The sequence below is a fragment of the Oncorhynchus nerka genome, linkage group LG23, assembly GCF_034236695.1.
Source record: "Oncorhynchus nerka isolate Pitt River linkage group LG23, Oner_Uvic_2.0, whole genome shotgun sequence".
NCBI lineage: Eukaryota > Metazoa > Chordata > Actinopteri > Salmoniformes > Salmonidae > Oncorhynchus > Oncorhynchus nerka.
The window spans coordinates 60459033-60583505 of record NC_088418.1 but is presented as its reverse complement, the minus strand read 5'-3'; the positions used below and the strand labels follow the sequence as shown (position 1 = coordinate 60583505).

The following is a 124473-nucleotide window of genomic DNA, read 5'->3' as shown; positions in this document are numbered from 1 at the left end:
TGTCCCTTGACCTACTCCCTGTGTGGCACTATACCAGGAGCTCCTCCTCCAGTACTACGCAAAACACAGAGGGCCTTCCCAGCCTTGACAAGTACCAAGGTGATCTGGCGGGTACTGTGTCTGTGCATGAGTTCACTGCTTTAAATGTGGGTCACCCACAATATGGGTCAGAGATTCCTCTATGCACACCCGGTGGCTATTTCAAGCATTGATTCAAACCCAATCCCATTAAGCTCTCCACCTGCTGCCCTAGCTGCAAGGCATAAGGGGGACCTGCCACTCCAAAAATAGCCTTGAGGCAGTTTCTGTTGTTTTGGCATCAGAGTACGCCACTGACTCATAGCTTTTCAATGTGTTTAGGGGCCACGCTCAGAATGACTCGCCATAAACCATATAAGACACAGGCGTCCTAGAGCTTCATTATGGGCTAACAAGGAGATTTAACTTCAAGGTTATTGACAAGCCAGGCTAAACACAGGGCTATGTGGCAGTGTAAACTGATACTACTCAATGAGCTGTATTTACATATTGTAACCATGGTGAAAGCAGAGTAATGAAAAGTAGTCAAAACAAGTGGGAGGAACTAATGCCACAACTTGAATGCTCATTAGTCAAATATACACTGAATATACAACAAATTAGAAACACCTGCTCTTTCCATGACATAGACTGACCAGGTGAATCCAGGTGAAAGCTATGATCCCTTATTAATGTCACTTATTACATCCACTTCAATCAGTGTAGATGAAGAGAAGGAGACAGGTTAAAGAAGGATTTCTAAGCATTGAGACATTGATTGTGTATGTGTGCCATTGTGAATGGGCAAGACAACATATTTAAGTACCTTTGAACAGGGTATGCTAGTAGGTGCGAGGCCTCTGGTTTGAGTGTCTCAAGAAGTGCAATGCTGCTGGGTTTTTTATGCTCAACAGTTTCCCGTGTGTATCAAGAATGGTCCACCACACAAAGGACATCCAACCAACTTGACTGTGGGAAGCATTGGAGTCAACATGGGCCAGCTTCCCTTTGGAACGCTTTTGACACCTTGTCCATGCCCCAACCAATTGAGACTGTTCTGAGGGCAAAACGGGGTGAAACTCACAGGAAGCTGCTGAGGGCAGGACAGCTCATAATAATGGCTGGAAGGGAGTAAATGGAATGGCATTAAACACATTAAAACCATGTGTTTGATATATTTGATACCGTTGGCTCAAGTCAATACCATGAGCCCGTCCTCCCCAATTAGGTGCCACCAACCCCGTGTGGTGCAACTCCAACTCAGGTTGGATTTCAACATGAGTCAGCTCCAGAGTTGCTACGCTAGTAAACTATTCTACATTTCAGCAAGAATCTACAAATCTTCTTTGCCTGGCCCTTCACTAATATGTTGTTCTTTTCAAATGGATGCCAGTTTATTTCACTAAGTAATACTCTAGTACAGCTTTAACCATAATCTTGCTTTGCCCGACTCACCTCTCAGGCCCAAAGCCAGCTTGGATGCGGGTGGCGCTGTATCGCTGGGCGGCCGTCTCATGCCCGTGCCCATGCCCATGGGGGCTGAGGCGGAAGAGGTGCTCCGCATCTTGTGGTGAGGGGTTGGAGCTGGGACAGGGTAGCTCTGTGTCCCCTACGATCCTCCGGTAGTCCATCTGGTGGCTGTCCCGCTCTCCATCCACCCCAAAGTGTTCGTAGCCGTACCCCTCCATGTTGGGTCCAATTGCCAAGCTCTCTTGCTCCAGTCTCTCACTCTGGTCGGTGACCTCACCGTCGCCCTCTGACCCTTCTGTCGGTGACGTCCCTCAAGTGGACTCAAGTCACGTAGGGACTGGGTGTTCCTGAACCGGGCTACCAGCTCAAAACAATTCCAACAGAACAGAACGAATTAGAACGATCTCAGCCAACCAACCAGACGAGTCAAAGGAGCTGAGGACCTGAGTTTGAAAAACAGAGCTACTTGTGAGAGACACAACACGTTCTCTGGTTCAACACATTCTTATCTTGGTCTCATAGCTCCAGTGTTGTCTTTACCGTCAACTTTGTTTTCGAATCCCAGGTCAGATACAAAAATACTCAGAGAGATATGAGAGAGAGAGAGAGAGAGAGAGAGAGAGAGAGAGACAGAAAGAAGGTAGTTATGTCCCTCCCTCCCCCGTCTCTGTGCAGGGTGCACCTGCAAACCAACCCACAAGTGTCCGCTAGGCGTGTCAGGAGAGGGTGTCACCGTGGTAATGCTCCTGCCGAGATGGCGTCGTCGTGGAAATGATGCCGGAGAGGCTTGTCGTCGTGGAGTCGTTGCCGTCCCAACGTTCCCCTTGCCCCTGTGAGAGGACTAATACTCACTGACCTGAAGGGAGATTGTGGTGGGAATGGGAGGAGTGAGATGGCAGAGAGAAATGTCCCAGACTAATAGAGGGAGGGAGAGGTGGATAGAAAGAAAGACAGAAAGATAATGCCTGCAGGGATAGAGGAGAAGCAGAATGGGATACTCAGTGTGTTTTTGTCCAGTCGAGTGCTGCTCTATGAATCTCTCTGCGTACAGCTTAACCCTGTTTTCTGTCAGTGGCACACGTCGCTTTCACAAAGAGGATTGGGGAATTAGAATAAAGTGGGCTGGAGATACACGCAGGAGGCAGAGAGGGCACTTAAACATACTCCAAACAGACTAGCACTGTTGCAAATGTGTGTGTGTGTGTGTGTGGCCGTGGGACAAACCCACAGTAATATAAAATAATTCCACAAACTGCTGGAGATAGTACCAAAGTATGGCCTTGAGGAGGATGCCTGGCTTGCCCTGGGCACAGACAGGTTCAGGGAGGTACAAACAGTGCTCACACTGCACCACAGGAGAGAGTGTAGCTAACACAAGGGTGACAGCTTCTTACATAGCCCCTGAAATACTCCTCAAATGTTCAGTACAATCTACAGTATATGCACAGTACAAACCATTCTGCTTCCAAAAACTGTGTGTGGATGTACCTTTAAATAGGACAGTCTGAGGCCTGTACTCTTAACATCTTCCAGACAGGGTTTTTCAAGCTTACAAAATAGAATGTTAAAGGCTCATTTGACATGGAGCATGGAGCTAGCTATAGCAACAACCAAGGTAGTGGGTTCAATTCCAGCATGGGCCCCACATACCGTGCATTCAGAAAATATTCAGACCCCTTGACCTTTTCCAAATTTTGTTACGTTACAGCCTTATTCTGAAATGGATTCACATTTTTTCCCCCTACACACAATACCCCATAATTGCAAAGCAAAAACAGCATTTTAGAAATGTTTGCTAATAAAAATGGAATTATCAGATTTACATAAGTATTCAGACCCTTTACTCAGTACTTTGTTGAAGCAAACTCCCTCCAGTCTTCTTGGGTATGACGCTACAAGCTTGGCACACCTGTATTTAGGGAGTTTCTCCCATTCTTCTCTGCAGATCCTCTCAAGATCTGTCAGGTTGGATGGGGAGCGTCGCTGCACAGCTTTTTTCAGGTCTCTCCAGAGATGTTACATCGGGTTCAAGTCCGGGCTCTGGTTGGGCCACTCAAGGACATTCAGAGACTTGTCCCGAAGCTACTCCTGTGTTGTCTTGGCTATGTGCTTAGGGTCATTGTCCTGTTGGAAGGTAAATCTTCGCCTCAGTCTGAGGTCCTGAGCGGTCTGGAGCAGGTTTTCATCAAGGATCTCTCTGTACTTTGCGTTCATTTTCCCCTCGATCCTGACTTGTCACCCAGTCCCTCCCGCTAAAAAACATCTGCACAGCATGATGCTGTCACCACCATGCTTCACCGTAGGGATGGTGCCAGGTTTCCTCCAGACGTAAAGCTTGGCATTCAGGCCAAAGAGTTCAATCTTGGTTTCATCACACCAATATCTCTACCTGTACATGACCATCTGATCATTTATCACCCCAGTGTTAATCTGCAAAATTGTATTATTCGCCTACCTCCTCATGCCTTTTGCACACATTGTATATAGACTGCCCATTTTTTTTTCTACTGTGTTATTGACTTGTTAATTGTTTACTCCATGTGTAACTCTGTGTTGTCTGTTCACACTGCTATGCTTTATCTTGGCCAGGTCGCAGTTGCAAATGAGAACTTGTTCTCAACTAGCCTACCTGGTTAAATAAAGGTGAAATAAAAATAAAATAAAAAATCAGACCAGAGAATCTTGTTTCTCATGGTCTGAGAGTCTTTTAGGTGCCTTTTGGCAAACTCCATGTTCCTTTTACTGAGGGGTGGCTTCCGTCTGGCCACTCTACCATAAAGGCCTGATTGGTGGAGTGCTGCAGAGATGGTTGTCTCTGGAAAGTTCTCCTATCTCCACAGAGGAACTCTGGAGCTCTGTCAGAGTGACCATTGGGTTCTTGGTCACTTCCCTGACAAAGGCGCTTCTCCGCCAATTGGTCAGTTTGGCCAGGTTGCCAGCTCTAGGAAGAGTCTTGGTGGTTCCAAACTTCTTCCATTTAAGAATGACGGAGGATCACTGTGTTCTTGGGGACCTTCAATGCTGCAGACATTTTTTGGTATCCTTCCCCAGATCTGTGCCTTGACACAATCCTGTCTCGGGGGCTCTGCGGACAATTCCTTCGATTTCATGGCTTGGTATTTGCTCTGACATGCACAGTCAACTGTGAGACCTTATATAGACAGGTTTGTGCCTTTCCAAATCATGTCCAATCAATTTAATTTACCACAGTTGGACCCCAATCAAGTTGTAGAAACATCTCAAGGATTATCAATGGAAAAAGGATGCACCTGAACTCAATATCGAGTCTTATAGCAAAGGGTATGAATAATTATGTAAATAAGATATTTCTGTTTTTTATTCTTTATAAATTTACAAACCTTTCTAAAACCTGTTTTCGCTTTGTCATTATGGGTATTGTGTGTAGATTGATGAGGGAAAAAATGATTTAATCCATTTAGAATAAGGCTGTAATGTAACTAAATGTGAAAAAATTCTAAGGGTCTTAATACTTTCTGAATGCACTGTATATGTCGACAGAAAGTTGCAATGGGGAAAACATCTCTTAAATGGGCTCTTCTCTTCATTTGTAAAAAACAATGTCAGAGGAAGAGGCTGAGAAAGAGAAAGGGAAAGAAATAGGTACCAGTGAGAAAGAGGTATCTCCCAATCACCCCTTTCTCCCACTCCAGACCTGGTGTCTGAAAGGGATCAGGAACAGGTGACTGAGTGTTTGTGACAGTTGCTCAGACTCGAGGACGGAAAATCCTCTTATGCTGCCTGTGGAGAGCATAGCAACGCCCCATCCTTGTCCGTGCAGTCAACCCCTCCATGGAACCCTCTTTTCACAGCTAGGTCAACACTGGAGCCGAAGCCTAACGCGAGATCAGCACGCTTGTTCCTGTAAACTTTCGTGGAAATCACACACTACTATCTATGTGATATGCGTCTCAATTCAAGTTCAGATGTGCTCCTCTGTGTTGTTTACCTTGAAAGCATATATACAAATGCACGCACACACGCACGTACGCACACACACACACACACACACACACACACACACACACACACAAACACACACTTGGGGCGGCAGAGTAGCCTAGTGGTTAGAGCGTTGGACTAGTAACCGGAAGGTTGCAAGTTCAAACCCCCGAGCTGACAAGGTACAAACCTGTCGTTCTGCCCCTGAACAGGCAGATAACCCACTGTTCCTAGGCCGTCATTGAAAATAAGAATTTGTTCTTAACTGACTTGCCTAGTTAAATAAAGGTCAAATAAACAAACACACACAAACACACACACACACATACACACAATGGCATAGGGAGTTGGGTCACTTTAGTCCATTATCTGTACTCCGTCTTTGTGACCCTTCCGCTCATGTATTCATGTGTGTGAACCCCCCCACACATTCACTGGATTACCATAAAGTTAATGGGTTTCATGTGCAGTATGTGGCAAGGTGGTGTTGGCCGTTCCCCTTTCCTGCAGTCAGTGATCAAAAGCACCCTTTTTGGTCTCATGTGTGGAATGTTTATTATTATTTATTTATTTTTACAACAAAAATCCAGTGTTTTCTATGTCAAACAGTTGTATTATATTTCAGTCTTCTAACGTAGACACTGGCAGTCGAGAACAGGTGCAGGTGGTAAGTTTAATATAACAAACATGGAACAATACAACACAGGAGTAGCATCTTGACATGAAACACAAGCAATACTGCCTGGTGAAAGAACCTAAGGGAGTGCCAGATAGAGCGGAGGTAATAAGTGAGGTAATGGAGTCCAGGTGTGCCTCATGATGAAGCACAGATGCGTGTAATGATGATTGCCAGGACCGGTGGGTAGTACACCGGGACTCCACACCAACCTTTGGGGACCACCCTTGAGGAGAGAGGAGCGGCGATGGAGCTAAAGAAGACCGGTGGGTAGTACACCGGGACTCCACACCAACCTTTGGGGACCACCCTTGAGGAGAGAGGAGCGGCGATGGAGCTAAAGAAGACCGGTGGGTAGTACACCGGGACTCCACACCAACCTACGGGGACCACCCTTGAGGAGAGAGGAGCGGCGATGGAGCTAAAGAAGACCGGTGGGTAGTACACCGGGACTCCACACCAACCTACGGGGACCACCCTTGAGGAGAGAGGAGCGGCGATGGAGCTAAAGAAGACCGGTGGGTAGTACACCGGGACTCCACACCAACCTACGGGGACCACCCTTGAGGAGAGAGGAGCGGCGATGGAGCTAAAGAAGACCGGTGGGTGGTACACATGGACTCCACACCAACCTTTGGGGATCACCCTTGAGGAGAGAGGAGCGGCGATGGAGCTAAAGCTCCTGAGGAAACGACGTTAGAACTTCGCTGTAACCCGTTTATGGTGGTTGGGACTGGCCATAACCTGACTGTATCTACCTTCTTGACGTCCGTCTTCACTCCTTGCGGGCTGATTTGGTAGTCTAGGAAGGAGACAGCCTCCTGATGAAACTAGTACTTCTCAGCCTTGACAAACAGGTGGTTAGCCAGGAGGCGTTCCAGGACTACTCGGACTTGAGCGATGTGATCCTCCAAAGTAGCCAGGATGCCGTTGATATACACGACCACCTGGCGTCTTAGCATATCCCGGGACACCTCGTTGACGAATGCCTGGAACACTGACGGAGCATTGGCTAATCCAAATGGCATCACCAAGTACTCGTAGTGACCAGACATTGTGCTAAAAGCTGTCTTCCATTCAGCCCCCTCCCGGATGCGGATGAGATTGTATGCACTCCGCAGGTCCAATTTGGTAAAGAACCGGGCCACACGGAGCTATTCGATGGCACCAATGGGAGAAGGTAACGGTACTTGGTGGTGATGTCATTGAGTCCTCTTGTAATCAATACACAGGGGTAACCCTCCAACCTTCTTGGCCATGAAGAAGAAGCCTGAAGAAGTGGACGTGTGGATGAAACCTTGTTGGAGCACCTCATGGATGTGCTCCTCCATGGCCTTGGTTTCTGCCACCGACAGAGGGTAGATGCGTCTGGGTGGGGGCGCAGAGCCTGCAAGCAGGTTGAGGGCAAAGTCCCAGGGGCGATGAGGAGGGAGACGGGTGGAGCAGATTTTGGAAAATACCTTCCCCAGGTCCTGGTATACCTTCGGGATGTTGGGCTGAAGGGCAACCACAGGACTCTCAACCGACGTGGATCCAAAGGGGATGGGAAAGCAGGCCCTTCGAACATTCGGGTGCCCAGTCCATGATTTTCATCCTCGACCATGAGATGGTGGGGTTATGGCTTTGAAGCCAAGGGAGGCCGAGGTGGATCTTGTGAGCTGGTGGTGAAGGGAATGTTCTCCTGATGGATGGACTCCACAGTGAAGGTGAGTGGTTCGGTGATGTGTGTGATGGTCCCGGGACCTAATGGCCGATTATCGACGGCTTGAACATGGAAAGGAGAGGAGAGCAGGTATGAGGTGATGTTTAAGAGAGGAGGCAAGAGTCTGGTCAGTAAAGTTCCCCGTGGCACCGGAATCCACTAATGCTGTAGAAACAGACGCTGGGAGTCGAGAACCAGGTGCAGGTGGTAAGTTTAATATAACAAATAACTATACAACATAGGAATAGTGTATTGACATGAAACACAGAAACAATACTGCATAGGGAAAAAAACCTAAGGGAGTGCCAGATAAAGGGGAGGTAATAAGTGAGGTAATGGAGTCCAGGTGTGCCTCATGATGAAGCACAGGTGTGCGTAATGATGGTTGCCAGGACCGGTGGGTAGTAAACCGGCGACGTCGAACGCCAGAGGGGATTAGCGGGAATAGGCGTGACGGTGATGTATATAAAGTGTAATATTGGGATGCAAACTCAAAATGTCAACTCTATATCTGACATGGTAAAGGTGTCTTCTTTTTTCTTAAGCCCATAACCATGTGTGTGAGGTGTATACTTTTGTTTCAAAGTGTATGTCACTGTGTGTGACCCTGATTTAGCCCACTGCAGTAAAAGGTTATTAACCTTCTGTCTTATGTAACCATACCAAACGTAACATATCATACTAATTTGAGTGCCCTTGATTTACATTTACTGTTACGTCCACTCTACACTAAGTATACCAAACATTAGGAACACCTTCCTAATATTGAGTTGCACCCCGCTTTTGTCCTCAGAACAGACTCAATTCATCGAGGCATGGACTCTACAAGGTGTCGAAAGCGTTCCACAGGGATGCTGGTCCATGTTGACCCCAATGCTTCCCACAGTTGTGGCAAGTTGGCTGGATGGGCCATTTGGGTGGTGGACCATTCTTGATACACACAGGAAACTGTTGAGTGTGAAAAACCCAGCAGCATTGCAGTTCTTGACACAAACCGGTGCACCTGGCAACTACTACTAAACCCCAATCAAAGGAACTTAAATATGTTGTCTTGCCCATTCACCCTCTGAATGGCACACATACACAATCAATGTCTCAATTTTCTCAAGGCTTAAAAATCCTTATTTGACCTGTCTTCTCCCGTTCATCTACACTGATTGAAGTAGTATAGTGACATCAATAAGGGATCATAGCTTTCCCCTGGATTCACCTGGTCAGTCTATGTCATGGAAAGAGCGAGTGTTCCTAATGTTTTGTATACTCAATGAATGAGACCAGTCTTTGTGTGGACACTCATTGAGCAGAACTAAGACAAACGTCGGTCACGAGACTCCTCAACCCAGCGATGACCGAGCCCGACAACAGAGCCCTGTGTGTGTGTGTGTAGACTGAGGACAGCCTCCATCAGATGACCTGAATACAGAGTCCCCCTGCCTAACTCATGTCACATTTAGCCACTTTGATAGAACAGTGCTCTCTCTTCACAGAACACTCCCTAGGCCAACACTAGGCTACTTTGTCAAATTCACTTTCTGCTCTTTTATTCTAGACATAATCCTATCTGTTGGCCTTCACATCTCTCAAAGCCTAAGTTACATATGCATGCAATACAAGAACTACAAGTAGATAAGCAAAACGACGTTGCGTAGCAAAAGTACGCAGATGTGCAGCCATGCAATTTTAAACTCAATGCAAGTACTGGTACGCTGGATCGCCATGAGATGCAAACATTTAGTCCAAACATTCACTGCTTGATCCTCATGTTTGCCAGCTTTGACCATGAATAGTCTAATGGAGGGCATTGAATATGGCCACAGAATATGGCCCACAATCTTGTGGCCATCAGCTCTCAACCAGAGGAGGCTGGTGGGAGGAGATATAGGAGGATGGGCTCATTGTAATGGCTGGAATGGAATAAATGGAACAGTACCAAAAACATCAAATATATGGAAACCACATGTTTGACTCCATTCCATTTATTCCATTCCAGCCCGTTCCTCTCACCAACCTCCCCTGCAATATAGCCTCGTTGAATACAGTATTTAAAATGTGCTGTTTTCGTTGAGTTACTGCTTTAATGTATATTGTGTTACAGTGGGTTATTTTGTACCGGACAGCCATTAGGTTATCTTTATTCCCCTGCTGGCATTAGGTTATCTTTATTCCCCTGCTGGCATTAGGTTATCGTTATTCCCCTGCTGGCATTAGGTTATCTTTATTCCCCTGCTGGCATTAGGTTATCTTTATTCCCCTGCTGGCATTAGGTTATCTTTATTCCCCTGCTGGCATTAGGTTATCTTTATTCCCCTGCTGGCATTAGGTTATCTTTATTCCCCTGCTGGCATTAGGTTATCGTTATTCCCCTGCTGGCATTAGGTTATCTTTATTCCCCTGCTGGCATTAGGTTATCGTTATTCCCCTGCTGGCATTAGGTTATCTTTATTCCCCTGCTGGCATTAGGTTATCTTTATTCCCCTGCTGGCATTAGGTTATCGTTATTCCCCTGCTGGCATTAGGTTATCTTTATTCCCCTGCTGGCATTAGGTTATCTTTATTCCCCTGCTGGCATTAGGTTATCGTTATTCCCCTGCTGGCATTAGCTGGAACAGAAATATAGTAATCTGAGTCAAATGACTTTGACACCCCTGTGCCAGTATTTATCAAGAGTCTCAGAGCTGGAGTGTGGATCTAGGAGCAGGTCCTCTACCCCTGTCCATGATAATCTGATCCATTGTAATCTGAAAGGTAAAAGTGATACTTGATCATCATTCCTACTCTGAGGCATTGTTAAATATACCTTTTTCATTCAGAAGGGTTGGGTTAAATGCAGAAGACACACTTCGGTTGAATGCGTTCAGTTGTACAGCTGACTAGGTATTCCCCTTTCCCCAATAGACTGAGACGCTTACAAAACGGGCCCAGGTTGCTGCCCTGGTGTTCTACTGTTAATCATCGCTATCTAGTGGTCATGGACCTTTAATGCAATATCCCTGTGATTTCACCCAAACATTCCTTCTGAGGACAAGCTACTAGACATTTGTCTGGGCATTCCCTAGTCAAATCAAATCAAATCAAATGTGATTAGTTACATGCGCCCCGAATACAACAGGTGTAAACTTTACAGTGAAATGCTTACTTACGAGCCCCTAACCAACAATGCAGTTTAAAGAAAAAAATATGAATAAGAATAAGAAATAAAATTAACAAGTAATTAAAGAGCAGCAGTAAAATAACAATAGCGAGACTATATACAGGGCCATCAGCTCTGTACAGAGCTCTGTACCTGTACAGAGTCAATGTGCGGGGGCACCAGTTAGTTGAGGTAATATGTACATGTAGGTAGATTTATTAAGTGACTATGCATAGATGATAACAACAGAGAGTAGCAGAAGTGAAAAAGAGGGGGGGACAATGCAAATAGTCTGAGAGGCCATTTGATTAGATGTTCAGGAGTCTTATGGCTTGGGGGTTGAAGCTGTTTAGAAGCCTCTTGGACCTAGACTTGGCGCCACCTCTTGCTGTGCGGTAGCAGAGAGAACAGTCTATGACTAGGGTGGCTAGAGTATTTGATCATTTTTAGGGCCTTCCTCTGATACCGCCTGGTATAGAGGTCCTGGATGGCAGGAAGCTTTGCCTCAGTGATTTACTGGGCCGTACGCACTACACTCAGTAGTGCCTTGCGGTCGGAGGCTGAGCAGTTGTCATAGCAGGCAGTGATGCAACCAGTCAGGATGCTCTCCATGGTGCAGCTGTAGAACCTTTAGAGGATCTGAGGACCCATGCCAAATATTTTCTGTCTCCTGAGGGGAAATAGGTTTTGTCATGCAATCTTCAAGACTGTCTTGGTGTGCTTGGACCATGTTAGTTTGTTGGTGATGTGGACGCCAAGGAACTTGAAGCTCTCAACCTGCTTTACTACAGCCCCGTCGTTGAGAATAGGGGCATGCTCGGTCCTCTTTTTCCTGTAGTCCACAATCATCTCCTTTGTCTTGATCACGTTGAGGTAGAGGTTGTTGTCCTGGCACCACACGGACTCTAACCTCCTCCCTATAGGCTGTTTCATCGTTGTGGGATGATCAGGCCTACCACTGTTGTGTCATCGGCAAACTTAATGCTGGTGTTGAAGTCGTGCCTGGCCGTGCAGTCATGAGTGAACAGGGAGTACAGGAGGGGACTGAGCACGCACCCCTGAGGGGCCCCTGTGTTGAGTATCAGCTTGGTGGATGTGTTGTTACCTACCCTTACCACCTGGGAGCGGCCTGTCAGGAAGTCCAGGATCCAGTTGCAGAGGGAGGTGTTAAGTCCCAGGGTCTTTAGCTTAGTGATGAGCTTTGAGGGCACTGTGGTGTTGAACGCTGACCTGTCAATGAATAGCATTCTCACATAGGTGTTCCTTTTGTCCAGGTGGGAAAGGGCAGTGTGGAGTGCAATAGAGATTGCATCATCTGTGGATCTGTTGGGGCGGTATGCAAATTGGAGTGGGTCTAGGGTTTCTGGGATAATAGTGTTGATGTGAGCCATGACCAACCTTTCAAAGCACTTCATGGCTACAGACGTGAGTGCTACGGGTCGATAGTAATTTAGGCAGGTCCTTGTTAGCTTCGAGAATATTAAATATGGTGTGACTCATCTTTGGAGAGCTATCCTATAGAAAATACTGTTAGGCCTACTAATACAGTTACTAGTTTTAGTGTGTAGGGTTCTATATTATGTCTGGTGGGGATTGCCCAGTGTGGAAAAAGTACCCAATTGTCATACTTGAATAAAAGTAAAGATACCTTCATAGGAAATGACTCAAGTAAAACTGAAAGTAACCCAGTAAAATACTACTTAAAAGTCTAAAGTCTAATTCCTTATATTAAGCAAACCAGACAGCACAAATTGTATTCATTTTTTTTACGGATAGACAGGGGCACTCCAGGGGCACGTCATTTCAAGGTCTAGTTTTTATTTACATTTGGTCGAGTTGTCAACTAACGTGAATTCAACTTGAAATCAACAAAAAATGTCACCATGTCATTGGACAGGTTGAAAAAAAGGGGAAACATATTTTATTTGGATTACTTTTTGCAAATCCAATCAGTTTTACACATTGATTCAACATCAGCTATTTAAATGTTTTGTTAAATTACATGGAAACAACATTGATTTTGCCCAGTGTGCGTGACCATAAACAAAACAATGTGACCAAAGTCATATAATTGATATGCTATTATTCAGAATATTATTTGTTTATTTAACCTTTATTTAACCAGTAAGTCCCATCCTTGGTTAACTTTTACCCAGAGTGCCTTTAGCAGCTCAGTGAATTTCCGTCCATTTGCTCCTGTCACGTTCTGACCTTTATTTCCTGTGTTTTGTAATTAGTTAGTATGGTCAGGGCGTGAGTTGGGTGGGCAGTCTATGTTTGTTTTTCTATGATTTGAGTATTTCTATGTTTCGGCCTAGTATGGTTCTCAATCAGAGGCAGGTGTCATTAGTTGTCTCTGATTGAGAATCATACTTAGGTAGCCTGGGTTTCACTGTGTGTTTGTGGGTGATTATTCCTGTCTCTGTGTTTGCACCAGATAGGACTGTTTTGAGTTTCACATTTCTTGTTTGTTGTAGTCAGTTGTTCATGTGTATCTTAACGTATTAAAAAAGAACCATGGACACTTACCACGCCGCATATTGGTCCTCTGATCCGTTTCGCCTCTCCTCTTCGGAAGAAGAGGAGGAAATTCATTACAGCTCCCTGTGTTCAATGTCAAGTCCTTGGAGAAACATGAGAGTGAATGACTGCAAATAGCAGGAGACAGGCCACAATAGGCCTACAACAATACTCATTGGTTGTTTGATTCACTGATTCTACAGAAAGCTGAAGCTTAAATTGTGAAATTTGCTGGGCGACACTAGTACCCAAATCATCAGCCTAATGTTGGAAGTCCCCTTTTCAGTGTACATCTGTCTGATTATATATGAAAGCCGAAAGGTTACTCAAGGGGTATGTTGGTGTATGTTAATAGCACTGTAAAAGAAAACCACAGAGTATGAAGCTGAACCTATTAATGTATGTGTAATCACTCTCTTTGACGCACACAGAAAATAGCCTAAAGCAAAATGTGTCTCAGAACTGTGGGTTAGAATGCATTGTGCAACAACTCCTAACTTCCCAGAGCTACTTATTGAGTGGATTGTCAAACAACTACAGTCTATGGTGGTTATATCCTTAACTGCAATGTCATTTTATTTCTTGGTGGAATGGGAATAGGCTAAATATAAAATATGTAGAGCACTTGTCTTATCACACAGGCAAGTAGTCAATTTAAGTCCAATCAGACTTCGGTAGCATTTTCTGCCATCTTTCGTGAGTTATCTGTGAAAGAGACTAAAATTAAATAATTTGCAGGCCTATGTATCAACAATTGGAAATTCCCATCGATTTGATGATGTCATTACACACATGCTTTGAAGCAAGAGAGCGCTGCGATGCATCATGACATTGCCGTCTGATATCAAGAGGAGAGTAACGTATTTACCTCGACTGTTTTAAAGAACTTGAGGAATATCTAAACGCCTGTGTCGTCATAACAAGGAAAGTCTGTCTTCCACGCCAACCTTGGATCGGGAGTTAAACTACTCTGCACAAATTGAAATCGACAGGCATATTGTAAGTACTCAAACAGTTTCTGGCAGCGTTTATTTTGGTCGTCTACTTTCCCACCACGCGGTTAATGTGTGGTTGCGTTTCCGGATATGTAATAGTAATTTAGTATATGTTTTGGAAAATACATGGAAAAGAGTAGAAACAAAATACATGTAATTAATATTATTTATATTTATGAAGGTGACGCTGCGGTTGTTCAACACAAGACCACGTCCATTTCACTGGAGAAGCTATGATGACAGACTTCTTGAATATGTTTTTTATTGGGACAGCGTTCACTGTCCTCGCCGCGCTGATGGGAATGGTGGATTCATTTGGTGGTCTCATGTATGTCCAAGACGCGGATCCTGCAGAGTATTTACAGTTGGACAGCAGTACCCATGACGTTGAATGAGTGGAAAACGGATTGGATTTGCAAAAAGTCATCAATGTAAGGGCACTCTGTCTCTTGTTTAACCTGAATCCAATGACATGGTGATATTTTTTGTTGAATTGTGCCATTCAGAACTAGACGCGTAACTGACGTCTGTGCGCAGTGGGGTTTGATTTATACAGGTCACACGGGTTTGATGAGTTTAACTTGTTTTTCCACATTTGAAGAACACCCTAGTTGATGTTTATAGTAGGCTATTGCTAAAGTACTAGGTCATATTGACAGCTATTATTATGTATTTCTATCCACTATATACTATACTAATACTTACTTGGTAGGACAGCAGGTAGAGCGTTGGGGCTGTAACTGAAAGATCGCAGGTTTGAATCCCCGAGCTGACTAAGGGGAAAAATCTGTCTGTGCCCTTGAGCAAGTTACTTAGTTTAGCAAACGCTAAATCGCTCTGGATGGGAGCGTCTGCTAAATGACAAAAATGTACTAATCTGTATACATGGTATTTGCCTATATCGTGTAGGCTATTTGTTGTATATTGAGAAGTTCACATCATGTGTAAAAGAAAAAGGGCTACATTATGCACTAATTGACTCTTAATCATGCACTGTAATATTGTGTCATAAAGAAAGTTGTAAAGAATAAACACTTTTATGGGCTATTGTCAATAAAATGAATAGACACTATTGCTTGTCTTTTGACCACTCCCCCTTTTTTTTGTATGAATGAATGAAGATGCAGGAGAAACCAAGCCGGATGCCATATCCTTACATAGCTTTGCTTTCAAATATACAGTAACATGAGTAACCTGCTTCATTGATCACACAGCATAAAATAGGGTATAGTATAGGCTACAGGTGTTTTCCATCACAGATCACACAGCAACCCAATATTACACTTTATATACATCACAGAAGACTGAAATATAACAAAACCAGTTGTTTAAAAAAAAACGAGGTTTATTAATGAAAAACATGAATAACATTGCACCCATGAGGGCAGTAGTCATTTGACTGCAGGACAGGGCTACCAACCTGAATTGTAGATTAATAATATTAGGCCTACATGTATTGTCCCCTCTGAGCTTAATCCACAGATCCCTTGGCCAAAATGTGTTTAATCTGTTGTTATCAGTAACATTCTTAAAATAATTACATGTAAATATATATATATATATATATATATATATACATTACCGTTCAAAAGTTTGGGGTCACTTAGAAATGTCCTTGTTTTTGAAAGAAAAGCACATGTTTTGTCCATTAAAATAACATAAAATTGATCTGAAATACAGTGTAGACATTGTTAATGTTGTAAATGACTATTGTAGCTGGAAACGGCAGATTTTTTTTATGGAATATCTACATAGGTGTACAGATAGATGCCCATTATCAGCAACCATCACTCCTGTGTTCCAATGACACATTGTGTTAGCTAATCCATGTTTATAATTTTAAAAGCCTAATTGATAATTAGAAAACCCTTTTTAAATTATGTTAGCACAGCTGAAAACTGTTGTTCTGATTAAAGAAGCAATAAAACTGGCCTTCTTTAGACTTTCTTCTGAAACTCGTCAGTCTATTCTTATTCTGAGAAATGAAGGCTATTCCATGAGAGAAATTGCCAAGAAACTGAAGATCTCGTACAACGCTGTGTACTACTCCCTTCACAGAACAGCGCAAACTGGCACTAACCAGAATAGAAAGAGGAGTGGGAGGCCCCGGTGCCCAACTGAGCAAGAGGACAAGTACATTAGTGTGTCTAGTTTGAGAAACAGACGCCTCACAAGTCCTCAACTGGCAGCTTCATTAAATAGTACCCGCAAAACCAGCCTCAACGTCAACAGTGAAGAGGCGACTCCGGGATGCTGGCCTTCTAAGCAGAGTTGCAAAGAAAAGGCCATATCTCAGACTGGCCAATAAAAATAAAAGATTAAGATGGGCAAAAGAACACAGACACTGGACAGAGGAAGATTGGAAAAAAGTGTTATGGACAGACGAATCAAGGTTTGAGGTGTTCGGATCACAAAGAAGAACATTTGTGAGATGCAGAAAAAATGAAAAGATACTGGAGGAGTGCTTGACTCCATCTGTCAAGCAAGGTGGAGGCAATGTGATGGTCTGGGGGTGCTTTGGTGGTGGTAAAGTGGGAGATTTGTACAGGGTAAAAGGGATCTTGAAGAAGGAAGGTTATCACTCCATTTTGCAATGCCATGCCATACCCTGTGGACGGTGCTTATTTGGAGCCAATTTCCTCCTACAACAGGACAATGACCCAAAGCACAGCTCCAAACTATGCAGTAACTATTTAGGGAAGAAGCAGTCAGCTGGTATTCTGTCTATAATGGAGTGGCCAGCACAGTCACCAGATCTCAACCCTATTGAGCTGTTGTGGGAGCAGCTTGACTGTAAGAAGTGACCATCAAGCCAACTCGAATGCCAAAGGTCTGCACATTACATTTACATTTAAGTCATTTAAGGTTGTAATTTCTGCAAATGAAGGATTCTTTGACGAAAGCAAAGTTTGAAGGACACAATTATTATTTCAATTTAAAATCATTATTTATTAACCTTGTCAACGTCTTGACTATATTTCCTATTCATTTTGCAACTCATTTCATGTATGTTTTCATGGAAAACAAGGACATTTCTAAGTGACTTTTGAACGGTAGTGTATATACAGTGGGGCAAAAAAGTATTTAGTCAGCCACCAATTGTGCATGTTCTCCCATTTAAAAAGATGAGAGAGGCCTGTAATTTTCACCATAGGTACACTTCAACTATGACAGACAAAATGAGAAAAAAAATCCAGAAAATCATATTGTAGGATTTTTAATGAATTTATTTGCAAATGATGGTGGAAAATAAGTATTTATAGTATTTTGAGATTTGGCCAGTGGTCCCCTGACCCCACATCGAGAAATCTTGCCCTATAACACCTTCCTGGTTGCGTCTACTGGGACTCAATGTTCAGTACACGTGTGGAGTCCGATATGATCTTTCTTGCCTGTCTAATGATGGTCTCCTCAAAAATGTTATTAAGCGCTGAGGGACTTATTGAATGTAAATGTTACTAAGTCTCATCTCTCTCTCTAGCAAAGTCAACTCATCAGAAACAACAGGTCTACATGAACTTGTAAAAAAAAGATCACAAAAGGAATTGGTACGAGTGGCTACAGTGTTCTCTTATAGGCCAACTGCGTCATCTCGCGGTGTTGGAACAGTTGTTTTACTGTGTGCTGGACAAGGGAGAAGCGCATAAATAGTTGCTGATGACATTACATCTATTAGGTAGGTTGCTTAGTTCTATGTAGTAATACTTTGCAGACTACTGTAGATATGTTGCTATGGTGGGAGATACTTTTCTCACACTTGTAATACATAAATTACTTGTTATGCTACAGGGAATTTAGCCTATAGCTACTATAGCGTTAACATTGAATCATAGGCTGCTATAGGCTTAGCTTACTATTAGTATTTGCAAAGGCGTTATAGTGGCTGATGTGAAGGAAGTTTTGTAGCCTATATATGTATGGACATCACTTGGATGCGGCATGGGGGCGAACAACCGTTGATATATCCACTGGCAGCAGAATTGAGGTAAATGACTCGTCAAACATGTGTCTCTCCGCCCCCATCCACTCAAGTGCGACACTTGTCATTTGTCGCCTGAAGCGACACGCAGCGCTAGTCTGTCATACGTGACCCGAACTGTGGGATTTAGGATTTTACAGTTATTTAGCCCACCACATCAAAATGACTTGGAGACTTTTGGTCCTCGGGGGGGCATGCTTGCTTCTTCTGGGTGTGAGGGGTCAGTGCAAAGAGCAACGAAACCGGAGAACGGTGTCTTTCCATCAGACTCAGCAAGATGGGGACCAACGCCAAGTCCTCTCACGGCCAGAAAGGGATGCCACAGCTTCTCCAAGACCCACTTTCACCGCTTGTAAACTCCCTCTCACACCATTAGAACACCGGGTGTTGGATCAAAATACACACGAGGTGAGAGCTATATCAGTGCTGTTTTTGACGTACTTTATCAATTACTATAGCATCAAAACCGCAGTTTTACTTTTGCAATTGCATACATGAATGCAAATGTATCATAATATGTCATCATGATGATTAATGCTTGCATTATTAATGATTTTGTGTAGGGCTACTTGGGGTTTTTGAGGGTAGGGCTACTTGGATTGTCACAAGGTTCATCAGCTCTGAAGGTGTGATGTTATGGGTGTATGTGAGGAAAAATATTAAGTTGAGTCTCACTCGCTCTCTTTCTCAATTCAATTTGCTTTACTGGCATGACGTGACAATGTGCCAAAGCTTTCTTTGGAGATTTACAATATTTACATAATTAATAATAATCGATATTGTCAACTGGACAACAGTAACAAAAATAACCAAGGGTAAAAATAACCATGCATTGAATAATAACAATAAGCATAGAGGACATGTGCAGGTTGGTTGGTCCGTCAGACACTGTCCCTCATCTTATGTCTCTCTCTCTCATTCTCTTTTCTCTCTCTCTCTCTCTCTCTCTCTCTCTCTCTCTCTCTCTCTCTCTCTCTCTCTCTCTGTCTCTGTCTCTTTCTCTCTCTCTCTCTCTCTCTCTCTCTCTCTCTCTCTCTCTCTTTCTCTCTCTCCCTCTCTCTCTCTCTCTCTCTCTCTCTCTCTCTCTCTCTCTCTCTCTCTCTCTCTCTCTCTCTCTCTTTTTCTCTCTCTCTGTCTCTGTGCTCTCTCTCTCTCTCTCTCTCTTTCTCTCTCTCTGTCTCTGTGCTCTCTCTCTCTCTCTCTCTCTCTCTCTCTCTCTCTCTCTGTCTCTGTCTCTGTGCTGTCTCTCTCTCTGTCTCTCTCTCTCTCACTCTCTCTGTCTCTGTCTCTCTCTCTCCCTCTCTCTCTCTCTCTTTCACTCTCTCTCTCTCTCTTTCACTCTCTCTGTCTCTCTCTCTCTTTCACTCTCTCTGTCTTTCTTTCTCTCTCTCCATTCAGACAGGGTTTCATGGTGACGATGGCTCCAGTTTTACTGTCACATGGGTTGGAGACGGGACAGGGGTACGTATGGTCGTCACTTAATGGATGATGGATGTAGCATCATTGTCATCATCACTCATTGGGTGCATCTGAAAGGGGTGCAGTTCAGTACGCTGGAGTAGCTTCCTCCCCTCGTTTCCTCATTGGGTGCATCTGAAAGGGGTGCAGCTCAGTACGCTGGAGTAGCTTCCTCCCCTCGTTTCCTCATTTGGTGCATATGAAAGGGGTGCAGCTCAGTACGCTGGAGTAGCTTCCTCCCCTCGTTTCCTCATTGGGTGCATCTGAAAGGGGTGCAGCTCAGTACGCTGGAGTAGCTTCCTCCCCTCGTTTCCTCATTGGGTGCATCTGAAAGGGGTGCAGCTCAGTACGCTGGAGTAGCTTCCTCCCCTCGTTTCCTCATTGGGTGCATCTGAAAGGGGTGCAGTTCAGTACGCTGGAGTAGCTTCCTCCCCTCGTTTCCTCTCTTTCACCTGCGGTAACCAGACAGTGAGGCAACGTGATAATTTGCTTTCACCTGTCCAGTTCTCTCACACCGATGCAGATGAAGGAAAGGAAAGGGGACGAGGAGAGAGGAAACCTTTTAAACCTTTGACAACAGTTTTTTAATTTGGTTGATTGAGTGATTGGTTCATTTATTGATTTGTTGATTGAGTGATTGATTGAGTGAGTTACTGAGTGAGAGATTGAGTGGTTGCTTGTAGTGACGGGTGGATAAATGGGAATTGCTAACTGCATAAACTGGTAATAGTACAGTCATGGTGAAGTTTAGCCAAGTGTTCATTTGTGTCCCACCAGGTAATCTTGGTGTTGTCTACAATCAGTGCTCCTCTAGATTCCTTCTTCGAGGGCGGTTCTTCACGATTGTACCGCAGGTTAGTGGATGGTGGCAATATGTCTGTCGGTCTGTTTGTGTCTCTAGATGAACCGAGCCAGTGTTCTGACATTTTGGCGCGTTATACTCCCCTCTCAGTGCAGACTATGGCAAGTCTTTCCATGATATTTCTCATCTCATCAATAACACCTTCATAAGGAAGGAATTTGGACTTCTGGCTGGACCAGGGAACTCTCAACAGGTAAGCTGCCTGATCACAAGTGTACATGCAGGAAAGCATTCTGGCTGATGACAGTCTGTGTGTGTGTCTGTGTGTATGTGTGTGTGTTTGTGACTGTCTGGCGTGCATGTGCAGACACGTCAGCCGTCTTGGTTCTTGCTGTCCAATCAGCTTGAGCCACCACAGCTCAGTTTCAACACTCTCCTCCACATGCCACTGTGGTCACGCTGCTTAGAACACTGGTGTGAAGACTAGACAGTGAGGACAACAAAACCACCAAACCCATTGCACCTAAACAACCACATCAGGGTGGTATCCATTAGGGCACAACGTAGCAAAACAATTTGCAACGGAAAATGTTCAGAAACAAAAGCAAGCGTTTCTTATTGGACAAATTCAGGTCTGTTGCGGTTTGTTTTTGTCTGTTTGGCATCTAATGAATACACCCCAGGATGAGGCCTCATAGTTTTATGTTGGGGGAGGTGATTTATATGAAGACAATAGAGGAGACAAGTGGAGGAAGCCAGTTTAGACTATTGAGATGCACGTTAAGGCAACCTTCCATCACGTATGGTGCTTGTTCTGATTGACAGGTGATTCTGACTGCAGACATACCGGTTTTGGACAACCCCGGTGGCGTCATCTTTACCTCAACTGACGCCGGAGTGTCGTTTAAGTCTGTCCAGCTGCCTTTTCACCCGGCCCAGCCAATCACCTTCCACTTCTTGAATCCCGAGTACTTAGTGGTCATCAGCATAGATGTGAGTAAATAAACAAACATGCTCTTTATCTCTTTGTGATCACACTCACCTCAAACATACGCACACATGATCACACACGGCACATACACACACAAATACACACACATACAGTACATACATACATACAGTACATACATACATACATACAGTACATAAAGGTGCCATTTGTAAAAAATCACTGGTAGAAAAAATTATAATAGTTAACCTAATTTCAGTGACAAAACAAGCAAGTATAGTGTAGAGAATCATCTAAACCGCTGTGAAATATATTTTCCATAACCAAAAAGATCGTATTTTCAGCTATTTGAAGCTGGTGTACAAAACCAAAAGTAAAAGATGCAAGAACTAAACTTAATAACAGAAGGCATAGTAATAGCACAGATAAAACAGATCTACCACTTCTTAGACTTCTATAACTCACATTTCTATGGGAATTTGGTCGGGTCGCCCAAAAAGTTACATATTCCAGCATTAAATACACATTCTCCTATGCTTTTCTCACTTGCAGGGCGGCCTGTGGCTTTCTCTGGACTTTGGGGCTGTGTGGAAAAAGGTTCACGAAGGAACACAATCTTTCACGTGGTGAGAACAAACGGGGCATACACACACACACACACACACACACACACACACACACACACACACCACAGAGCTCAGTTTGATCAGCCGTGCCCAGACAAAGAAAGGTGTGTCGTGTTCAATCTAAATACTGACTTCAATACATCAATGTAGTAAACACACAGAGCTCATAAAGCACACATGTCTACAGTCTGTTGTCTGTTGTTTGACTGAATTGGAATGTTTAGCCCAGGTCTGGTGGCAACTATAGTGTGTCTGGTAGGAGTGAGAAGCTCCTATTTGTTAAGTCCCTAAAGACATTTTCACTTAGTCATGCATTGATATCAATCAATGGGAGCCTCAGTGAAAATGACTTGAGTGTAAGTTATAGGATTTGCCCCTATGTAATAAAAAGTAACAACATGTAATAAATATGATTATTAACTGGGTCTCTCTCTCTCTCTCTCTCTCTCTCTCTCTCCTTATTTTGCCAGGGGCTCCGGCATCACTCTCTTCTTCAGCTTCAGTCCCAAAGGAACAGGTGAGAGCGGGGTCGTATTCATTAGTACACACCGTAGCAACAAGTTCGTTTTGTTCTGTTTGGGCGCTGGTCTAGTAATGTGTTGTGTCGTTAGTGGAGGCAGACAGAAGAGGAGAGCTGTTCCTAAAGAGGACAGAAGACCTGGGGAAGACGTTCACCACCGTGGCACACAGCATCTTCTCCTTCGGCTATGTAGGAGGCTTCCTCTTCACCTCAGTCATAGAGACACTGGTGAGACACACACACTGATGCAACCAAACACACACACACACACACACACACACACATGCAAGCAAGCGTACACATACATGCACACACACACACACACACACACACACACACACACACACACACACACACACACACACACACACACACACACACACGGGCATCAACATATAAGCTGACATACTGTACAATCATTTACACTCTGTGTTATTCTGTGTTATTTCCACTCACTCTGCCTTTTATTGGTCCAGTCAGTCAACAGTCCTACACCACATTGTGGTTCTTGCTTGGTTAGATCTGTGTTCTGACTAAGTGATTTTCTCCCAGGGAGCCTTGGTTAGATCTGTGTTGTGATTCTCTCCCAGGGAGCCTTGGTTAGATCTGTATTGTGACTAAGTGATTCTCTCCCAGGGAGCCTTGGTTAGATCTGTATTGTGACTAAGTGATTCTCTCCCAAGGAGCCTTGATTAGATCTGTGTTGTGATTCTCTCCCAGGGAGCCTTGGTTAGATCTGTATTGTGACTAAGTGATTCTCTCCCAAGGAGCCTTGATTAGATCTGTGTTGTGATTATCTCCCAGGGAGCCTTGATTAGATCTGTGTTGTGATTCTCTCCTAGGGAGCCTTGGTTAGATCTGTATTGTGACTAATTGATTCTCTCCCAAGGAGCCTTGATTAGATCTGTGTTGTGATTCTCTCCCAGGGAGCCTTGGTTAGATCTGTATTGTGACTAATTGATTCTCTCCCAAGGAGCCTTGACTAGATCTGTGTTGTGATTCTCTCCCAGGGAGCCTTGATTAGATCTGTGTTGTGATTCTCTCCCAGGGAGCCTTGGTTAGATCTGTATTGTGACTAATTGATTCTCTCCCAAGGAGCCTTGGTTAGATCTGTGTTGTGATTCTCTCCCAGGGATCCTTGGCTAGATCTGTGTTGTGACTTAGTGATTCTCTCCTAGGGAGCCTTGGTTAGATCTGTGTTGTGACTAAGTGATTCTCTCCCAGGGAGCCTTGATTAGATCTGTGTTGTGATTCTCTCCCAGGGATCCTTGGCTAGATCTGTTTTGTGACTAAGTGATTCTCTCCTAGGGAGCCTTGGTTAGATCTGTGTTGTGACTAAGTGATTCTCTCCCAGGGAGCCTTGGCTAGATCTGTGTTGTGACTAAGTGATTCTCTCCCAGGGAGCCTTGATTAGATCTGTGTTGTGATTCTCTCCCAGGGATCCTTGGCTAGATCTGTGTTGTGACTAAGTGATTCTCTCCCAGGGATCCTTGGCTAGATCTGTATTGTGACTAAGTGATTCTCTCCCAGGGAGCCTTGGTTAGATCTGTGTTGTGACTAATTGATTCTCTCCTAGGGAGCCCCACGTGTCATCTATGTGTCCTCAGACCAAGGGGACCAATTCAACAAGGCCCAGCTCCCCTCCGCCTCCACTGAGCAGGTAGGACAGGCTCTTGTCTGTCTGTCTGTCTGTCTGTCTGTCTGTCTGTCTGTCTGTCTGTCTGTCTGTCTGTCTGTCTGTCTGTCTGTCTGTCTGTCTGTCTGTCTGTCTGTCTGTCTGTCTGTCTGTCTGTCTGTCTGTCCATTATGTCCCTCTGTACCCCACTATTTCCCCTCATTCCTCACTTCATTCTATTGTCCCCTGTCTATGGCTATTATGGTAACCATATTACCACCACACCTGAATTCGGAGTTACGCCCCCCTATGTGTCTGTCTTCATTCACTTGTTTCCTACTTCTTAGCTGAAATGCCTGTGAGAAGGACCCGATCACGTGACGGGCATTGGATATTAAATATGTAGATATCTGAGAGAGCCATGTGAGTGAGAGGTGCTTCGGAGCATGGCAGCTGGGAGAAGGGAATTATAATTATTATATTCAGCCAAAGGGCACAGCGGCCACTTTGGCCACAAAGGCATGGATTTTTTAGGGGGCATTACGGGCACACAAAGGGGGTTGCCGCCGGGAAATTTGAGGCCTGGTTAGAAAACTATCAAGTGCTTGTCAAATTGTGAATGAGAGACTGATGAAGTGTGTGTAGCTTGAACAATAAACAAATAAGAGCTCATGCCTTTCATGCAACTATTTTTCAAATCAATATTAGAGTCGCATCATACAGCCTTAGAATGTATAAAAATCTGAACATATAGCCCAACGTTTGTGTCACAACTAAAGTTGCATGAATAACTCTAAATGAAGCATATAGGAGGACCAGTTTCTTTGTTAACCACTCAACACAGAATAGCCGCATGTGCGCGCTTCCTTTGAAATCGTTTGGAGAAAAGATCCTTTCTATTTTATGAATCTATGTTTGATTGTATTCTTCATACTATAAAATAATACAATTAATAACGTTCATTAACCGTGAGACTGGCAGTTATTTGCTTGACAATCTCCGTCTGAAAAAATGTCATGACCGCCACAATCCTACCCTTGTCCATCTCTCCTGTTCCTCTGTACTGTTGTCTTCCTGTCCCTGTCTTCTCCTGTCTCTCTGTTCCCCCTGTTCCTCTGTCTCTGTCCCTCTAACTGTCCCCCTGCCATAAATTCATTTTAAAATATCTCAAAATTCCAGATCAGGGTGACAGCATTTCGTCAAGTACACGGTAAAGAATCTGTCACAACAATTGACAAGACATAGTACAGATTAAAAACCACATTGTGACAAAGTAACTACAAGATATAATAACTGTCACCAAGGGTCTGGTCTAGAAGCTCTTGAAAGGGGAAGTAGGGCTTTGGAAGACGTTTACTCATATCAGGAGGAGACCGTTTGGCAACTTTCCATTACAACACATAACGTAACGACAGATGCACACACCTGGTCTTGCCACAGACAAAGACACACACACATACCATCCCCTGCTCTCCTCTCTCTCCCTCAACTCCCTCTCAAACTGTATCTTGCTGACGAGACAGAAACAAAGATATTCTCTCACGATGATTAAAGGCACACACACACACACACACACACACACACACACACACACACACACACACACACACACACACACACACACACACACACAACTAATTGGGGGAGGCATTACAATAACGCAAACGGTTCCACACATGTCTTAATGATTCATTTTCTCACCTGTATACATGTGTGTGTGTGTTTCCAGTTCTACTCGGTTCTGGATGGGGATGAGGACATGATTTTCATGCATGTGGACAATCCAGGAGGTACTGTAGGGGAAAGGAGTGAACTTCATCGCAACTCACTCAAACACACACATCTTACACACACTCTGTCACACGCACACACTCTAGTCTCTGTTTCTATCTCACATTCTCTCCCTCTCTCTTTCACACATTCTAACTCACACACTCACACATGCTTTTCAAGTACAGACAAAGGACATATGAGCCACATGGATCCCTCTTTAGATCAAACATTAAAGTTTACTAATGTATTTTGCTCAGCAGCGATCGTGTCTGAAACTGTACATCTATCTCATCTAGATCTATGGCTGTCTCAGTTCTACTAACCCTGATATGTCTGTCTCAGTTCTACTAACCCTGATATGTCTGTCTCAGTTCTACTAACTCTAACCCTGATATGTCTGTCTCAGTTCTACTAACCCTGATATGTCTGTCTCAGTTCTACTAACCCTGATATGTCTGTCTCAGTTCTACTAACTCTAACCCTGATATGTCTGTCTCAGTTCTACTAACCCTGATATGCCTGTCTCAGTTCTACTAACCCTGATATGTCTGTCTCAGTTCTACTAACCCTGATATGTCTGTCTCAGTTCTACTAACTCTAACCCTGATATGTCTGTCTCAGTTCTACTAACCCTGATATGTCTGTCTCAGTTCTACTAACCCTGATATGTCTGTCTCAGTTCTACTAACCCTGATATGTCTGTCTCAGTTCTACTAACCCTGATATGTCTGTCTCAGTTCTACTAACTCTAACCCTGATATGTCTGTCTCAGTTCTACTAACCCTGATATGTCTGTCTCAGTTCTACTAACCCTGATATGTCTGTCTCAGTTCTACTAACCCTGATATGTCTGTCTCAGTTCTACTAACCCTGATATATCTGTCTCAATTCTACTAACCCTGATATGTCTGTCTCAGTTCTACTAACTCAAATCCTGATATGTCTGTCTCAGTTCTACTAACCCTGATATGTCTGTCTCAGTTCTACTAACTCAAATCCTGATATGTCTGTCTCAGTTCTACTAACCCTGATATGTCTGTCTCAGTCCTAATAACTCTGACCCTGATATGTCTGTCTCAGTTCTACTAACTCTGACCCTGATATGTCTGTCTCAGTTCTACTAACCCTGATATGTCTGTCTCAGTCCTACTAACTCTAACCCTGATATGTCTGTCTCAGTTATACTAACCCTGATATGTCTATCTCAGTTCTACTAACTCTAACCCTGATATGTCTGTCTCAGTTCTACTAACTCTAACCCTGATATGTCTGTCTCAGTTCTACTAACTCTAACCCTGATATGTCTGTCTCAGTCCTACTAACTCTAACCCTGATATGTCTGTCTCAGTCCTACTAACTCTAACCCTGATATGTCTGTCTCAGTCCTACTAACCTTAACCCTGATATGTCTGTCTCAGTTCTACTAACCCTGATATGTCTGTCTCAGTGCCACTAACTCTAATCCTGATGTCTGTCTCAGTTCTACTAACTCTAACCCTGATATGTCTATCTCAGTTCTACTAACTCTAACCCTGATATGTCTGTCTCAGTTCTACTAACTCTAGCCCTGATATGTCTGTCTCAGTTCTACTAACTCTGACCCTGATATGTCTGTCTCAGTTCTACTAACTCTAACCCTGATATGTCTGTCTCAGTCCTACTAACTCTAACCCTGATATGTCTGTCTCAGTCCTACTAACTCTAACCCTGATATGTCTGTCTCAGTCCTACTAACCTTAACCCTGATATGTCTGTCTCAGTTCTACTAACCCTGATATGTCTGTCTCAGTGCCACTAACTCTAATCCTGATGTCTGTCTCAGTTCTACTAACTCTAACCCTGATATGTCTGTCTCAGTTCTACTAACTCTAACCCTGATATGTCTGTCTCAGTTCTACTCACCCTGATATGTCTGTCTCAGTTCTACTAACTCTAACCCTGATATGTCTGTCTCAGTTCTACTAACCCTGATATGTCTGTCTCAGTTCTACTAACCCTGATATGTCTGTCTCAGTTCTACTAACTCTAACCCTGATATGTCTGTCTCAGTCCTAGTAACTCTAATCCTGATATGTCTGTCTCAGTTCTACTAATCCTGATATGTCTGTCTCAGTTCTACTAACCCTGATATGTCTGTCTCAGTTCTACTAACTCTAACCCTGATATGTCTGTCTCAGTCCTACTAACTCTAACCCTGATATGTCTGTCTCAGTCCTAATAACTCGAACTCTGATATGTCTGTCTCAGTCCTACTAACTATAACCCTGATATGTCTGTCTCAGTCTGATATGTCTGTCTCAGTCTGATATGTCTGTCTCAGTCCTACTAACCCTGATATTTCTGTCTCAGTCCTACTAACTCTAATCCTGATATGTCTGTCTCAGTCCTACTAACTCAAACTCTGATATGTCTGTCTCAGTCCTACTAACTATAACCCTGATATGTCTGTCTCAGTCTGATATGTCTGTCTCAGTCTGATATGTCTGTCTCAGTTCTACTAACTCTGACCCTGATATGTCTGTCTCAGTTCTACTAACTCTAACCCTGATATGTCTGTCTCAGTCCTACTAACTCTAACCCTGATATGTCTGTCTCAGTCCTACTAACTCTAACCCTGATATGTCTGTCTCAGTCCAACTAACCTTAACCCTGATATGTCTGTCTCAGTTCTACTAACCCTGATATGTCTGTCTCAGTGCCACTAACTCTAATCCTGATGTCTGTCTCAGTTCTACTAACTCTAACCCTGATATGTCTGTCTCAGTTCTACTAACTCTAACCCTGATATGTCTGTCTCAGTTCTAACCCTGATATGTCTGTCTCAGTTCTACTAACTCTAACCCTGATATGTCTGTCTCAGTTCTACTAACCCTGATATGTCTGTCTCAGTTCTACTAACCCTGATATGTCTGTCTCAGTTCTACTAACTCTAACCCTGATATGTCTGTCTCAGTCCTAGTAACTCTAATCCTGATATGTCTGTCTCAGTTCTACTAATCCTGATATGTCTGTCTCAGTTCTACTAACCCTGATATGTCTGTCTCAGTTCTACTAACCCTGATATGTCTGTCTCAGTCCTACTAACTCTAACCCTGATATGTCTGTCTCAGTCCTAATAACTCGAACTCTGATATGTCTGTCTCAGTCCTACTAACTATAACCCTGATATGTCTGTCTCAGTCTGATATGTCTGTCTCAGTCTGATATGTCTGTCTCAGTCCTACTAACCCTGATATTTCTGTCTCAGTCCTACTAACTCTAATCCTGATATGTCTGTCTCAGTCCTACTAACTCTAATCCTGATATGTCTGTCTCATAATGACATCAGAGCTGGTCTATAATAAAGAAAGCATAATGATATTTGAGCTGGTCTATAATAAAGAATTGATTAAAACAAAGTTTGGTTGAATGAAGATCATTGTGAGTAATAGAATCAGTGCGTTTACAGCATCAGGCCTTAGAGGATTCGTCCCTCTCTTCTCTCTTTTTACATCCTCAACTCTATCCTCTTCCTCTGTACACTGCTTACATCCTCAACTCTATCCTCTTCCTCTGTACACTGCTTACATCCTCAACTCTATCCTCTTCCTCTGTACACTGATATGTTACATCCTCAACTCTATCCTCTTCCTCTACTAACACTGATACATCCTCAACTCTATCTCTTCTCAGTCACTACATCCTCAACTCTATCCTCTTCCTCTGTACACTGCTTACATCCTCAACTCTATCCTCTTCCTCTGTAGTCCTACTAACTCTAACCCTGATATGTCTGTCTCAGTCCTACTAACTCTAATCCTGATATGTCTGTCTCAGTCCTACGAACTCTAACCCTGATATGTCTGTCTCAGTCCTACTAACTCTAATCCTGATATGTCTGTCTCAGTTCTACTAATCCTGATGTCTGTCTCTGTCCTACTAACTCTAACCCTGATATGTCTGTCTCAGTCCTACTAACTCTAACCATGATATGTCTGTCTCAGTTCTACGAACTCTAACCCTGATATGTCTGTCTCAGTCCTACTAACTCTATCCGGGATATGTCTCTCTCAGACCTACTAACTCTAATCCTGATATGTCTGTCTCAGTTCTACTAACTCTAATCCTGATATGTCTGTCTCAGTTCTACTAACTCTAACCCTGATATGTCTGTCTCAGTCCTACTAACTCTAATCCTGATATGTCTGTCTCAGTTCTACTAACTCTAATCCTGATATGTCTGTCTCAGTTCTACTAACTCTAACCCTGATATGTCTGTCTCAGTCCTACTAACTCTAATCCTGATATGTCTCTCTCAGTTCTACTAACTCTAATCCTGATTTGTCTGTCTCTGTCCTACTAACTCTATCCTGATATGTCTCTCTCAGTCCTACTAACTCTAACCCTGATATGTCTGTCTCAGTTCTACGAACTCTAATCCTGATATGTCTGTCTCACTTCTACTAACTCTGATATGTCTGTCTCAGTTCTGCTAACTCTAACCCTGATATGTCTGTCTCAGTCCTAGTAACTCTAATCCTGATATGTCTGTCTCAGTTCTACTAATCCTGATATGTCTGTCTCAGTTCTACTAACCCTGATATGTCTGTCTGAGTCCTACTAACTCTAACCCTGATATGTCTGTCTCAGTCCTACTAACTCTAACCCTGATATGTCTGTCTCAGTCCTACTAACTCTAACTCTGATATGTCTGTCTCAGTCCTACTAACCCTTATATGTCTGTCTCAGTCCTACTAACTCTAATCCTGATATATCTGTCTCAGTCCTGCTAACCCTGATATGTCTGTCTCAGTCCTACTAACTCTAATCATGATATGTCTGTCTCAGTCCTACTAACTCTAACCCTGATATGTCTGTCTCAGTCCCACTAACTCTAATCCTGATTTGTCTGTCTCAGTCCTACTAACTCTAATCCTGATATGTCTGTCTCAGTCCTACTAACTCTAATCCTGATATGTCTCTCTCAGTTCTACTAACTCTAATCCTGATATGTCTGTCTCAGTTCTACTAACTCTAACCCTGATATGTCTGTCTCAGTTCTGCTAACTCTAACCCTGAAATGTCTGTCTCAGTCCTAGTAACTCTAATCCTGATATGTCTGTCTCAGTTCTACTAACCCTGATATGTCTGTCTCAGTCCTACTAACTCTAATCCTGATATGTCTGTCTCAGTCCTGCTAACCCTGATATGTCTGTCTCAGTCCTACTAACTCTAATCATGATATGTCTGTCTCAGTCCTACTAACTCTAATCCTGATATGTCTGTCTCAGTCCTACTAACTCTAATCCTGATATGTCTGTCTCAGTCCTGCTAACCCTGATATGTCTGTCTCAGTCCCACTAACTCTAACCCTGATATGTCTGTCTCAGTCCCACTAACTCTAATCCTGATTTGTCTGTCTCAGTCCTACTAACTCTAATCCTGATATGTCTGTCTCAGTCCTACTAACTCTAATCCTGATATGTCTCTCTCAGTTCTACTAACTCTAACCCTGATATGTCTGTCTCAGTTCTACTAACTCTACCCCTGATTTGTCTGTCTCAGTTCTACTAACTCTGATATGTCTGTCTCAGTTCTGCTAACTCTAACCCTGAAATGTCTGTCTCAGTCCTAGTAACTCTAATCCTGATATGTCTGTCTCAGTTCTACTAACCCTGATATGTCTGTCTCAGTCCTACTAACTCTAATCCTGATATGTCTGTCTCAGTCCTGCTATCCCTGATATGTCTGTCTCAGTCCTACTAACTCTAACCCTGATATGTCTGTCTCAGTTCTACTAACTCTACCCCTGATTTGTCTGTCTCAGTTCTACTAACTCTGATATGTCTGTCTCAGTTCTGCTAACTCTAACCCTGAAATGTCTGTCTCAGTCCTAGTAACTCTAATCCTGATATGTCTGTCTCAGTTCTACTAACCCTGATATGTCTGTCTCAGTCCTACTAACTCTAACCCTGATATGTCTGTCTCAGTTCTACTAACTCTAATCCTGATATGTCTGTCTCAGTTCTACTAACTCTAACCCTGATATGTCTGTCTCAGTTCTACTAACTCTAACCCTGATATGTCTGTCTCAGTTCTACTAACTCTACCCCTGATTTGTCTGTCTCAGTTCTACTAACTCTGATATGTCTGTCTCAGTTCTGCTAACTCTAACCCTGAAATGTCTGTCTCAGTCCTACTAACTCTAATCCTGATATGTCTGTCTCAGTCCTGCTATCCCTGATATGCCTGTCTCAGTCCTACTAACTCTAACCCTGATATGTCTGTCTCAGTTCTACTAACTCTACCCCTGATTTGTCTGTCTCAGTTCTACTAACTCGAATCCTGATATGTCTGTCTCAGTTCTGCTAACTCTAACCCTGATATGTCTGTCTCAGTCCTAGTAACTCTAATCCTGATATGTCTGTCTCAGTTCTACTAACCCTGATATGTCTGTCTCAGTCCTACTAACTCTAATCCTGATATGTCTGTCTCAGTCCTACTAACTCTAATCCTGATATGTCTGTCTCAGTCCTACTAACTCTAATCCTGATATGTCTGTCTCAGTCTACTAACTCTAACCCTGATATGTCTGTCTCAGTTCTACTAACTCTAACCCTGATATGTCTGTCTCAGTTCTACTAACTCTAACCCTGATATGTCTGTCTCAGTCCTACTAACTCTAACCCTGATATGTCTGTCTCAGTCCTACTAACTCTAACCCTGATATGTCTGTCTCAGTCCTACTAACCTTAACCCTGATATGTCTGTCTCAGTTCTACTAACCCTGATATGTCTGTCTCAGTGCCACTAACTCTAATCCTGATATGTCTGTCTCAGTTCTACTAACTCTAACCCTGATATGTCTGTCTCAGTTCTACTAACTCTAACCCTGATATGTCTGTCTCAGTCCTACTAACTCTAACCCTGATATGTCTGTCTCAGTCCTACTAACTCTAACCCTGATATGTCTGTCTCAGTCCTACTAACCCTGATATGTCTGTCTCAACTAACCCTGATATGTCTGTCTCAGTGCTACTAACTCTAATCCTGATGTCTGTCTCAGTTCTACTAACTCTAACCCTGATATGTCTGTCTCAGTTCTACTAACTCTAACCCTGATATGTCTGTCTCAGTTCTACTAACTCTAACCCTGATATGTCTGTCTCAGTTCTACTAACTCTAACCCTGATATGTCTGTCTCAGTTCTACTAACCCTGATATGTCTGTCTCAGTTCTACTAACCCTGATATGTCTGTCTCAGTTCTACTAACTCTAATCCTGATATGTCTTTCTCAGTTCTACTAACCCTGATATGTCTGTCTCAGTTCTACTAACCCTGATATGTCTGTCTCAGTTCTACTAACTCTAACCCTGATATGTCTGTCTCAGTTCTACTAACTCTAATCCTGATATGTCTTTCTCAGTTCTACTAACCCTGATATGTCTGTCTCAGTTCTACTAACCCTGATATGTCTGTCTCAGTTCTACTAACTCTAACCCTGATATGTCTGTCTCAGTCCTACTAACTCTAATCCTGATATGTCTGTCTCAGTCTCTAATCCTGATATGTCTGTCTCAGTTCTACTAACCCTGATATGTCTGTCTCAGTTCTACTAACCCTGATATGTCTGTCTCAGTCCTAACTAACCTGATATGTCTGTCTCAGTCCTACTAACTATAACCCTGATATGTCTGTCTCAGTCTGATATGTCTGTCTCAGTCTGATATGTCTGTCTCAGTCCTACTAACTCTAATCCTGATATGTCTGTCTCAGTCCTACTAACTCTAATCCTGATATGTCTGTCTCAGTCCTACTAACTCTAATCCTGATATGTCTGTCTCAGTCCTACTAACTCTAACCCTGATATGTCTGTCTCAGTCCTACTAACTCTAATCCTGATATGTCTGTCTCAGTCCTACTAACTCTAACCCTGATATGTCTGTCTCAGTCCTACTAACTCTAATCCTGATATGTCTGTCTCAGTCCTACTAACTCTAACCCTGATATGTCTGTCTCAGTCCTACTAACTCTAATCCTGATATGTCTGTCTCAGTTCTACTAACTAACCCTGATATGTCTGTCTCAGTCCTACTAACTCTAACCCTGATATGTCTGTCTCAGTCCTACTAACTCTAACCCTGATATGTCTGTCTCAGTCCTACTAACTCTAACCCGGATATGTCTGTCTCAGTCCTACTATCCCTGATATGTCTGTCTCAGTTCTACGAACTGTAACCCTGATATGTCTGTCTCAGTCCTACTAACCCTGATATGTCTGTCTCAGTCCTACTAACTCTAACCCTGATATGTCTGTCTCAGTCCTACTAACTCTAACCCTGATATGTCTGTCTCAGTCCTACTAACCTTAACCCTGATATGTCTGTCTCAGTTCTACTAACCCTGATATGTCTGTCTCAGTGCCACTAACTCTAATCCTGATGTCTGTCTCAGTTCTACTAACTCTAACCCTGATATGTCTGTCTCAGTTCTACTAACTCTAACCCTGATATGTCTGTCTCAGTTCTACTAACTCTAACCCTGATATGTCTGTCTCAGTTCTACTAACTCTAACCCTGATATGTCTGTCTCAGTTCTACTAACTCTAACCCTGATATGTCTGTCTCAGTTCTACTAACCCTGATATGTCTGTCTCAGTTCTACTAACTCTAACCCTGATATGTCTGTCTCAGTTCTACTCACCCTGATATGTCTGTCTCAGTTCTACTAACTCTAACCCTGATATGTCTGTCTCAGTTCTACTAACCCTGATATGTCTGTCTCAGTTCTACTAACTCTAACCCTGATATGTCTGTCTCAGTTCTACTAACCCTGATATGTCTGTCTCAGTTCTACTAACCCTGATATGTCTGTCTCAGTTCTACTAACTCTAATCCTGATATGTCTTTCTCAGTTCTACTAACCCTGATATGTCTGTCTCAGTTCTACTAACCCTGATATGTCTGTCTCAGTCCTACTAACTCTAACCCTGATATGTCTGTCTCAGTCCTACTAACTCTAACCCTGATATGTCTGTCTCAGTCCTACTAACTCTAATCCTGATATGTCTGTCTCAGTCCTACTAACTCTAACCCTGATATGTCTGTCTCAGTCCTACTAACTCTAATCCTGATATGTCTGTCTCAGTTCTACTCACCCTGATATGTCTGTCTCAGTTCTACTAACTCTAACCCTGATATGTCTGTCTCAGTCTCTACTAACCCTGATATGTCTGTCTCAGTTCTACTAACTCTAACCCTGATATGTCTGTCTCAGTCCTACTAACCCTGATATGTCTGTCTCAGTTCTACTAACTCTAACCCTGATATGTCTGTCTCAGTTCTACTAACCCTGATATGCCTGTCTCAGTTCTACTAACCCTGATATGTCTGTCTCAGTTCTACTAACTCTAATCCTGATATGTCTTTCTCAGTTCTACTAACCCTGATATGTCTGTCTCAGTTCTACTAACCCTGATATGTCTGTCTCAGTCCTACTAACGCTAACCCTGATATGTCTGTCTCAGTCCTAATAACTCGAACTCTGATATGTCTGTCTCAGTCCTACTAACTATAACCCTGATATGTCTGTCTCAGTCTGATATGTCTGTCTCAGTCTGATATGTCTGTCTCAGTCCAACTAACTCTAATCCTGATATGTCTGTCTCAGTCCTACTAACTCTAACCCTGATATGTCTGTCTCAGTCCTACTAACTCTAATCCTGATATGTCTGTCTCAGTCCTACTAACTCTAACCCTGATATGTCTGTCTCAGTCCTACTAACTCTAACCCTGATATGTCTGTCTCAGTCCTAATAACTCGAACTCTGATATGTCTGTCTCAGTCCTACTAACTATAACCCTGATATGTCTGTCTCAGTCTGATATGTCTGTCTCAGTCTGATATGTCTGTCCCAGTCCAACTAACTCTAATCCTGATATGTCTGTCTCAGTCCTACTAACTCTAATCCTGATATGTCTGTCTCAGTCCTACTAACTCTAACCCTGATATGTCTGTCTCAGTCCTACTAACTCTAATCCTGATATGTCTGTCTCAGTTCTACTAATCCTGATGTCTGTCTCTGTCCTACTAACTCTAACCCTGATATGTCTGTCTCAGTCCTACTAACTCTAACCCTGATATGTCTGTCTCAGTCCTACTAACTCTAACCCTGATATGTCTGTCTCAGTCCTACTAACTCTAACCTGATATGTCTGTCTCAGTCCTACTAACTATAACCCTGATATGTCTGTCTCAGTCTGATATGTCTGTCTCAGTCTGATATGTCTGTCTCAGTCCTACTAACTCTAATCCTGATATGTCTGTCTCAGTCCTACTAACTCTAACCCTGATATGTCTGTCTCAGTCCTACTAACTCTAACCCTGATATGTCTGTCTCAGTCCTACTAACTCTAATCCTGATATGTCTGTCTCAGTCCTACTAACTCTAACCCTGATATGTCTGTCTCAGTCCTACTAACTCTAACCCTGATATGTCTGTCTCAGTCTCCTAACTACTAACTCCTGATATGTCTGTCTCAGTTCTAACTCTAACCCTGATATGTCTGTCTCAGTCCTACTAACTCTAATCCTGATATGTCTGTCTCAGTTCTACTAACTCTAACCCTGATATGTCTGTCTCAGTTCTACTAACTCTAGCCCTGATATGTCTGTCTCAGTTCTACTAACTCTGACCCTGATATGTCTGTCTCAGTTCTACTAACTCTAACCCTGATATGTCTGTCTCAGTCCTACTAACTCTAACCCTGATATGTCTGTCTCAGTTCTAACTCTAACCCTGATATGTCTGTCTCAGTCCTATGTCTGTCTCAGTTCTATCCTAACTAACCCTGATATGTCTGTCTCAGTCCTAACTGATATGTCTGTCTCAACTACTAACCCTGATATGTCTGTCTCAGTCCTACTAACTCTAACCCTGATATGTCTGTCTCAGTCCTACTAACTCTAACCCTGATATGTCTGTCTCAGTCCTACTAACTCTAATCCTGATATGTCTGTCTCAGTCCTACTAACTCTAATCCTGATATGTCTGTCTCAGTCCTACTAACTCTAACCCTGATATGTCTGTCTCAGTTCTACTAACTCTAACCCTGATATGTCTGTCTCAGTTCTACTAACTCTAACCCTGATATGTCTGTCTCAGTTCTACTAACTCTAACCCTGATATGTCTGTCTCAGTTCTACTAACTCTAACCCTGATATGTCTGTCTCAGTTCTACTAACCTAACCCTGATATGTCTGTCTCAGTTCTACTAACCCTGATATGTCTGTCTCAGTTCTACTAACTCTAACCCTGATATGTCTGTCTCAGTTCTACTAACTCTAACCCTGATATGTCTGTCTCAGTTCTACTAACTCTAACCCTGATATGTCTGTCTCAGTCCTACTAACTCTAACCCTGATATGTCTGTCTCAGTCCTACTAACTCTAACCCTGATATGTCTGTCTCAGTCCTACTAACTCTAACCCTGATATGTCTGTCTCAGTTCTACTAACTCCCTGATATGTCTGTCTCAGTCCTACTAACTCTAACCCTGATATGTCTGTCTCAGTTCTACTAACTCTAACCCTGATATGTCTGTCTCAGTCTACTAACTCTAACCCTGATATGTCTGTCTCAGTCCTACTAACTCTAACCCTGATATGTCTGTCTCAGTTCTACTACTAACAGTTCTACTAACCCTGATATGTCTGTCTCAGTTCTACTAACTCTAATCCTGATATGTCTGTCTCAGTTCTACTAACCCTGATATGTCTGTCTCAGTTCTACTAACTCTAACCCTGATATGTCTGTCTCAGTCCTACTAACTCTAACCCTGATATGTCTGTCTCAGTCCTACTAACTCTAATCCTGATATGTCTGTCTCAGTCTCTACTAAGTTCTACTAACTCTAATCCTGATATGTCTGTCTCAGTCTACTAACTCTAACCCTGATATGTCTGTCTCAGTTCTACTAACTCTAACCCTGATATGTCTGTCTCAGTCCTACTAACTCTAACCCTGATATGTCTGTCTCAGTCCTACTAACTCTAACCCTGATATGTCTGTCTCAGTCTACTAACTAACCCTGATATGTCTGTCTCAGTCCTACTAACTCTAATCCTGATATGTCTGTCTCAGTTCTACTAACTCTAATCCTGATATGTCTGTCTCAGTTCTACTAACTCTAACCCTGATATGTCTGTCTCAGTTCTACTAACTCTAACCCTGATATGTCTGTCTCAGTCCTACTAACTCTAACCCTGATATGTCTGTCTCAGTCCTACTAACTCTAACCCTGATATGTCTGTCTCAGTCCTACTAACTCTAACCCTGATATGTCTGTCTCAGTCCTACTAACTCTAATCCTGATATGTCTCAGTCTCTCAGTCCTGATATGTCTAAGTCCTACTAACTCTAATCCTGATATGTCTGTCTCAGTCCTACTAACTCTAACCCTGATATGTCTGTCTCAGTCCTACTAACTCTAATCCTGATATGTCTGTCTCAGTCCTACTAACTCTAACCCTGATATGTCTGTCTCAGTCCTACTAACTCTAACCCTGATATGTCTGTCTCAGTCCTACTAACTCTAACCCTGATATGTCTGTCTCAGTCTACTAACTCTAATCCTGATATGTCTGTCTCAGTCTAACTCTAACCCTGATATGTCTGTCTCAGTCCTACTAACTCTAATCCTGATATGTCTGTCTCAGTCCTACTAACTCTAACCCTGATATGTCTGTCTCAGTCCTACTAACTCTAATCCTGATATGTCTGTCTCAGTCCTACTAACCCTGATATGTCTGTCTCAGTTCTACGAACTGTAACCCTGATATGTCTGTCTCAGTCCTACTAACCCTGATATGTCTGTCTCAGTTCTACTAACCCTGATATGTCTGTCTCAGTCCTACTAACTCTAACCCTGATATGTCTGTCTCAGTTCTACTAACTCTAACCCTGATATGTCTGTCTCAGTTCTACTAACTCTAACCCTGATATGTCTGTCTCAGTCCTACTAACCCTGATATGTCTGTCTCAGTTCTACGAACTCTAACCCTGATATGTCTGTCTCAGTCCTACTAACTCTAACCCTGATATGTCTGTCTCAGTCCTACTAACCTTAACCCTGATATGTCTGTCTCAGTTCTACTAACCCTGATATGTCTGTCTCAGTGCCACTAACTCTAATCCTGATGTCTGTCTCAGTTCTACTAACTCTAACCCTGATATGTCTGTCTCAGTTCTACTCACCCTGATATGTCTGTCTCAGTTCTACTAACTCTAACCCTGATATGTCTGTCTCAGTTCTACTAACCCTGATATGTCTGTCTCAGTTCTACTAACTCTAACCCTGATATGTCTGTCTCAGTTCTACTAACTCTAACCCTGATATGTCTGTCTCAGTTCTAGTCCTATGTCTGTCTCAGTTCTACTAACCCTGATATGTCTGTCTCAGTTCTACTAACTCTAACCCTGATATGTCTGTCTCAGTTCTACTAACTCTAACCCTGATATGTCTGTCTCAGTCCTACTAACTCTAACCCTGATATGTCTGTCTCAGTTCTACTAACTCTAACCCTGATATGTCTGTCTCAGTTCTACTCACCCTGATATGTCTGTCTCAGTTCTACTACTAACTGTCTACTAACCCTGATATGTCTGTCTCAGTTCTACTAACTCTAACCCTGATATGTCTGTCTCAGTCCTACTACTCTAACCCTGATATGTCTGTCTCAGTTCTACTAACTCTAACCCTGATATGTCTGTCTCAGTCCTACTAACTCTAACCCTGATATGTCTGTCTCTAACCCTGATATGTCAGTTCTACTAACTCTAACCCTGATATGTCTGTCTCAGTCCTACTAACTCTAACCCTGATATGTCTGTCTCAGTCCTACTAACTCTAACCCTGATATGTCTGTCTCAGTCCTACTAACTCTAACCCTGATATGTCTGTCTCAGTCCTACTAACTAACCCTAATGTCTGTCTCAGTCCTATATGTAACCCTGATATGTCTGTCTCAGTCCTACTAACTCTAACCCTGATATGTCTGTCTCAGTTCTACTAACTCTAACCCTGATATGTCTGTCTCAGTCCTACTAACTCTAACCCTGATATGTCTGTCTCAGTTCTACTAACTCTAACCCTGATATGTCTGTCTCAGTTCTACTAACTCTAACCCTGATATGTCTGTCTCAGTTCTACTAACTCTAACCCTGATATGTCTGTCTCAGTCCTACTAACTCTAACCCTGATATGTCTGTCTCAGTTCTACTAACTCTAACCCTGATATGTCTGTCTCAGTTCTACTCACCCTGATATGTCTGTCTCAGTTCTACTAACTCTAACCCTGATATGTCTGTCTCAGTTCTACTAACCCTGATATGTCTGTCTCAGTTCTACTAACCCTGATATGTCTGTCTCAGTTCTACTAACTCTAATCCTGATATGTCTTTCTCAGTTCTACTAACCCTGATATGTCTGTCTCAGTTCTACTAACTCTAACCCTGATATGTCTGTCTCAGTTCTAACTATGTCTGTCTCAGTTCTACTAACCCTGATATGTCTGTCTCAGTTCTACTAACTCTAACCCTGATATGTCTGTCTCAGTCCTACTAACTCTAACCCTGATATGTCTGTCTCAGTTCTGATATGTCTGTCTCAGTTCTACTAACCCTGATATGTCTGTCTCAGTCCTACTAACTCTAACCCTGATATGTCTGTCTCAGTCCTACTAACTCTAATCCTGATATGTCTGTCTCAGTCCTACTAACTCTAACCCTGATATGTCTGTCTCAGTCCTACTAACCCTGATATGTCTGTCTCAGTCCTACTAACTCTAATCCTGATATGTCTGTCTCAGTCCTACTAACTCTAATCCTGATATGTCTGTCTCAGTTCTACTAACTCTAACCCTGATATGTCTGTCTCAGTCCTACTAACTCTAACCCTGATATGTCTGTCTCAGTCCTACTAACTCTAATCCTGATATGTCTGTCTCAGTCCTACTAACTCTAACCCTGATATGTCTGTCTCAGTCCTACTAACTCTAATCCTGATATGTCTGTCTCAGTCCTACTAACTCTATCCGGGATATGTCTCTCTCAGTCCTACTAACTCTAATCCTGATATGTCTGTCTCAGTTCTACTAACTCTAACCCTGATATGTCTGTCTCAGTCCTACTAACTCTAATCCTGATATGTCTCTCTCAGTTCTACTAACTCTAATCCTGATTTGTCTGTCTCTGTCCTACTAACTCTAACCCTGATATGTCTGTCTCAGTCCTACTAACTCTAATCCTGATATGTCTCTCTCAGTTCTACTAACTGATATGTCTGTCTAATCCTGATATGTCTGTCTGAGTCCTACTAACTCTAACCCTGATATGTCTGTCTCAGTTCTACTAACTCTGACCCTGATATGTCTGTCTCAGTTCTACTAACTCTAACCCTGATATGTCTGTCTCAGTCCTACTAACTCTAACCCTGATATGTCTGTCTCAGTTCTACTAACTCTAACCCTGATATGTCTGTCTCAGTCCTCTAACTCTAACCCTGATATGTCTGTCTCAGTCTAACTAACCCTGATATGTCTGTCTCAGTTCTACTAATAACCCTGATATGTCTGTCTCAGTTCTGTCTAACTCTAACCCTGATATGTCTGTCTCAGTCCTACTAACTAATAACCCTGATATGTCTGTCTCAGTCCTACTAACTCTAACCCTGATATCAGTCTGATATGTCTCAGTTCTAACTAACCCTGATATGTCTGTCTCAGTCCTACTAACTCTAATCCTGATATGTCTGTCTCAGTTCTACTAACTCTAATCCTGATATGTCTGTCCCTGATATGTCTGTCTCAGTTCTACTAACCCTGATATGTCTGTCTCAGTTCTACTAACTCTAACCCTGATATGTCTGTCTCAGTTCTACTAACTCTAACCCTGATATGTCTGTCTCAGTTCTACTAACCCTGATATGTCTGTCTCAGTTCTACTAACTCTAACCCTGATATGTCTGTCTCAGTTCTACTAACCCTGATATGTCTGTCTCAGTTCTACTAACCCTGATATGTCTGTCTCAGTTCTACTAACTCTAATCCTGATATGTCTTTCTCAGTTCTACTAACCCTGATATGTCTGTCTCAGTTCTACTAACCCTGATATGTCTGTCTCAGTTCTACTAATCCTGATATGTCTGTCTCAGTTCTACTAACCCTGATATGTCTGTCTCAGTTCTACTAACCCTGATATGTCTGTCTCAGTCCTACTAACTATAACCCTGATATGTCTGTCTCAGTCTGATATGTCTGTCTCAGTCTGATATGTCTGTCTCAGTCCTACTAACCCTGATATTTCTGCCTCAGTCCTACTAACTCTAATCCTGATATGTCTGTCTCAGTCCTACTAACTCTAATCCTGATATGTCTGTCTCAGTCCTACTAACTCTAACCCTGATATGTCTGTCTCAGTCCTACTAACTCTAATCCTGATATGTCTGTCTCAGTCCTACTAACTCTAACCCTGATATGTCTGTCTCAGTCCTACTAACTCTAATCCTGATATGTCTGTCTCAGTCCTACTAACTCTAACCCTGATATGTCTGTCTCAGTCCTACTAACTCTAACCCTGATATGTCTGTCTCAGTCCTACTAACTCTAACCCTGATATGTCTGTCTCAGTCCTACTAACTCTAATCCTGATATGTCTGTCTCAGTTCTACTAACTCTAACCCTGATATGTCTGTCTCAGTCCTACTAACTCTAACCCTGATATGTCTGTCTCAGTCCTACTAACCCTGATATGTCTGTCTCAGTTCTACTAACTCTAACCCTGATATGTCTGTCTCAGTCCTACTAACTCTCCTGATATGTCTCCTATGTCTGTCTCAGTTCTACTAACCCTGATATGCCTGTCTCAGTTCTACTAACTCTAACCCTGATATGTCTGTCTCAGTCCTAGTAACTCTAATCCTGATATGTCTGTCTCAGTTCTACTAACCCTGATATGTCTGTCTCAGTCCTACTAACTCTAACCCTGATATGTCTGTCTCAGTCCTACTAACTCTAATCCTGATATGTCTGTCTCAGTTCTACTAACTCTAACCCTGATATGTCTGTCTCAGTCCTACTAACTCTAATCCTGATATGTCTGTCTCAGTTCTACTAACTCTAATCCTGATATGTCTGTCTCAGTCCTACTAACTCTAACCCTGATATGTCTGTCTCAGTCCTACTAACTCTAATCCTGATATGTCTGTCTCTCTACTAACTCTAACCCTGATATGTCTGTCTCAGTTCTACTAACTCTAACCCTGATATGTCTGATATGTCTGTCTCAGTTCAGTCCCTGATATGTCTCTAACCCTGATATGTCTGTCTCAGTTCTACTAACTCTAATCCTGATATGTCTGTCTCAGTTCTACTAACCCTGATATGTCTGTCTCAGTTCTACTAACCCTGATATGTCTGTCTCAGTTCTACTAACTCTAACCCTGATATGTCTGTCTCAGTCCTACTAACTCTAATCCTGATATGTCTGTCTCAGTTCTACTAACCCTGATATGTCTGTCTCAGTTCTACTAACTAACCCTGATATGTCTGTCTCAGTTCTACTAACTCTAACCCTGATATGTCTGTCTCAGTCTACTAACTCTAACCCTGATATGTCTGTCTCAGTCTGATATGTCTGTCTCAACTCTAACCCTGATATGTCTGTCTCAGTCCTACTAACCTAATCCTGATATGTCTGTCTCAGTCCTACTAACTCTAATCCTGATATGTCTGTCTCAGATATGTCTCTCACTAACTCTAACCCTGATATGTCTGTCTCAGTCCTACTAACTCTAACCCTGATATGTCTGTCTCAGTCCTACTGATATGTCTGTCTCAGTCCTCTCAGTCCTACTAACTCTAATCCTGATATGTCTGTCTCAGTCCTACTAACTCTAACCCTGATATGTCTGTCTCAGTCCTACTAACTCCTGATATGTCTGTCTCAGTCTCAGTCTCTACTAACCCTGATATGTCTGTCTCAGTCCTACTAACTCTAACCCTGATATGTCTGTCTCAGTCCTACTAACTCTAACCCTGATATGTCTGTCTCAGTCCTACTAACTCTAACCCTGATATGTCTGTCTCAGTCCTACTAACTCTAACCCTGATATGATATGTCTCTCAGTCCTACTAACTCTAACCCCTGATATGATATGTCTGTCTCAGTTCTACTAACCCTGATAACTCTAACCCTGATATGTCTGTCTCAGTCCTACTAACTCTAATCCTGATATGTCTGTCTCAGTCCTACTAACTCTAACCCTGATATGTCTGTCTCAGTCCTACTAACTCTAATCCTGATATGTCTGTCTCAGTCCTACTAACTCTAACCCTGATATGTCTGTCTCAGTTCTACTAACCCTGATATGTCTGTCTCAGTCCTACTAACTCTAACCCTGATATGTCTGTCTCAGTCTCTAACCCTGATATGTCTGTCTCAGTCCTACTAACTCTAATCCTGATATGTCTGTCTCAGTCCTACTAACTCTAACCCTGATATGTCTGTCTCAGTCCTACTAACTCTAACCCTGATATGTCTGTCTCAGTCCTACTAACCCTGATATGTCTGTCTCAGTTCTACGAACTCTAACCCTGATATGTCTGTCTCAGTCCTACTAACTCTAACCCTGATATGTCTGTCTCAGTTCTACTAACCCTGATAGTCTGTCTCAGTCCTACTAACTCTAACCCTGATATGTCTGTCTCAGTCCTACTAACTCTAATCCTGATATGTCTGTCTCAGTCCTACTAACTCTAACCCTGATATGTCTGTCTCAGTCTACTAACTCTAACCCTGATATGTCTGTCTCAGTCCTACTAACTCTAACCCTGATATGTCTGTCTCAGTTCTACTAACTCTAACCCTGATATGTCTGTCTCAGTTCTACTAACTCTGACCCTGATATGTCTGTCTCAGTTCTACTAACTCTAACCCTAATATGTCTGTCTCAGTCCTACTAACTCTAATCCTGATATGTCTGTCTCAGTCCTACTAACTAATCCTGATATGTCTCAACTAACCCTGATATGTCTGTCTCAGTCCTACTAACTCTAACCCTGATATGTCTGTCTCAGTCCTACTAACTCTAACCCTGATATGTCTGTCTCAGTCTACTAATGTCTGTCTCTAACCCTGATATGTCTGTCTCAGTCCTACTAACTCTAATCCTGATATGTCTGTCTCAGTCCTACTAACTCTAACCCTGATATGTCTGTCTCAGTCTGATATGTCTGTCTCTAAGTCCTGATATGTCTGTCTCTACTAACCTAACCCTGATATGTCTGTCTCAGTCCTACTAACTCTAATCCTGATATGTCTGTCTCAGTCCTACTAACCCTGATATGTCTGTCTCAGTCCTACTAACTCTAATCCTGATATGTCTGTCTCAGTCCTACTAACTCTAACCCTGATATGTCTGTCTCAGTCCTACTAACTCTAATCCTGATATGTCTGTCTCAGTCCTACTAACTCTAATCCTGATATGTCTGTCTCAGTCCTACTAACTCTAACCCTGATATGTCTGTCTCAGTCCTACTAACTCTAATCCTGATATGTCTGTCTCAGTCCTACTAACTCTAACCCTGATATGTCTGTCTCAGTCCTACTAACTCTAATCCTGATATGTCTGTCTCAGTTCTACTAATCCTGATGTCTGTCTCTGTCCTACTAACTCTAACCCTGATATGTCTGTCTCAGTCCTACTAACTCTAACCCTGATATGTCTGTCTCAGTTCTACGAACTCTAACCCTGATATGTCTGTCTCAGTCCTACTAACTCTAACCCGGATATGTCTGTCTCAGTCCTACTAACCCTGATATGTCTGTCTCAGTTCTACGAACTGTAACCCTGATATGTCTGTCTCAGTCCTACTAACTCTAACCCGGATATGTCTGTCTCAGTCCTACTAACCCTGATATGTCTGTCTCAGTTCTACGAACTCTAACCTTGATATGTATGTCTCAGTCCTAGTAACTCTAATCCTGATATGTCTGTCTCAGTTCTACTAACCCTGATATGTCTGTCTCAGTCCTACTAACTCTAATCCTGATTTGTCTGTCTCAGTCCTACTAACTCTAATCCTGATATGTCTGTCTCAGTCCTACTAACTCTATCCGGGATATGTCTCTCTCAGACCTACTAACTCTAATCCTGATATGTCTGTCTCAGTTCTACTAACTCTAATCCTGATATGTCTGTCTCAGTTCTACTAACTCTAACCCTGATATGTCTGTCTCAGTCCTACTAACTCTAATCATGATATGTCTGTCTCAGTTCTACTAACTCTAATCCTGATATGTCTGTCTCAGTCCTACTAACTCTAATCCTGATATGTCTGTCTCAGTTCTACTAACTCTAATCCTGATTTGTCTGTCTCTGTCCTACTAACTGTAATCCTGATATGTCTGTCTCAGTCCTACTAACTCTAACCCTGATATGTCTGTCTCAGTTCTACAAACTCTGATATGTCTGTCTCAGTTCTGCTAACTCTAACCCTGATATGTCTGTCTCAGTCCTAGTAACTCTAATCCTGATATGTCTGTCTCAGTTCTACTAACTCTAACCCTGATATGTCTGTCTCAGTCCTACTAACTCTAATCATGATATGTCTGTCTCAGTTCTACTAACTCTAATCCTGATATGTCTGTCTCAGTCCTACTAACTCTAATCCTGATATGTCTCTCTCAGTTCTACTAACTCTAATCCTGATTTGTCTGTCTCTGTCCTACTAACTGTAATCCTGATATGTCTGTCTCAGTCCTACTAACTCTAACCCTGATATGTCTGTCTCAGTTCTACAAACTCTGATATGTCTGTCTCAGTTCTGCTAACTCTAACCCTGATATGTCTGTCTCAGTCCTAGTAACTCTAATCCTGATATGTCTGTCTCAGTTCTACTAATCCTTATATGTCTGTCTCAGTCCTACTAACTCTATCCGGGATATGTCTCTCTCAGTCCTACTAACTCTAACCCTGATATGTCTGTCTCAGTTCTACGAACTCTGATATGTCTGTCTCAGTTCTGCTAACTCTAACCCTGATATGTCTGTCTGAGTCCTACTAACTCTAACCCTGATATGTCTGTCTCAGTCCTACTAACTCTAACCCTGATATGTCTGTCTCAGTCCTAATAACTCGAACTCTGATATGTCTGTCTCAGTCCTACTAACCCTTATATGTCTGTCTCAGTCCTACTAACTCTAATCCTGATATGTCTGTCTCAGTCCTACTAACTCTAATCATGATGTCTGTCTCAGTCCTACTAACTCTAATCCTGATATGTCTGTCTCAGTCCTACTAACTCTAATCCTGATATGTCTGTCTCAATCCTGCTAACCCTGATATGTCTGTCTCAGTCCCACTAACTCTAACCCTGATATGTCTGTCTCAGTCCCACTAACTCTAATCCTGATTTGTCTGTCTCAGTCCTACTAACTCTAATCCTGATATGTCTGTCTCAGTCCTACTAACTCTAATCCTGATATGTCTGTCTCAGTTCTACTAACTCTAATCCTGATATGTCTCTCTCAGTTCTACTAACTCTAATCCTGATATGTCTGTCTCAGTTCTACTAACTCTAACCCTGATATGTCTGTCTCAGTTCTACTAACTCTACCCCTGATCTGTCTGTCTCAGTTCTACTAACTCTGATATGTCTGTCTCAGTTCTGCTAACTCTAACCCTGAAATGTCTCTCAGTCCTAGTAACTCTAATCCTGATATGTCTGTCTCAGTTCTACTAACCCTGATATGTCTGTCTCAGTCCTACTAACTCTAATCCTGATATGTCTGTCTCAGTCCTGCTATCCCTGATATGTCTGTCTCAGTCCTACTAACTCTAATCCTGATTTGTCTGTCTCAGTCCTACTAACTCTAATCCTGATATGTCTGTCTCAGTTCTACTAACTCTAACCCTGATATATCTGTCTCAGTTCTACTAACTCTACCCCTGATATGTCTGTCTCAGTTCTACAAACTCTGATATGTCTGTCTCAGTTCTGCTAACTCTAACCCTGATATGTCTGTCTCAGTCCTAGTAACTCTAATCCTGATATGTCTGTCTCAGTTCTACTAATCCTTATATGTCTGTCTCAGTCCTACTAACTCTATCCGGGATATGTCTCTCTCAGTCCTACTAACTCTAACCCTGATATGTCTGTCTCAGTTCTACGAACTCTGATATGTCTGTCTCAGTTCTGCTAACTCTAACCCTGATATGTCTGTCTGAGTCCTACTAACTCTAACCCTGATATGTCTGTCTCAGTCCTACTAACTCTAACCCTGATATGTCTGTCTCAGTCCTAATAACTCGAACTCTGATATGTCTGTCTCAGTCCTACTAACCCTTATATGTCTGTCTCAGTCCTACTAACTCTAATCCTGATATGTCTGTCTCAGTCCTACTAACTCTAATCATGATGTCTGTCTCAGTCCTACTAACTCTAATCCTGATATGTCTGTCTCAGTCCTACTAACTCTAATCCTGATATGTCTGTCTCAATCCTGCTAACCCTGATATGTCTGTCTCAGTCCCACTAACTCTAACCCTGATATGTCTGTCTCAGTCCCACTAACTCTAATCCTGATTTGTCTGTCTCAGTCCTACTAACTCTAATCCTGATATGTCTGTCTCAGTCCTACTAACTCTAATCCTGATATGTCTGTCTCAGTTCTACTAACTCTAATCCTGATATGTCTCTCTCAGTTCTACTAACTCTAATCCTGATATGTCTGTCTCAGTTCTACTAACTCTAACCCTGATATGTCTGTCTCAGTTCTACTAACTCTACCCCTGATCTGTCTGTCTCAGTTCTACTAACTCTGATATGTCTGTCTCAGTTCTGCTAACTCTAACCCTGAAATGTCTCTCAGTCCTAGTAACTCTAATCCTGATATGTCTGTCTCAGTTCTACTAACCCTGATATGTCTGTCTCAGTCCTACTAACTCTAATCCTGATATGTCTGTCTCAGTCCTGCTATCCCTGATATGTCTGTCTCAGTCCTACTAACTCTAATCCTGATTTGTCTGTCTCAGTCCTACTAACTCTAATCCTGATATGTCTGTCTCAGTTCTACTAACTCTAACCCTGATATATCTGTCTCAGTTCTACTAACTCTACCCCTGATCTGTCTGTCTCAGTTCTACTAACTCTGATATGTCTGTCTCAGTTCTGCTAACTCTAACCCTGAAATGTCTGTCTCAGTCCTAGTAACTCTAATCCTGATATGTCTGTCTCAGTTCTACTAACCCTGATATGTCTGTCTCAGTCCTACTAACTCTAATCCTGATATGTCTGTCTCAGTCCTGCTAACCCTGATATGTCTGTCTCAGTCCCACTAACTCTAATCCTGATTTGTTTGTCTCAGTCCTACTAACTCTAATCCTGATATGTCTCTCTCAGTCCTACTAACTCTAACCCTGATATGTCTGTCTCAGTTCTACTAACTCTAATCCTGATATGTCTGTCTCAGTTCTACTAACTCTGATATGTCTGTCTCAGTTCTGCTAACTCTAACCCTGATATGTCTGTCTCAGTCCTACTAACTCTAACCCTGATATGTCTCTCTCAGTCCTACTAACTCTAACCCTGATATGTCTGTCTCAGTCCTACTAACTCTAATCCTCATATGTCTGTCTCAGTCCTACTAACCCTTATATGTCTGTCTCAGTCCTACTAACTCTAACCCTGATATGTCTGTCTCAGTCCTACTAACCCTGATATGTCTGTCTCAGTCCTACTAACTCTAACCCTGATATGTCTGTCTCAGTCCTACTAACTCTAATCCTGGTATGTCTGTCTCAGTCCTACTAATCCTGATATGTCTGTATCAGTTCTACTACCCTGCTTGCTGCAATGGAAAAGCTTGAGTTTGTTAGAAAGAAAGAGGGAACGACTGGTTTCACAAGTTCTCAGTATTGCTGACAAATCATACAGGCTGTGTGTGTCTGTGTGTGTCTTCTGTGTCAGTACATACACTAGGTGTCTATGGGTGGGGGGCCGAGGCGTTTGTGCCATTCAGCTGAATGGAGAAGATAAGAAGGAGGGGTTTTATCTGAGTGGGGGAAGGTTAGAGGTAGATAGACACATTGATAGGCTAGAATAACAGCAGACACAGCTCTGGGCATCAGGGTACACACACACACACACACACACACACACACCCCCACACACACACACAACACATGGTATAAAGGGATTTTAAGGCCAGAAGGTTATATGCATACTATTTACCACTAAGTGCTGACGTAAGTTGTTTCTACATCTTTGATGTCAGGAGGGTTCTTGACACCATTTATTGATGTTTACAGCCCCTCATTACTATGCCGACTCATAGAGAGCTGTGTCAGCACAGTTGGGTTTGTTCCCAAGCCTACAGAAGACACTGTATTTCTTCCATCCGTGGGTGTGTTGTCTCATGGGGTCGGGATAGAGTAATGATAAATGACTATTCCTTCTATATCATACTGTTATACTACTGATTCTATTGACTTTCTATTCTATTGTACCATACTCTACTGTCTTCTATCCTCCAGAGGAAAGCTACTTTGGGACCGTGTACACATCAGATGACCGGGGCATCCTGTACTCTAAGTCTCTAGAGCGCCACCTGTTTGGTGGGGAAGGGAAGAGTGACTTCACCAACGTCACCTCCATGAGAGGAGTGTACCTCACCAACATACTGGAGGAGGGTACGCAACTACGCATCAACACAATCTGGGTCGTATTCTTTAGGAACGTTAACAGTCCGAAACGGGGAGGGACTCTTATAATCTACACCCGTCACAGCCAGAAGAGGACTGGCCACCCCTCAGAGCCTGCTTCCTCTCTAGGTTTCTTCAAATGGTTCTGGCCTTTCTAGGGAGTTTTTCCAAGCCACTGTGCTTCTACATCTGCATGGCTTGCTGTTTGGGATTTTAGGCCTGGTTTCTGTTTAAGCACTTAGTGACAACTGCCAATGTTAAAAGGGCTTTGTAAATACATTTGATTGATTGATACCTGAACTTGTCCAATATAAAATGCATGTAGTTTATAGGGGGGGTTCCAACTTGCTGATTAAAGTGTGAATGCAAGTATTTTTTAGTGGCAGAAATATGACAATTACTAATCGAATTACTAATTACTAATCCAAACTAAAACGTTTTTTCCTGGGTATTGTTTTTGACAGACGGCCGCATTCGGACAGTCATTTCATTCAACCGAGGGGGAGAGTGGACACTCCTCAACAAGCCCCAGAATGTTGAGTGTGGTGAGGATTCAAGAAATGATGTGAGAACTAACTTCATTCCCTCCTCTGACAATTAAGTGTCTCGAGTAGAGTATGTTGATGCTTATTATATGATTGTGAACACTGGATTCTTGTGTGTGTGTGTGTGTGTGTGTGTGTGTGTGTGTGTGTGTGTGTGTGTGTGTGTGTGTGTGTGTGTGTGTGCGTGTGTGTGTGCATGTGCGTGTGCATGTGCGTGTGTGTGGTGTGTTTGTGACAGTGTAACTTGCACATCCACGGTGAATACAGTCGCTACAACGGCATCACTCCCATGCTGCCTCTCTCTGACCCCACTGCCGTTGGCCTTGTCATCGCCCACGGTAACCAAACTGTCAATCATACATATCAAAGACATGTTGCATTGTGAAACTTCTGTATTACCGTAGGGTACAGGATGTTGTGCACTACATTTAGCATTGTAGGGAATCTTGAATAGACTACACAGGAAATTCTCCCCCCCTAATAATTCGGTCATCACTACAAAAAGCTGATCCCATATATAGTGCACTATATATGCCCAGTCCCCATTCGTTCCCTTACCATTTAATGTTTGCAGATCAGTAATGTGAGATCAGTATGGTGAAAGCTTCTCCACTACACTGGTTATCTCTATCCAGGCCCTTCAGGTCAGAAAACATTGGAGGGTTAGGGCTAAACAGAGGGGTAGGAAGACATTTGGGACCGGATGACTGACAGATAGAACATGCTTTCGGACACATCCCCCACCCTCTAGCTGTCCCAGAATGTGTGTGACCTTTCTATGACCTCTGCCCTTTGACCGGTCAGGCAGTGTGGGGGACTCCATCTCGTCAACACGGCCTGACGTGTACGTGTCGGAGGACGGGGGGTACAAGTGGAGGGGATCCCTGAGGGGCCCTCATCACTACAGCATCCTGGACGCTGGGGGGCTCGTCGTGGCTGTGGAGGCCCACCCCATGGACGGCCAAATCAACACCATCAAGTACTGAACACCCCACGCACGCACACACACACAGTCGGTGGCATGTAGAAAGATTGGGTGTAAGAAAGATGCTTTTTATTCACACCCCCACCCAAGCGACATCCCCTGAGTGTTTTTTTTGTGTGTGTGTGTGTGTGTGTGTGTGTGTGTGTGTGTGTGTGTGTGTGTGTGTGTGTGTGTGTGTGTGTGTGTGTGTGTCTGTGTGTGTGTCTGTGTCTGTGTTTGACTATGGAGTGTGTGTGTGTCTATCCGCTCTTCTCTCCCTATGAAGTTGTTAATGTGTCTATAAGCAGTCCACTATCCGGTAACTCTGTATGTGTGTGTTTTAATCCTGTGTACTTCATGCGTGTGTGTGTGTGTGTGTGCTTGCACGTTCACATTCAGATGTTTATACAGGGCCGTATTCATTAGGCACCAAACGAAAGAAATCAACCTTAACTTTGTCCAATAGAAAGGCTCGTTTTAGTTTTCCGTTGCAAAGCGTTTTGTGACTCTGTGCACTACTGAAAACGACCCTGTATGTCATTGTGCATCACCCCAGGTTCTCCACAGATGAGGGCCAGTGTTGGAAGGTGTACAACTTTACAGAGCAGCCCATCTTCTTCGCTGGCCTGACATCCGAGCCGGGCACCAAGACCATGAACATCAGTGTGTGGGGCTACCGGCCCGAGGACGACCACCAGCCCATGTGGGTGGTGGTCACCATTGACTTCCAGAGTCTCCTCACCAGAGAGTGTGGGTGAATCTCAATGATATTTTCTTGATTGTTTGTGTCCTGTGTCTACTCGTCTCCTTGTCAAAACTCAGTGGAGGAGAATGTCTGAGGGGAGGAACCTTGGATCTTCTCCTCCAATGCTTTTTGAGAAGGAGGTGAAGGAGAGTGGTCACGAGGAATCAAGGAAAGATGATTGAGATTCCCCCTGTGAGTCATTTGTTTGTTGTCAAATATAATATCTCCAATGATCATAATCATTAAACCAACAACAGACATTTCACAAGGAATGAAACAGTAGCTAGCTTTCTATTGTGAGAATTCCCAAAGAGTGTCGTCAAATATGTGGTTTCCATATGTTTGATGTGTTTGATACCATTCCATTGATTCCATTCCAGCTATTACAATGAGTTTGCCCTCCTATAGATCCTTCCACAAGCCACCTTTGGTGTGCACCCCTGTGGGTCACTAGGAACGGAATTGAACATACTGATATCGATAAATATATACTAAAATTGGCAAGTCTCAATAGTCTCTCTCTATTGGTTAACATTGGTTTCCTATAGGTGGTAACCAGGACTATGTTCAGTGGTTGGCCCATGCCACAGAGGGCGGGGACTTGGCCACAGAGGGGTGTGTCTTGGGCTACAAGGAGACCTTCAGGAGGCTGAGGAAGCTGTCCGTCTGCAGGAATGGACGGGACTACGTGGTGAGCAGGCAGAAAAGCCCCTGCCCCTGCACCAGAGAGGACTACCTATGGTAAGAAACACTGTCAGTAGTCCAGTCTAAACTGACAAGGCTATTCAGTTATGGTCCTGGAGGACCGTAACACTACTGGGTCGTAATTCAGTAGTAACCAGAAGAAAACAAACTGAAACAGAAAGGAACTACCTGAACTTAGGAAACACTCATTTTTATTGTCTGATGAAAAAAAAAATGCTTTGTTGTGCCCTAATAAATTCAACCCTGGTTTTTATTCTCTCCCTCTAGTCAGGGATACATTCAGATACAGGAAACCAGAAGTTGAAAGTTGTCCATTTAAAGGCACAATCTGTTACTTAATTTATAGTAAAAAAGCATTTTTTTCTCTAATTGTGCCTTTGAGGCAAAGGCAGAGTCAACGCAGACCCAAACATAACATTACCAACAAGGCATATGCTGTGTCTGTGGTTGAAATGGCCTAACATGTCTCTCCTTTCCAACAGTGACTATGGTTACTATCGTCATGAGAACAGCTCAGAGTGTATGAGACAACTGGACACTGCAGACCACGCCCTGGAGGTGTGTCTAAATGGAGAGGAGGAGGAGCTTAGGACATCGGGGTAATTATGACACACACACATTTGTTTTATTATCCTTGTGGGCACCAAACAATTGATTCCCATTGAAAATCCTATTTTTCCTGACCCTAACCCCTAACCTTAACTCCTAACCCTAACTCCTAACCCCTAACCCTAATAGTATCCCTAACCCTAAACTTAACCCCTAAGCCTTTTTAACCTTTTTCCTTGTGGGGACCAGCGAAATGTGGTCCCCACAAAGATAGTCAAACCAAACACACACACACAGTTCACCATGTGGTCTCCATGTGTAGGTACCGTAAGGTTCCCAGTGATAAGTGTGAGGGAGGTTTCACTCCCCTGCGCATAAAGGAGACAGTCAACAGGCATTGTGGGAACTCCAGTCATCCCCCCACTGCCAGCCCATATTCTGAAACCCCGGTGAGTGTGACCTATGCGTGTGCATCTGCGAGTTCTTGTGTGGGTCTCCTTTGAGTGTGTGTGTGCTTTTGTTATTGCTCACAGTGTGAAAGGTGTGACTTACCTGGGCATAATGTAACAGTGTTCTTCATTCTCGGGAGACACACATTGTGAGCTGGGTTTTGTTCCAGCCCAGTACTAACACACCTGATTCAATCAATCAATGGCTTGATAACTGGTTGATGAGTTGAATCAGTTGTGTCAGCGGTGTGCTGGAACAAAAGCCTACACCCTCTGGGTACTTCCGCATCAGAAAATACAGCGCCACATATTAGATGATGCATTGGGTCACATGATAAAGGTTTATAGCGTTTAGAATATTATGACCAGAAATATGATAATGCTATGTCTGGATTTCAGAGAGAGAAGATGCTGTTGATCGTAGTTTGTGTTGGATCGGGGATTGTCATTCTGGTGGCTGTTGCCGCTGCTGTCTATACTGTAAGGAGAATGGGCTATGGAAATAGGTGAGCCTCGTACACATTTATGCACACGAGCATGCAAGTACACACTCATACAAACACACACACACACACAAACTCAGACACACTGCTCAGGTACAAGTGCACATTGAAATGCCTGCTTCCGTTCTGGTCCTAAATATTGACATGCCTTGTGGCTCTGCTCCGCCCCCTACAGGGCGCCAACGTATCGCTTCTCTGTCCTGCAGCTTCAGGACGATGTCTGCTCCATTGCCGCCGACCCAGAGAGTGTCGCCAGTAGCAACGGAACATCAGTCTTTCCAGTGGATTCAGATGATGTGAGTGTTATTAGCTTTAACATGGTGGCTAAAGGCACTTAGGATTTATAGGACATTTTGTGTGCATAGCAAAAAGGCTGAATGTGTGTGAACTTGTACATTTAAGGGCAGCGTTATGGTCATGTTGGCCCGTCAATTGTTTTAAATGAACGATCATCCATTTACAAGACGTAATGTGGAAAATATTGATACCTTCCCTCTGTTGTCCCCCCGTTTTGTAGGATCTTATTGAATGAACAACATGAGATGAAATATCTTGACGATGATCTCCAGAGCTTGGCCATTTGGATGCATGACATTCCACTTGTTGTATTATGTACCTGTTGCATCTCAATGGAAAGACGTCTAGGGTTTGTAAGGAACAAATTGCAGATGGTATGCAGATGTCCCAAGCTATTTATTGAGCGAAGAACACTTCCCACTGGACACTGGTTGAACCAACGTAGAATAGACGTTGAATTGAGTTTATTTCAAGTTTCACTGCTCTGTTTTGAAGTATTTGATGAATTAACAGTTTGTCTCTGTCTGATGATATTATATATGCGTGGAACACTTTCTTCAACTTGCACAATTTTGTATGGTGCTTGCAACGCAATTGATAGTGGGTTGGATTCTCGATTTGGATAAAAGCGTCAACTAAATGGCCTATATTTATTATTATTATTATTATTATTATTGTTGTTACCACTGTTCACTAGTCTGTATTTTGATGAGGCCCTGAATAATGTGCATTCCTAATAAATCAATACAGTAATGTTACAATAGCGATGTAATGGAAATAAAGTGCCTGATTACCTCAATTATTCTGTATTTACTCTGCAGGAACAATCAACTGTTATCTGTTATTCACTGTAAATGTATTCCCCATGTCTCTAGTCCTTTATCTTTAACTCTGCATTGTTGGAAAAGGCCCCGTGAATAAGCATTTCACTGTTAGTCTACACCTGTTGTTTATGAAGCATGTGACAAATAACACATGATTGATTTGACATGTAGAGTGGATCCACAGCAAGTAGAGATTACTATCAACTTGTTTTGTACTTGAATAGATTACCTTCTGTTAGTCAGCACCTCACCTAAAGTGTCTATGTTCTTTAATTGTTTTACTTCCTAGGTGGAGTTTTTGTTGCCTTATTGCTTACCTGTACAATGTGCCATATGGGTTAGGGCTCCCCCCAATGGGTTCTACTTGTTCTTTCTGGACAGGACCACCCACAAATGAAATCCCTGTTTGAATTCTTTAAAAGTGCATCATTCCTTCCTCGTTGATTAGACATAATTGGAAAGGTAAAAGCCACGTGATGGTGCCCTTGCATAATCTTGTAATAATTAATGATCAATGATTGCCGGATGCAGGAGGAAGGATGCACTTTTCATTCAACTACTCTCCCCACACAAGAGGGCGCTGTGCAGCATATACTCTCCCGAAGGGTCTTTGCCAAGTCTTGTGTCTATGCTTTGCCCCTCCTTTAGAGCTGATGTGACTTCGAGTGTGTGTCATGAACAACAGCACTAGCAACAAAAGTGAAAATGGCTGTTTCCTTCAAAATAAAAGTCCCCCATTGAAACTGATGCCAAAGGATGAAAATAGTAGAATTATGCCACAATTGGACTAGATAATGGTAAACAAGTTTGTTTTATAATGTTGGTATAAACATTTAACGAAATACAATTTAACACAAAACATAAAATTCAGTTGAAATCGCACTGTGGATGTATATAGACTTCAGAATTGCATTGGAGGCATACTTAAATTGCAATGTACAGCCTTACCTATGGATCTTGGGTCCATGAAATTGGGTATCAGCCTATTCAGTGACACCAACAGATTACAATTTACACAAATATGATCTTTGTTGCTCTAATTGCGGGGCTTTAACTGGGGAGTATTTTTCTCTGCTCATGCAGGAGTAATAAAGGCCTAGTTCACTCATTTTGTCAAATAAAAATATACGATTATTACTTTTTATTTGGATTTATCAGGGGCTTCCCGCAGATATACAACTCACACTGTAGAACAGTATGTGGAAACACAGGGCTAGATAAGAGGAACAGGTGGCCGTGTTCAGGTTGTAAATGGCAGCGAGTAGCGTGGATTAAAAGGAGGAAATTGAGAAAAGGTTGGAATGGCAACAGCTGTGCTGGAATGAGAACAAAATGGGTGTCAGTTCTGATTATATAGAGCGGGAGAATGAGGGTCAAGGACTTAAATAGTCTGTAGTGGAGACACACAGGAAGAAGAGAGATCATGATACAGAAAGCAGTGGAGCGTCTAGGAAAGAAAGCATAAAGATGGCCAAGGTTGGAAGCAAGAGTCATAATGTGTCAGAGTGGAAAGTGGTGATGGTGTTTGATGAGACCAAAGGGCCTCATTTACACCCTAATCTGACTAACCAATGCCTTGGAGAAAGAGATAGGTGATGTCAAACTATCCCGGTTCATTGGAAAGGTAAATTGCTAATATTTTGTGGTAGCCAGGCTCAGAAAGGGAAGATTCTGCAAATGGAAAAGCTTATTGGGATGAAGCTCAAAAGCCATATCCCTGGGGCTTATGCTAGGTTGAGGGGAGTCATCACTGGGGCCCCAATATCTATGTCCATAGTTGATATTAAAGAAAATGTGAAGGGAGGCAGAGTGATTGAGGCCAAAAGTTTGCTCAGTAGGAAAGAGGGTCAAAGAAGTGAAAGTTTATCAGTGCTGCTGAGGTTTGAGAAGGTTTTGCCTGGAACAGTACAGATAGCATTTTCTTATTTCAATGTTGACATGCTGAATAATTATAATGGTGGATTGTTTCAGCAGGTTATATATAAAGTTGAATTGATTCGGGGGCATGGGATGGGTTTTAGCAGGTATTGATTTGTTTTTTATTTTTTACTTTCTAGGTAACTTCAGGACAGTACGTAGCAGTATGCACCTTGAACGTTTGTATGACCGCTATGATTTCAAGATGAATATAATGGCCACACACTCCAGTACAGTAGGTGGCGGTGAAGAATAATGTATGGTCGTCCTTTATGTTTAGTAGATTATTGAAGTACCACAAGAGTAAATAAGCGATTTTATGAAACAGGGAAGAAGAGTCTGTCATCGTATAGGCAAGGCTTTTGACCGTGGCGTTTCTCAGGTAAAGTTGCCAGCTATCTTGCTAACGTTGGCTTTTTAAAATTTTAGCTCTTGTCAATTAAATCGACTTGCTGCTGGGACAATCAGGTTGAACTATTTTGACTAGGGTTGGCTAGCTAGCTACTGTTAACGGAATCGAACTAAATTGTTAATCGCTGTAACTAGCTAGTTATGGCTAAATCTAACCATACCTTAACTTTACTTATTTGGGGACGATGTCTAGTTTGCACAGTTAGCTGACTACTGTTAGCTCGCTACACATGTTAGCCAAACACTAACATATAACTAATTGTGTAGCCAACAGATCTGACCCGATTGTTTAAACTGTACCAGGGTCGGACAGGCTTCCTATGTAGATTAAAGCTGAAATGTATAACTTCCGGTGTAGATTAAGACTGGAACTAGCGTGAGAAGGTTTGGAAAGCGTAGCTAACAACCTCAATCCGAATTGTTCTAAAATGGCTGCTGTCATGCTAACTCACATGAGGACAACATAGCAGTCATTCAATCTTCTTGGTATGACTATTTGGACTACAAGGCATATCCCATCCCTGTTTTGAGGTATGTTTTCTGAACCATATCTTGCGCCGGCTCCAACCCTAGTGCAGCTAAACAATATAGTCGGATCTGCTGTCTAACTAATTGTACAAACTGGACGTTTTCATTCAGCTGCCCTGAATATGTCTGTGGGTTTTTCCTTTCAATTAAAGCATAGACAACCAGGTGAGGGGAGTTCTTTGCTAATTAGCGACCTTAATGGAATGAGTTTGACATGTACCCTGACAGACTAACAGTGAAATGCTTACGGCCCTTCCCAACAATGCAGAGAGAAAGAAATGAGAAATAACAGGAAAGTAATAATAAATACACAATTAGTAACAATAACTGAGGTAGATATGTACATATGACTAGTTATAAAATAAACAATAGCAACAGGGTATGTGATGAGTTAGTCAGTGCAAAAAGGGTAAATGCAGATGGTCCAGGTAGCTATTTGGTTAACTACTTAGCTGTGGCTTGGGGTTATAAACTGTTCAGGATCCTGTTGGTTCCAGAGTTGGTGCATCGGTACTGCTTGCAATGTGGTAGCTGAGAGAACAGTCTATGACTTGGGTGGCTGGAGTCTTTGAAAATGTTTATGGCCTTCCTCTGACACCGCCTGGTATAGAGGTCCTGGATGGCAGGAAGCTTGGTCCCAGTGATGTACTGGTTACACACTACCCTCTGTAGCGCCTTGCGGTCGGATGCCAAGCAGTTGCCATACCAAGCGGCGATGCAACCAGTCAAGATGCTCTCAACGGTGCATCTGTATGACTTTTTGAGGATCTAAGGACCCATGCCAAATATATTCAGCCTCCTAAAGAGGCATTGTGCCCTCTTCACCACTGTGTTGGTGTGTGGACCATGGTAGATCCTTAGTGGAGTGGAGACAGAGGAACTTGAAGCTCTCAACCTGCTCCACTACAGCCCTGTCGATGTGAATGGTGATGTGCTTGGCCCTCCGTTTCCTGTAATCCATGATCAGCTTCTTTGTCTTGCAGACATTTGATTGAGAAGTTGTCCACAGGTCTGATAGAATAGATGTATAACACATAGGAATAGGTCTAGGGGAAATGTGCTATAGTTAAAGGGAAAACCTAGAACCATACTACCCTGTTCACATTACTTGGCAGTTTTTCAACAGTGTCAAGCTGTCTCTGAACCCCACCTTTTGTTCTGTAGCTTGACTCATTTCCTTACCGCCAGGTACAATCCAGGACACATACTTGCAACTTGTCTAGCTTCCTCAGTGGGTTGTGGGAGTTGCGGTTGAAGAATCATTAATGTATGAAGGTTTTCTGTGGTCATTAACCTGCAGTAGAATCTGTCTAACACTTGTAAAGAGACAACTTTAACTGTGTCAGATAAGGGAGGAACAAAATGTTCCACATGCCAGACAAGTGGGTGACAGCATTCCCTTGCAGTAATCTCCAGCCCAAAGCCCTGTGGGGTGTGACTGGAAATGAAACAGGCTGAAGGATGCTAATCCACGGAATACAACCTTGATCCAAGCATCAGATTCTCAATGCACAGCACACAGACACTAAGACTTTGAGAGGCGATGTCAAGACAGGTGGGAGCAGAGAAGGGTGATCGTGACAGAAATCACTTAGGTAGGTCTTCTCTCTGCTTCATCTTACTGTCATTACCTCTCATTCCCCTCCCAATGCAAAAGCCTCAGTATAGATGAATACATGACAGGTTGTATATAACCCCACCACGCATGCTGCTATTAGCACAGAGTCAAAAAGAAGATGGAATTCACACGGTACGTCAGAGCCTGGGATTTCTCACATTGTCTGCTCTCCTGACCTTAAACACGCCTGCATAGTGTGTTAATCAGCTTCCATCAGTCACTCAACATTGCTTATTGTTTATTACTTTTGCTGTGTTGGACCCAACATTATGACACTTTAGACAATGGTTACATATTTTCACCAATGCCAGGTATCAAGTCGTCTCAAAGATGCTTATGAATGTCCTAATGCTCTACCCATTGACATTGTCAGAACAAGCCTCTTAAAATTGCTCAAAAACAAACTCCTCCAATTAGCTCTTTCTCGAAAGCCCTGCTTTATATTTCACAGGCACGGACATAAATGAATCACGCTGTATATTAAACACTTCAATTTCCCACTTTTCTCTCAACTGGTCTCTGACCTCCCTAAATGCTTTCTCATCGTCGTGGGTGATCAGGCATACCACCATCGTGTCATCAGCAAACTTAATGATGGCGTTGGAGTCGTGTGTGTGGCTATGCAGTCGTGGTTGAACAGGGAGTACAGGAGGACACTAAGCACTCGCCCCTAAGGGGCCCCAGTGTTGAGGATCAGCGTGGGGGATGTGTTGTTGCCTACCCTCACCACTTGGGGGGGGGGGTGGCCTGTCAGGAACTCCAGGATCCAGTTGCAGAAGGAGGTGTTCAGTCCCAGGATCCTTAGTTTCAGTTAGCTTCACGGTGTAACATTTTAATTTCTGCCGAAATCAAAATGAAAGAAAAGTTATCTTGCACATTCAGCAGGCTGTGGTGTTAAATAGGCTTTTAGAAGTGGCGTCTTTATTTTGTTACTTATCGTTAATGCCGTCTTTGGTGTGCTGATTAATTCACAAGCACGCTTTTTCCCCCACTACTATTAATATTTATTTGGATTAAGTCATACAAGTGTTACATTGTGTGATGTTTAAAATACATTATCATTACTATTAACACCAAAAAACATTTTATGTAATCAAATATTTTTGGTCGTCTTCCTCAAATGAACGGGAAGATGATGCTATCTTAGCAAGAGGATGGAAATCTAGTTTCATTGGTCCTCAACTCGTGGCTCAGTCATTTCATTCAGGAGTTAGTGGAGTTAGCAGGGAGTTTAGCCTTCCCTGGAGCATGTTTCCTTCTGAAGACTTTTACCTGGCTGAAAGGTGAGACGCATTCGTATGACTGGTTGACCAAAATTTCCTCTTCGTACGATACCCCTCTAGCTTGTGGATGTATTTCTGGCAATATTTATTTAGCCATCCCATTATTAACTACCGCTCTTCCTTGTTCTCAGTTAGATGCCAAAGTGAGTCATGTTTTAAACCCAGGAGGAAAGGCTAATGTCCAAGTAGTAGTGTGACAAGACCATACCCAACCAGCCAAAGTTAACTAGCTAGTCAACCTTACTGTCGAACCACTGTCTCTCCCTCTGTATGTCTCTCCACACTGGAGAATATTGACATGTTGCTTTGTCTTTCAACAGGGGCATACATTGTATTGTACTCACTGCAGATTCTTGGGACCAACATGAGAGCTGGAGGTGGGTTTTGCTATAATAGGTACCTGTTTTTCTGACAATTAGCATAACTTTCATCACATTTTTTTATTTATTTTTATTTTTTTATTTCACCTTTATTTAACCAGGTAGGCTAGTTGAGAACAAGTTCTCATTTGCAACTGCGACCTGGCCAAGATAAAGCATAGCAGTGTGAACAGACAACACAGAGTTACACATGGAGTAAACAATTAACAAGTCAATAACACAGTAGAAAAAAAATGGGCAGTCTATATACAATGTGTGCAAAAGGCATGAGGAGGTAGGCGAATAATACAATTTTGCAGATTAACACTGGGGTGATAAAAGATCAGATGGTCATGTACAGGTAGAGATATTGGTGAGCAGAAAAGTAAATAAATAAATAAATAAAATAAAAAAACAGTATAAAAACAGTATGGGGATGAGGTAGGTGAAAATGGGTGGGCTATTTACCAATAGACTATGTACAGCTGCAGCGATCGGTTAGCTGCTCGGATAGCTGATGTTTGAAGTTGGTGAGGGAGATAAAAGTCTCCAACTTCAGCGATTTTTGCAGTTCATTCCAGTCACAGGCAGCAGAGTACTGGAACGAAAGGCGGCCAAATGAGGTGTTGGCTTTAGGGATGATCAGTGAGATACACCTGCTGGAGCGTGTGCTACGGATGGGTGTTGCCATCGTGACCAGTGAACTGAGCATTTACTTGGGTCAGTGTGTGACAATTGTTTATCTTGGCTATTCTGTCTACAAACCATATTCTTAATCACAGGACAACATAGCTATGCCTATAGCCTACTTGTTTATAGGAACCCCATTAGCTACTGCCCATGTAGCAGTAGCTAATGGGGTAGCAGCTACTCTTCCTGGGGTCAAAGAACCATGTCATAAACCTTAGAGAACTTGGGGGGGTATAAATTAGTTGTGGGGTGGATGTTCCTAGACAAAGGCTTTGAAATATTCTCTGCTAAATGCCAAAGGTCCCCCGCAAAATCAATACAGTTCAAGCAATAATAAACAATAAACCGTCACGCAACCTCACTTTAACCTTACCATTCTGTATACATCTGGCCCTTCTTTCTAGAATCGGCTTTCTATTTCGCAACAAAGCATCCTTCACTCATGCTGCCAAACTTACCCTCGTAAAACTGACCATCCTACTGATCCTCGACTTCGGCGATGTCATTTAAAAATAGCTTCCAATACTCTACTCAGCAAACTGGATGTAGTTTATCAGTGCCATCCGTTTTGTTACCAAAGCCCCATATACTACCCACCACTGCGCCCTGTATGCTCTAGTCGGCTGGCTCTCGATACATATTCGTCGCCAGACCCACTGGCTCCAGGTCATCTATAAGTCTATGCTAGATAAAGCTATGCCTTATCTCAGCTCACTGGTCACAATAACACCCACCCGTAGCACGCGCTCCAGCAGGTACAAATTGCAAAAATCGCTGAAGCTGGAGACTTTTATTTCCCTCACTAACTTTTAACATCAGATACAGTGGGGCAAAAAAGTATTTAGTCAGCCACCAATTGTGCAAGTTCTCCCACTTAAAAAGATGAGAGGCCTGTAATTTTCATCATAGGTACACTTCAACTATGACAGACAAAATGAGAGAAAAAAAATCCAGAAAATCATATAGTAGGATTTTGAATGAATTTATTTGCAAATTATGGTGGAAAATAAGTATTTGGTCACCTACAAACAAGCAAGATTTCTGGTTCTCACAGACCTGTAACTTCTTCTTTAAGAGGCTCCTCTGTCCTCCACTCGTTACCTGTATTAATGCCACCTGTTTGAACTTGTTATCAGTATAAAAGGCACCTGTCCACAACCTCAAACAGTCACACTCCACTATGGTCAAGACCAAAGAGCTGTCAAAGGACACCAGAAACAAAATTGTAGACCTGCACCAGGCTGGGAAGACTGAATCTGCAATAGGTAAGCAGCTTGGTTTGAAGAAATCAACTGTGGGAGCAATTATTAGGAAATGGAAGACATACAAGACCACTGATAATCTCCCTCGATCTGGGGCTCCACGCAAGATCTCACCCCGTGGGGTCAAAATGATCACAAGAACGGTGAGCAAAAATCCCAGATCGACACGGGGGGACCTAGTGAATGACCTGCAGAGAGCTGGGACCAAAGTAACAAAGCCTACCATCAGTAACACACTATGCCGCCAGGGACTCATCCTGCAGTGCCAGACGTGTCCCCCTGCTTAAGCCAGTACATGTCCAGGCCCGTCTGAAGTTTGCTAGAGAGCATTTGGATGATCCAGAAGAAGATTGGGAGAATGTCATATGGTCAGATGAAACCAAAATATTACTTTTTGGTTAAAACTCGACTCGTCGTGTTTGGAGGACAAAGAATGCAGAGTTGCATCCAAAGAACACCATACCTACTGTGAAGCATGGGAGTGGAAACATCATGCTTTTTGGGGCTGTTTTTCTGCAAAGGGACCAGGACGACTGATCCGTGTAAAGGAAAGAATGAATGGGGCCATGTATTGTGAGATTTTGAGTGAAAACCTCCTTCCATCAGCAAGGGCATTGAAGATGAAACATGGCTGGGTCTTTCAGCATAATAATGATCCCAAACACACGCCCGGGCAACGAAGGAGTGGCTTTGTAAGAAGCATTTCAAGGTCCTGGAGTGGCCTAGCCAGTCTCCAGATCTCAACCCCATAGAAAATCTTTGGAGGGAGTTGAAAGTCCGTGTTGCCCAGCAACAGCCCCAAAACATCACTGCTCTAGAGGAGATCTGCATGGAGGAATGGGCCAAAATACCAGCAACAGTGTGTGAAAACCTTGTGAAGACTTACAGAAAATGTTTGACCTCTGTCATTGCCAACAAAGGGTATATAACAAAGTATTGAGAATTTTGTTATTGACCAAATACTTATTTTCCACCATAATTTGCAAATAAATTAATTAAAAATCCTACAATGTGATTTTTTGGGATTTGTTTCTTCTTCTCATTTTGTCTGTCATAGTTGAAGTGTACCTATGATGAAAATTACAGGCCTCATCTTTTTAAGTGGGAGAACTTGCACAATTGGTGGCTGACTACTTTTTTGCCCCACTGTATCTGAGCAGCTGACCGATCGCTGCAGCTGTACATAGTCCATCTATAAATAGCCCACCCAATCTACCTACCTCATCCCCATATTGTTTTTATTTACTTTTCTGCTCTTTTGCACACCAGTATTTCTACTTGCACATCATCATCTGCTCATTTATCACTCCAGTGTTAATTTTCTAAACTGTAAATACTTCGCTACTATGGCCTATTTATTGCCTGCCTACCTCACGCCATTTGCACACACTGTGTATATAGACTTTCTTTTTTTTTGTATTGTGTTATTGACTGTACGCTTGTTTATTCCATGTGTAACTCTGTTGTCTGTGTCCCACTGCTTTGCTTTATCTTGGCCAGGTCGCAGTTGTAAATGAGAACTTGTTCTCAACTAGCTTACCTTGTTAAATAAAGGTGAAATAATAAATGAACTAAAATGTCAACCCAAATACATCCGGCAGGGCAATAATAGTCCAGCGACACTGAACAGCAAAGGGAAGCGCAGTGGGGAAAGTATGTTTGCTGGAGCGATGGAGGGACAATTAGTGAGAGAGGGGGGTTTAGCTGTTGACTTCAGGCTTGTCTGTCAGTCTGATACACCTGGTGGTATGTTTGCTGGAGCGATAGAGGGACAATTAGTGAGAGAGGGGGGTTTAGCTGTTGACTTCAGGCTTGTCTGTCAGTCTGATACACCTGGTGGTATGTTTGCTGGAGCGATAGAGGGACAATTAGTGAGGGGGGTTTAGCTGTTGACTTCAGGCTTGTCTGTCAGTCTGATACACCTGGTGGTATGTTTGCTGGAGCGATAGAGGGACAATTAGTGAGGGGGGTTTAGCTGTTGACTTCAGGCTTGTCTGTCAGTCTGATACACCTGGTGGTATGTTTACTGGAGCGATAGAGGGACAATTAGTGAGAGAGGGGGTTTAGCTGTTGACTTCAGGCTTGTCTGTCAGACTGATACACCTGGTGGTATGTTTGCTGGAGCGATAGAGGGACAATTAGTGAGAGAGGGGGGTTTAGCTGTTGACTTCAGGCTTGTCTGTCAGTCTGATACACCTGGTGGTATGTTTGCTGGAGCGATAGAGGGAAAATTAGTGAGGGGGGGGGTTTAGCTGTTGACTTCAGGCTTGCAGTTGCACTGTCTGTCAGTCATATACCTGGTGGTATGTTTGTCAAAGCTTCGCAACACTGTTGCTACTAATCCATTCGATCAATGACAGGAGCGGCCCCCAAAGATTCCAAACACGACCTAGAGCGTTAACACCAGCGATCAACTTCAACACTTTACAAACTAATCACGCTGAAAATAAACAGGACTTTTGCCAGGAGTTAAACACACTGTCAAAACTGCCACGCTGACCGAGAGCCTCCATACAGAGCCGGAAGAGCCATTGTTATTATCTCCCTCCTGACTGCTGCTGTGCTCTTAAAGGGGCAGCCCACGGTGAAGGCTTCTTGCAGGATTTCGCTACAAATGTTCACAACCTTTATGGACATCTCCAGTTAAGGTCTAAGAGAATGCTTTGAACCAAATATAATGCTTTTTGGTTTCAGATGAATTTAACACCAGATTATTGTAATTTCCCATTCTGACACTGACTGTAAATCCTTGCTAGGAGTCTCTGTGAGCTCATTGCACACATCACCATCTACAGCCAATCAGCATGCATAGTAATTCTATGTCCACAGCCCAAGGAAACTGTCCTGAGGGGAACTACTGTACGTATCTGATGTTAGAGAAGCTTCCATTGAAGAACACTCTGGGTTCTGTTGGGTAATTAACTCTCCAACCGTGTGATGGCAGGGGACGTAAAGCCATTCCAAGTGAGGTTTTTTCAATAAGAAATGCTGATCAATAACACAAGGCTTCACTGAAACCTAACAATACAGCTCCAACTATGATCTAATCAATTTATTTTAGCCAGTCATGAGTCAGTGCAGTACAAGTTGAGTGCCTTTCCCTATATGCATGCTGAAAGTCATTAGTTAACTTGTTCTTTATAAAATAGCATTGCATTTGTTCAAACGCAGTTCTCCATCAGTTTACTGAAAACAAGCAGCACACTGACTGGGTGGATGTTAGAGCCAGCAAAGGGTGCTTTACTATTTGTAGGTAGTGGAATTACTTTAGCTTTCTTCCACACCTGTGGATACAATCCGGGTTAAAGACATGGTAACTTGGGGTGGCAATACAGTCTTAACATTCTCAGTAGTTTCCCATCTAGGTTGTCTATACTTGGTGGCTTATCATTGATGGATGGTAACTGTTTTTCCACCTATTCCACACTAACTTGACCAAATTCAAAACGGCATTCCTACTCTTTCATTATTACATCTTCAATGCACATATGTTGGTTCAATGTTTTAACAGACTAATGTTTGTATTCTTTACTGGTGAAATAGTCATTGAAATCATTTTGCTATATCAAAAGGTTTTTTGCTAAACTGGCCCATCAACATCAATGAACGATGTAGATTTAATTGGGTTTTCTGTCCATGATATAACTTAAGGTGATCCAAAGTATTTTCCCATAGTTTAAATGTAATTTATCTTGTTTTAGTAATATTCTTTTTTCTTTAAAAAAAATAATAATAATTGAGTCACAATGTCTCAGTTGACAGTATGTCAACCAATCAGCTGAGCAGCCTGAATTGTTTGTCACTTTTTTCTTCATTTCTTTGAACCATACCATTTTTCAGTTCATCGACCCAGGGGGCTCTAACAGTTCTCAGTTTCTTAACAGGTACATGCTTGTCAACAATTGGCAAGAATAATTTTATACTTCCAAGTGCTGCATTTGGTTTCTCCTCATACACATCAGGCCAACAAATGTTTTTCATATTAAACAAGAGTCCTGAGAACATTTAGTAAGATCTGTTATAAATAGCTTTAGACCCTGCCTTTGGTACTTCTGGCTTTTCTTGTCATTGCCACAATGTTCTGGTCACTACAGCCAATGGGAACTGATAATGCTTTGGAGCAAAGCTCTGCAGCAGTGGTGAAGATCTGATCAATACAAGTGGATGTCACAGATCCAACACTATTGGTTTACACTCTAGTTGGTTGAGTGATAACCTGGGTCATGTTACAGGCTTTAGTCACAGTAAGAAGCTTCCTCTCGAGAGGACAACTAGATAACCAGTCAATGTTCAGGTCACCAAGCACATTTAATTTCTCTGTTGGCATCAGAGACCTTATCTGACACACACACATTAGACATGGTGTTGAAAGTGTTCCATTCCCCCTCTCTCCTCTCTCCCGCTGTCTATTGATCTCTCTTCATTCTCTTTCTTTGGTCTATGTATCTTATTTCCTTCAGGCATCTTGAAGTTGGCTGCATTGGTTTCTGTCTTTTTCCTGGCAGTTTTCCTTGCCTTCCAGCTGCTGGAAATGAACATGGACTTCAATCTGGGCAATGTGTTTGGTGAGTTTGGTTACAGGTGTTTTCCAGTGTTGTAACTGTGCATATCAATCTATTGCCTGATCTTGCATGGAATTCCAAGGAGGAATCACTTAGTTTCAAAGGTTATTGTTTTGAATACATAATTTCTCTCAATAGATGGTATTAATAATCTTCCTCGGGGATTCTAAATGTAGGCCTTCAGAAAAACCTTTGTCGTGTCTGCATGCGACACCCCTTAGTCTCTGGCTGAAACTAAATTCACACACTACAGAGACGGAAGCTGTGTAGCGCAATGTTGTTTTTCGTCACAAAAGGGGTGGCTCCTTGTGATATTTTCTGGAATTCGGCCGTACTTTTGTGCTATCTGGAAATTGAGACCCTCTGTATCATTCCCTTCCGCAGCCGTGGGGCCGGTGTTGTCGCTCGGTATCATTCCCTTCCGCAGCCGTGGGGCCAGTGTTGTCGCTCGGTATCATTCCCTTCCGTAGCTGTGGGGCCAGTGTTGTCGCTCGGTATCATTCCCTTCCGTAGCCGTGGGGGCAGTGTTGTCGCTCGGTATCATTCCCTTCCGTAGCTGTGGGGCCAGTGTTGTCGCTCGGTATCATTCCCTTCCGTAGCTGTGGGGCCAGTGTTGTCGCTCGGTATCATTCCCTTCCGTAGCCGTGGGGGCAGTGTTGTCGCTCGGTATCATTCCCTTCCGCAGCCGTGGGGGCAGTGTTGTCGCTCGGTATCATTCCCTTCCGTAGCCGTGGGGGCAGTGTTGTCGCTCGGTATCATTCCCTTCCGTAGCCGTGGGGCCAGTGTTGTCGCTCGGTATCATTCCCTTCCGTAGCTGTGGGGGCAGTGTTGTCGCTCGGTATCGTTCCCTTCCGTAGCCGTGGGGGCAGTGTTGTCGCTCGGTATCGTTCCCTTCCGTAGCCGTGGGGGCAGTGTTGTCGCTCGGTATCATTCCCTTCCGTAGCCGTGGGGCCAGTGTTGTCGCTCGGTATCATTCCCTTCCGTAGCCGTGGGGCCAGTGTTGTCGCTCGGTATCATTCCCTTCCGTAGCAGTGGGGGCAGTGTTGTCGCTCGGTTCCTTGTTCTGATCTACAGGTTATTCATCAAAGTAGCCTATTTTGTATTTGTAACCAAATATAATCTCTGCGACTGTTCAAACGCTAAACCAAACAACAAGAATCCACCCCCTGAAAATATTTAGTTTATTAGTAATAACCAGTGATTCCAGGCTATTGTGAAGTGGTAGAACCTGCTTTAGCCAACTAGCTAGCCATGTGCTTTTATTTGAGCTGATATCTGAATGAGTACACAAACAGGATATCAAACTGGGATAATGTTTTAGGTTGTACCGGCAAGTAGGAGAGTATTTGCTCGGGCATGTTTGTAAAAAAAAAAAAAAAAAAAAGCTACATCTGATTTCACATGGAGATGTGTGATGCTAAAAGGCCTGGCCAGCTTGCTATGTTTTTAGCCAGGCTAAAGCCAGATTTAGTGCAAAGCTCAATGTTATAACTTTCTTAAATAAGGAACTCATGAGCTCACGGGCTAATGTCACAAAGACATCTGGAACTGGAGTCTAACTTGTCTGTTTCTGTCCCTCCACAACAGGGTCTATGCCTGTAGAGGAAGGCCGTAAGTATACTCCAATAACTCCTCCTGCTGCATCACTTTAACCTGATTCCCTCAATCAATCAATTTCTTTCCTCCCCGTGGTATATGAAAATCAGAGCTGATCTTCTCTTAACAAACCATGGAAACACCTTACCATGTATGCTTAAGTGTTAGTTAAGTAGTTAATCTGTGTGTATTGTGTACTGACCACCTGGCCTTTATTGTGAATGTTTTGGTTCTTTAGCTGTTGAGTTCTATGTAAATAGTCTGGTTTGTTCTGTAGGTGTGTGTGTTATATTGTGCGTGAGAGAGATTCAAGCTGTGTGTGTAATAGACTGTTTGCAGGGCCTAGATATGTACGTGTTCGCTGATATTGTGTGTTTTTGATGGGGGGGGGGGGGGGGGGGGTGCTAAAGTCTGTTGGTATTGTATACTCTGTTTGGAATTCCATTCACAGCTACCAGACAGGAACGCTACAAGTGTGGCCTCTCCAAGCCATGTCCCGAGGGACACTTCTCCTTTAAGATGGCCAGCGGAGCAGCCAGTGTTGTCGGTCCCAAAATCTGCCTGGAGGACAACATGTAAGAGACTTGATGGACCAATAATAACAGTACAACCAAAGACCCACATCCCTCTCAATCCATAATAACAGTACAACCAAAGACCCACATCCCTCTCAACCTATAATAACAGTACAACCAAAGACCCACATCCCTCAACCCATAATAACAGTACAACCAAAGACCCACATCCCTCTCAACCTATAATAACAGTACAACCAAAGACCCACATCCCTCAACCCATATTAACAGTACAACCAAAGACCCACATCCCCCTCAACCCATATTAACAGTACAACCAAAGACCCACATCCCCCTCAACCCATATTAACAGTACAACCAAAGACCCACATCCCTCTCAACCCATATTAACAGTACAGCCAAAGACCCACATCCCTCTCAACCCATATTAACAGTACAACCAAAGACCCACATCCCTCTCAACCCATATTAACAGTACAGCCAAAGACCCACATCCCTCTCAACCCATATTAACAGTACAGCCAAAGACCCACATCCCTCTCAACCCATATTAACAGTACAGCCAAAGACCCACATCCCTCTCAACCCATATTAACAGTACAGCCAAAGACCCACATCCCTCTCAACCCATATTAACAGTACAGCCAAAGACCCACATCCCTCTCAACCCATAATAACAGTACAACCAAAGACCCACATCCCCCTCAACCCATAATAACAGTACAACCAAAGACCCACATCCCTCTCAACCTATATTGACAGTACAAACAAAGGCCCACATCCCTCTCAGCCTATAATGACAGTACAAACAAAGGCCCACATCCCTCTCGGCCTATAATGACAGTACAAACAAAGGCCCACATCCCTCTCGGCCTATAATGACAGTACAAACAAAGGCCCACATCCCTCTCGGCCTATAATGACAGTACAAACAAAGGCCCACATCCTCTCGGCCTATAATGACAGTACAAACAAAGGCCCACATCCCTCTCGGCCTATAATGACAGTACAAACAAAGGCCCACATCCCTCTCGGCCTATAATGACAGTACAAACAAAGGCCCACATCCCTCTCGGCCTATAATGACAGTACAAACAAAGGCCCACATCCCTCTCGGCCTATAATGACAGTACAAACAAAGGCCCACATCCCTCTCGGCCTATAATGACAGTACAAACAAAGGCCCACATCCCTCTCGGCCTATAATGACAGTACAAACAAAGGCCCACATCCCTCTCGGCCTATAATGACAGTACAAACAAAGGCCCACATCCCTCTCGGCCTATAATGACAGTACAAACAAAGGCCCACATCCCTCTCGGCCTATAATGACAGTACAAACAAAGGCCCACATCCCTCTCGGCCTATAATGACAGTACAAACAAAGGCCCACATCCCTCTCGGCCTATAATGACAGTACAAACAAAGGCCCACATCCCTCTCGGCCTATAATGACAGTACAAACAAAGGCCCACATCCCTCTCGGCCTATAATGACAGTACAAACAAAGGCCCACATCCCTCTCGGCCTATAATGACAGTACAAACAAAGGCCCACATCCCTCTCGGCCTATAATGACAGTACAAACAAAGGCCCACATCCCTCTCAGCCGATACGCAGGGGCCTAATTAGAAACAAGTATTTTAAATAAGACGTTTTATCCCCCCCCCCACACACACACACACACAAAATAACCTTGCACTTTACTTTTCCTACTTGCACTGACTTTGCTGATAACTACTTTCTATTTTGAAAGAATTTACAGCACTTACAATGACTGTTATGTAGTTGTCTCACTCTGCTAAATGACTTAAAGGTAAACATCTATTGCCAGGTAGAAATCTAGAGTGCAAAGCTGACACAATAGGATATTCTACAACAGAATTATCCATGTCTGTTTTACAGGATGCATTTCTATTCTTATTTTATAGATTCCTAGACAGACTCGTGTAGACCGGTATGAACTATCTTGTAACTGAGGTGGAGATTAAATTTAAACATGCCTGAAGCAACCTGTTGACTGTTAACCCTCTATTTAATTAACTGTTGACTCTTGTGTCATTCTGCATCCGTGTTATTGAAATCCGATTCCTCAGGCATTGCTTCAAGGGAATCAAGTCTGGTTAGGAATAAGTATTATATTTTTGTGTCGACGCTATACAACCAGGGTGTGACAAGTCTCAGTGCAGTGGTACACAACCGGGAACAAAGACAAGGATGGGACAAACCTAACCACAAAGTACCCAATAAAATACATGCAGGCTCACTGTCACATAATGCTTAATTTGTCCTTTCAGATTGATGAGTGGAGTCAAGAACAACGTGGGCAGAGGAATTAACATCGCCCTTGTTAACGGTAAACTAGCCTTGTCACTGCTACATGCCATAGACAAACAGTACTTCTCCTTGTCGTCAAATCGGTTGTTTTACATGACTACATCTGTGAGTAATATGACAATTGAAAATTACATCTGGTGTGTGAAACATTTACTTTGTTCAGCGATTGGCAGCTCGAGTCCTTCGAGGATGTGTAGAGTGCCTAGAGGGCTGTTAGTGCTGGGCTGGAACAAAAGCCTGCATACAACATGGCCCTGGACTGTAGTTGCCCATCCCTGCCTTGGTTAACTACTTCAATACTAACTCGTCCATACCGCTGTTGTACAAAACATTAAGAACACCTTCCTAATATTGAGTTGCACCCCCTTTTGCCCTCAGAAAAGCCTCAATTTGTCGGGGCATGGACTAATGTACTACTCTGAATGCACTATTCATGATATAAGTTAGCCTGTGATCGTACATTAGCTTGTCGTGAACAAGTTGTTTGTTCTCCACAGGAAAGACAGGGGACCTCATCAAGACAGACCACTTTGACATGTGGGCGGGAGGTGAGGCCTTAGTTCCACTTAGATTCCCCGTGTTTCCGTGTCATGGAGTGCCTCTTGACTAGGCAGGCAGACCAGGCAAACCAGTTCTTGTACCTGTGTATTTGTTGTGTGTGCAGATGTCAACACGCTCATCACATTCCTGAAGACTATTGAAGAAGGAACAGTAGTGATGATGGCCACGTTTGATGACTCGGCCTCCAAGTAGGTGTTTTCCGAACTGAAAAAAAGATGCACATTCAGCATTTAACTTCTCCGTGAACTCTTAGATTATAATTTTAAGCTTAGGCAAATACTTCAGTTAAGTGTCTTGATCAATCTGTTTTGTTCCTCCAGGGACTGACTTGAACCCTTGTAGAATTGACAAATGACTATCACATAAATAAATCTGTTAACTGACTGCGGGGGAAATGGAAATGAATTTCTCCCTAACTGCTGATATTAAAGGAGTCACCAATTACTGATGTATAACAATGGTGACTAAGAGCAAAGGTTCAAGTAAAGGAAAGAGTGGTAGGTAGAGATATTTAAGTGTCTAGTCTCAATGACATTCTAGCTGTGTATTCACTAGCAAACAGACAGAAATGGTGAGGAACTACCTGAACTTGTCCAATAAACTTTATTTTTGTTGTGAAACATTTCAATATGGTGTGCGCAAATGAATACGACCCTGCTTTGCGGTCCACAGGCTGAATGACGAGTCCAGGAAGATGATTGGTGAACTTGGCAGTTCCAGCATCAGCACATTAGGCTTCAGGGACAACTGGATCTTTGTGGGAGGCAAAGGGATCAAGACCAAGAGTCCCTTTGAGCAGGTAACTTCACCCCCCCCCCCCCCCACCCCCCTTAAAAAAAAAATCTTCATCCTCCTTAACCTGGTTTGTTCACATTTTTTTCTTTCTGGTCTGTTCACATGGGACTTTTTCACCTCTCCCCGTTGAAATATCAAGGCTTCAGTGGAGCACAGCTGATGGAACTTTGTCTATAGAAATACCATTTATCATGATACAGACTCATTTTCTAGCCCTGTCATAAAGAGTTGCGCGACATCCAGATGCATTTCATACATGTCATCGTCTACAACCCTCAGACTCAACTCTGGACCGCCAAGCCAATCCCACTGCATGTTTTCATTGTTCCCCTCTAATCAGGGACTGATTTGGACTCGAGACACTGTGTGTGTGTGTGTGTGTGTGTGTGTGTGTGTGTGTGCAATTGAATTATCAGGTAGAACAGAACCAGCAGACTTCGGACTTTGTAGAGTAAGAGTTGAACACCCCTGGTCTACAACGTCGCAGATGTCATCGGAGGGTTGATTACCTAGAGAGGCGAGGTGAAATATCCCAACTGGAGCGAGATGAAGCCAGAACAATCATCTACTTGTTGAGCATAGCTATAGACATCAGTCTGGTGTTCATGGTCATCAGTCTGGTGTTCATGGTCATCAGTCTGGTGTTCATGGTCATCAGTCTGGTGTTCATGGTCATCAGTCTGGTGTTCATGGACATCAGTCTGGTGTTCATGGACATCAGTCTGGTGTTCATGGACATCAGTCTGGTGTTCATGGACATCAGTCTGGTGTTCATGGACATCAGTCTGGTGTTCATGGACATCAGTCTGGTGTTCATGGACATCAGTCTGGTGTTCATGGACATCAGTCTGGTGTTCATGGACATCAGTCTGGTGTTCATGGACATCAGTCTGGTGTCATGGACATCAGTCTGGTGTGGACATCATGGACATCAGTCTGGTGTTCATGGACATCAGTCTGGTGTTCATGGACATCAGTCTGGTGTTCATGGACATCAGTCTGGTGTTCATGGACATCAGTCTGGTGTTCATGGACATCAGTCTGGTGTTCATGGACATCAGTCTGGTGTTCATGGACATCAGTCTGGTGTTCATGGTTATCAGTCTGGTGTTCATGGTTATCACTCGCTGTTCAGTTTGTCAAGGTCCCAACATCAGTCTGGTGTTCATGGTCATCACTCGCTGTTCAGTTTGTCAAGGTCCCAACATCAGTCTGGTGTTCATGGTCATCAGTCTGGTGTTCATGGTCATCACTCGCTGTTCAGTTTGTCAAGGTCCCAACATCAGTCTGGTGTTCATGGTCATCACTCGCTGTTCAGTTTGTCAAGGTCCCAACATCAGTCTGGTGTTCATGGTCATCACTCGCTGTTCAGTTTGTCAAGGTCCCAACATCAGTCTGGTGTTCATGGTCATCAGTCTGGTGTTCATGGTCATCACTCGCTGTTCAGTTTGTCAAGGTCCCAACATCAGTCTGGTGTTCATGGTCATCACTCGCTGTTCAGTTTGTCAAGGTCCCAACATCAGTCTGGTGTTCATGGTCATCAGTCTGGTGTTCATGGTCATCACCGCTGTTCAGTTTGTCAAGGTCCCAACATCAGTCTGGTGTTCATGGTCATCACTCGCTGTTCAGTTTGTCAAGGTCCCGACATCAGTCTGGTGTTCATGGTCATCACTCGCTGTTCAGTTTGTCAAGGTCCCAACATCAGTCTGGTGTTCATGGTCATCACTCGCTGTTCAGTTTGTCAAGGTCCCGACATCAGTCTGGTGTTCATGGTCATCAGTCTGGTGTTCATGGTCATCAGTCTGGTGTTCATGGTCATCACTCGCTGTTCAGTTTGTCAAGGTCCCAACATCAGTCTGGTGTTCATGGTCATCACTCGCTGTTCAGTTTGTCAAGGTCCCGACATCAGTCTGGTGTTCATGGTCATCACTCGCTGTTCAGTTTGTCAAGGTCCCAACATCAGTCTGGTGTTCATGGTCATCACTCGCTGTTCAGTTTGTCAAGGTCCCAACATCAGTCTGGTGTTCATGGTCATCACTCGCTGTTCAGTTTGTCAAGGTCCCGACATCAGTCTGTTGTTCATGGTCATCACTCGCTGTTCAGTTTGTCAAGGTCCCGACATCAGTCTGGTGTTCATGGTCATCACTCGCTGTTCAGTTTGTCAAGGTCCCGACATCAGTCTGGTGTTCATGGTCATCACTCGCTGTTCAGTTTGTCAAGGTCCCAACATCAGTGTATAACTGTCCTGCAACAGGGCACTTTGACGCGAGAATGCACTCGAACGTGACATTTGTTTGTAAACTAAAAACTTGCTCTATAAGATACGTAAAACACAGCCGTTCCATGATTTAGTTTTCGTTCTTTACAGTCCTGAACTATTGATTTCATTATGAGTTTCACCAGACAAGACCATTTTGAGAATACTGTCTTTTTCCATTTCCATCTGACCCTTGAACATGTTGTCCCAGAGTGAACAGGCACTCCTTCAATATTGACTTTCCATCCTCCCTTATGTGTTCTTGGGACATTGTTTGTGATCGCTGTGCCGGTACACACACAGCCTTATCAGACAAGAGGGGCCATGCAATGTGCTTCCCAAATGGTGTCCTATTCCATTTGTAGTGCACAAAACACTTGCACTATATAGGGAATAGGCTGCCATTTGGGATGCTACCATTGGGTCTAATCCAAAACGTCTGTCTCTGCCTCTACAGCACATAAAGAACCATGCCGAAACCAACAAGTACGAGGGCTGGCCCGAGGTGCTGGAGATGGAAGGCTGCATACCCCAAAGACAGGAGTGATCTTTTCACTTGATCCCTCGACCGGCCATCTCCGGTTCCCTTCATAGCCGACCCCTTCACGACTTTGGTTGCGTCTCCCATTCTTCTCTTAAAATAGTGTACTTGTACACTTTCCTATGATGGCTCTAACAATGGTTGAACCTCCCTTCACCCAATGCTAACACCAACGCAGCCTTGGTATTTTAGAGACTGTCCCTCTGCGTTGCAGCTGTCAATGTTTGCAGCAATCGGTGTTTGACGTCAGGAAGCATCCTTGTTTGTTTGTGTCAAGGTATTGTCTATATATAGAAAGAGGAATGGTATGGCAGAAATTCCTGTTATTGGTTATTCAGCAGAATGTACCAAGATCACTGTGAAATTTGTAAATAGAACTACAAAAAAAGTATCTAACTTTTGAACATCCATATTGTAATATAACATCTTGGAAAGCTATATGGCTTAAGATCCTTGTTACTTAAGAGTGAATTTATATTATAGCTTTTTATCTTTAGTGATTGGTCTTTTAAATTGTTAGTTTTTGTGTGGTTTGGGAGTGGAATGAATGAGGAAGCGTGTAGCTAAAGCTTGTTAGTGGGGATTTTGACTTGTGTGCATCTTCCTTGGATAGGATGAGAATCGTTGGTTTTGGATGGGGGTCATGTACCTAAGTGTTTCAATAAAAATCTATAGATATTTTAGGGAAATATTTAGCTGGTTTTGCTGATTTGATATACAAATCACTTGGGAATTTATTGGCACCTTGACAGCCTTGGAAAAACCATTCAAGAAATAGATTGATACAGTACAAAGATGACTAGGTTTTGATTTTGTGGCTAGATCTTACTTTCCCCAGTATCTCTGGTTTTCTTTAAAGACTAACTCTGCATCACATCTCTTCCACTAAAGCTTTGATTACCTCATTGCGACTGACTTTTTTGTTCTTATCATATAATGCAAGAACTGCCTAGGCTGAAGCTCACAGCTTTTAGCTGAGTTACTGTTGGCTTTTGCAACATTACATCATGTCCCCCCTGGATCTTCTTCAGTGAGCGGTCCCACTACCACTGTTCATTAGCTGTGGTCATATTAGCTACAATTCAACCCAGCTGTCATTTTGTCACACTTGGAATGGAGTAAGCTACATATATAACAAATAATACATTTGACGTTTTATTTAAAGAATTAAGTCAATTAAGAACAAATTCTTATTTACAATGAAGGCCTACACCGGCCAAACTCCGATGACGCTGGGCCAATCGTGCGCCACCCCATGGGATACCAATCAGGACCAGTTGATACCGTCTGGAATGGAACCAGGGTATCTAGTGACTCCTCAAGCACTGAGATTCAGTGCCTTAGACCGCTGCACCACTCGGGGACCCATGGATTGATTCAGTGCCTTAGACCGCTGCACCACTCGGGGACCCATGGATTGATTCAGTGGATTCATTCCTGTTCTGTGTGTGAAGTTGAATCCATTGGGACATTATTGCATATGCAGTTATGTCATGTGCTTTAACTACGGTAACACCTGGTGCTGAAAGTAGCACACGTTTCAGAGTGTAATGTAAAACTCTTGTTGCCTAAAACATCTCACCTCGGCCCCCTAGTTGGTTCAAAGGATAACTCTGTTTTTGGTCAAATGGCAGGAATACAATCCTGTTTCTGTTTGCTTTTAGGGCAGTACATGTAACCTAACACAATGTGATTGTGGAGGCTATTCTGAAACCTGTTCCCCCATCCACTTGTCTATGGAGTCATTGCAATGAAGGAATTCCCCTTTTGTCTTGACATTGGCAAGATATTTAACACAATGAATGACATCCTCTACATTGCCTTTTAAAAAAAGATCTGCGTTCTGTTTTTTGGTTTCATTTGAGGACCTTGAGTGAAGTGAAAAGCCCAAATCGATACCCCATCGTTGCCATTCCAAAAACAAATGTGTCCTTCCTGCTCTTAATGGAATTCATCCCACCAATGTGCCTTGTCTGACTTACAAATCCATAGACAGTCTATGTAATATTCATTATTTCTGCATCTCTACTAAACTACTGATTTGTTAGTCATACATGTTGTTGTTGCAAGGGAGTTAAATGGGGAACAATTCTGATAATTGTGACTCATTTTGTTGCAATGTCTTACATCTGTGTCGTGAAACATTTCAAACAACTTACCATTCATGAGTATGATTAATAAAGCTCAACCTGTCTTCATTGTACATGTGACATCTTTCTCTCAATGCCTTGAACATCTTAAATCCTTTATGTTGGCAGATGAAGTTGACTTGATTTTAGGGAGGAAAGAAGGAGTACATCCGGGGCGGCAGGGTAGCCTAGTGGTTAGAGCGTTGCAAGTTCAAATCCCCGAGCTGACAAGGTCGTTCTGCCCCTGAACAGGCAGTTAACCCACTGTTCCTAGGCCGTCATTGAAAATAAGAATTTGTTCTTAACTGACTTGCCTAGTAAAATAAAGGTCAAATTTGCCGAGGCATATTTCTGTCTGTAGTAAAGCCCTTTTGGGAGGAGAAACTTGTTTTCATTGGCTGTGCCTGGGCGCACCCGACCCCTGCCCAGTCATGTGAAATCCATAGATTAGGGCCTAATGAATTTATTTCAATTGACTGAATTCCTTATGAACTTTACCTCAGTCAAATCTTTGAAATTTATGATTTTATATTTTTGTTCGGTATAGTCATCTGCATCAATCTGGCTTGTCTTCAGGAGGTTGCATCATACTCAATGTTGCAGATGGAAATGGCATGAATAGATATAGCTCTTTGTGTTGTTACTGTGACACTGTCCGTTCTACATAGCCTAATGTTTCTAAACTAAGAACATTCCACAAGGTTGTGCTGGGATTCTATTATATAATAACCAAATACCCTATTCTCTTTGCAAAAGATCAGCAATAATTTACCACCTGGTTTTAAGAATGATAAACTGGGTGGTTTGAGCCCTGAATGCTGATTGGATGACAGCTGTGGTATATCAGACCATCTACCACGGGTATGACAAAACATTTATTTTTACTGCTCAAATTATATTTGTAACCAGTTTATAACAGCAATAAGGCACCTCATGAGTTGGTGTTATATGGCCAATATACCACTAAGGGCTGTATCCAGGTACTCTGTGTTGTGTCGTGTTTAAGAACAGCCCTTAGCTGATATTGGCCATATACCACATGCTTTCGGGGCTTATTGCTTAAATATATGACTGACTGTGGCTATTGTTGGTATGTGTTTTGAATTCATACTTGTACATAATGCACATCACAACTACACACCTGTGTGGTTTCAATGCCAACAACACTCTAATCAGATCACTTGTAGGTCATGCACACTGACCTTGCGCTCAACTGCCGTAAAACAGTTTGTGTTTTCAAGTGTCATGTTGACAAGCAAAAACATTGTAACTAGTAAATAATTAAAACAATACATTTGACAGTGAAAACAATGTACAAAGCAGAAGAATCACTGGTCAAATGCAAAATACATTTCAACTGTAGGCATATGCCATTTTCTTGACAATTTGGGGAGTGCTTTGTCTGGAGCCAGATAGCTGCCAAAAGGTTGAACATCGTAAGAAAATCCATACGTATATTGTTAGGATCGTAAGAAAAGCCATGCATGAAACGTAAACGTAACATTTCATCTGTGAACAAACAAACAGCATGTTACGACTACGGACTAACATTTTAGAACAAATCTTGTGTTGCAATTCTGATGTACAGTAATACCTTTCAGAGTTTTGGCCTGTTTCATCTCGCCAACAAAACAAAGTAGACCAAATGGCCTGTGAGGAGTGATACGTGAACGAGCATAACGCAGTACAAAACAAAGTAGACCAAACGGCCTGTGAGGAGTGATACGTGAACGAGCATAACGCAGTACAAAACAAAGTAGACCAAACGGCCTGTGAGGAGTGATACGTGAACGAGCATAACGCAGTACAAAACAAAGTAGACCAAACGGCCTGTGAGGAGTGATACGTGAACGAGCATAACGCAGTACAAAACAAAGTAGACCAAACGGCCTGTGAGGAGTGATACGTGAACGAGCATAACGCAGTACAAAACAAACTGGGAAACCAGAAAGAGAGAACTTGCACATTTTCAAGTTAAGTCTCCATTCTCGATTACTCCTCAGTTGAGTTGACTTCACATGTAGGAAGCTAATATAATGGATGTGTTTGCCAGGGCAAGTCTAGATGGTCCTGTCTGTATTATGTCTACAGCGGTGAAGGTTCAGTCTGCTAGGTATCTACAGCATGGGCACTCAATATTATTTTATAGAATATTTTCAAATGGATTTCATGAATTTAAAACAATTTGACATGATTTATATATGGATGATATATGGATTTTGAAATTGACAAGGGAGAGGTTAAACCTAGGCTAAATCTGGCATCCGCTTATTCCCACACTTTACAATAACTCTGTTCCAGTGGTCTTAGGTAGTGTCTATAGGCTATCCCCTCCATCGTGACACTGCTACCCAATTCAAGAGGTTGTGATTTCCATGCTGCACCACAGCACCATGCGCCTTCGGGAAAGCACCGCTCAGACTCTGAAGATGCCCTTCTGGAGCCATGCAGCCATAGTCATTATACCCTAATATAGGCCTATTTGCCTATTAGCCAAATAAAAGGCAGAGCATGCATGATGCGTGCAACTCATCATTTCAACATATTTGAACATTGAATTCATCCTTCATTCAGTTCAGTCAGTATGTCATCCATTCAGGCATTTGTCTGAGTTGCAATAGGAACTGAATCAAAGAGAATAGAACAGTCTTACCCATTTGTTTATTGAAATCCATGTGTGTATCAAAATGAGATAAATTCTCAAGTTATTTAGCCTATCGCTTTAATCATTGAATCTTAATTTAGGCCTACCCAAATACAAAATAAGCCTTCAACTTGTAAGCATATAGCCTCTAAATAAATGTTCAACAAAATAGTTGAAGCACATACAGTGGTGGACAGGGAAAACAGATCTGGCAATAAGAATAGGCTATAGATAGCCTAGGGGTCCCAAATGCTCAAGACTATTTCACTCAGGACAGGTTATAGTCAATACTTAATATTTTGTTTTGTCTCATTTATTGTTATGGATATAGCCTCTGCGTGATAGGGTTGTGCGATGCAGATGGCTATAACAAGCCTACATACAGGGTGGAATTAAGCAAATACAACAGTCAAAATGCCTAATGTAAGGCCTACAGTCTGTGCTCCCAAATACTGGAAAAAGTGTGATTCATTCGGTTACATCAGTGGTTCCCAAACTTTTTATAGTCCCGTACCCCTTCAAACATTCAACCTCCAGCTGCATACCCCCTCTAGCACCAGGGTCAGCGCACTCTCAGATATTGTGTTTGCCAGACTGAGAAGAACTCCAACTTCTTAATCATAGCCTCAATTTTGTCCCACACATTGAATATAGTTGCAGAGAGTCCCTGTAATCCTAGATTCAGATCATTCAGGCAAGAAAAAACATCACCCAGAAAGGCCAGTCGTGTGAGAAACTCATCATCATGCAAGTGGTCAGACAAGTGAAAATGATGGTCAGTAAAGAAAACTTTAAGATCGTCTCTCAATTAAAAAAAAAAAAAGTCTCAGTACTTTTCCCCTTGATAACCAGCGCACTTCTGTATGTTGTAAAAGCGTTACATGGTCGCTGCCTATATCATTGCATAGTGCAGAAATACACGAGAGTTCAGGGGCCTTGCTTTAAGAAAGTTAACCATTTTCACTGTAGTGTCCAAAACGTCTTTCAAGCTGTCAGGCATTCCCTTGGCAGTAAGAGCCTCTCGGTGGATGCTGCAGTGAACCCACTGGTGTCGGGAGCAACTACTTGCACGCGCGTTACCACTCCACTATGTCTCCCTGTCATGGCTTTTGCTCCATCAGTACAGATACCAACACATCTTGACCACCAAAGTCCATTTGATGTCACAAAGCTGTCCAATATCCTCCCCTGTTGTCCTGGTTTCCAGTGGTTTGCAGAAGAGGATGTCTTTCTTAATTGACCCCCCCATAAACGTAAAGGACATATACCAGGAGCTGTGCCAGGCCCTCCACCTCTGTTGACTCATCCAGATGTAACATATAGAATTCACTGGCTTGTATGCGATGCAGTAATTGTTTCAAAACATCTCCTGCCATGTCACTGATGTGTCATGAAACAGTGTTGTTTGAGGAGGACGTTGTCTGTATAGTTTTCCCCCCAGCATTGTCCCAGCCATATCCGCAGCAGCAGGAAGAATTAAGTCCTCCACAATAGTATGGGTCTTGCCTGTCCGAGCCACTCGGTAGCTCACCATATAAGACGCTTTAAGCACCTTCTTATTAATGGTATCTGTTGCTTTAATACATGTCTTACTCCTCGAAAGTCATTTTAATTCTCGCAACAAAAAACAAACGGGGGTTTATTTTTCAAATTGGCATGTTTTGTTTCTAAATGTCTGTGCCAGAATGAAGGTTTCATCGAGTTGTGAGATGGCTCTTCGGCTGCATCAGATTCACAACTGTCAGTGTCTATGCTAGCTGGGCTAACAACAAATGTAGAATTACTGATGCTAGCATTGGATGTGCTCATGGAAGCAGAACAACTTGTGTCGTCAACCGGTGCAGGTGTAGTACTGCTGGTAGTAGCAGTACTACCAGTAGAGCTGGTATGTGTCTCTATGGACGCTGGCCTTACTTCATCAATCAATTCATCAATTTTCTAGCAAACGGAATGAGCCGCAGATACGTTTGGCTACATACGGACCGTTAGTGGAATTCCCGCGAGAGAGTAACGGTTAATGTGACTAGGCTACCTGTATTTGATGTTGTGATGTTATTTCGCTGAACATTTACATTTAAGTCATTTAGCAGACGCTCTTATCCAGAGCGACTTACAAATTGGTGCATTCACCTTATGACATCCAGTGGAGCAGCCACTTTACAACACTAGATGGTTTAATTTGATTTTTGCCAGTGAAACGAGGCTACTCAGGCGAGAAGAAAACCTCACTCAAATGTACAGCCCCGTTGGAAAATATAAATGGACTGTTTGAAAATGTGAAAAAAACAGAAAAAATATATATTTGGCGTACCCCCGATGGCATTCCAGTTTGGGAATACCTGCGTTACATGATCACTACAGTAGCCCCAAGTGGCTATAAATAAATGATGCGATTATATGGCCATTAGATAACACATCATAGCATGGCATATTTAGATTGCGGAATAGGCCTAAATCATATTAACTTTCTATTTTGCAGCTCAGGTTGTTTTTCTAGACAAGGCTCTTCTGTGTCTTTAAAGTCATTTGCTGAAGGCCCAAGCCTATACTACGCCATCTACTGGTATAACGTCGTTATCGAATGCCGTTCTACAACAAGCTCTAAACTTTTATTAGGGAAATTAAACCGGAAATTGCAAAGCAACTCTAAAGTCTGGGCTAGAGTTGCTTAATTGACTAGTGTGGATGCCACATCCCTGACAAAAGTTTGTACATATAAAAAAGATCTGTAAGCCAGTAAAGGGAGATTGATTTTCATAGTTGTAATGTTTACAGATCTAATTTAACAGTTACTGCATGGCTTTTCTTACTATCCTAACAATTTACCTATGGGTTTTCTTATGATTCTAACAATACGTACATTCAACCTATTGGCAGCTATCTGGCTCCATATTGTGTTTTTCTCCCAATGTTTGTCACTGGTCAATCATAATAAAGTGTTGTTGCAAATAGGCATGTTTATTTTTACATGCACAAGTAACAAACCACAACCACTGTGTAACAACTTAGCTAATGATATTGTTCAAGCTATGGTTGTTCAAGGTCGACATTTTTCCAGTTTGTTGCTCCCACTTGAAAAGCAAGGAACAAATACTTGGCTTCTCTTGGACATTTTGACATGTTAAGGGCCTGTGACTCACGTAGTGCTGAGCGATTAGTGCTTTCTGAGGTCGATTTGGTTTCGGTTCAATTATTGAAATCACGGGTTTCGATTATTTGGGTTGAATGCTGTGACACAGAATCAAACAATTAATAAAAGTCCCATGGTGGTAGTGAGTTTTGACTGCCCCTTACAGCTTATCACTTATTAACCATAATTATTCACATTACTTTAATAAAATATTTAAGTATTTCCAATATTTCAGTATTTCATATTACATTTGTTTTATTTGATGACTTATTTCATTCCAAGTCATCTCATCTCTATAGAACTGCTGCATATGCTGTCTAACAATCACTATTTTGTAGTTATTCAAAGTAAATGAGGCAGACTTTTATGACTGCTGAATATCAACTATAAACCACATAGATCATGTATTTTCAGGTAGAGATACCTCGCGAAGCTGCTCTATATATCCCCAATCGCGCATTCTTCTGCTTCTTCCGTAGCAGGCATAACATAAACCCAGACCAGACAATGGAATATCGTCATTGAAGTTAATTACCACGTTTTATGCGCTAAACTATTTAAAATATTGACCTGTTGGAAACTACAACTCCCTACTACATCGCACAGTTCAGACTGGATCTGATTTGTCTCTTATTAGTTGTTTAAAAAACGTGTCTCTCAGACCGTACAACTCGTTCAGGCAGTATTGTAAGACAGGGGGCGCCATTGACCTATTAACGGTCCGCCTGTAAACTACTTTCCTTGAGGCTCTGCTGTTGAGGTTGCTAGCAGACATCATCTGTTGTAGGGGGCACATGTCTAGTTTTATGGTGACGGGATACGTTTATTTCTGTATGACTAGGCCTATGAGTGCCGCTGAGTTCGTCCTATTTAAGTGTATGATGCCATTTGCCACCAGTATGTTGTACACTGTCTATTGTAAACACGTAAGAAATGTACAGTTGGAAATTTACATACCGTTAAGTTGGAGTCATTAAAACTAGTTTTTCAACCACTCCACAAATTTCTTGTTAACAAACTATAGTTTTGGCAAGTCGGTTAGGGCTTCTACTTTGTGCATGATTTTTCCAACAATTGTTTACAGACAGATTATTTCACTTATAATTCACTGTATCACAATTCCAGTGGGTCAGAAGTTTACATACAATAAGTTGACCGTGCCTTTAAACAGCTTGGAAAATTCCAGAAAATGAAGTCATGGCTTTAGAAGCTTCTGATAGGCTAATTGACATAATTTTAGTCAATTGGAGGTGTACATGTGGATGTATTTCAAGGCCTACCTTCAAACTCAGTGCCTCTTTGTCTGACATCATGGCAAAATCAAAAGAAAGCAGCCAAGACTTAAGAAAAAAAATTGTAGACCTCCACAAGTCTGGTTCATCCTTGGGAGCAATTTCCAAATGCCTGAGGGTACCACATTCATCTGTACAAACAATAGTACGCAAGTATAAACACCATGGGACCACGCAGCCGTCATACCGCTCGGGAAGGAGACGCATTCTGTCTCCTAGAGATGAACGTACTTTGGTGCGAAAAGTGCAAATCAATCCCAGGACAACAGCAAGGGACCTTGTGAAGATGCTGGATCATTCTCTCTACTATTATTCTGACATTTCACGTTCTTAAAATAAAGTGATGATCTTAACTGACCCAATACCATTTTTACTAGGATTAAATGTCTGGATTGTGAAAAACTGAGTTTAAATGTATTTGGCTAAGGTGTATGTAAACTTCTGACTTCAACTGTATTTGCATGTCTTAAACAGCAGTGGATTCACTTAGCATGCTACCAGTATCGGGACACTACGATACCAGATTTTCCTAGGCAAAAAAAGAAAATAGGAAGAAAATTCAATTCTATGGTTCTTTATAACCTACTTTTGTAAAACACTCTGTCCTGTAGCTTGCAAAATAAACATATGACTCCTGATCACAACATAAGACAGTTTTTTCCAACTCCGTTCTCTCCCCAAACTCTTAATACCACTCCTGTTTCTTTTATACCACCCCTTCCACCTCTTATCTACCCCATGACCCTTCTGCCATTTACCCTCTCCCTCAAACGTGATGGCCTCCAAAGCCCCTGATTCAGCCAGCTGTGTTTCTCTGGGAGATTCTGCTGATTTCTGCACAGCCACAGCTTATTCTCTCTCAGCCCCACATCAGATCAATGAGTGACCATGTCACTGTCAGGCAAGCACATGCACACTCCGTAGCCTATAGGCTACACACAGGTCTATGTGTTTGAAGTAGGCTGGCAGATAACTGCATTTTCTCTTAGTTTTGCTGTTTCGCCCACTCAATGGGAAACCATGTGTTGTGTTTTGATCCCGGTTAGGCCCTACATCATTCCTGTAAGTTCCTTTAATTTTTTTTCTGAGAAACCCAGGGTTTTAACAGAGTTACACTAATTTCCCGCTAATCATTTCAGAGTGCTGCCCTCTTGGCACATGAAAATGGCTGACCTCTCTCTCTCTCCCCACACAACACACACACGTAAACACACACAAACAGAGGCCTCTACTCTTATGCACAGAACAAAGATCTCATTGACGTCTGACATTTTGGTTTCCCAGTCGACTTTACCTCAGATGTAAACAACAGGGTCAGGAAGTTGAAGTGGCTCAGGGCCTGCTGGAAATAGTCCCATCCATCCCCCATCTCAGCATCTGCAGTTCTACTAGTAGAACTCACTTCCTCTTTCGGTGCTCCCCCCTGCCTCACCAAGAAGAGGAACTGCAAGGGGAGATGGTCAGTGGTTAGACTGGAGAGAGTGCAGCAGTACATCATGTATTTGTATTAGAACAGGGACCGTCAATTAGATTTAACCGCCAATGGTTGGGGAGCCAGAACATAAATACAAATCATTTGTAGACTGCAAATTGACCTCAAGAAGCACACACAGATATATTTGACTAAAATATAATAATTTAAAAACTTGCTTACATTTGTGTACCATAACGTGTCTCTATGCGTGGGAATATTGGGAACAGATCTCCAAAATCACTTTCCTAGGGGTTTTTACAGTGTTTTATGTCCAACAGTGAAGATTAAAATGTTTAAATTGCTCAGAAAACTTGAGGGGCCCAAAAAAAACACTCACAGGCTGCCAGTTGGTGAACCCTGTTTTAGAGGCTAGTGTCCACTGTCCTGTACTTAATAATTCCTGGAAACGACATCTGTTGGTGAACCCTGTTTTAGAGGCTAGTGTCCACTGTCCTGTACTTAATAATTCCTGGAAACGACATCTGTTGGTGAACCATGTTTTAGAGGCTAGTGTCCACTGTCCTGTACTTAATAATTCCTGGAAACGACATCTGTTGGTGAACCATGTTTTAGAGGCTAGTGTCCACTGTCCTGTACTTAATAATTCCTGGAAACGACATCTGTTGGTGAACCATGTTTTAGAGGCTAGTGTCCACTGTCCTGTACTTAATAATTCCTGGAAACGACATCTGTTGGTGAACCCTGTTTTAGAGGCTAGTGTCCACTGTCCTGTACTTAATAATTCCTGGAAACGACATCTGTTGGTGAACCATGTTTTAGAGGCTAGTGTCCACTGTCCTGTACTTAATAATTCCTGGAAACGACATCTGTTGGTGAACCATGTTTTAGAGGCTAGTGTCCACTGTCCTGTACTTAATAATTCCTGGAAACGACATCTGTTGGTGAACCATGTTTTAGAGGCTAGTGTCCACTGTCCTGTACTTAATAATTCCTGGAAACGACATCTGTTGGTGAACCATGTTTTAGAGGCTAGTGTCCACTGTCCTGTACTTAATAATTCCTGGAAACGACATCTGTTGGTGAACCCTGTTTTAGAGGCTAGTGTCCACTGTCCTGTACTTATTAATTCCTGGAAACGACATCTGTTGGTGAACCCTGTTTTAGAGGCTAGTGTCCACTGTCCTGTACTTAATAATTCCTGGAAACAACATCTGTTGGTCAACCATGTTTTAGAGGCTAGTGTCCACTGTCATGTACTTAATAATTCCTGGAAACGACATCTGTTGGTGAACCCTGTTTTAGAGGCTAGTGCCCACTGTCCTGTACTAAATAATTCCTGGAAACGACATCTGTTGGTGAACCATGTTTTAGAGGCTAGTGTCCACTGTCCTGTACTTATTAATTCCTGGAAACGACATCTGTTGGTGAACCATGTTTTAGAGGCTAGTGTCCACTGTCCTGTACTTAATAATTCCTGGAAACAACATCTGTTGGTGAACCATGTTTTAGAGGCTAGTGTCCACTGTCCTGTACTTAATAATTCCTGGAAACGACATCTGTTGGTGAACCATGTTTTAGAGGCTAGTGTCCACTGTCCTGTACTTAATAATTCCTGGAAACGACATCTGTTGGTGAACCATGTTTTAGAGGCTAGTGTCCACTGTCCTGTACTTAATAATTCCTGGAAACGACATCTGTTGGTGAACCATGTTTTAGAGGCTAGTGTCCACTGTCCTGTACTTAATAATTCCTGGAAACGACATCTGTTGGTGAACCCTGTTTTAGAGGCTAGTGTCCACTGTCCTGTACTTAATAATTCCTGGAAACGACATCTGTTGGTGAACCATGTTTTAGAGGCTAGTGTCCACTGTCCTGTATTTAATAATTCCTGGAAACGACATCTGTTGGTGAACCATGTTTTAGAGGCTAGTGTCCACTGTCCTGTACTTAATCATTCCTGGAAACGACATCTGTTGGTAAACCCTGTTTTAGAGGCTAGTGTCCACTGTCCTGTACTTAATAATTCCTGGAAACGACATCTGTTGGTGAACCCTGTTTTAGAGGCTAGTGTCCACTGTCCTGTACTTACAGTGCCTTGCGAAAGTATTCGGTCCCCTTGAACTTTGCAACCTTTTGCCACATTTCAGGCTTCAAACATAAAGATATAAAACTGTATTTTTTTGTGAAGAATCAACAACAAGTGGGACACAATCATGAAGTGGAACGACATTTATTGGATATTTCAAACTTTTTTAACGAATCAAAAACTGAAAAATTGGGCGTGCAAAATTATTCAGCCCCTTTACTTTCAGTGCAGCAAACTCTCTCCAGAAGTTCAGTGAGGATCTCTGAATGATCCAATGTTGACCTAAATGACTAATGATGATAAATACAATCCACCTGTGTGTAATCAAGTCTCCGTATAAATGCACCTGCACTGTGATAGTCTCAGAGGTCCGTTAAAAGCGCAGAGAGCATCATGAAGAACAAGGAACACACCAGGCAGGTCCGAGATACTGCTGTGAAGAAGTTTAAAGCCGGATTTGGATACAAAAAGATTTCCCAAGCTTTAAACATCCCAAGGAGCACTCTGCAAGCGATAATATTGAAATGGAAGGAGTATCAGACCTCTGCAAATCTACCAAGACCTGGCCGTCCCTCTAAACTTTCAGCTCATACAAGGAGAAGACTGATCAGAGATGCAGCCAAGAGGCCCATTATCACTCTGGATGAACTGCAGAGATATACAGCTGAGGTGGGACACTCTGTCCATAGGACAACAATCAGTCGTATATTGCACAAATCTGGCCTTTATGGAAGAGTGGCAAGAAGAAAGCCATTTCTTAAAGATATCCATAAAAAGTGTTGTTTAAAGTTTGCCACAAGCCACCTGGGAGACACACCAAACATGTGGAAGAAGGTGCTCTGGTCAGATGAAACCAAAATTGAACTTTTTGGCAACAATGCAAAACGTTATGTTTGGCGTAAAAGCAACACAGCTCATCACCCTGAACACCCCATCCCCACTATCAAACATGGTGGTGGCAGCATCATGGTTTGGGCCTGCTTTTCTTCAGCAGGGACAGGGAAGATGGTTAAAATTGATGGGAAGATGGATGGAGCCAAATACAGGACCATTCTGGAAGAAACCCTGATGGAGTCTGCAAAAGACCTGAGACTGGGACGGAGATTTGTCTTCCAACAAGACAATGATCCAAAACATAAAGCAAAATCTACAATGGAATGGTTCAAAAATAAACATATCCAGGTGTTAGAATGGCCAAGTCAAAGTCCAGACCTGAATCCAATCGAGAATCTGTGGAAAGAACTGAAAACTGCTGTTCACAAATGCTCTCCATCCAACCTCACTGAGCTCGAGCTGTTTTGCAAGGAGGAATGGGAAAATATTTCAGTCTCTCGATGTGCAAAACTGATAGAGACATACCCCAAGCAACTTACAGCTGTAATCGCAGCAAAAGGTGGCGCTACAAAGTATTAACTTAAGGGGGCTGAATAATTTTGCACGCCCAATTTTTCAGTTCTTGATTTGTTAAAAAAGTTTGAAATATCCAATAAATGTCGTTCCACTTCATGATTGTGTCCCACTTGTTGTTGATTCTTCACAAAAAATACAGTTTTATATCTTTATGTTTGAAGCCTGAAATGTGGCAAAAGGTCTCAAAGTTCAAGGGGGCCGAATACTTTCGCAAGGCACTGTAATAATTCCTGGAAACGACATCTGTTGGTGAACCATGTTTTAGATGCTAGTGTCCACTGTCCTGTACTTAATAATTCCTGGAAACGACATCTGTTGGTGAACCATGTTTTAGAGGCTAGTGTCCACTGTCCTGTACTTAATAATTCCTGGAAACGACATCTGTTGGTGAACCATGTTTTAGAGGCTAGTGTCCACTGTCCTGTACTTAATAATTCCTGGAAACGACATCTGTTGGTGAACCCTGTTTTAGAGGCTAGTGTCCACTGTCCTGTACTTAATAATTCCTGGAAACGACATCTGTTGGTGAACCATGTTTTAGAGGCTAGTGTCCACTGTCCTGTACTTAATAATTCCTGGAAACGACATCTGTTGGTGAACCATGTTTTAGAGGCTAGTGTCCACTGTCCTGTACTTAATAATTCCTGGAAACGACATCTGTTGGTGAACCATGTTTTAGAGGCTAGTGTCCACTGTCCTGTACTTAATAATTCCTGGAAACGACATCTGTTGGTGAACCCTGTTTTAGAGGCTAGTGTCCACTGTCCTGTACTTAATAATTCCTGGAAACGACATCTGTTGGTGAACCCTGTTTTAGAGGCTTGTGTCCACTGTCCTGTACTTAATAATTCCTGGAAACGACATCTGTTGGTGAACCCTGTTTTAGAGGCTAGTGTCCACTGTCCTGTACTTAATAATTCCTGGAAACGACATCTGTTGGTGAACCCTGTTTTAGAGGCTAGTGTCCACTGTCCTGTACTTAATAATTCCTGGAAACGACATCTGTTGGTGAACCATGTTTTAGAGGCTAGTGTCCACTGTCCTGTACTTAATAATTCCTGGAAACGACATCTGTTGGTGAACCATGTTTTAGAGGCTAGTGTCCACTGTCCTGTACTTAATAATTCCTGGAAACGACATCTGTTGGTGAACCATGTTTTAGAGGCTAGTGTCCACTGTCCTGTACTTAATAATTCCTGGAAACGACATCTGTTGGTGAACCATGTTTTAGAGGCTAGTGTCCACTGTCCTGTACTTAATAATTCCTGGAAACGACATCTGTTGGTGAACCCTGTTTTAGAGGCTAGTGTCCACTGTCCTGTACTTAATAATTCCTGGAAACGACATCTGTTGGTGAACCCTGTTTTAGAGGCTTGTGTCCACTGTCCTGTACTTAATAATTCCTGGAAACGACATCTGTTGGTGAACCCTGTTTTAGAGGCTAGTGTCCACTGTCCTGTACTTAATAATTCCTGGAAACGACATCTGTTGGTGAACCCTGTTTTAGAGGCTAGTGTCCACTGTCCTGTACTTAATAATTCCTGGAAACGACATCTGTTGGTGAACCCTGTTTTAGAGGCTAGTGTCCACTGTCCTGTACTTAATAATTCCTGGAAACGACATCTGTTGGTGAACCATGTTTTAGAGGCTAGTGTCCACTGTCCTGTACTTATTAATTCCTGGAAACGACATCTGTTGGTGAACCATGTTTTAGAGGCTAGTGTCCACTGTCCTGTACTTAATAATTCCTGGAAACGACATCTGTTGGTGAACCCTGTTTTAGAGGCTAGTGTCCACTGTCCTGTACTTAATAATTCCTGGAAACGACATCTGTTGGTGAACCATGTTTTAGAGGCTAGTGTCCACTGTCCTGTACTTAATAATTCCTGGAAACGACATCTGTTGGTGAACCATGTTTTAGAGGCTAGTGTCCACTGTCCTGTACTTAATAATTCCTGGAAACGACATCTGTTGGTGAACCATGTTTTAGAGGCTAGTGTCCACTGTCCTGTACTTAATAATTCCTGGAAACGACATCTGTTGGTGAACCATGTTTTAGAGGCTAGTGTCCACTGTCCTGTACTTAATAATTCCTGGAAACGACATCTGTTGGTGAACCCTGTTTTAGAGGCTAGTGTCCACTGTCCTGTACTTAATAATTCCTGGAAACGACATCTGTTGGTGAACCCTGTTTTAGAGGCTAGTGTCCACTGTCCTGTACTTAATAATTCCTGGAAACGACATCTGTTGGTGAACCCTTTTTTAGAGGCTAGTGTCCACTGTCCTGTATTTAATAATTCCTGGAAACGACATATGTTGGTGAACCCTGTTTTAGAGGCTAGTGTCCACTGTCCTGTACTTAATAATTCCTGGAAACGACATCTGTTGGTGAACCATGTTTTAGAGGCTAGTGCCCACTGTCCTGTACTTAATAATTCCTGGAAACGACATCTGTTGGTGAACCCTGTTTTAGAGGCTAGTGTCCACTGTCCTGTACTTAATAATTCCTGGAAACGACATCTGTTGGTGAACCATGTTTTAGAGGCTAGTGTCCACTGTCCTGTACTTAATAATTCCTGGAAACGACATCTGTTGGTGAACCATGTTTTAGAGGCTAGTGCCCACTGTCCTGTACTTAATAATTCCTGGAAACGACATCTGTTGGTGAACCATGTTTTAGAGGCTAGTGTCCACTGTCCTGTACTTAATAATTCCTGGAAACGACATCTGTTGGTGAACCATGTTTTAGAGGCTAGTGTCCACTGTCCTGTACTTAATAATTCCTGGAAACGACATCTGTTGGTGAACCCTGTTTTAGAGGCTAGTGTCCACTGTCCTGTACTTATTAATTCCTGGAAACGACATCTGTTGGTGAACCCTGTTTTAGAGGCTAGTGTCCACTGTCCTGTACTTAATAATTCCTGGAAACAACATCTGTTGGTCAACCATGTTTTAGAGGCTAGTGTCCACTGTCATGTACTTAATAATTCCTGGAAACGACATCTGTTGGTGAACCCTGTTTTAGAGGCTAGTGCCCACTGTCCTGTACTAAATAATTCCTGGAAACGACATCTGTTGGTGAACCATGTTTTAGAGGCTAGTGTCCACTGTCCTGTACTTATTAATTCCTGGAAACGACATCTGTTGGTGAACCCTGTTTTAGAGGCTAGTGTCCACTGTCATGTACTTAATAATTCCTGGAAACAACATCTGTTGGTCAAACATGTTTTAGAGGCTAGTGTCCACTGTCCTGTACTTAATAATTCCTGGAAACGACATCTGTTGGTGAACCCTGTTTTAGAGGCTAGTGCCCACTGTCCTGTACTAAATAATTCCTGGAAACGACATCTGTTGGTGAACCATGTTTTAGAGGCTAGTGTCCACTGTCCTGTACTTAATAATTCCTGGAAACAACATCTGTTGGTGAACCATGTTTTAGAGGCTAGTGTCCACTGTCCTGTACTTAATAATTCCTGGAAACGACATCTGTTGGTGAACCATGTTTTAGAGGCTAGTGTCCACTGTCCTGTACTTAATAATTCCTGGAAACGACATCTGTTGGTGAACCATGTTTTAGAGGCTAGTGTCCACTGTCCTGTACTTAATAATTCCTGGAAACGACATCTGTTGGTGAACCCTGTTTTAGAGGCTAGTGTCCACTGTCCTGTACTTAATAATTCCTGGAAACGACATCTGTTGGTGAACCATGTTTTAGAGGCTAGTGTCCACTGTCCTGTACTTAATAATTCCTGGAAACGACATCTGTTGGTGAACCATGTTTTAGAGGCTAGTGTCCACTGTCCTGTACTTAATAATTCCTGGAAACGACATCTGTTGGTGAACCCTGTTTTAGAGGCTAGTGTCCACTGTCCTGTACTTAATAATTCCTGGAAACGACATCTGTTGGTGAACCATGTTTTAGAGGCTAGTGTCCACTGTCCTGTATTTAATAATTCCTGGAAACGACATCTGTTGGTGAACCATGTTTTAGAGGCTAGTGTCCACTGTCCTGTACTTAATCATTCCTGGAAACGACATCTGTTGGTAAACCCTGTTTTAGAGGCTAGTGTCCACTGTCCTGTACTTAATAATTCCTGGAAACGACATCTGTTGGTGAACCCTGTTTTAGAGGCTAGTGTCCACTGTCCTGTACTTACAGTGCCTTGCGAAAGTATTCGGTCCCCTTGAACTTTGCAACCTTTTGCCACATTTCAGGCTTCAAACATAAAGATATAAAACTGTATTTTTTTGTGAAGAATCAACAACAAGTGGGACACAATCATGAAGTGGAACGACATTTATTGGATATTTCAAACTTTTTTAACGAATCAAAAACTGAAAAATTGGGCGTGCAAAATTATTCAGCCCCTTTACTTTCAGTGCAGCAAACTCTCTCCAGAAGTTCAGTGAGGATCTCTGAATGATCCAATGTTGACCTAAATGACTAATGATGATAAATACAATCCACCTGTGTGTAATCAAGTCTCCGTATAAATGCACCTGCACTGTGATAGTCTCAGAGGTCCGTTAAAAGCGCAGAGAGCATCATGAAGAACAAGGAACACACCAGGCAGGTCCGAGATACTGCTGTGAAGAAGTTTAAAGCCGGATTTGGATACAAAAAGATTTCCCAAGCTTTAAACATCCCAAGGAGCACTCTGCAAGCGATAATATTGAAATGGAAGGAGTATCAGACCTCTGCAAATCTACCAAGACCTGGCCGTCCCTCTAAACTTTCAGCTCATACAAGGAGAAGACTGATCAGAGATGCAGCCAAGAGGCCCATTATCACTCTGGATGAACTGCAGAGATATACAGCTGAGGTGGGACACTCTGTCCATAGGACAACAATCAGTCGTATATTGCACAAATCTGGCCTTTATGGAAGAGTGGCAAGAAGAAAGCCATTTCTTAAAGATATCCATAAAAAGTGTTGTTTAAAGTTTGCCACAAGCCACCTGGGAGACACACCAAACATGTGGAAGAAGGTGCTCTGGTCAGATGAAACCAAAATTGAACTTTTTGGCAACAATGCAAAACGTTATGTTTGGCGTAAAAGCAACACAGCTCATCACCCTGAACACCCCATCCCCACTATCAAACATGGTGGTGGCAGCATCATGGTTTGGGCCTGCTTTTCTTCAGCAGGGACAGGGAAGATGGTTAAAATTGATGGGAAGATGGATGGAGCCAAATACAGGACCATTCTGGAAGAAACCCTGATGGAGTCTGCAAAAGACCTGAGACTGGGACGGAGATTTGTCTTCCAACAAGACAATGATCCAAAACATAAAGCAAAATCTACAATGGAATGGTTCAAAAATAAACATATCCAGGTGTTAGAATGGCCAAGTCAAAGTCCAGACCTGAATCCAATCGAGAATCTGTGGAAAGAACTGAAAACTGCTGTTCACAAATGCTCTCCATCCAACCTCACTGAGCTCGAGCTGTTTTGCAAGGAGGAATGGGAAAATATTTCAGTCTCTCGATGTGCAAAACTGATAGAGACATACCCCAAGCAACTTACAGCTGTAATCGCAGCAAAAGGTGGCGCTACAAAGTATTAACTTAAGGGGCTGAATAATTTTGCACGCCCAATTTTTCAGTTCTTGATTTGTTAAAAAAGTTTGAAATATCCAATAAATGTCGTTCCACTTCATGATTGTGTCCCACTTGTTGTTGATTCTTCACAAAAAATACAGTTTTATATCTTTATGTTTGAAGCCTGAAATGTGGCAAAAGGTCTCAAAGTTCAAGGGGGCCGAATACTTTCGCAAGGCACTGTAATAATTCCTGGAAACGACATCTGTTGGTGAACCATGTTTTAGATGCTAGTGTCCACTGTCCTGTACTTAATAATTCCTGGAAACGACATCTGTTGGTGAACCATGTTTTAGAGGCTAGTGTCCACTGTCCTGTACTTAATAATTCCTGGAAACGACATCTGTTGGTGAACCATGTTTTAGAGGCTAGTGTCCACTGTCCTGTACTTAATAATTCCTGGAAACGACATCTGTTGGTGAACCCTGTTTTAGAGGCTAGTGTCCACTGTCCTGTACTTAATAATTCCTGGAAACGACATCTGTTGGTGAACCATGTTTTAGAGGCTAGTGTCCACTGTCCTGTACTTAATAATTCCTGGAAACGACATCTGTTGGTGAACCATGTTTTAGAGGCTAGTGTCCACTGTCCTGTACTTAATAATTCCTGGAAACGACATCTGTTGGTGAACCATGTTTTAGAGGCTAGTGTCCACTGTCCTGTACTTAATAATTCCTGGAAACGACATCTGTTGGTGAACCCTGTTTTAGAGGCTAGTGTCCACTGTCCTGTACTTAATAATTCCTGGAAACGACATCTGTTGGTGAACCCTGTTTTAGAGGCTTGTGTCCACTGTCCTGTACTTAATAATTCCTGGAAACGACATCTGTTGGTGAACCCTGTTTTAGAGGCTAGTGTCCACTGTCCTGTACTTAATAATTCCTGGAAACGACATCTGTTGGTGAACCCTGTTTTAGAGGCTAGTGTCCACTGTCCTGTACTTAATAATTCCTGGAAACGACATCTGTTGGTGAACCATGTTTTAGAGGCTAGTGTCCACTGTCCTGTACTTAATAATTCCTGGAAACGACATCTGTTGGTGAACCATGTTTTAGAGGCTAGTGTCCACTGTCCTGTACTTAATAATTCCTGGAAACGACATCTGTTGGTGAACCATGTTTTAGAGGCTAGTGTCCACTGTCCTGTACTTAATAATTCCTGGAAACGACATCTGTTGGTGAACCATGTTTTAGAGGCTAGTGTCCACTGTCCTGTACTTAATAATTCCTGGAAACGACATCTGTTGGTGAACCCTGTTTTAGAGGCTAGTGTCCACTGTCCTGTACTTAATAATTCCTGGAAACGACATCTGTTGGTGAACCCTGTTTTAGAGGCTTGTGTCCACTGTCCTGTACTTAATAATTCCTGGAAACGACATCTGTTGGTGAACCCTGTTTTAGAGGCTAGTGTCCACTGTCCTGTACTTAATAATTCCTGGAAACGACATCTGTTGGTGAACCCTGTTTTAGAGGCTAGTGTCCACTGTCCTGTACTTAATAATTCCTGGAAACGACATCTGTTGGTGAACCCTGTTTTAGAGGCTAGTGTCCACTGTCCTGTACTTAATAATTCCTGGATACGACATCTGTTGGTGAACCATGTTTTAGAGGCTAGTGTCCACTGTCCTGTACTTATTAATTCCTGGAAACGACATCTGTTGGTGAACCATGTTTTAGAGGCTAGTGTCCACTGTCCTGTACTTAATAATTCCTGGAAACGACATCTGTTGGTGAACCATGTTTTAGAGGCTAGTGCCCACTGTCCTGTACTTAATAATTCCTGGAAACGACATCTGTTGGTGAACCATGTTTTAGAGGCTAGTGTCCACTGTCCTGTACTTAATAATTCCTGGAAACGACATCTGTTGGTGAACCATGTTTTAGAGGCTAGTGTCCACTGTCCTGTACTTAATAATTCCTGGAAACGACATCTGTTGGTGAACCCTGTTTTAGAGGCTAGTGTCCACTGTCCTGTACTTATTAATTCCTGGAAACGACATCTGTTGGTGAACCCTGTTTTAGAGGCTAGTGTCCACTGTCCTGTACTTAATAATTCCTGGAAACAACATCTGTTGGTCAACCATGTTTTAGAGGCTAGTGTCCACTGTCATGTACTTAATAATTCCTGGAAACGACATCTGTTGGTGAACCCTGTTTTAGAGGCTAGTGCCCACTGTCCTGTACTAAATAATTCCTGGAAACGACATCTGTTGGTGAACCATGTTTTAGAGGCTAGTGTCCACTGTCCTGTACTTATTAATTCCTGGAAACGACATCTGTTGGTGAACCCTGTTTTAGAGGCTAGTGTCCACTGTCATGTACTTAATAATTCCTGGAAACGACATCTGTTGGTGAACCCTGTTTTAGAGGCTAGTGTCCACTGTCCTGTACTTAATAATTCCTGGAAACGACATCTGTTGGTGAACCCTGTTTTAGAGGCTTGTGTCCACTGTCCTGTACTTAATAATTCCTGGAAACGACATCTGTTGGTGAACCCTGTTTTAGAGGCTAGTGTCCACTGTCCTGTACTTAATAATTCCTGGAAACGACATCTGTTGGTGAACCCTGTTTTAGAGGCTAGTGTCCACTGTCCTGTACTTAATAATTCCTGGAAACGACATCTGTTGGTGAACCCTGTTTTAGAGGCTAGTGTCCACTGTCCTGTACTTAATAATTCCTGGAAACGACATCTGTTGGTGAACCATGTTTTAGAGGCTAGTGTCCACTGTCCTGTACTTATTAATTCCTGGAAACGACATCTGTTGGTGAACCATGTTTTAGAGGCTAGTGTCCACTGTCCTGTACTTAATAATTCCTGGAAACGACATCTGTTGGTGAACCATGTTTTAGAGGCTAGTGCCCACTGTCCTGTACTTAATAATTCCTGGAAACGACATCTGTTGGTGAACCATGTTTTAGAGGCTAGTGTCCACTGTCCTGTACTTAATAATTCCTGGAAACGACATCTGTTGGTGAACCATGTTTTAGAGGCTAGTGTCCACTGTCCTGTACTTAATAATTCCTGGAAACGACATCTGTTGGTGAACCCTGTTTTAGAGGCTAGTGTCCACTGTCCTGTACTTATTAATTCCTGGAAACGACATCTGTTGGTGAACCCTGTTTTAGAGGCTAGTGTCCACTGTCCTGTACTTAATAATTCCTGGAAACAACATCTGTTGGTCAACCATGTTTTAGAGGCTAGTGTCCACTGTCATGTACTTAATAATTCCTGGAAACGACATCTGTTGGTGAACCCTGTTTTAGAGGCTAGTGCCCACTGTCCTGTACTAAATAATTCCTGGAAACGACATCTGTTGGTGAACCATGTTTTAGAGGCTAGTGTCCACTGTCCTGTACTTATTAATTCCTGGAAACGACATCTGTTGGTGAACCCTGTTTTAGAGGCTAGTGTCCACTGTCATGTACTTAATAATTCCTGGAAACAACATCTGTTGGTCAAACATGTTTTAGAGGCTAGTGTCCACTGTCCTGTACTTAATAATTCCTGGAAACGACATCTGTTGGTGAACCCTGTTTTAGAGGCTAGTGCCCACTGTCCTGTACTAAATAATTCCTGGAAACGACATCTGTTGGTGAACCATGTTTTAGAGGCTAGTGTCCACTGTCCTGTACTTAATAATTCCTGGAAACAACATCTGTTGGTGAACCATGTTTTAGAGGCTAGTGTCCACTGTCCTGTACTTAATAATTCCTGGAAACGACATCTGTTGGTGAACCATGTTTTAGAGGCTAGTGTCCACTGTCCTGTACTTAATAATTCCTGGAAACGACATCTGTTGGTGAACCATGTTTTAGAGGCTAGTGTCCACTGTCCTGTACTTAATAATTCCTGGAAACGACATCTGTTGGTGAACCCTGTTTTAGAGGCTAGTGTCCACTGTCCTGTACTTAATAATTCCTGGAAACGACATCTGTTGGTGAACCATGTTTTAGAGGCTAGTGTCCACTGTCCTGTACTTAATAATTCCTGGAAACGACATCTGTTGGTGAACCATGTTTTAGAGGCTAGTGTCCACTGTCCTGTACTTAATAATTCCTGGAAACGACATCTGTTGGTGAACCCTGTTTTAGAGGCTAGTGTCCACTGTCCTGTACTTAATAATTCCTGGAAACGACATCTGTTGGTGAACCATGTTTTAGAGGCTAGTGTCCACTGTCCTGTATTTAATAATTCCTGGAAACGACATCTGTTGGTGAACCATGTTTTAGAGGCTAGTGTCCACTGTCCTGTACTTAATCATTCCTGGAAACGACATCTGTTGGTAAACCCTGTTTTAGAGGCTAGTGTCCACTGTCCTGTACTTAATAATTCCTGGAAACGACATCTGTTGGTGAACCCTGTTTTAGAGGCTAGTGTCCACTGTCCTGTACTTACAGTGCCTTGCGAAAGTATTCGGTCCCCTTGAACTTTGCAACCTTTTGCCACATTTCAGGCTTCAAACATAAAGATATAAAACTGTATTTTTTTGTGAAGAATCAACAACAAGTGGGACACAATCATGAAGTGGAACGACATTTATTGGATATTTCAAACTTTTTTAACGAATCAAAAACTGAAAAATTGGGCGTGCAAAATTATTCAGCCCCTTTACTTTCAGTGCAGCAAACTCTCTCCAGAAGTTCAGTGAGGATCTCTGAATGATCCAATGTTGACCTAAATGACTAATGATGATAAATACAATCCACCTGTGTGTAATCAAGTCTCCGTATAAATGCACCTGCACTGTGATAGTCTCAGAGGTCCGTTAAAAGCGCAGAGAGCATCATGAAGAACAAGGAACACACCAGGCAGGTCCGAGATACTGCTGTGAAGAAGTTTAAAGCCGGATTTGGATACAAAAAGATTTCCCAAGCTTTAAACATCCCAAGGAGCACTCTGCAAGCGATAATATTGAAATGGAAGGAGTATCAGACCTCTGCAAATCTACCAAGACCTGGCCGTCCCTCTAAACTTTCAGCTCATACAAGGAGAAGACTGATCAGAGATGCAGCCAAGAGGCCCATTATCACTCTGGATGAACTGCAGAGATATACAGCTGAGGTGGGACACTCTGTCCATAGGACAACAATCAGTCGTATATTGCACAAATCTGGCCTTTATGGAAGAGTGGCAAGAAGAAAGCCATTTCTTAAAGATATCCATAAAAAGTGTTGTTTAAAGTTTGCCACAAGCCACCTGGGAGACACACCAAACATGTGGAAGAAGGTGCTCTGGTCAGATGAAACCAAAATTGAACTTTTTGGCAACAATGCAAAACGTTATGTTTGGCGTAAAAGCAACACAGCTCATCACCCTGAACACCCCATCCCCACTATCAAACATGGTGGTGGCAGCATCATGGTTTGGGCCTGCTTTTCTTCAGCAGGGACAGGGAAGATGGTTAAAATTGATGGGAAGATGGATGGAGCCAAATACAGGACCATTCTGGAAGAAACCCTGATGGAGTCTGCAAAAGACCTGAGACTGGGACGGAGATTTGTCTTCTTCCAACAAGACAATGATCCAAAACATAAAGCAAAATCTACAATGGAATGGTTCAAAAATAAACATATCCAGGTGTTAGAATGGCCAAGTCAAAGTCCAGACCTGAATCCAATCGAGAATCTGTGGAAAGAACTGAAAACTGCTGTTCACAAATGCTCTCCATCCAACCTCACTGAGCTCGAGCTGTTTTGCAAGGAGGAATGGGAAAATATTTCAGTCTCTCGATGTGCAAAACTGATAGAGACATACCCCAAGCAACTTACAGCTGTAATCGCAGCAAAAGGTGGCGCTACAAAGTATTAACTTAAGGGGGCTGAATAATTTTGCACGCCCAATTTTTCAGTTCTTGATTTGTTAAAAAAGTTTGAAATATCCAATAAATGTCGTTCCACTTCATGATTGTGTCCCACTTGTTGTTGATTCTTCACAAAAATACAGTTTTATATCTTTATGTTTGAAGCCTGAAATGTGGCAAAAGGTCTCAAAGTTCAAGGGGCCGAATACTTTCGCAAGGCACTGTAATAATTCCTGGAAACGACATCTGTTGGTGAACCATGTTTTAGATGCTAGTGTCCACTGTCCTGTACTTAATAATTCCTGGAAACGACATCTGTTGGTGAACCATGTTTTAGAGGCTAGTGTCCACTGTCCTGTACTTAATAATTCCTGGAAACGACATCTGTTGGTGAACCATGTTTTAGAGGCTAGTGTCCACTGTCCTGTACTTAATAATTCCTGGAAACGACATCTGTTGGTGAACCCTGTTTTAGAGGCTAGTGTCCACTGTCCTGTACTTAATAATTCCTGGAAACGACATCTGTTGGTGAACCATGTTTTAGAGGCTAGTGTCCACTGTCCTGTACTTAATAATTCCTGGAAACGACATCTGTTGGTGAACCATGTTTTAGAGGCTAGTGTCCACTGTCCTGTACTTAATAATTCCTGGAAACGACATCTGTTGGTGAACCATGTTTTAGAGGCTAGTGTCCACTGTCCTGTACTTAATAATTCCTGGAAACGACATCTGTTGGTGAACCCTGTTTTAGAGGCTAGTGTCCACTGTCCTGTACTTAATAATTCCTGGAAACGACATCTGTTGGTGAACCCTGTTTTAGAGGCTTGTGTCCACTGTCCTGTACTTAATAATTCCTGGAAACGACATCTGTTGGTGAACCCTGTTTTAGAGGCTAGTGTCCACTGTCCTGTACTTAATAATTCCTGGAAACGACATCTGTTGGTGAACCCTGTTTTAGAGGCTAGTGTCCACTGTCCTGTACTTAATAATTCCTGGAAACGACATCTGTTGGTGAACCATGTTTTAGAGGCTAGTGTCCACTGTCCTGTACTTAATAATTCCTGGAAACGACATCTGTTGGTGAACCATGTTTTAGAGGCTAGTGTTCACTGTCCTGTACTTAATAATTCCTGGAAACGACATCTGTTGGTGAACCATGTTTTAGAGGCTAGTGTCCACTGTCCTGTACTTAATAATTCCTGGAAACGACATCTGTTGGTGAACCATGTTTTAGAGGCTAGTGTCCACTGTCCTGTACTTAATAATTCCTGGAAACGACATCTGTTGGTGAACCCTGTTTTAGAGGCTAGTGTCCACTGTCCTGTACTTAATAATTCCTGGAAACGACATCTGTTGGTGAACCCTGTTTTAGAGGCTTGTGTCCACTGTCCTGTACTTAATAATTCCTGGAAACGACATCTGTTGGTGAACCCTGTTTTAGAGGCTAGTGTCCACTGTCCTGTACTTAATAATTCCTGGAAACGACATCTGTTGGTGAACCCTGTTTTAGAGGCTAGTGTCCACTGTCCTGTACTTAATAATTCCTGGAAACGACATCTGTTGGTGAACCATGTTTTAGAGGCTAGTGTCCACTGTCCTGTACTTATTAATTCCTGGAAACGACATCTGTTGGTGAACCATGTTTTAGAGGCTAGTGTCCACTGTCCTGTACTTAATAATTCCTGGAAACGACATCTGTTGGTGAACCCTGTTTTAGAGGCTAGTGTCCACTGTCCTGTACTTAATAATTCCTGGAAACGACATCTGTTGGTGAACCATGTTTTAGAGGCTAGTGTCCACTGTCCTGTACTTAATAATTCCTGGAAACGACATCTGTTGGTGAACCATGTTTTAGAGGCTAGTGTCCACTGTCCTGTACTTAATAATTCCTGGAAACGACATCTGTTGGTGAACCATGTTTTAGAGGCTAGTGTCCACTGTCCTGTACTTAATAATTCCTGGAAACGACATCTGTTGGTGAACCATGTTTTAGAGGCTAGTGTCCACTGTCCTGTACTTAATAATTCCTGGAAACGACATCTGTTGGTGAACCCTGTTTTAGAGGCTAGTGTCCACTGTCCTGTACTTAATAATTCCTGGAAACGACATCTGTTGGTGAACCCTGTTTTAGAGGCTAGTGTCCACTGTCCTGTACTTAATAATTCCTGGAAACGACATCTGTTGGTGAACCCTTTTTTAGAGGCTAGTGTCCACTGTCCTGTATTTAATAATTCCTGGAAACGACATCTGTTGGTGAACCCTGTTTTAGAGGCTAGTGTCCACTGTCCTGTACTTAATAATTCCTGGAAACGACATCTGTTGGTGAACCATGTTTTAGAGGCTAGTGCCCACTGTCCTGTACTTAATAATTCCTGGAAACGACATCTGTTGGTGAACCCTGTTTTAGAGGCTAGTGTCCACTGTCCTGTACTTAATAATTCCTGGAAACGACATCTGTTGGTGAACCATGTTTTAGAGGCTAGTGTCCACTGTCCTGTACTTAATAATTCCTGGAAACGACATCTGTTGGTGAACCATGTTTTAGAGGCTAGTGCCCACTGTCCTGTACTTAATAATTCCTGGAAACGACATCTGTTGGTGAACCCTGTTTTAGAGGCTAGTGTCCACTGTCCTGTACTTAATAATTCCTGGAAACGACATCTGTTGGTGAACCATGTTTTAGAGGCTAGTGTCCACTGTCCTGTACTTAATAATTCCTGGAAACGACATCTGTTGGTGAACCCTGTTTTAGAGGCTAGTGTCCACTGTCCTGTACTTAATAATTCCTGGAAACGACATCTGTTGGTGAACCCTGTTTTAGAGGCTAGTGTCCACTGTCCTGTACTTAATAATTCCTGGAAACGACATCTGTTGGTGAACCATGTTTTAGAGGCTAGTGCCCACTGTCCTGTACTTAATAATTCCTGGAAACGACATCTGTTGGTGAACCCTGTTTTAGAGGCTAGTGTCCACTGTCCTGTACTTAATAATTCCTGGAAACGACATCTGTTGGTGAACCATGTTTTAGAGGCTAGTGTCCACTGTCCTGTACTTATTAATTCCTGGAAACGACATCTGTTGGTGAACCCTGTTTTAGAGGCTAGTGTCCACTGTCCTGTACTTAATAATTCCTGGAAACGACATCTGTTGGTGAACCATGTTTTAGAGGCTAGTGCCCACTGTCCTGTACTTAATAATTCCTGGAAACGACATCTGTTGGTGAACCCTGTTTTAGAGGCTAGTGTCCACTGTCCTGTACTTAATAATTCCTGGAAACGACATCTGTTGGTGAACCATGTTTTAGAGGCTAGTGTCCACTGTCCTGTACTTAATAATTCCTGGAAACGACATCTGTTGGTGAACCATGTTTTAGAGGCTAGTGTCCACTGTCCTGTACTTAATAATTCATGGAAACGACATCTGTTGGTGAACCATGTTTTAGAGGCTAGTGTCCACTGTCCTGTACTTATTAATTCCTGGAAACGACATCTGTTGGTGAACCCTGTTTTAGAGGCTAGTGTCCACTGTCCTGTACTTAATAATTCCTGGAAACGACATCTGTTGGTGAACCCTGTTTTAGAGGCTAGTGTCCACTGTCCTGTACTTATTAATTCCTGGAAACGACATCTGTTGGTGAACCCTGTTTTAGAGGCTAGTGTCCACTGTCCTGTACTTAATAATTCCTGGAAACGACATCTGTTGGTGAACCATGTTTTAGAGGCTAGTGTCCACTGTCCTGTACTTAATAATTCCTGGAAACGACATCTGTTGGTGAACCATGTTTTAGAGGCTAGTGTCCACTGTCCTGTACTTAATAATTCCTGGAAACGACATCTGTTGGTGAACCATGTTTTAGAGGCTAGTGTCCACTGTCCTGTACTTAATAATTCCTGGAAACGACATCTGTTGGTGAACCCTGTTTTAGAGGCTAGTGTCCACTGTCCTGTACTTAATAATTCCTGGAAACGACATCTGTTGGTGAACCATGTTTTAGAGGCTAGTGTCCACTGTCCTGTACTTATTAATTCCTGGAAACGACATCTGTTGGTAAACCCTGTTTTAGATGCTAGTGTCCACTGTCCTGTACTTAATAATTCCTGGAAACGACATCTGTTGGTGAACCATGTTTTAGAGGCTAGTGTCCACTGTCCTGTACTTAATAATTCCTGGAAACGACATCTGTTGGTGAACCCTGTTTTAGAGGCTAGTGTCCACTGTCCTGTACTTAATAATTCCTGGAAACGACATCTGTGTGCGTTTAGAGCAGGGCGATATGTTTAAAAAAAATCCACATTGTGATAAATTGCCTGAATTAATGCGATAACGATGAATAGAACTATACATCTATAACAATGTGCACGGCCGTTTTATTTGATTGTATTATCCTTTAAAGTACTACTACTAGTTTGATGGTTGTAGCCATCATTTTTCCCATTAACCCATATTAGCAAACTTATTTCATTTCAAACTTCACATTTCTATAGTATAGGCTACCTATCATAATGAACGATATCAGCCAAATGCCTGCGATAAGTGATCGGTATGGTCAGTGTCAATCATTTTTGGTATATCTTCCCAGCTCTAATGTGTGTGTGCGTGCGTGCGTGCGTGCGTGCGTGCGTGCGTGCGTGCGTGCGTGCGTGGAGAACAGAATGGTGCCTCAGACAAGGGTGTTACATTTAGTCCCCCATTGACCTCCCCTTTGGCTACAAGGTATTTTTACATTCATTATGGAACTCCTTAGCAGCCACTTTCCAATATTCTTGGATGGCCTCCTTTCCTCTCGCTCTCTTTTCCTTCATGACAGCTAACAGATGAAAGGCTTGATGGATTCTCACCAGATGAATGTCACCTATCCAATGTTTTCAGAGCAGTGACAGTGAGTGGAGATTAAATGACAACCCGATTTGGGCATAGTGAATATCTGCCCATTTGCAAGTGAGTTAAAGATGTACTCTCAAACTTTTGTATAATTTCAGCCAGTAGTTTTGAAAGTGGTGCTCACGATCAAATTCTGTATCATCATCCATTTTGTATATATGTTACGTCCTGCAAAAAACATTATTAAATTTTGTGGTGCAATTTGTATGATATGTTACGAATCCATTTGATGCTATAGGTTATGAATTTGTTGTGCTTAAGATCCTGGATCTTTAAATATAGACTCTAGTGATCGAGAGGGATTCATAAGAGTTACTGATGACTGATGTATTTTGGAGGACAGAGTGGATGGGTTTCATTACCTCTGATCTATGTGGCATGACAGCGGCAAGGCAATCATTTGTCCCATTTGATTGCTTTTGAGACCATAATGGCGTGACTGTCTTGAATAAGTTGTGAGAGCAGAACTGGGAAGCAGTTCGGTCTTTTCCCATAAATAGAACCGCGCCGGCCCTCGCCTCCCAAACCACGTGTAACAAACACAATACCCATAAATACCCATGGAGAAAACAGAAACGCTGAACGGTTTTCCTTCACATCGTGCCTTGTCATCACATAGTTTTCTTGGTCCCCATGTGCAACACAGGTTGGATTTACGCTCCAGATCGATCTCCCTAGTGGCGGTTCTGCATTTGGGCCCCAAACAGTAACATTTCCTCAGCGTTGTGCCAACATTTCTACTAGTGTGTCATGTGTCGGGTGGTCTGGCCTTGGTGTCCATATGGGGAGGTTGAGTGAAGTACGTGCCTTGGAGGAGACATTGACAGTGATTGGTTTATTTGGATTGCTGGACTCAGCCCATTCTATTAAGTTCTAGGAGCAGAAACTCAGCCAAAAACATATTTCATGGAAACACAGACCCCATGAAATGGTGTCACTTACTGACATATTCTCAGCCGGTCCTTAGCTCTAAAAACAATCCGATTAGTTTTCCTGATCTTTTAAATTCCATTTTCCAGTGTATGTTTTGGTTGGTCCCAAGAGTTACAAAAGGTTTTAAGCCTATTTTCAGGGAGGGGGCTCCAGGCGGGCTGTTATTAGTTGTGAACTCTCTTCCTGGAACTACTGGCTATAGCTTATAGTACAATATGTGGACTCCACTTGGTAGCAACACACAGTGGTATGAAACCTGGAGTCCATCTGTGTCTGCTATGATGTCTTCATCAGGAAGCTAGGCTCACTCTTTCCTGTGCTACACTCCAGGGTCCTAATCATTTAAGTGCACCAGAACAAAAAAGTTCACATAGAGAGCCTGCTTCCCAGTTTTGGCCTGTTTGCTTCCATTTCATGCCTAGTGAATAAGACCCTGGTATTTAGACTAGCCTTCTTCAGAGTGATGCATGCCAAGTTGTTATTGTCTGGAGCCCCTCATCCTTCTTTGCTTTAATATTGTGACAGTACACAGATCTCTTCTAATCAAAGATTTTCAATCCAGGAAGTTGAGGTAGCGCAGTCTGAGGCCAGTCAACTTCTTCGGGATCGGTGTCCCTTCCACGGGACGGTTGAGCTAACATAGGCTAATGCGATTATCAAGAGGTTGTAAGTAACAAGAAAATTTCCCAGGACATAGACATATCTGATATTGTCAGAAAGCGTACATTCTTGTTAATCTAACTGCACTGTCCTATTTACAGTAGTTATTACAGTGAAATAATACCATGCTATTGTTTGAGGAGAGTGCACAATTTTGAACGTTATTTATAAACAAATTAGGCACATTTGGGCAGTCTTGAGTCAAAATTTTGAACCGCAATGAAATGGTTCATTGGATCAGTCTAAAACGTTGCATATACACTGCTGCCATCTAGTGGCCAAAATCTAAATAGCATATGGGCTGGAATAATACATTATGGCCTTTCTCTTGCATTTCAAATATTAAGGTACAAAAAAATACAAATGGTTGTTTTTTTCTTTGTATTATCTTTTACCAGATCTATTGTGTTATATTCTCCTACATTCCTTTCACAGTTCAACAAGCTTCAAAGTGTTTCCTTTCAAATGGTACCAAGAAAATGCATATCCTTGCTTCAGGGCCTGAGCGACATGCAGTTAGATTTGGGTATGACATTTTAGTCGAAAATGGAAAAAAAGGTGCTTAATAACGTATGACTTGAGACCTGGCCAGCCATAGCAAACCCCAGACAACTATACTAGGGGTATTTAAAGTGTAGACTAGTTGATGGCTTTTCACAGCCCCCTTCAGCACAATAGTGCCCCTGTCTTCTGTCCCTTATGTCCCTTATTTTGGTTTCCATAAAAAGGCCAGGTGTGTGAGTTTAACCTGTGTCTACACCCTCTTGTAACCCACCTCCATGTCTCCCCCTCAGACACACACACACAACCCTCCTGAGGGTCTGTTGCCTTGTCGTGCCAGATGAGTTACCTATAGCTTTCTGTAAAAATAACCCCTAGCGCTTCTCAGCCACGGGCCCCTTAAATATCAACCGACTTGCAGTTCGAGTTGATTTAATCTCATTGGCTTGTGTTTGCGTTCACATGCATGTACACTCATGCACACATACTGCCTAAAAATATTCATCCTGAGAATTCTATTTTAATTAGAACTAGGTCGACTTGAGACGGAATGAAGCTTTTAAAAGCTTTTTAGATTTGAACAAGATTAACTAGGAAATGTAACAAACGATCAATCTTTGACTTTAGGCCTATTTTGTAAAACAGGACAGTGGAACAGAGGAATGTAGCCTAACTTTTATTATGGTCTGTGTATGTAGAAAATATCTGACTAATCTCAAGTCACTGTGTGTGTGTGTGTATTTACGGCGTCCTGCTCCATTTCTGCCTTGTCCCACCCAGTTGTTGTTGACGTTCGGCTGTGTTGAGAGCAGAGGTCCCTGAACTCCTTGAGGCTGCTGTTTTGCATCGTTATCTGAGATCTAGCTCTCTCCTCAGGCCTCCAACAGGAACACTGAAACACCTGGTGATAGTGGAGCAGAGGCGGAGTAACCCCCCCTCCCAGTAAACACAAGATCAGTAAAAGTGTGTGTGTTGAGAGATTGACAGGGGCGGGGAGCAGAAGTTTAAATGGCTGATAGACTGAATGAAAACACAGTGTGTTTTGCCTTAGCGTTACTTAGGTGACATTGGAACCACCACTCTAAGTGGTACCACATGGTGATGTGTGTTCATACGCACATTCCTGTGTTTTCATCTATTGCCCAGGACCTGCACCCAGTATCAAATAGCATATGCTACAGAAAGTAGCATATATGGAGATAGAGCACTGTTTGGCTAAAGCTGTCCAAATAGGAACGCCAGCTCAATTTGTGATACTTGCCAAACTTGCCAATTCAATCCATTATATACAGCATTTCATTAACAGAACACACAAGTCAGATGATGATTCCACACTGCTTTAGAAACGATTCAAGTGTTTTGAATAGAGAACATAATTGCCAACCGCACATCTTGTCAACGCAAACAGCCAAATAGTCTCAAAGACAAAAGAAAATCCAGTCTCCATTCGTTGGACATTGTGTGTATCTGTGTGGCAGAAAATCAGCTCATTCAGAGTCTCTACAGTACCACCACACTGACCCAATATCAAGCCTGTTATTTTCTCAGCCATTGTTAAACCCCCATGGTTGGTTGAGCCTAATCTCTCTCTCTCTCTCTCTCTCTCTCTCTCTCTCTCTCTCTCTCTCTCTCTCTCTCTCTCTCTCTCCCTCTCTCTCTTTACTGTGTGAGATAAACAGCTACAGTACTGTCTTTACTATGTGAGGTAAACAGCTACAGTATTGTCTTTACTGTGTGGTAAACAGCTACAGTACTGTCTTTACTGTGTGGTAAACAGCTACAGTACTGTCTTTACTATGTGAGGTAAACAGCTACAGTACTGTCTTTACTGTGTGTGATAAACAGCTACAGTACTGTCTTTACTATGTGAGGTAAACAGCTACAGTATTGTCTTTACTGTGTGGTGAACAGCTACAGTATTGTCTTTACTGTGTGAGGTAAACAGCTACAGTACTGTCTTTACTGTGTGAGGTAAACAGCTACAGTATTGTTTTTATTGTGTGAGGTAAACAGCTACAGTACTGTCTTTACTGTGTGAGGTAAACAGCTACAGTACTGTCTTTACTGTGTGTGATAAACAGCTACAGTACTGTCTTTACTATGTGAGGTAAACAGCTACAGTATTGTCTTTACTGTGTGGTGAACAGCTACAGTATTGTCTTTACTGTGTGAGGTAAACAGCTACAGTACTGTCTTTACTGTGTGAGGTAAACAGCTACAGTATTGTTTTTATTGTGTGAGGTAAACAGCTACAGTACTGTCTTTACTGTGTGAGGTAAACAGCTACAGTACTGTCTTTACTGTGTGAGGTAAACAGCTACAGTACTGTCTTTACTGTGTGAGGTAAACAGCTACAGTATTGTCTTTACTGTGTGAGGTAAACAGCTACAGTACTGTCTTTACTGTGTGAGGTAAACAGCTACAGTATTGTCTTTACTGTGTGAGGTAAACAGCTACAGTATTGTCTTTACTGTGTGGTAAACAGCGACAGTACTGTCTTTACTGTGTGAGGTAAACAGCTACAGTACTGTCTTTACTGTGTGAGGTAAACAGCTACAGTATTGTCTTTATTGTGTGGTGAACAGCTACAGTACTGTCTTTACTGTGTGAGGTAAACAGCTACACTATTGTCTTTATTGTGTGGTGAACAGCTACAGTACTGTCTTTACTGTGTGAGGTAAACAGCTACAGTATTGTCTTTACTGTGTGGTGAACAGCTACAGTGCTGTCTTTACTCTGTGGTAAACAGCTACAGTATTGTCTTTACTGTGTGGTGAACAGCTACAGTACTGTCTTTACTGTGTAGTAAACAGCTACAGTAGTGTCTTTACTGTGTGGTGAACAGCTACAGTACTGTCTTTACTGTGTGAGGTAAACAGCTACAGTACTGTCTTTACTGTGTGAGGTAAACAGCTACAGTATTGTCTTTATTGTGTGGTGAACAGCTACAGTACTGTCTTTACTGTGTGAGGTAAACAGCTACAGTATTGTTTTTACTGTGTGGTGAACAGCTACAGTACTGTCCTTACTGTGTGGTAAACAGCTACAGTATTGTCTTTACTGTGTGGTGAACAGCTACAGTACTGTCTTTACTGTGTGAGGTAAACAGCTACAGTACTGTCTTTACTGTGTGAGGTAAACAGCTACAGTATTGTCTTTACTGTGTGGTGAACAGCTACAGTATTGTCTTTACTGTGTGGTGAACAGCTACAGTACTGTCTTTACTGTGTGGTAAACAGCTACAGTATTGTCTTTACTGTGTGGATAACAGCTACAGTACTGTCTTTACTGTGTGGTAAACAGCTACAGTACTGTCTTTACTGTGTGGTGAACAGCTACAGTACTGTCTTTACTGTGTGGTGAACAGCTACAGTACTGTCTTTACTGTGTGGTGAACAGCTACAGTACTGTCTTTACTGTGTGGTGAACAGCTACAGTACTGTCTTTACTGTGTGGTGAACAGCTACAGTACTGTCTTTACTGTGTGGTAAACAGCTACAGTACTGTCTTTACTGTGTGAGGTAAACAGCTACAGTACTGTCTTTACTGTGTGGTGAACAGCTACAGTACTGTCTTTACTGTGTGGTGAACAGCTACAGTACTGTCTTTACTGTGTGGTAAACAGCTACAGTATTGTCTTTACTGTGTGGTGAACAGCTACAGTACTGTCTTTACTGTGTGGTAAACAGCTACAGTACTGTCTTTACTGTGTGGTGAACAGCTACAGTACTGTCTTTACTGTGTGGTGAACAGCTACAGTACTGTCTTTACTGTGTGGTGAACAGCTACAGTACTGTCTTTACTGTGTGGTAAACAGCTACAGTACTGTCTTTACTGTGTGGTGAACAGCTACAGTACTGTCTTTACTGTGTGGTAAACAGCTACAGTACTGTCTTTACTGTGTGGTGAACAGCTACAGTATTGTCTTTACTGTGTGGTGAACAGCTACAGTACTCTCTTTACTGTGTGGTGAACAGCGAAAGAAAGTTATTGTGGCCTCCCGAGTGGTGCAGCGGTCTAAGGCACTTCATCGCATTGCTAGAGGCGTCACTACAGACCCGGATTCGAACCAGGGCTATATCACAACCGGATGTGATCGGGAGTCCCATAGGGCGGCACACAATTGGCCCAGCATTGTCCGGGTGTTAGGGGAGGGTTTGGCCGGGGGGGGCTTTACTTGGCTCATTGTGCTCTAGCGACTCCTTGGGTCGTCAGGTGAACAGTGTTTCCTTTGGTGCGGCTGGCTTCCTGGTTAAGAGGATGGGTGTTAAGAAGCGTGGTCTTCGAAGGACGCATGATTCAACCTTCACCTCCCGATCCCGTTGGGGAGATGCAGTGATGAGACAAGATCGAAATTGGGGGGAGAAAAAAAAAATGAGGATATCGATGTATAGCATTTGTATAATCCTTTTATTAAACTGGCCCTGCCCCTTTCTCTCTCTCTCTCACTCACTCACTCACTCACTCACTCACTCACTCACTCACTCACTCACTCACTCACTCACTCACTCACTCACTCACTCACTCACTCACTCACTCACTCACTCACTCACTCACTCACTCACTCGTACAGCTTGGCACAAAGGTCCTTTGTCGAGCCATGCATGTAGGGAGAAATTAAATTACAGACCAGAAGTGGGGGGTGAGGGTGTGGGGGTGTGGGTGGAGGAGGGGTCAGCTAGTCTCTTAGGTACTTCAGCATCTGATCTTGTTAGACTAATGGTCACATTGCCTTTCCATGCACTAATGGCATCTTGGGGGTCAAAGGGGAAGGGTGGTATGACAAGGCATGAGAAGCTATAGGACGGGTAGGAAACTACATTCAGCCGCTGGGACGAGTTTTGATGGTCGGGGGGGCTGGAGCATAATTGTAATCATTTGTACACTGCAAATTGAACACAACTAAAGCCAAAACGAGTTTGCATTTGAAAACAAGAAACATTTCATACATTGATGACATGCTGACTACAGCGGCCACGCGCATGTTGATTATGTACATCCCCAACAGATGTGTACATGACACGCAGGTTGAAAATGCAAAACCAACTATACCAGTTTTGGGGCATGGCAAAAACACATTTAGCTAGCTTGCTATTGCTAGCTAACTTTTCCTGGGAGATCAACATTGGCTTGTTATTTTAGCTGAAATGCATATGGTCCTTTTTTTTAGCTGGATCTTGTCATATAATATTGTGTATATCTGACACTAAAAAAGTATGCATCTAGTAATCCGTTCTGAGCCAATGCATTCTAACAGTCTAATAAATACATGTCATATATTGCAAAAAGAATCATTTGGTTGTGTTGATGAAGGTTTTAGGTAGGCCTACCATTTAGAAATCAATACTTTTATTTTCTTCGTATTCTCTGTCTCAACCTATAGCTGTTATTGAAACGTTCCCCCCCGGAGCTCGACTACAGGATGCAGCTCCCTTGGTGATGGAGAATGTCCCTCTGTTCTGCAGATGTTTATGCTGTAAACCTTTTCACCGCAGGCCTATAGTGGGTAAAGGGCCCACTGCGGGCTTAAAGCTACCTATTAGACCTGGCTTAGAGTAGACAGGTAGTTAGGTGCCGTAAATGAACTAGCAGCACTGTGTGTTTCTGTGTGTGCATCTATTTTGGCCATGGGTCTCATTACTGTGTGTTTCTGTGTGTGCATCTATTTTGGCCATGGGTCTCATTACTGTGTGTTTCTGTGTGTGCATCTATTTTGGCCATGGGTCTCATTACTGTGTGTTTCTGTGTGTGCATCTATTTTGGCCATGGGTCTCATTACTGTGTGTTTCTGTGTGTTCATCTATTTTGGCCATGGGTCTCATTACTGTGTGTGTTAGACTTGAGGCTCCTGTATGTCTCCTCTGTGCGTATCAGCTCGAGAACCCCATTCCAGACAGACCTGCTGCTTCCAGTTAAGGCCCAGTTTTTAATCACGTGTAAATGACGCTAAACCGCTCTGCTGCGCTTGTCCCTGGTTACCCAACACCCAGGCTCACACCAGCCCACCACACCGCTTCGAAACACCTTTACAGGAATTGTTGTTGAATTACAGAATGGGAGACAAGCTATTTTGCTACCTCAACAGTTGGGGAGCTAAACAGCCCTGTGCTTTATTACCTTGGTGGTAAACACTGGTCATTTCTGTTCATTCTCCATAAACACTATGACCACCTCTTCATTATTAGATTGGTTTCCAGGAAAACAGACTGTTTAGGGAGGTTTCGTTGGTGCACCACTGGTTCAATTCTCTCTTTCACAAACTGTCCTTGGTGGTTTCGATGTCCAGTCGTCTGCTGTAGTGTCTGAAGACACCCCAGATGACTAGGTTGGGGGTAGGGCCTACATCTCGTTAGTCTAAAGTGGCTTCCTCTCCTTGCTTCCTCTACTATATCAGCGCTGATCTGTAAACACATACAGTACCAGTCAAAAGTTTAGACACATCTACTCATTCCAGTGTTTTTCTTTATTTTTACTATTTTCTACATTGTAGAATAATAGTGAAGATATCAAAACTATGAAATAACACATATGGAATCATGTAGTAACCACAAAAGTGTTAAACAAAATCCAAATATATTTTCAATTTCAGATTCTTCAAAGTAGCCACCCTTTGCCTTGATGACAGCTTTGCACACTCTTGGCATTCTCTCAACCAGCATCATGAGATAGTCATCTGGAATGCATTTTAATTAACAGTTGTGCCTTGTTAAACAGTAATTTGTGGAATGTATTTCCTTCTTAGTGCGTTTGAGCCAATCAGTTGAGTTGTGAGAAGGTAGGGGTGGTATACAGATAGCCCTATTTGGTAAAAGATCAAGTTCATATTATGGCAAGAACAGCTCAAATAAGCAAAGAGAAATGACAGTCCATCATTACTTTAAGACATGAAGGTCAATCAATCTGAAAAATGTCAAGAACTTTGAAAGTTTCTTCAAGTGCAGTCACAAAAACCATCAAGCGCTATGATGAAACTGGCTCTCATGAGTACCGCCACAGGAAAGGAAGACCCAGAGTTCTCTCTGCTGCAGAGCATAAGTTCATTAGAGTTAACTGCACCTCAGGTTGCAGCCCAAATAAATGTTTTACGGAGTTCAAGTAACAGACACATCTCAACATCAACTTTTCAGAGGAACCTGTGTGAAACAGGCCTTCATGGTTGAATTGTTGCAAAGAAACCATTACTAAAGGACACTAATAATAAGAAGAGACTTGCTTGGTCCAAGAAACACGAGCAATGGACATTAGACCGGTGGAAATATGTCCTTTGGTCTGATGAGTCCAAATTTGAGATTTTTGGTTCCAACCGCCATGTCTTTGTGAGACGCACAGTAGGTGAACGGATGATCTCTGCATGTGTGGTTCCCATCGTGAAGCATGGAGGAGGTGTGATGGTGTGGGGGTGCTTTGCTGGTGACACTGTCTGATTTATTTATAATTCAAATGACCTGGCCTCCACAATCACCCGACCTCAACCCAATTGAGATGGTTTGTGATGAGTTGGACCGCAGAGTGAAGGAAAAGCAACCAACAGGTCCTTAGGATATGTGGGAACTCCTTTAAGACTGTTGGAAAAGCATTCCTCATGAAGCTGGTTGAGAGAATGCAAAGAGTGTGCAAAGCTTTCATCAAGGGAAAGGGTGGCTACTTTGAAGAATCTCAAATATAGAATATATTTTGATTTGTTTAACACTGTTTTGGTTGCTGCATGATTCTGTATGTGTTACTTCATAGTTTTGATGTCTTCGCTATTATTATACAGTGTAGAAAATAGTAAAAATAAAGAAAAACCCTTGAATGAGTAGATGTGTCCAAACCTTTGACTAGGACTGTATGTGATGGATATCTACAGAGCGGTTGCTTTCCCCTGTTTACGTGCTTTCATACCAGTTACAGATGAAGGGAAAGGACTCCAGACTGATACGATGCCGTCTGCCCTCTCTGTCAGCATCAACAATGTCGTGTCTGGTTTCATCTTTCAGCCCGGCACCTGCTGCTTCCATTACATAATCAAACTCTTCATCAACAAAGTGATTCATTTCTTCAAGGAACATCACCTGGTCGACCGTAGCGGAGAGGATGACCAATGAGCACTCGGCACCTCCTCTGCAGTGATGCTTTGTCTTTGGCCCCGTGTCCGGTGGTTGTTTCAGACCTCTATTGATGGAGATGTCCACAAAAGGCCAGGGTTGTTACCAACCAGCTGTGTTTCGTGCTCCCTGCTATGAGGAGGAACTCTGTGTATCAGAGGCCTGAGTCCTTCTATTTCTGCCGATCCCCTGTGTGTGTCACACACACACACACACACACACACACACACACACACACACACACACACACACACACACACACACCTACTGTTATCGCAGCTGTGACTTGGTTGGCAACGTCAGGAGCCCCAGCACCCCTACCAGGCCTCCTGCTAATCCACACAAACTGATTGTCACCCTGCCTCTCTCTCTCCTGATCCCTATCCAAAACAACACTCATCTCCATTCCCTGGACTCACCAGGCATACACACACACACACACACACTGGGGTGCTATAATCATCCCCTCATGCGACTAAGAATGCTGATGACCTTGAAGCAGTTTATTCTTAAACCCCCTAATGGTAAAACTTCACCCAGATCAGTTTTCAGGCCATCGATTAGGCCCTGTTGTTTTAGGCATTACCTTACATGAAGAATATTTGCTTAACTCTACAACAAGCTCATCAACTGTCATGTTGTCCCTGAGTAGGACTTCCTACCCTAGCCTGTTCACGTATAACAGGTAGGGCCAGTTCCCAGTAACACTGCTGCATCTGTGGAAAACAGGGTGCCACAGCCAGTATCTCTGGGTTATAAATATCCAACAGTGTTTGCCTGGTATACAATGGCTGATGACAGAGCTGCTTTTTCCATGGAAAGTAGCAGGTGGTCACTTCTCACTGGCTTGTAGCCACTGTTAGAGTTGGGTTTGAGAACAGTCTGTCAGGGTGTAGGTCCTAGCTGCAAAATACCAAGAGCCTGTATTATTATGTGAATAATATAATAACAATGTGAAGTAATACATAACTTGAAGTCTACATCAGTTTGAGAAAACCAACGCGCTCTGCTGCCTTACTCTTCCCAGCCCCTCACTAATTACATTGTTCTCATTGCAGTGTGTTTATCAGTGTGAAGGTCGTTAGTGAAGAGTAATGAGGTATCAGGGAACCGCTGCCTCCTCTCTCTATCCATCTCCCTTATCCCTGGATTCCATTATAGCCTAGCTTCTATAATGTAGCTCCTCCTGGGTGCATCTCAGTAGTCTAAAGGGGTTCCCTGTAATGTTTCTCAGTAGTCTAAAGGGGTTCCCTGTAATGTTTCTCAGTAGTCTAAAGGGGTTCCCTGTAATGTTTCTCAGTAGTCTAAAGGGGTTCCCTGTAATGTTTCTCAGTAGTCTAAAGGGGTTCCCTGTAATGTTTCTCAGTAGTCTAAAGGGGTTCCCTATAATGCATCTCCCACTGGGTGCATCTCAGTAGTCTAAAGGGGTTCCCTGTAATGCATCTCCCACTGGGTGCATCTCAGTAGTCTAAAGGGGTTCGATATAATGCATCTCAGTAGTCTAAAGGGGTTCCCTGTAATGCATCTCCCACTGGGTGCATCTCAGTAGTCTAAAGGGGTTCGATATAATGCATCTCAGTAGTCTAAAGGGGTTCCCTGTAATGCATCTCCCACTGGGTGCATCTCAGTAGTCTAAAGGGGTTCGATATAATGCATCTCAGTAGTCTAAAGGGGTTCCCTGTAATGCATCTCCCACTGGGTACATCTCAGTAGTCTAAAGGGGTTCCCTATAATGCATCTCCCACTGGGTACATCTCAATAGTCTAAAGGGGTTCCCTGTAATGCATCTCCCACTGGGTACATCTCAGTAGTCTAAAGGGGTTCCCTATAATGCATCTCTCACTGGGTACATCTCAGTAGTCTAAAGGGGTTCCCTGTAATGCATCTCCCACTGGGTGCATCTCAGTAGTCTAAAGGGGTTCCCTGTAATGCATCTCCCACTGGGTGCATCTCAGTAGTCTAAAGGGGTTCCCTATAATGCATCTCCCACTGGGTACATCTCAATAGTCTAAAGGGGTTCCCTATAATGCATCTCAGTAGTCTAAAGGGGTTCCCTATAATGCATCTCCCACTGGGTACATCTCTGTAGTCTAAAGGGGTTCCCTATAATGCATCTCAGTAGTCTAAAGGGGTTCCCTATAATGTTTCTCAGTAGTCTAAAGGGGTTCCCTATAATGCATCTCCCACTGTGTACATCTCAGTAGTCTAAAGGGGTTCCCTATAATGCATCTCTCACTGGGTACATCTCAGTAGTCTAAAGGGGTTCCCTATAATGCATCTCAGTAGTCTAAAGGGGTTCGATATAATGCATCTCAGTAGTCTAAAGGGGTTCCCTATAATGCATCTCCCACTGGGTACATCTCAGTAGTCTAAAGGGGTTCCCTGTAATGCATCTCTCACTGGGTACATCTCAGTAGTCTAAAGGGGTTCCCTGTAATGCATCTCCCACTGGGTACATCTCAATAGTCTAAAGGGGTTCCCTATAATGCATCTCCCACTGGGTACATCTCAGTAGTCTAAAGGGGTTCCCTATAATGCATCTCAGTAGTCTAAAGGGGTTCCCTATAATGCATCTCCCACTGGGTACATCTCAGTAGTCTAAAGGGGTTCCCTGTAATGCATCTCCCACTGGGTACATCTCAGTAGTCTAAAGGGGTTCCCTGTAATGCATCTCTCACTGGGTACATCTCAGTAGTCTAAAGGGGTTCCCTGTAATGCATCTCCCACTGGGTACATCTCAGTAGTCTAAAGGGGTTCCCTATAATGCATCTCCCACTGGGTACATCTCAGTAGTCTAAAGGGGTTCCCTATAATGCATCTCCCACTGGATACATCTCAGTAGTCTAAAGGGGTTCCCTATAATGCATCTCCCACTGGGTGCATCTCAGTAGTCTAAAGGGGTTCGATATAATGCATCTCAGTAGTCTAAAGGGGTTCGATATAATGCATCTCAGTAGTCTAAAGGGGTTCCCTATAATGCATCTCCCACTGGGTACATCTCAGTAGTCTAAAGGGGTTCCCTGTAATGCATCTCTCACTGGGTACATCTCAGTAGTCTAAAGGGGTTCCCTGTAATGCATCTCCCACTGGGTACATCTCAATAGTCTAAAGGGGTTCCCTATAATGCATCTCCCACTGGGTACATCTCAGTAGTCTAAAGGGGTTCCCTGTAATGCATCTCCCACTGGGTACATCTCAGTAGTCTAAAGGGGTTCCCTATAATGCATCTCCCACTGGGTACATCTCAGTAGTCTAAAGGGGTTCCCTATAATGCATCTCCCACTGGGTACATCTCAGTAGTCTAAAGGGGTTCCCTGTAATGCATCTCCCACTGGGTACATCTCAATAGTCTAAAGGGGTTCCCTATAATGCATCTCAGTAGTCTAAAGGGGTTCCCTATAATGCATCTCCCACTGGGTACATCTCAGTAGTCTAAAGGGGTTCCCTATAATGCATCTCCCACTGGGTACATCTCAATAGTCTAAAGGGGTTCCCTGTAATGCATCTCCCACTGGGTACATCTCAGTAGTCTAAAGGGGTTCCCTATAATGCATCTCAGTAGTCTAAAGGGGTTCCCTATAATGCATCTCAGTAGTCTAAAGGGGTTCCCTATAATGCATCTCTCACTGGGTACATCTCAGTAGTCTAAAGGGGTTCCCTATAATGCATCTCCCACTGGGTACATCTCAATAGTCTAAAGGGGTTCCCTATAATGCATCTCAGTAGTCTAAAGGGGTTCCCTATAATGTTTCTCAGTAGTCTAAAGGGGTTCCCTATAATGCATCTCCCACTGGGTACATCTCAGTAGTCTAAAGGGGTTCCCTATAATGCATCTCTCACTGGGTACATCTCAGTAGTCTAAAGGGGTTCCCTATAATGCATCTCAGTAGTCTAAAGGGGTTCCCTATAATGCATCTCCCACTGGGTGCATCTCAGTAGTCTAAAGGGGTTCCCTATAATGCATCTCACACTGGGTACATCTCAGTAGTCTAAAGGGGTTCCCTATAATGCATCTCAGTAGTCTAAAGGGGTTCCCTATAATGCATCTCAGTAGTCTAAAGGGGTTCCCTGTAATGCATCTCTCACTGGGTACATCTCAGTAGTCTAAAGGGGTTCCCTGTAATGTTTCTCAGTAGTCTAAAGGGGTTCCCTGTAATGTTTCTCAGTAGTCTAAAGGGGTTCCCTGTAATGTTTCTCAGTAGTCTAAAGGGGTTCCCTATAATGCATCTCCCACTGGGTGCATCTCAGTAGTCTAAAGGGGTTCCCTGTAATGCATCTCCCACTGGGTGCATCTCAGTAGTCTAAAGGGGTTCGATATAATGCATCTCAGTAGTCTAAAGGGGTTCCCTGTAATGCATCTCCCACTGGGTGCATCTCAGTAGTCTAAAGGGGTTCGATATAATGCATCTCAGTAGTCTAAAGGGGTTCCCTGTAATGCATCTCCCACTGGGTGCATCTCAGTAGTCTAAAGGGGTTCGATATAATGCATCTCAGTAGTCTAAAGGGGTTCGATATAATGCATCTCAGTAGTCTAAAGGGGTTCGATATAATGCATCTCAGTAGTCTAAAGGGGTTCCCTATAATGCATCTCAGTAGTCTAAAGGGGTTCCCTATAATGCATCTCCCACTGGGTACATCTCAGTAGTCTAAAGGGGTTCCCTATAATGCATCTCCCACTGGGTACATCTCAGTAGTCTAAAGGGGTTCCCTATAATGCATCTCCCACTGGGTACATCTCAGTAGTCTAAAGGGGTTCCCTATAATGCATCTCCCACTGGGTACATCTCAGTAGTCTAAAGGGGTTCCCTATAATGCATCTCCCACTGGGTACATCTCAATAGTCTAAAGGGGTTCCCTATAATGCATCTCAGTAGTCTAAAGGGTTCCCTATAATGCATCTCCCACTGGGTACATCTCAATAGTCTAAAGGGGTTCCCTATAATGCATCTCAGTAGTCTAAAGGGGTTCCCTATAATGTTTCTCAGTAGTCTAAAGGGGTTCCCTATAATGCATCTCCCACTGGGTACATCTCAGTAGTCTAAAGGGGTTCCCTATAATGCATCTCCCACTGGGTAAATCTCAGTAGTCTAAAGGGGTTCCCTATAATGCATCTCCCACTGGGTACATCTCAGTAGTCTAAAGGGGTTCCCTATAATGCATCTCCCACTGGGTACATCTCAGTAGTCTAAAGGGGTTCCCTATAATGCATCTCAGTAGTCTAAAGGGGTTCCCTATAATGTTTCTCAGTAGTCTAAAGGGGATCCCTATAATGCATCTCAGTAGTCTAAAGGGGTTCCCTATAATGCATCTCCCACTGGGTACATCTCAATAGTCTAAAGGGGTTCCCTATAATGCATCTCAGTAGTCTAAAGGGGTTCCCTATAATGTTTCTCAGTAGTCTAAAGGAGTTCCCTATAATGCATCTCTCACTGGGTACATCTCAGTAGTCTAAAGGGGTTCCCTATAATGCATCTCAGTAGTCTAAAGGGGTTCCCTATAATGCATCTTCCACTGGGTACATCTCAGTAGTCTAAAGGGGTTCCCTATAATGCATCTCCCACTGGGTGCATCTCAGTAGTCTAAAGGGGTTCCCTATAATGCATCTCACACTGGGTACATCTCAGTAGTCTAAAGGGGTTCCCTATAATGCATCTCAGTAGTCTAAAGGGGTTCCCTATAATGCATCTCAGTAGTCTAAAGGGGTTCCCTGTAATGCATCTCTCACTGGGTACATCTCAGTAGTCTAAAGGGGTTCCCTGTAATGCATCTCTCACTGGGTACATCTCAGTAGTCTAAAGGGGTTCCCTATAATGCATCTCAATAGTCTAAAGGGGTTCCCTATAATGCATCTCAGTAGTCTAAAGGGGTTCCCTGTAATGCATCTCTCACTGGGTACATCTCAGTAGTCTAAAGGGGTTCCCTGTAATGCATCTCTCACTGGGTGCATCTCAGTAGTCTAAAGGGGTTCCCTATAATGCATCTCTCACTGGGTGCATCTCAGTAGTCTAAAGGGGTTCCCTATAATGCATCTCAGTAGTCTAAAGGGGTTCCCTATAATGCATCTCAGTAGTCTAAAGGGGTTCCCTATAATGCATCTCCCACTGGGTACATCTCAG

The 124473-nt window shown here is 42.8% G+C and overlaps 2 protein-coding genes across 4 annotated transcripts; both read left to right on the top strand.

Annotated features, from left to right (window-relative positions):
* The first annotated feature begins 18493 nt into the window (after nucleotides 1–18493).
* On the top strand, nucleotides 18494–56490 carry LOC115121796 (sortilin-like). The gene is made up of 21 exons (XM_065008377.1): nucleotides 18494–18858; nucleotides 19849–19911; nucleotides 20686–20762; nucleotides 20861–20963; nucleotides 21536–21703; nucleotides 22212–22285; nucleotides 22756–22802; nucleotides 22897–23033; nucleotides 24382–24465; nucleotides 26150–26210; nucleotides 50767–50922; nucleotides 51399–51499; nucleotides 51718–51817; nucleotides 52284–52458; nucleotides 53000–53193; nucleotides 53737–53929; nucleotides 54376–54492; nucleotides 54765–54891; nucleotides 55291–55397; nucleotides 55570–55690; nucleotides 55912–56490. The coding sequence occupies exons 1-21, from the start codon at nucleotides 18613–18615 to the stop codon at nucleotides 55924–55926; spliced, it is 2466 nt and encodes an 821-aa protein (XP_064864449.1). The 5' UTR covers nucleotides 18494–18612; the 3' UTR covers nucleotides 55927–56490.
* Nucleotides 56491–58705: 2215 nt separating this feature from the next.
* Nucleotides 58706–79971, top strand: LOC115120982 (protein FAM3C-like). Of its 3 annotated transcripts, none has more exons than XM_029649973.2 (10): nucleotides 58706–58814; nucleotides 62593–62649; nucleotides 69044–69148; nucleotides 70733–70756; nucleotides 71193–71316; nucleotides 73575–73633; nucleotides 74112–74162; nucleotides 74279–74363; nucleotides 74848–74974; nucleotides 77685–79971. In XM_029649973.2, the coding sequence occupies exons 2-10, from the start codon at nucleotides 62637–62639 to the stop codon at nucleotides 77772–77774; spliced, it is 678 nt and encodes a 225-aa protein (XP_029505833.1). In that variant the 5' UTR covers nucleotides 58706–58814; nucleotides 62593–62636; the 3' UTR covers nucleotides 77775–79971. The 3 variants fall into 3 exon arrangements, with proteins under 3 accessions (XP_029505833.1, XP_029505834.1, XP_029505832.1); XM_029649974.2 differs by lacking the exon at nucleotides 58706–58814 and adding an exon at nucleotides 59228–59374; XM_029649972.2 differs by lacking the exon at nucleotides 58706–58814 and adding an exon at nucleotides 60791–60966.
* The last annotated feature ends 44502 nt before the right edge of the window (nucleotides 79972–124473 follow it).

Excerpts from the sequence above, each read along its gene's own strand:
- LOC115121796 (XM_065008377.1), top strand. The coding sequence starts at position 18,613 with ATGACTTGGAGACTTTTGGTCCTCGGGGGGGCATGCTTGCTTCTTCTG. Across the intron at positions 18,859-19,848 it reads TGGATCAAAATACACACGAG|ACAGGGTTTCATGGTGACGA; the intron begins GTGAGAGCTATA and ends CTCTCCATTCAG. Across the intron at positions 19,912-20,685 it reads GGGTTGGAGACGGGACAGGG|GTAATCTTGGTGTTGTCTAC; the intron begins GTACGTATGGTC and ends GTGTCCCACCAG.
- LOC115120982 (XM_029649972.2), top strand. The coding sequence starts at position 60,915 with ATGTCAAGACAGGTGGGAGCAGAGAAGGGTGATCGTGACAGAAATCAC. Across the intron at positions 69,149-70,732 it reads CAATCTGGGCAATGTGTTTG|GGTCTATGCCTGTAGAGGAA; the intron begins GTGAGTTTGGTT and ends CCTCCACAACAG. Across the intron at positions 74,163-74,278 it reads CTTTGACATGTGGGCGGGAG|ATGTCAACACGCTCATCACA; the intron begins GTGAGGCCTTAG and ends TTGTGTGTGCAG.